Genomic DNA, 137,262 nt, shown 5'->3' with positions numbered 1-137,262 from the left:
GGGGGGAAAGGGGGGAGAGTTGTAGGGGGCCCGAGGGTAAGGGGGCCCGTCCACGCCGCACTTTCTTGATTAGCCTGCTTTCTGAGAGCTGCTGACTTCGGGAAGGCAGGGCGGGAGCACAAGGGGAGGTATCTTCTGTCCATTACTTCCCCCCCCTTGGTCACAGAGTTTAAGTCCCGGTTGAGCTGCTCAGGGATTGGATAGCTGAGGTTTGAACTTCTCATCCAATCACCATGCAGCTTTACCAGGACTTGAAATTCTGTGACCAATAAGGGAAGAAAATGCTGTCACTGGAAGAAGATGCAGCCACCTGTGCTCCCCTCCTCCCTTCTGTAGTTGCCAGCTCACTGACAGCAGGTGGGCCACACTAATGAAGTAAGTTTAACATGGCAGGGCCCCCCTAAAAGTAACCCTTTGTGGTCCCTGTTGTGTGGTGGGGCCCAACTTCTGGGGGGGGCAAGTTATTTTACATGGACGTTTAAGGGGGGCCCTGGACACCAATTTTCTTATAACGTGGGGGGGGCTGGTCACCAATTTTTTTCCCCATGTGGGGTCCAAGCCACCAATATTTTTTAATGGGGGGCCCTGACCACAAATGTTTTTTTTTTAATGGGGGGGCCTGACCACCTATATTTTTTTATTAACATGTGGGAACCATAGCCACCAATATTTTTTTTTTTTTAGTGTGTGGTGGGGGGTGGACCTGTGGGGTGGGGAGGGTGGACCTGTAGGTGGGGCTTGTGGTGGGCGCAGCCCAGGGGGCTCAGGAAATTTTTTCGTATGGGGCCCTGTGATTTCTGATGGCGGCCCTGGTCACAAGCTACTGGTTGGGGATCACTGCTCTAATACAACCTAAATACAAGTGGTTGAAGAAAAAAAGTTGATTATTTAGATTAATAAAAAAAACAGATGTTATATGTGCTTGTTAGGCATGCACATATAACACCTGTTTTTTTTTACACTGTAGTCAAGCTAAAGCTGAGCTGTATATGAAATATTGAAAAAATAAACTTAACAAAAAGTACACTAGAAATACTACACAATTGTTTCGGGCTTCTTCACTAGTCCAGGGTGACTGCAACCTTTAAGCAATGAAGGTCTGTAATTCATAACAGGCCCTCAATACATCCTCTTCTTATTTTCTGCAGATTACCTGATCTTAAAGGACAAGTCGACCCCAGAATAAAAAAAATCCTAATAAAAGAAAACACCTTTCTAAGCAACTTTCCAATACACATTTATTAAAAATTGTCAGTGCTTTTAAAGCACGTATCGTAAACACGATAGCAATTAAAAGCTGCATTTGCTCAACTCCTGGTTGTTACTTTTTAAACAATGTTGCAAAAGTCTTGGTTCCCCGGCAAAGTCAGGTCTGTTAATCAGCTGCCTTGTCTTACATATGTATCAAGTCTTAGCCATCAAGGCTGAGAATAGAAAGGGACAAACAGTGCTTTCATTAGCAATACATATACAAATAAATGAAAAACCATAGAACATTTGTAATGAATGTATATTGCAAAGTTGCTTAGAATTGTATTTTTTATTGTATCTTTTATTAGGCAGATTTTTATTTTTGTGTGGATTTGCCCTTTAAGGATCAATTTATAATATACAATATATTCACATTCTGAACCCCCCCTCCACCCCAAAGCATGCACAGATCCCTGTTGCTATATTACGGCTCCAAAAGACCTAATGTGTTGTGGGCCCAGGTGTGATTGTATGATGCCTGCCCTGTAGTTCTGCCACTGTATATATCTCATCCATTTACTAACTGATCATGAACGTCACATAAGATCAGATGTGCTTGAATAGGGAAATAATGATGTCACACCTTCCTGTGATACAGCCCCTCTGCCTTAAATACTTGTGTTCTTGTGCCAGCTGTCAGTTTAATAAAATCAGTGCAATAAGTCATCCCACTCGTGGCTTATCCCACCGCCAACTATTAATGGAGAACTAAACCCCCCAATTATAAAATCCCCTACCTACTAACCTAGGTAGTCCACCCTCCCTGCTTTCCCCCAACATAGTTAGTTACCCCTGAAATTGCCCCTAAGAGTTTGCTCACTTATCGGTGCAGAGTAAGCGCATCGGAGCTCATGGACGCCATCTTCCGGATCTCAGTTCTTCGGGTCCTCTTCCTTTTGGCAATTTCTGGCACTTTTGGCGCATACGCAGTTGCTATGAACCGGAAGACTGCTCCAACTGCACATTTGCCAATATGGTGCTCACCTACAGAAGAAGACCAGAGATCCTGAAGGTGGCGCCCATGAGCTCTGCTGAGCTAACTCTGCACCTATACCTGAGCAAACTCTTAGGGGCAATTTCAGGGGTAACGGCCCAGGACCCACGGGTATATAAAAGTAAAGCGGAAGTTGAGGGTTAGGGTCAGGCCGAGTTTTTCTCAACCCACCCATCACTACTAAATAGGGTAGTAGGTAGAGGATTTTCTAATTGGGGGGGGGTTGATCTCCTTCAAGTGATGTTATAAGGTGCCAGTAATGCATGCACCAGCCAGGAAGGAATGTCAAGAGAAAGATACGGTACAGAGAGAGCGCATAAAACAATCATCACACCAGGAGGGGCTTGGGGCAGGTAGTTTTGGGCCCTCCCTGACAATACATTCTCTGAAAAAAACACAAACTTTCTTTTAGTAAAGGCCAAGAAAGCCAAATGATGTTATAAAAATGAAGAAAAAATCCCTGGTAATTGCACCCTCGGCTGCAATAATTGTGCCCTATTTCTCCTCAATAGAATGATTTTGTAAATAAACTATAAGAAAAGATATGCACCGTCTTAGTCGTATATATTCAAAATGCCATGATCAAATTCTACCAATTTAACACTTTTGCGGCATCCGACACCCGCTTTGGCAGGAAGGTGCTTCAAGCTGCAGTGGTGGATTTCACATATGGCCTCTACTCCCGCCCTAAATCCGGAGGGACTGCTTTGGTATGTCCCCATTGTTCCTGTGTCCCCCAAGCAGACGAATGGAGAAAAGGAGATTTTGTGTACTCCCCATTTAATCTCTTTGTCTCCAGTCTCTTTGGGGACACAGGACTTCCCTCCTTGGACGGAGTCCCTCATAATCTCATCAGACATGGTCCAGCTAAGACCAATAGTTTCTCTTGTCTGGAAGCTTTTTCTTGTTTAAAAGTTTATAGTTACATGTTCATAGTTTGTTACATGTTTATAGTTTTTGTTCAAAATGAGCTGGGCTCTGCACGCTTTTTCTTTTGATTGTGTCCTGCCTCCAAGTGGTAACAGCTATTCTCCATTATTCCTGTGTCCCCCAAGAGACTGGAGAGAAGTAGATTTAAAGGTGAGTACACAAAATCTCCTTTTCTCATGGGTCCGTATGCTTTCTTAGTACAATCTGGACCCACCAATATTTGTACAAATAAATATGACAATTTAAGCAAATGGAAGGCAAACCTAAATATTTCTTAATGGGGTTTCCCTTTGTGAAGAGCAAAGGAAAAGAAGAGACAAAAAGTTTTGCTTAGTGGCGGTCTATACATTAGTTGTAAAGGAGTATTCATGGTTTACGTACATCAAAAGGGTAGATAGTAATCCATGTAGAGGATGGGGAAACAGCGGGGTGTTAAAGGGATACTGTCATGGGAAAAAAACTATTTTTCAAAATGAATCAGTTAATAGTGCTTCTCCAGTAGAATTTTGCACTGAAATCCATTTCTCAAATGAGCAAACAGATTTTTTTTATATTCAATTTTGAAATCTGACATGGGGCTAGACATATTGTCAATTTCCCAGCTGCCCCAAGTCATGTGACTTGTGCTCTGATAAACTTCAGTCACTCTTTACTGCTGTACTGCAAGTTGGAGTGATATCAGCCCCCTCCCTTCCCCCCCCGGCAGCCAAACAAAAGAACAATGGGAAGGTAACCAGATAACAGCTCCCTAACACAAGATAACAGCTGCCTGATAGATCTGACAACAGCACTCAGTAGTAAAATCCAGGTCTCACTGAGACACATTCAGTTACATTGAGAAGGAAAAACAGCAGCCTGCCAGAAAGCATTTCTCTCCTAAAGTGCAGGCACAAGTCCCATGACCAGGGGCAGCTGGGAAATTGACAAAATGTCTAGCCCCATGTCAGATTTCAAAATTGAATATAAAAAAATCTTGAGAAATGGATTTCAGTGCAAAATTCTGCTGGAGCAGCACTATTAACTGATTCATTTTGGAAAAAAAATGTTTTCCCATGACAGTATCCCTTTAAGATGTTTGTGACTGGACGTTTTTTGCTGCAGACCTTTTTTTCAATACTATTGTGAGTATAATTTTGATGATGGCAAAATTGAGTAACCTCTTGCTTCAGAAATATGTGGGTGTGTACAGGGGTTCTTGGAGATGCAGTATTAGTACATGCAGAGGTCGGTGTTCTTTAATGTTGGTAATAAAGGCCATTGAATTTCTACAAAGCTTTATACACTCTTGTATACTGTAAATCTGCCACAATGGTTGGCTTTGGATCCATGATGTACATGACCTTTGTCTGGTATTTGCCTGTTAGGTTTCACACGCACATTTCTCATTTACTAATGGAAGCTCCAGGCCCTTTTCAAATGGGATTGATGACTAAATCCATGCACGTCAGAATTTGATATACGGGTATCCTTGCAAGCATTCATGGAAAATAACAAGGGTGGTTGTAGCTTACAGATCTTTAATTTGTGTTAAAGGGGAGTTCCAAGACCACTACAATGCAGTGTAATACTTATACGTACTTCTATAATTTGGCCAGAAATGTAAGACAATTACAGGGCATTTTAAAAAGAAGAATATGTACCAATATAAGTGTTGTACAGAAAAGCAGTAGAGAAAGGCAGCAGTGGGCAATGGTGGAGTTGATATTGTATGATATTGTATTGTTAGTGGGAGTTGTGATGTGAATGACACTCAAAAATGCAGGTGGATGGGAATTTTAATTGGAAACCTTACCCACCGCAGTTTTAATACAGAGCAGTCCCTGATAGTTCATGAGGTTTTCTGTGTGTGTCTGTGTGTGATCATTTCTGGCTTCCTTCATACTCTTTGAACTATAATAAAGGATTCTTGCTCAGCTGATCTGACTGTATCTTTTTACTGCATAGTCTACAGGCTTTTCTAACCCAGAGTTGGAGTCTAACCCTTGACTGGCTGCCTAAAGCAAGACACTCGCATAGCTGGGTATCCTGTAACTCTTCTGTTTCTTTACAGCACAGCAGTGTACACATTTTTCCTATTACCACAATATATATATATGTAGGGATGTGAAAATCTTAGACACCCTTACACTTTAAAGACAGGCACATCCCTAGTAATATGGACACCTCAGTGGGTCCTAATGGGGACCTTGTGCTTATGTAACCCCTGTAATTCACACAGTGTACACCAGATGGCACTGTGCCAGAGTATAAAAGGTTTAGGAACCATGTGTTCTGGGTCCATTGCTTTAGCCCAACCAACCAAGCAGGCTGGAAGGGAATGGGTAGTGCTGACCCTAGGCGCTTTGGCCCTAGTAATTAGACAGCTATACTCGTTTTATAGATCGCTCTAGGAGTGATAGAGAGGTTATTTAGTTGAGCAGCTCAAGGCTCCACCGAGGAGATTAGAGGGATTAAGATCCCAGGGTATTACTGACCCAGAGTAAGGAACCAAGTGTTGAGATAGGGATGTCAGGAGTTCCCCTAGTCTGCCACTGGAAGATATCCTGAAAACCGGGCAATACCCATCACATGCTGTCAACTTACTCTCTGCTGTATATTCCCTAGCCTGTGGGGATTCAGCCTATACGTGCTGTGAGTATATGCTTCCTTTATGCTGCTGAGTATGTTCTATACTCCATTGTGGATCAATGTGCTAAATGATCTATGTGCTATTGTTCAATAAATACTGTTCTTTGTTCAACTGTTAAAGAACTACTGGTGCCCATCATTGTGCTATCGCATTTCCAATTATGAAATGATGTACCAACAGTTCACTTAACATAAAATATTACATATACGGGTATGATATCCGTTATCTGGAAACCCATTATCCAGAAAGTTACGAATAACGGAATGGCCAACCTCTCATAGACTCCATTTTATCCAAATAATCCAGTTATTTTTTAAATTATTTCTTTTTTTCTCTGTGATAACAAAACAGTCGCTTGTACTTGATCCCAACTAAGATATAATGAATCCTTATTGGAAGCAAAACCAGCCTATTGGGTTTATTTAATGTTTACATGATTTTCTAGTAGACTTAAGGCATGAAGATCCAAATTACAGAAAGATCCGTTATCCGGTCCTGTGCATTCTGGATAACAGGTCCCGTACCTGTACCTTCAGGTCACCATGCAAAGCTCTCTGTGGAGCCCTGTGTTTGATGACCCTTTTTGCCTGCACTTGCTAACAGTTTCCACTATACAATACGTCTGGTTGTCTTCTCCACAGTTCGTGCCCTGGGCATTTTTCCATTCGTGTGCAGGTGGCAGGTACAAGCTCCTGCAGCAAGTTTTCTACAAACAAAAAGAAAACACAATGGGCAGTGGGAGACACCTGCTAGAGATATATGTGTGACAATAGCAGGAGGAGGCTTTCACAGTACTTAGGCTGGGGCTGCTTTGTTGCTGTGTATTAACTTTACTATACAACTACATTGTGTTTCCATGCTAGCTTTATTTGAAAATGGTTGACTCATATGCTCGGATGAATATACGCATTTATTGTGTAACTAAATCCTAATCCTTTCCCTTTTTGAAAGGGGTCCTTCACCCCCCAAAATTATTTTTGAATAATGAAAACACAAATTTTCATCGGTTTTAACATGATTAAAAGCAGCAACTGCATGCCTGTTGACGTGTAGGAGACCTGACTTCAGTAATACTGTTTTTAAATAGTAGAAATGAGGATCGCACGCTCTGGGGGTTATTTATCAAAGTCCGAATTTATCTCAATATTTTCCTGTAAATTTTCTTTGCAGGAAAAATCTGATTTTGGCATTTTTTCTGATTTTTCCATCCGATTTTCTTTGAATTTTCACAGCAAAAACTCAGAAAACTTCGGGATTTTGCAAGAAATCCCGTGCATATCAAAAAATCATTGGGACTTCTCCCATTGACTTTTATGCAACATCGACAGCTCTGAGATGCCGGATTTTCAGATTCAAACTTTTCCATCCGCAGGGTTTAATAAATTCTGAAAAATTTGGGATTTTTTTTAGAAGTCATTTTTGTATAAACAAAATCACACATTTTTGTGATTTTGCATTCAGAGTTTAGTAAATAACCCCTCTGTTATTCAAAAAGTAAAAAAGGTGGATGCACACGCTATGTTTAATAAAACGTTTTATTGCTTAACAAAAGAAAAAGGAAAAAGAAAAGTTACAAAATCAAGGCCACAGAAGTGGTCTTCATCAGGGGCACAAACATTAGGGGGCCGATTCACTAACTTCGAGTGAAGGATTTGAAGTTAAAAAACTTTGAATTTCGAAGTTTTTTTTGGGCTACTTCGACCTTCGACTACGACTTCGAATCGAAGGATTTGAAGTAAAAATCGTTTGACTATTCGACCATTCAATAGTCGAAGTACTGTCTCTTTAAAAAAAACTTCGACCCCCTAGTTCGGTATCTAAAAGCTACCGAAGTCAATGTTAGCCTATGGGGAAGGTCCCCATAGGCTTGGCTAACTTTTTTTGATCGAAGGATATTCCTTCAATCGTTGGATTAAAATCCTTCGAATCGATCGATTCGAAGGATTTTATCAATGGATCGAAGGAATAATCCTTAGATCGTTCGATCGTACTATCTGCACTAAATCCTTCGATATTCGAAGTCGAAGGATTATAGTTCCTAGTCGAATATCGAGGATTAATTAACCCTCGATATTCGACCCTAAGTGAATCGGCCCCTAGAAATAAAGAAAATAAAAGGCAGGCTGCCTTTCCTTTTTCTTTTGTTAAGCAATAAAACTTTTTATTTAACATAGAGTGTGCGATCCACCTTTTTTCTTTTTGAATTTGCTCTGGAGACTTGGATGGGCAGCCTCCCACTGGATCAGCACCTCCAATCTTTTCATGAGTGTGCGCCTCCCAACTGTTTGTACCTAAGGGTAAGGCCAGACGAGGAGATTCGGGGAGGTTTTGTCGCCTGGCGACTAATCGCCACGTCTTTTGCGCGACTATCTCCCCGAACTGCCTCAGCGTTTTTTCCCCATAGGCTACAGTGCAAAGTCGCCTGCGCTAATGCACATGCGCCGATGCGTTTTCAATAGTCGCCCAAAGTTGCAGGCTGTATGGTTGTCTACAGTCTGGTAAATCTTTAGTCTGGTATAGTTAATAGAGAAATTGCCATATAGAGGTGAGGTTTCCTAGAGCTGGTTTCCAGTAGTTCTATTTACCTGTACGGTGGTAGATGCTATTGGTTCGTATCACATCAAACTAAGACAAAAAATTCCATTTCATGGTAATTTATCGTGATAGATGTGAACGATGTGTAATCTCTGTAAAGCGCTGCTGAAATGTATTGCCAATATATAAATACAGGTATGGGATCCGTTAACCAGAAACCCGTTATCCAGAAAGCTCCAAATTACAGAAAGGCCATCTCCCATAGACTTCATTTTATCCAAATAATTCAAATTTTTAAAAATGATTTCCCTTTTCTCTGTAATAATAAAACAGTAGCTTGTACTTGATCCAAACTAAGATATTATTAATCCTTATTGGAAGCAAAACCAGCCTATTGGGTTTATTTAAGGTTTACATGATTTTAGTAGACTTAAAGGACCAGTAACATCAATTTTTTTTTAAAAAAAATTTGTTAGTATAGAACGAAAAAAAAACACAAAGACAAATTAAACTTTTAAATCGCTGTCTTTATTAAGAAATAACTTACCGAAACTCCGCTTGCGCTCCTCTTCAGAAAGGGCGATCCATCATGTGTCGCTCGATTTCTCCTATAGCCAGGGAGGAGAAAACGAGGGCCGCATGATGGATCGTCTCCGTGTCTCCTTTTCTGAAGAGGAGCGCAAGTGGAGTTTTGGTAAGTTATTTCATAATAAAGACAGCGATTTAAAAGTTTAATTTGTCTTTGTGTTTTTTTTTTTGTTCTATACTAACACCATTTTTTTTTTTTTTATAAAAATTGATGTTACTGGTCCTTTAAGGTATGGAGATCCCAATTACCGAGAGATCCGTTATCCGGAAAACCCCAGGTCCCGAGCATTCTGCATAACAGATCCCATACTGTGCTGGGAAATTAATGAAAATGTAAAAATCATTTATACATTTAAGTGTCTTGCTAACAATTTTTGCGTGAGCCACGGCCGATGCTTGTTGCTTTATTATTGATATTTACAAATAAGCAGAATCCGTTGTGAACCTGTTTTATATACATCACAGTGCAGATATGGCACCTGGCTTGTTATTTGTATTTGGTTCATGTTATAGGATGTTCCCGTGATCCTGTCCCCTTTGTATTTTAGCCTGGAAAGGCTGATGTGTATTTGTTGTGTGCGGAGTCGACTAGTCACCTGCTGGTGGGCTGTAACAGCTTCTCTGACGACATTGACTGTGTTGTTAAAGATATTTAAGCTGCAGTAAGAGACATTGCAGTGCCCGGGCCAGAGCTTTAGCAGCCTTTCAGCTCACAGGGAGAATTAACTTGCCAGGTGATATTTCTTCCTCCTATTTCTGCAATAGGAAGATTTCCTCAGTGAGGATGGAATCGGTCATATATTTGCTTCTGATTGCTGTTTGGATGCAAGGTAAGAACCATTGGATCATCCCTCTTGGTTGGACCCCAGGTAACCTCTCAAGACAGAGATATTCACATCCAGCAGGAAGGAACACACAATTTGCTTTTTAGAGGTTTTATTTTAATAAAGGAAGTCAGAGAAATCCAACCTCCTGACTAATAAATTGCTATTTAATATTATGCCTGTTGTAATTTGCTGAACATGTTAATGATCTGTATTTTCTTTTGTAACAAAGTGACCTATTTAAAAAAAATATATATTACAGAATTAGTTACTAATGAAATTGTTCAGTGCCATATAATTAACTGCTTGCACTGAAGCAAATTGTGTCCCCGCTGGAAGCAAAGCCTATACATTATTTATAAGCTGACATGAATATACTGCAAGTACGGAATATACAGCAAGCACTGATAGCAGTCTCAGCCTGAACGCTTCTACAGCAGAGTGGCTGATATATTTTGTACATGTATGGGATCCGTTATCCAGAAAGCTCTGAATTGTATAAGTTTGACCTAGATATGAGCTAATGGAAGAACCTGAACAATATATGCTTCACAATGTAGAGAGTCCCCTGCCAGTACACTGGGACTGCGGAGACCTTTTCTCCAGCCAAAAAAATCCAAAGAAGGAATCGAAGTTTTATGATTAGATTTTTTTCTTACTTCTTCTGTGAAATACACTTAAAGGAGAAATAAACCCCTGAAAGGAGCATTCAACCCCTAGGCGCAAAAATCCCACCCCCTCCCCTGCGTAGGCCCCCCTCCCTCCCCTGGCCTACCCCCCCGGCAAATGCCCTTAACTTGTTACCCCTCCTTCTAGGTCCTCTCCAGCGGAGTTCACAGCAGCCATCTTCTCCCGAGCGTTCTTCTTCCTGTAGTCATCGGCAATGGTGCATGCGCAGTAGGAGGCATTTGCCAGTTTGGATCTACTGCGCATGCTCCGAAAGTCACAAAGTTTCCTATGCAGGGGAGCGGTTTTTGCTCCTAGGGGGTTGAGTTCTCCTTTAATAAAAAAAACCCTATGCTGCCATGAACTCCAATCCCTGAATCTGCACCGAGGGGTAAGTAAAAAGTTAGGGGCATTTGCCCAGGGTAGCAGCTAGGCTGGAGGGGAGGAGGGAGGGGATTCTATGTGGGGTAGGGGAAGTAGGGTTTTTTTTTTTAAAATAAGGGGTTTGTTTCTCCTTTAAGCCTTCATTTTCACAACGGCCCTTTACATTTCCAATCTGAATATTGATGTATTAAAGGGGAACTGTCACGAAAATGTATGAAAAAAAAATGAAATAAGAAACTTTCTAAATACAATCAATTAAAAATTCTCTACTGTTTCTGAAATAATCAAGTTTATCTTCACTATTCCTCTCTCAGCATTTGTTTCTCTTCATGCAAGAGTTGGGTGTCAGATAGTCATTGACAGTTAGATCCAATATAACTTATAGGGGGGCAACATGATCATAACATAATGAAATCATAACAAAATATCTCTGGACACTATGGGGAAATGGCACACAATTGTAGCATTTCGTAAATAAACCCTTTCCTGGATTGGCTCCTTTCTATTCACTCTTGAGTTATTAAAACTTTATTCTGTTCAATTTCAACAGCCTCAGCCATTCCTCTATCCACTCGACTTTCCGAAGAAGAGGAAAAGGTAAGGTCTTTTTTTAAATAAATTAATGTTTGGATGCTAGTAAAGGAGGAATCATGGCTGTTGAGTGGCTTGATTTAGTACAGGTATGGGATCTATTATCTGGAAACAGGCTATCCTGAAAGCTCCAAATTATGGGAAGACCATCTTCCATAGACTCTATTTTAATCAAATAAGTCACGTTTTTAAAAATGATTTCCTTGTTCTCTGTAATAATAAAACAGTACCTTGTAATTGATCCGAGCTAAGATTTACAAGGGAATATATTTGGTGAGCCCAACGTGTTTCAACCTATATAGTCAAGCTGCTGTGTAGCCATGGGGGCAGCCATTCAAAGCTGAAAAAGGATAAACAGAGAAGCTCTGTAGTATACAATGGGATTCTTCAGAACTTATCGGTTGAATTTTTTGCTGTTACTGTTCCTTTAAAGGAAAATTATACCCCCAAAATGAATACTTAAGCAGCAGATAGTTTATATCATATTGGGTGGCATATTAAAGATTCTTACCAAACTGGATTATAAATTGAAGTAAATATTGCCCTCTTGTCTTGAACCACCATTTTGTGATGGTCTGTGTGCTGCCTCAGAGATCACCTGACCAGAAATACTGCAGCTCTAACTGTAACAGGAAGAAGTGTGGAAGCAAAAGACACAACTCTGTCTGTTAATTGGCTCATGTGACCTAACATGTATGGTTTGTTTGTGTGCACCGTGAATCCTACAATCCCAGGGGGCGGCCCTTATTTTTTAAAATGGCAATTCTCTATTTATGATTACCCAATGGCACATACTATTAGAAAAGTCTATTATTATGAAAATGGTTTATTTACATGAAGCAGGGTTTTAAATATGAGCTGTTTTATGCAATATCTTTTTTATAGAGACCCACATTGTTTGAGTGGTAAAGTTTTCTTTTAAGGTATGGGGATTTGAAATGCGGAATGCAGAGAACCCCAGGTCCCAAGCATTTTGGATAAGGGTCATACCTATATTAGAATTAGTAGTAGTAGTAGGGTACTACTCCAAACACTTGCAGTTTATGTAACTACAGCAAGAAAAACATCACTGATATTGAGTGTGTACAGTATGTGTGTGTTATGTAAATAGCTACGTTTTCAAAGCCCAGACAATTAGATTACAGCTGCAATGTATACTGTTCAGAGATATCTCTGCAACCTCAAGTGTGATTTTGCAAATTAGGTGCAAATTGTCTCTAATATATTCAGAGTTGAAATCAACACTCTTGGCCCACTGTGGGAACCCTGGAATGGCCCTCGTGGTCAGCATGGCCCCAGCTCTCCCCAGCGTTATAGATGTAAATTATAGATATACTTGTGCTCATTAGATGATTCGCCTGGCACGAATTTGCGGCAAATTTCCGCGTTTCGCCGCCAGCGAATACATTTGCAAATTTCCCGTGAAAATTCGTCCGGCGTCAATTTCAGGTTTTCACAATTTTCTCCGTGAAAATTACGGATTTTCAGGATTTTTTCGTGTAAACCTTCAAATTTCACGATTTTTCAGTGAAATCCTTCAAATTTCAAAATTTTTGAGTGAAATCCTTCAAATTTCATGATTTTTGAGTGAAATCCTTAAAATTTCACGATTTTTGAGTGAAACGTCAGTTTTTCATGATTTTTTTAGTGAAAACCTTCAAATTTCAAGATTTTTGAGTGAAATCCTTCAAATTTCACGATTTTTGCGTGAAAACTTCAGATTTTTACGATTTGTTCGTGAAAACGTTTAAATTTCACGATTTTTTCGGGAACTTTCAGATTTCACAAATTTTTCAAGAATTTTTCGCTGTTTCATGAATTGCAGGAAATTCATGAATTTTTCGTCTAAGCGAAACGTACCTTCAATGAATGGCTGCATAAAGCATCCACACTTGTGGTTACAGATGGGATTCTGTCATGATTTTTATGATGTGGTTTTTATTTCTAAATGACACTGTTTACACTGCAAATAATTCGCTCTACATTATAAAATTGAATTCCCGAACCAGCAAGTGTATTTTTTTTAGTTTTAATATTGGTGTGTAGGCAGCCATCTTAGATCATTTTGCCTGGTCATGTGCTTTCAGAAAGAGCCAGCACTTTAGTATGGAACTGCTTTCTGGCAGGCTGTTGTTTCTCCTACTCAATGTAACTGAATGTGTCTCAGTGGGACCTGGATTTTACTATTGAGTGTTGTTCTTAGATCTACCAGGCAGCTGTTATCTTGTGTTAGGGAGCTGCTATCTGGTTACCTTCCCATTGTTCTGTTGTTAGGCTGCTGGGGGGGGAACAGGGAGGGGTGATATCTCCAACTCCAACTTGCAGTACAGCAGTAAAGAGTGACTTAAGTTTATCACAGCACAAGTCACATGACAGCTGGGAACTGACAAAATGTCTAGCCCCATGTCAGATTTCAAAATGAAATATAAAATAATCTGTTTGCTCTATTGAGAAACAGATTTCAGTGCAGAATTCTGCTGGAGCAGCACTATTAACTGATGCTTTTTTGAAAAAAAAAATGTCCCTGCATTTGCATATTCTAGATGGGACTTTACCAGGGCTTCTTTTTCTTTTTCAATTGTTTTTATAGAAGTGTTAACATAGACATTCAGATATATCACAAAATATCAATATTATTAAAGGACCAGTAACACCAAAAATTTGTATCTAAAAATTCCATTCCAAATGCTAAAATAATAGCCATACCCTAATACATTCTTTACAATGCTATAAGTCCAAATACGGGGAGCATATCACTTCTCCAACACTCACCTCCATGCTGCACGTAACTTCTGTCCCCCTTCGGAATAAATCCATAGATCTAAGAGCAATTCACAGGGCATCGGAAGAAGTAACGAGACGCCACAAAACGCATAAAACGTATGATCCATGAATATGTATGCTGACATGCTGAAACAACTTCCCAATACAAATTCGGCAGGTGTGAATTTGCAAGCGAATTTCCACAGTTCGCTGCCGGAGAAAAAAAAATCTGTACGCGTGTCAGAATAGTTGCGTGCATAAAAACTGTCGTGCTTCAAAATTATTCAGACGCCCATTGACTTTAATGCGCTCGTCAAATTGACGCTGGCGTCAAATTGATGCGGGTGTCAAAATTGTCGTCGCCGTCAAAATTGATGCGGGCATCAAATCGAATCGAATTTTTCGGCGAATTGAAATGGGAGAAATTCGCCCATCACTAGTCTTTAACACTAATACCCCTGATGAAGGTTCACAAGCGAAATCTCACCAGAGTATGTGCTTATGTTTTTAGGTCTCGAAATGTATTATGGAGATTTTGACAAATGCTCTTTCCACACCCAGAGCAGAACATGTGAGCAGCAGCTGCCTTCGGATTCTGCAGAAAGGTTGGGAGCATCTGCCTTCCCTTCACTCCTCTTTTCCTCCCTCGTCTTTCTTACTCGTATAGGCAATAATATTGTGTGAATTAGCCCCAGTGCACTATTCTGTTACAGCCAATCAACAATGTCCTTTAAGGTGGCCATAGAACAACAGATAATATCATACAAAACAAATTTTTATACAATATTCGGTGCGTGTATGGTGGGAAAAGAAAGGCTTGGATATCGGTCGGCTCGTCGATCGGGCTGGGCAGAAAGTCTTGATCGGTTGTCTCTAAAGGCACCCGAACATCGGCCATTGTTAGTGCTGAATGGTCAGATACAGGTAGAATTCTATTGTTTCTATATGTTTATCTACCTGTATATCTGACGATTCAGCTCTATACGTGTGTATTGAAACAAACGATCTTTCTTGGAAAGATCTTTTCCAAGAAAGATAGTGATTGTTATGTCTATGGCCAACTTAAGTATAGGACAGTCAGAAACATTATAATAATTTTTTGATGTGTAGTCCTGTGCCACCAGGGTCATGGTGGGCCTCTGGTAACAAATCTGTGGCAATTCTGGGCTTTTCTTACAAAGTACAACATACTTATTTAGGTCAGGTGCTGCCAGAAAATCCATAACATCATTAAATGGAACATTTAGGGGCAGATTTCGGGTTGAATTTTGAGTTAATGGGAGTTTCTTAAAACTCCCATCAACTCCCATCAACTCCTATCAACACAAAAGTAAAAAAAAAAAAACAGACCAATCAGAATTTATTAAAGAAAACTATTTTTTTTAAAAACGGGTGAATAGTATCGAACTGCAAACTTGAATCGAATCTAATTTGATTGAATTCAATTCGAGTTTTTTCACCAAAAAAAAAATACTTTATAAAAAAAGTCCACCAAATGACTCCACATTTATTGTAGGAGGTCCCCATAGGCTAAATACCAATTCAGCAGGTTTTAGATGGTTGAATTCAAATTCTTATAGGGACAGTACATGATACATTTCAAATTTATTTGAAACTAGAATTGAATTTGGACTATTCCCTAATCAAATTACACTAAAATAAACTCAAAATTCGAATTTAAAAATTTCAATTAGACTCAATTGATAAATCTGCCCCTTAAACTTCATTTAAGAACCAGTTCTTTTACATGTGCCTTTGCTCATTTCATGGAATGTGGACCTTGAGTCCATCACAATAACCCATTTAATAATGAGTCCTTTCCATACTCATTGCCTAAAGAGTGTGGTCATCTATTTTGTGTATTACACAATGTCTTGTGAATTTGGGGACATTTAAAGAATATTAGATATCTAGAATATCTGGTGCTGTTCCTCATTTCCTTATTCAATTTGCTCATATTATATACAGGAAGATTTGCCTTTATTTCATGCTTAATTCATTATTATGCAGATGAGAGAGTGTTATCTATGATGCACCAGCAGCACCTGTTGAGAGAGCTTGAGGATCTGACCCACAGAGGTAAGTGGCATTAATCTAGTGCTATGTTTTGGCACATATTGCCAGTTTCCCAGGTGCCCCCAGTCATGTGATAGACTTCAGTCAACTCACATTTTCGCTTATCTTTTGTTTTTGCTTACCCATGCACAGCTTGGATTTCTGCTCACAGTTTTGTGCATCTGTGCAGTGATGCTTCAAGCCCTACATTATCTTGTTTACAAAAATAAATGCATGTTGACTAATGCAGAGATCCAAATTGAAGCTAGTATCAACTCACCCAGAGCTCACTTTCCTTCTAGATTACTAAGCACCATTTCTGAATTCTGATTTTTTCCCATGTTTTTTTTTAATAGTTGTTGTTCCTTTTTGAAATGCATTATGAGGGTTCCTTTTATATATAGGTATGGGATCTGTTATCCAGAAAGATTCCATTATAAACAAATAATTCTATTTTTATGACTTATTTCCTTTATATAATAGGACATTCCCTTATTACTTAATATATAAGTAATCTTAACTGGAGGCAGAACAGCCCTACTGGGTCTATTTAATGTTCCAGTTATTTTAAGTAGAGAATCAGTAATGGATGGATGTTGTAGATCAAATTATGGAAAAATCCCTTATCCAGAAAATAACAGGTCCAAAGCATTCCTGATAACAGGTCCTATACCTATCTGTACTGCATGCTTTATTATTACAAATATACGACTTTCACTATCCTACATTTGCCTTCCCAAATAATTCTAATTAAAGATATGTCCACATGAAAAAGATTAATGGTAAAAGTAAATTTAAAGTTTGTGCAATGTATCTGTAATATATGAACAACAATGTTACGCATCTGTTGCCAGCAGAAAAGTCTAAGCATTTAGAAGAGGAAGTTATGGACAACAGTGAGGAAGAGGAGAGGAAAAAGAGAGTTAACGAGACTCCTCCCAAGAGGGAGAAGGAGCAAAAACGAGAATCAGAGAGTGATGTTTCTACAGAGCATCAGGAAACCAAAGAGTTTGAGAAGGTGAAAGTAAAAGAGAAAGAGCATGGAACACTTGATGAGGAGAAAGCCAAAAGGTTCTTAGAAGAAGAGGATGAAAGGAAGAGGGGTGGCGAGCAAAAGAAATCTGGAATCGATGTGCGAGGGGATGGAGCCTCAAAGAGGAAAGACAAAAAACAGTTCAGTGAAGAAGATGAATATAGTTCAGAAGAGGACAGGGGAGATAGGAGAAACCATGACAACAACCACGAATGGTACCATGGAAATCGACATTCATCGGAGAATGAAGAGAAAGGATCTGAGAAGAGGGTGGCTGAAGATCCAAGTGAAGAGGAGACATCTCAGTTTGAATCAGAAGATAAAGGTCTGAAATATTTCAACTCAAAGACTCGTATGCAGGGGGTTCATGGGGTTGGCAAGGGGCACATGTCTCTCAAAGAAGAGGAAGAAATGGGGAGAGAGAGAAGTTATCACCATCCAGGAGTACTAAACATAGGTAGTGAAAGGCATCACCATTCTGGTAGGGTTGGCAAACATGAAAATCAAGAAGAGGAAGAGGAGGAAAGAGAGTTGGCGGAAATAGAGGAAGAAGAAGAACGCAGATCTGAGGTGAGGTTTTTGGCTTAGTTAACTGTGCAGTGTGTGTGTGTGTGTGTGTGTGTGTGTGTGTGTGTGTGTGTGTGTGTATATATATATATATATAGAAGAGACAGTCACGGCACTCACAGGAGTTTGTGTTAAATCAGCAGGATTTTATTATGTCTTAACGTTTCGATCCCTCATAGGGGTCTTTGTCAGGAGTGAATAAAGCTATAAACGGTGAGTAGTGATGTCATTTATGTCACATGACTCGCTAAAACTTGCGTATTATAATAAATAAAGTCCCCCTTGTTGGAAAAAATGAGGATATTAAAAGTAACCTCGGAGTTCCATGACCTGTAATAATAATATAAATATTATATGGTCATGTAACTCCTCTGTGACTTATAATATCCTTATATTTTACAATAGGTGGTACTTTATTCCCTATATATTTTACAATGGGGGGCACATTATTCACAAGATTATTGATACGGTGCTAAGTGAGGGAATTTGTGACGCATGACTCACTGAATCATATGTGGTATAGAAAAACAACATACCCCCTTGCTACAATATGTGAGGTAGTGATGTGCGGGTCAGGAAAACCCGCGCCTACCCACACCCGTGCTTCCAGGGTCCTTTTATAGACCCGCCAATGACGTCACAATGACGTCACAAAAGGGGCTGGGCAAGCAGATGCGAAACTATAAAACCGGAAGTCGGATGCCTGCATTTGAAGGTGGCTCACCCCACACCCGCCCGCCACCCGTTAGGAGCAGTACGAGGTCGACCCGAACCTACCCGACGCGCGGGTATCGGGTCGGCCCGCACATGACTAATGTGAGGTTATTAGACGTCACCTTGGATTTTCATTACCTACCTATAATGGTAAACGCTGCCTTTTGCTTTTATATTTTACATTAACTGGTATATTCCCTATATAATGTAATATTACAGTGTATTTATGAGTTTTTCTGTAAAGTCCGCTTTTGTCCTCTACCGTATAGTTGTGTTTGAATTGGTCAGAAAATGTGTGGAAAAATGAAGACCGTTTAAAGGGGATGTCTGCCAAAAACTGATATTTTTGTTAAAAAAAAAAAAAAGAAAGAAAATAAAAAAATGTAATTCCAAACAACTTTGCAGCATATATCTCTTCACATTTTGATGGACTACAACACTGATTGTTGTGTCAGGAGTCGGATAGCCCAGACAAATAATGCTACCCTTCCTATTGGCTGATTATGTTAGTCAAAATGTAGAAACTCCTCATATTTTCAGTTTAAAAGAATTGCAACGTCATATTTCATTTAACAAGATTTTAAAATGTTTAATTTATCAGTTTATCAGCTTCATCAAATCTAAACCAGCCCTTTGGGAAATACTTATGCTCTTAAAGCAATTGTTCAGTATAAAAATAAAAACTGGGTAAATAGATAGGCTGTGCAACATACAAAATGTATCTAATATAGTTAGTTAGCCAAAAATGTAATGTATAAAGGCTGGAGTGTTTGGATGTCTAACATAATAGCCAGAACACCATACCATCCAACATTTTTGAAATAAAAAGAGGGACAATAAAGTTGCTGCGCACAGTGCAGGCATTTTTGACCACGCCCATTTTTCTGGCCACATCCCCTAATCACCATGTTCATTTCACAAAATTTGGCAGGTTATGAAAGTTTGAACATATTTCTGCGTTTTTTTCCCCCAGTTATTACGGTTTTGCAAATGAAGATGAATTGCCCTTTAAGCTGTGAGTCTAACTTCTCCCAAGGGACCCGTTATCTTTTATTGTTACAATTACTTATTTGCTTATCTCAAAATTGTCACAAAAGTATCTTATATGCAGCTGTGGCTGTTCTGGGCTCTCTGCCAAAAGCCAATTAAGTTAGAAACATTGTTTCTTTTTCTGCCAGTTCAGTGCAGAGAAAATCTGGACTTTCCAGTACAAAGGAGGGACTGAGGGTTGAGCTGTCAAAAGAGGAACTGTCCCTCTGAAAACAGGGCAGTTGGGAGGTATGCAAACACTACTTCCTGCTTTTCAGCTCTCTTGGTTTCCTCTGATTGGTTACCAGCCAGTAATCGATCAGTGACTTGAGGGGAGGCCATATGGGTCATAACTGTTGCTTTTGAATCTGAGCTGAATGCGGAGGATCAATTACAAACTCACTGAACAGTTATGTCCCATGTGGTCCCCCTTCAAGTCCCTGACTAACTCAGAGTTAGAGAGCTGAAAAGAAGGAAGTTGTGTTCTGACTATTATGTTAGACATCTAGTCACTCCAGCCTTCATACATTACATTTTTGGCTGTAACTATATTAGAATTTTTTTTTATTTTGCACAGCCTATTCTAGGGAAAATATTCAGAGTGCAGCACATACTTTATACTGACACGTTCCTATGATTTATATAGGAATGTGTCAGTATCGCTTTAAGAGTCGCCACCAGTAGGACATCTGGCATTGTGTGTGTCCAATAAAAACCATAACCATTGAAAATCTCTCTGATAAATGAAAGGTTTTGGGTCAGATACTTCTCTTATTATTTAGCCAGCCCACCTTGTTATGTTAATCTGTCCTATTCAATCAATAATACCATTAGGAGAAAATCACTAAAAGTGACAGGCCATACACTTGAATTTTGTGCTTTGTCATATGCAGGAACATGATCTCCAGCAGGTGGAGGAAGAGCTGAGAAGAGCGGCTGAGAAACTGCTGGAGTTGCATCGCGGTTGAATTAAAAAAATGTCATTTTAACATGGAGCTTTTCTGACAATAACTAGCATGCACATACTTTGTACAATTATCTTATCTGGTTATAGTTTTTCACTGTGTTTTACTGGTACAACAGTTTCATGTCCATGTTGTGGGCGTGGAACACCTCCATATTGTGCAAACTAGGGATGCATCAAATTCGGGATTCAGCCTTTTTCAGCAGGATTCCGCCGAACCGAATCCGAATCTGCAAATTCGGGGCGGGGAGGGAAATTGCGTGACTTTTTGTTACAAAACAAGGATGTAAAAAATGTTTTCCACTTCCCACCCCTAATTTGCATATGCAAATAAGGACGCAGTTCGGTATTCGGCGGAATCTTTCGCAAAGGATTCAGAGGTTAGGTCGAATCCACAATAGTGGATTTGGTGCATCCCTAGTGCAAACGGTAATGATCCAGTTGTGATACCAATGCCATAAAGAAGGAATAACTTGTCGATTTTTCCATATTTCTGGAATACAGTGTAATCTCTCATTTTGTACTGTTCCCATTATTCATTTTAAAAGTGTATGACTAGTTTGCTGTGTTGCAAATTACATAGAAATCCAACACAACACATTATTTCCTGTGTTCTTCTTGCTGCCATGAAATATAGTACTTTTTACTGAGGATATTAAAGCACGGCAGTATGTTGTGGTTTATTTTCCTCTTTATAGAACCGGTGATGACGGGCTGGATATATCAATAGGTGTAAATATCATTTTTGTTTTATATGGTCTTCCTTTTTCTTTCATTTGTCCTTGTAGATAATAGGGGTGTAACTACAGAGGAAGCAGACCCAGCGGCTGTTGGGGGCCCAAGAGATATAGGGGCCCCATGAGGTCCTAATTTATAAACATGTCTAGACATTTTGGGGCCTGAAAAATAAATTTGCTGTGGGGCCCAGTAAGATGTAGTTGCACCACTGATAATAGTATTCCCGAATTAGACATTAAAGGGGTGGTTCACCTTTAAGGTAATTTTCAGTATGTTATAGAATGGCTAATTCTAAGTGACTTTTCAATTGGTCTTCATTATTTATTTTTAATAGTTTTATAGTGATTTTTCCTATTCTTCTGACTCATTGCAAGTTATTGCCGACCCCTTCTAAAAAGCAAATGCTCCATAAGGCTACAAATAGGGTTGCCACCCGGCCGGTATTTTACCGGCTTAGCTGGTAAAATACCTGCCAAGGCCGGGGCCGGTATTACAAATTTACCGGCAATGTAATACACTTAAAAAAGCCCTTGGTTCGTCCCCAATTCACTCAGAACTTACCCCTTTATTTTCAGGCTTCTGGCCATTGCGCGTGTTGCCCCACCCCTTTTTGGCACTGTGTGTGACTCCGCCCCTTTTACATCATGGACCGCCCCTTTTGTTCCCGCCCCCCACCAGTGGGTAACATTTTTTAGAAAAGATGACAACCCTAGCTACAAATGCTACTTGGAATTCTTCATCTTTCTATTCAGCCCCAGTTCTATTCATATTCTAGTCTCTTATTCAAATCAATGCTTGGTTAGTAGGGTAATGAGGATCCTAGCAACTAGATGGCTATAATTGCAAACTGGAGAGCTGCTGAATAAAAAGCTAAATAACTCAAAAAACACAAATAACAAAAAAAGAAAACCAATTACAAATTGTCTCAGAATATCACTCTCTACATCATACTAAAAGTTATCTCAAAGGTGAACAACCCCTTTAAGGGGCAGATTTATCAAAGGTCGAATTTGGAGTTCATGGGAGTTTTTTTAAACTCCCATGAACTCCATATTCGCCCAAACGAAATTTATTATTAAATTCGAATTTTTTAAACTCGGGTGTATAGAATCGACCTGAAGATTCTAATCGAATTCTAATGGAATTTGATTCGAGTTTTAAAACTCGAATATCAGGAGGAAGGCAGCAAATAACTCCAATTGATCCAATTGATCCCAGGACATCTTAGCAGGTTTACGGTGGCGAATAGTCAAATTCGAATTCTTAAAGGGACAGTATATGATAAATTTTGAATTCTTAAAAAAAAAAACTCAAAGCAAATTTTAACAATTCCCTAGTTGAATTTAACAGTTTTGAAACTTGAAATTTTGAATTTTCACTTCGACCCTAGATAAATCTGCCCCTAAGGGTTGTATTTATTGCATATATGAATGATTGCTGCCTAAATAAAGATAAATACATCTAAAATATCATGGGTTTTATATTATCTGTAAAGTTTTTTTTCAGTCTTGATCAATGTGTATTAACTGCTTTAAAAAAAAGCTGTAGTTTGCTCAAAGCTGTGCAAGTAGGAAACATATTCTTTTCTAGGTCTTGGGTTGTTACCAGTCTGTAGATACGGCTTGTGCACGCAAGTCTATATAAGGGTGGCGAGTAATGTCTTTCTTGTATATTTTTGGTGACAGTGTCTGCCTGGGCCACTGCTCAGATAACCGTGTCCCACGAAAAGAGCCAAGTGCCTGCAGACCAGCGTGCTCCGAGGGTTGGTGGGTTTCACTAGATTCAGATGAAGTGGCTGAAGCTTTGTTGCCGATATTTAAAACCTTTTCAACGTGCGAGAATAGAGCTGAACAGAATCCCGCGACACCATCATAGCCTTGGGAAAGAACACAGTAAGAATTATTTAGCATTAACATAATCAAGGCTTTACCTTCATTCTGATAATTGAGCCCATTGAACAACAAGATCAGTAGAACAAGAGGTAGACGACGGGGGATTTCCCGAACCACAAGTGAAATTCAAGCAAACTTTATTACCAAGTTAGCATTAAAAACATACAGGTATTGGTTAATGAGACTTATTTCCTAGACTATGACATGCCTAGTAGCGATGGGCGAATAAATTAGCCTGGCACAAATGCGCGGAGAATTTCCATGTTTCGCCGCCGGCGAATAAATTCGCAAATCTCCCGCAAAAATCGTTTGGACACACATCTGAAAAGACGATTGCATCAAAATTGGCGTGCGTCAACAATATTCAGACGCCCCTTGACTTTAACGCCAGCCTCAGCTTGGACGCTTGTCCGATTTTCATGATTTTTTCATGAAAATGTTTGATCTTCAATATTTTTTCGTGAAATGTCCGCATTTTACGATTTTTTTGTGAAACTTTCCAATTTCCCGATTTTTTTGTGAATTTTTCGCCGTTTTGTGAATTTTGCGGGAAATTCGAAAAAAGGGGAGAAATTCGCCCGTCACTAATGCCTAGTCACCTGACGCGTTTCATGTCTCATTCTGATGAAGTGCCAGAATGAGGGATGAAACATGTCAGATGACTAGACATGTCATAGTCTAGGAAATAAGTCTCATTAACGGATACCTGTATGTTGTTAATACTAGATTGGTAACAAAGGTTTTTTTTTTAGTTTTACCCGTGGTTTGGGTAATCCCCCGTCTACCTGATCTGAATTGAATTTGGCTGGGGCGGAGTCCAGTCAGCGGGAGACAATCACACGGGTAATCTAACCGTCAGAAATGTAAGTGCCTTCAAATAAACTGGCCATTGTACAACAAGACCCTATTTCATCATAATCATTCAAGTCATGAGAGATCAATTACTTGGAAATCTGTCTATAGTCTATCAATAATTTTACGCCTATGTGCCTCCCCCTCCTGCCCCTCAGCAATACAGCACTGCATTATGCAGTCAGCACTCTATTCATCAGGGCAGCTGCACGTCTCTGTTCTCTGGAATGAAGTGCAGAGACCTGTGGCAATTCTGCAGTTGGGCAAGCAGTGTACAATGTACAATTTACCTCTTTTTTTGCATACTGCCTTGGAGGTTGTAAATAACCCCTTAGGTGTCACAATCTAGATAATTGAGACTGTACGATATGTTAGACTGTTCCAAATACTACACTCAGGACAGCCATCAGAAATCGCAGGGCCCCATACGACAAAATTTCCTGGGCCCCCTGGGCTGCACCTGATGCAAGCCCCACCTACAGGTCCACCCTCCCCACCACCACAGGTCTGCCCCCCACCAAACAGTAAAAAAACGAAAAAAATATCGGTGGCTAGGGTTGCCACATGTTAATAAAAATTAAAAAGGTATTGGTGGTCACGGCCCCCCATAAAAAAACATTTGTGGCCAGGGCACCCCCCATTAAAAAATATTTGTGGCTAGGACCCCACATGAGAAAAAAATAGTTGGTGGCCAAAATTGATAGTCAAGGCCCCCCCCCACATTATGAGAAAATTGGTGGCCAGGGACCCTTAAACGTCCATGCCTTCCCGAAGTCAGCAGCTCTCAAAAAGATGGGGGGCTAATCAAGTAAGTGTGGCGTGGCCGGGCCCCCCTTACCCTCGGGCCCCCTACAACTCTCCCCCCTGTCCCCCCCCGATGGCTGCCCTGACTACACTGCCAGCCTAAATCACAACCAACGTCTGACCTTTTAAAGGGATACTGTCATGGAAAAAAAATCAAGTTAAATCAAGTTAAAAATCAAAGAATTAGTTAATAGTGCTGTTCCAGCAGAATTCTGCACTGAAATCTGTTTCTCAAAAGAGCAAACAGATTTTTTTTATATTTAATTTTGAGATTTGACATGGGGCTAGACATATTGTCCGTTTCCCAGCTGCCCCCAGGCATGTGACTTGTGCTCTGATAAACTTCAATCACTCTTTACTGCAAGTTACATTGAGTAGGAGAAACAACAGCCTGCCAGAAAGCAGTTCCATCCTAAAGTTCTGGCTCTTTCTGAAATCACATGACCAGGCAAAATGACCTGAGATTGCTACACCAATATTACAACTAAAAAATATACACTTGCCGGTTCATTGTAGAGTGAATTATTTGCAGTGTAAACAGTGTCATTTAAAAATAAAAACGAAATCATAAAAATCATGACAAAATCCCTTTAAGCATCACAGACTGCAGTCAATAGTCATAAGCATAGGCAATAATGTAAAATGTATATGATGTAACTTAATATTTGAAAATGATATTAATTACCTATAAATAAATGTAGTTATTGAACATACCTGGAAATGCATTAACATCAATAACCGCAACGCGTCCAGTCTTCGTGTCCACAATTAAATCCACACCAAAAAGGGACATTCCTAAAGCCTCCCGTAACCCCTGAACCACTTGGTTTACCACTGAATCTGAAGGCGCCGCAACCCCTGTGCTTGGAACTGCCTAGAAATAAAGCAAAGTGCATTTGTTACCAACAGTTTTGTTACAACAAGTTCATCCAGGGTTAATCAAAGACCTGTAAGTTTTTTCACTGGAAAGGTTGCCTTTTGCAAAATATGTTCTTAGACTATGTTTGCATTAAAAATATGCTTAATAACACACTCAAAAGACTAGAGAACTAAATTAGGATGGGTTATAAACAAAAACCACAAGAAAATGTATATTAAACATCTAGGATAGCAGCTGCCATATTAGCTTGGTGTGACATCACTTCCTGCCTGAGTTTCTCCCTGTGCACTTCTAGCTCTGGGCTCAAATTACAGCAGAGAGGGTAGGAAATGGCAGGGGGAGAGGGAGAGAGGAGCAAACTGAGCATGCTCACGCCCAGGGCAAGGAGAAGCCCATGAGTACACAATGGAAGGAAAGAAATGCTGTGTTTCTTTTGACAGAGGACTCAGAGCAGCATTACTTTGAGGGTTTACTGGTATATACTGTATTTATCAAGGGTCACATTTAGAGTTTATCGGAGTTTATAAAAACCCTCAAAACGAAAAATCTAAATTTATTTTAAAAATCTAATTTTTTTAAATGCGGGTGAATAGGATTGACCCGCAAACTCGAATCGAGTTTGATTCAAGTTTTTTAAAAATAAAAAAGATTTTCAAAAGTCCACCAAACAACTTCCATAGGCTAAAACACCAATTTGGCAGGTTTTAGATGGCAAAAAATTGAAATTCGAAACTTATCATGTATTGTCCATTTAAGTCAAATTCAAATTCTTAAATGGACAATACATGATAAGTTTCGAATTTCAATTTTTTTTTTTTTAACTCGAATCGAATTTGGACTATTCCCTAGTCGAATTACACTAAAATAAAGTCAAAATTCGAATTTTAAAATTCAAATTTTCAATTCGACCCTTGATAAATCTGCCCAAAGCCTCTCTGTGACCACATAATATTACTAACCAGAAACATCCAAGTCGTGGCTTTCTACTACTGAGAAGAAAGGTGGATTGATGTGTAAGCATGGTTGAACTAATGGACGTGAAGTGTTTATATACCGGGTACTGGAGATAAACTGTCTTATTATTTATTGAGGTTAGAATTGAGTTGGGTGGTCTAAGGACAGAGACACATGCTCAGATCCGGGGAGATTAGTTGCTTTCTTTGGGGCGACTAATCTCCCCGAACTGCCTTCCCGTCGGGTGACTTTGGAAAACGAAGCGATCCGAGTGCCATCCCGCTGACTATTTACATTCTAGCTAGGAAGGCAGGGGAAGGCAGTTCGGAGAGATAATTGTCTTGAAGAAGAGGAGACTTGTTGCCGCCCGACTTATCTCCCCAAATCTGAGCGTTTGTCTCTGCCCTAATTCTGCAAAAAGAAATGCCTTTGCGAAGGGACTATTGATATAAATTTAAGGAAAGCAATCTGATTGCATTGTGAGCAAACCAAGTATAGAGAGAAAGTATAGAGAGAAAGTATAGAGATAAAATATAGAGATAAAGTATAGAGAGAAAGTATAGAGGTAAAGTATAGAGATAAAGTATAGAGATAAAATATAGAGGTAAAGTATAGAGAGAAAGTATAGAGAGAAAGTATAGAGATAAAATATAGGTCAGGATGTGGGTGAATTTGCGATCTCATGGATCAAAGGGGGGATACACACATTTCCTACTCACCTCTGATAGGTAGGAGCATGACTCAGCTTTGGATACCTGATTACTATCAAAGAAGATTGTGCTTTGATCTGAAAGAAAAGGGCATGTGGGTAGGAATAGGTTTTTTTTACAAACTTTATAGATATTTATATACAAGAAATAAAACAAACTGATTACATGTATCACACCTGGTTTTTCTGATACTCTAATCCAGTGCATAACCATCACCTATTGCTTTAAGGTGGCCATACACGGAGAGAGATGGCGACATCGCCAAACGAGCGGATGTCTCTCCGATATGCCCACCTTGAGGTTGGCAATATCAGGCTGATCTGATCGTGGGCCCTAGGGCTCAACGATCGGAACCTAATGAATGGGAACGGGCGGTCGGATCGCGGGACCGCATCAATGAACAGATGTGGCCGCGATCCGACGGGATTTTTAGTCCCATCCAATCTCGATCGGGGAAGCCCCTTGGGGAGTAGAGATGTCGCGAACTGTTCGCCGGCGAACTTGTTCGCGCGAACATCGGGTGTTCGCGCTCGCCGGAAGTTCGCGAACGTCGCGCGACGTTCGCCATTTTGGGTTCGCCATTGTTGGCGCTTTTTTTTGCCCTCTCACCCCAGACCAGCAGGTACATGGCAGCCAATCAGGAAGCTCTCCCCTGGACCACTCCCCTTCCCTATAAAAACCGAAGCCCTGCAGCGTTTTTTCACTCTGCCTGTGTGTGCTGAAGAGATAGTGTAGGGAGAGAGCTGCTGCCTGTTAGTGATTTCAGGGACAGTTGAAAGTTTGCTGGCTAGTAATCGTTTTGATACTGCTCTGTTATTGGAGGGACAGAAGTCTGCAGGGGTTTGAGGGACATTTTAGCTTAGGTAGCTTTGCTGGCTAGTAATCTACCTTCTACTGCAGTGCTCTGTATGTAGCTGCAGTGGGCAGCTGTCCTGCTTCTGATCTCATCTGCTGACTGCTGCAATAACAGTAGTCCTTGTAAGGACTGCTTTTATTTATTTTTTTGTTGTTTTACTACTACTACTACTACTACTATAAGAGCCCAGTGCTATTAGTCTAGCAGTGTTGGGGAGTGGGACTGGTGTGCTAATCTGCTGCTCCTAGTAGTTCAGCAGCACCAACTTTAATTTTTTTTTTTAATATTCATTTTTTTTTTATTTTACTTTTTTTTATTTTACTACCGCTGTAGTAGTGTATAAGTTGACCTTGTAGGCATTGTTTGCCCAGTTTTTTTGGCCACAGCCACTGAAGCACAGAGGCCAGAAAAAATATGCCATATAAATGCTGAAAATAGTCATTTTTTGCCATACGTTGACTCAACGTATATGGCAAAAAATGACTATTTTCAGCATTTATGTGGCATATTTTTTCTGGCAACTGTGCTTCAGTGGCTGCAACCAAAAAAACTGGGCAAACAATGTCTACAAGGTCAACGTATGGCGAAAAATTACTATTTTCAGCATTTATATGGCATATTTTTTCTGGCAACTGTGCTTCAGTGGCTGCGTCCAAAAAAACTGGGCAAACAATGTCTACAAGGTCAACGTATGGCGAAAAATGACTATTTTCAGCATTTATATGGCATATTTTTTCTGGCAACTGTGCTTCAGTGGCTGCGTCCAAAAAAACTGGGCAAACAATGCCTACAAGGTCAACGTATGGCAGTTGTTTAAAGAGAACAGTAGATTACTAGCCAGCAAAGCTACCTAAGCTAAAATGTCCCTCAAATCCCTGCAGACTTCTGTCCCTCCAATACAGAGCAGTATCAAGCAGATTACTAGCCAGCAAACTTACTATCATCTGTCCCTGAAATCACTAACAGCTCTCCCCCTACACTATCTCTTCCAAGCACACACAGGCAGATTTTTCAGATACATTTTTGCCCTTGATCCCCCTCTGGCATGCCACTGTCCAGGTCGTTGCACCCTTTAAACAACTTTAAAATCATTTTTCTGGCCAGAAATGTCTTTTCTAGATGTTAAAGTTCGCCTTCCCATTGAAGTCTATGGGGTTCGCGAACCGTTCGCGAACCGCTCGCATTTTTGCGCAAGTTCGCGAATATGTTCGCGAACTTTTTTTCCGACGTTCGCTACATCCCTATTGGGGAGCCCCATACACGGGCCAATAAACTGCTGACTCGGCCCGTGTATGGCCACCTTTACTTGTCTCCCTCTACTGACACAGTAGCTCAGACATGGACACTTCTTGGCCACCAGTATTGACCTCTGCTTAACTGAGATAGAATATTTAAAATAATCTAGTACCTGTACTGATTTCTGTGGTTTATTCACCGACTCTTCCCCTACTTTGTTAGCTAAAAACTGATAAACAACCCGCAAGCTACTGGTAACCAGCTGAGTTGTTTCTTCAGTTTTTCCCAACTGTGCTTCTAAATAGGACACTCCATATTTTCATACGCACAAAGTAGATAAAAGCTTTGATTAGGGTGACAAATTACAGAAAGAACTTTTATCTGGAAAACTCCTATAATTCCAGATAGGCTATAGACATAGGGGCAGATTTATCAAAGGTCGAGGTGAATTTTCAAATGAAAAAAATCAAATTTTTAGCTATTTTTTGTGTACTTCGACTAGGGAATAGTCCAAATTCGATTTGAATTTTAAAAATATATCGAAAATCCGAATATCGAAATTCATCATGTGCTGTCTCTCAACCATTTGCCATCTAAAACCTGCCAAATTGCTGTTTCCGCCTATGGAGGACCTCTTAGAACCTATTGGTGGAGGTTTTTTTTGGATTTGTACGATTTGAATTCGGCCGAATACGGACCTATTCGATCGAAAACAGACCTATTCGACTGAAAAAAACCTCAACTTCATTTCGGTTGGTCTTTTTGAATTTCAAATTTCAAAGTTATTTCAATTCGAAATTCGATCCTTGATAAATATGCCCCTTAAAGTGATTCTGTCATGATTTTTTTGATGTGGTTTTTATTTAAAAAAAAAAAAAAGCACTGTTTACATTGCAAACAATTCACTCTACCATATAAAATTTCACCAGCAAGTGTATTTTTTTTTTTAGTTGTAATATTAGTGTGTAGGCGCCATCTCAGGTCATTAACTGATGCTTTTGAAAAAAACATTTTTCCCATGACACTAACCCTTTAAGAAAACGATTACTGACCTGTTTCCCCAAGAGGGAAATTGCGCAGCGAGGGTCTTTGCACAACAAAATGCTGTGATCCTACAACAAAAACCTTATATAGGGTGGCATTGTGGTTGATGAAGCTTTGCAGGACACAAGGGGGTTTTACTTCACTCAATCCACCTTCATTAAATATCAGGGACATCTGAAAAGAGAGAATGGTAATTTACAGAACCAAGGTCAGTTGATTTCAGCCAAGCTTAACAGAATTCATAATTAAAGTTTTGGTCAGAAAAATCTAAGAAGTGAAGGTTAACACAACATTAACTTATAATTTATGGGGCACATTTATCAAGGGTCAAATTTCAAATTCATGGGAGTTTTTCCCATAAACTCCCATAAACTCCCATGAACTCGAAATTCGATCAATCGAAATTTTTTTAAACAAACAGAATTTTCTAAACTTGGATGAATAGGACCGACCCAAAAACTCTAATAGAATTCAAATCAAATTCGATTCAAGTTCTAAAAACGAGTTTTAAAGACTCAATTTGAGTTTTTTATCCGGAAAGAAGCTTGAATGTCAGGAAGGCTGCAAACAACTCCAAATTGATCCCAGGACGTCTCCCATTGACTAAATCAGCAATTTGGCAGGTTTTAGGTGGCGAATAGTCATTTTGAGTTCTGAAAGGTCCAAAGTATGATAAATCTTGAAAATTGAACTAAATTTTTAAAAAAACTCGAATCGAATTACCTAGTCAAATTTGACCGTTTTGGACATTTTCGAATTCTCAATTCGACCCTTGTCGAAATCTGCCCATAATAATAAAACAAGCATTTATATTTAGAAATTAACACAATTACGGAAAGTGATTAGCGAGCACTGTGTGTTTGAAAAACATTCTGGATCATCCTCACACCAAATAATACAAGTGTCTTGTTATGCTATCTGTTTGTGCAAAATAAAACAAAAAAAACATTTATTTCAAGTGTTATTTGTCAGAAAGCCAGAAAAGTCGTTTTCCTCCCTCAGTTTCCCAGGTCAAACACAGTATGCACAGTATGTCGGAGCGACAGCAGCCCTCAAGTCCTCAACCAGCTGAAACAACTGTAATAATTGGGAAATCTGGAAAAAGGGTCAGTACCCCTTTAAGACTAAAGTGCACTATTTAAATAACATTATGATTGGCAAATACATAGACCTTTGGTTGCCACAGCCTCTGTGGACCAAAACACTTTTAGTTGTCTGGGTCCACAGACTGCAGTGAAGTCATTTGAAAACAATAGTTCTGTCTTCCTACAGATTTTATGTGGCAGATTTATCAAGGGTTGAAGTAACAATTCAAATTTCGAATTTTGAAATTCAAATTTTTTTGAGAAATTTGACTAGGGAATAGTTAAAATTCAATTCTAGTATTTAAAAGAATTGGAATTAGATTTTCGATCAAATTCAACTATTCTACACCTTAAACCTCCCGAATTGCTGTTTTTGCCTATGGGGGCCGTTCTGGGGTCAATTTGAGTTATTTGCAGGCTTTCTGAATTTTTTTTTTTTTTTTGGGAAAAAAACTCGAATCTAATTCAATTTGAATTTGATTCGAGTTTGTGGGTCAACCCCATTCACCTAAGTTTGAAAAAGGCGAATTTTTGGATAAATTGCAGTTTTTTGGTCGAATTAGAGTTCATGGGAGTTTATGGGAGTTTAAAAAAACTAATAGTAAAACGAAAGCTGGCTCTCGCACACCCAGTGTAGAGATGCGAAGTCTGGTGCTCAGTGGTAGAGGTTCGGCCACCTCACAGTAGAATCCAATAGGAAAGAAATCCACGGCACACAGGCTGCTGCAAGCAAGGAACCCCTTGCACGTTTAATGCGGATGCTCACTTCCGCATTAAACGTGCAAGGGGTTCCTTGCTTGCAGAAGCCTGTGTGCCGTGGATTTCTTTCCTATTAGTTTAAAAAAACTCCCATGAACTCTAAGGGGCAGATTGATCAAGGGTCAAATTTAAAAATCTATTTTTTAATTTCGAATTCCTAGCTAATTTTAGGGGCATATTTATCAAGGGTCAAAATTCAAAAAGACCAACTGAAATTAAGTCGAAGTTTTTTTCTGGTCGATTAGGTCCATTTTTGATTGAGTAGGTCCGTATTCAGCCGAATTAGAATTGTATGAATTGAAGGAATAGTGCATTCGATCGAATTTGAATCAAGGTTTTTCCCAAAAAAATCCTTTGATTTTTCAAAATCCTCAAAATTGACTCCAAATGGGTTCTAGGAGGTCCCCCATAGGCTAAAACAGCAATTCGTCAGGTTTTCGATGGCGAATGGTTGAAGTTGAATTTTTAAAGAGACAGTACATGATAAATTTTGATATTCGAATTTTTGAATTTTTTTAAAATTCAAATCGAATTGCCACTATTCCCTAGTCAAAGTACACAAAAAATAGCTTGAAATTACATTTTTTTTCATTCGAAAATTCACTTCGACCTTTGATAAATCTGCCCCTTAGTGTACTGTGCTAAGGGAATAGTCCAAATTCGATTTGAATTTGAAAAAAATTAGAAAATACAAATATTGAAATATATCATGTACCGTCTCTTTAAAAACTCTTTAAAAATTCCGACTATTCGCCATCTAAAACCTGCCGAATTGCTGTTTTAGCCTATGGGGGACCTCCTTGAACCTATTAGGAGTTATTTGGTGGAGATTGAAAAATCAAAGTTTTCTTTTTTAAAATACTTCGAATCAAATTCGATCGAATGCGATCCGAATTCGATCCGAATTCGATTCGAACGATCGAATACAGTCTATTCACTCAAAATTAAAAATTCCAGTTGGTCGTTTTTTATTTGAATTTCGTGTTGATTTGAGTTTAAAAAAAACTCCCATCAACTCGAAATTCAACCCTTGATAAATCTGCCCCTATAAGTTTAATGAATGCTGGAGTCAATGTTAGATTGGACAATTCCCATAAATACAGTTGTTTTTTTTTGCACCCAAATGTATAAAAAGATGTTTGGGAAATACACACCTGGTGGGAGCGCGGGCCATGAGCCAGTCGGGTTTTACAAACTGGGAGACAGAGAAAACAACAGGTCATTCTACATGCTTGGACTTTAATCAAAGGCTGTAGATCAGAAGGAAACAACAGGATTAAACTGATAATGGGAAGGAGAGTGATTTGTCCTATGGGAGACGGAATTATAAACAAAGATAGTTTGATTGAAGCAATAGACATTTTATATGAGGTTCATCCCATGGAAATAAGGAAGTTTCTAAATAAAGTACATTTTAATATTGTATTGTTTCTGAAATAATCAAGATATTCATAACATTTAAAAAATGTAAAGAGGGACAAAAGCATCAGCCGTACCTTGTTCTCGGAAAAACATTTTGACCACGCCCATTTTATGACCACACCCCCTTATTACCATGTCCATTTTACAAATTTGGCAGGGTATGAAAGTTTAATGAACCAAACAACTCTAACTCAACTCTATTCCTTATATAACAGTGGCAATTGCTATTAATAAAGCCTTCTAATACTCCATAATAGATTCCTTTCAAATGGTTATAGTTTAGGGATAACTGCGTATCACACTCAGCACTTATCACGTTTTTATACGAAACCTGACTGTATGCAGTGAAATTCTCCCTTCTTTTACTGCTGTGGAATTGTCAGATGGTCCCTAACTGCTCTGCAGGGAAACAATCATACTTATGAACAGCAGGGGGAGCCCCCGTCTTACTCTGCCAGCCTTGCAGAACTCAAGCACCTTTGTATGTTTCCCTGTAGAGCAGTCGGCGACTGTGTACAGATTTGTATTGGATTTTATTTTTGCCTTTACATCCCCTTTAATGTTTCTAACTCCAGCTGCAGGGACAAAGATCATGGAACCAGATTTAAACAGATAAACTGGGATTCTATTTGGAGAATTTAATTGCTGCAGCCACTGGTTCTGCAGAGTTGTAGAAAGTTTGTATTAAACAACACAAAAACTATAAAATCCACATTTTATAGTGACAACACAGGACCCAGTACAGTCTGTATATTCTGATTATTAATCAGTCTTGCTGTATCGGCTTCTGGCAGATATTATTTGACTTGTGCTGTTTTGATAATCTATGACAATCCCTAAGAAGCCCAGACCACACTGAGCATGTGCACAGTCTTGGTCTTGCAAAGATGTTAACAAAGTTACAAGATGGTGACCCCCTGTGGCCAACTTTGAAAGCATAAATTATTTGTTTGATTAGGCTTGTGGTACAGTAAGTTCATGTTTATATTTAGTATACAAAATACAGCATTTCTAGCTTTATTCTATTTTAGACTTTACTTCCCCTTTAAAATAAATAGTAATAATACATGTGGGCAAGATATCAGCCTACAAAAGTAAGCAGGAATGATTCCCACTAGCCAATAATTATTATGGGAATTAGAATCCATAACTATTTCTAGTGTTATGTCACTGAGCCTGCTTCCGATAACATTCAGACAACACAGAAATAAATTCTCACACTTGTCTGTACCTAAAATAGAATTTTCTTTTATCAGTCATATCTGTAAATAATTTGAAAATTGCAATTTTTTCTTACAGGTGTTGGTCTAAAAATGCTTTATTCGGCAATGAAATTCAACCTTGCAGTGAGAAAGCTAAGGATATACTATGCTCTGATGTAGGGATTATGGCTCATGTAACACTTTATTATTTTCCTTTTATGACTATTTTCCCTTTACAAGTCATGGGGCATAACAAACACGGTTACTAATATACACAGCCCTGTGTTACATGCTCACACACAGCAACTCAATAAGCCTTGAACAACACAATCAAAGTATGAAACCTTGCCCTCTGTCATAATCATAGCTGAAAAATATAGTCATTAAAGGGCTACTGTCATGGGGAAAAACATTCAAAACAGACCAGTTAATAGTGCTGCTCCAGCAGAATTCTGTACTGAAATCTGTTTCTCAAAAGCGCAAACAGATTTTTTTATATTTAATATTGAAATCTGACATGGGGCTAGACATATTGTCAGTTTCCCAGCTGCCCCAAGTCATGTGACTTGTGCTCTGATAAACTTCAATCACTCTTTACTGCTGTACTGCAAGTTGGAGTGATATCACCCCCTCCCTTTCCCTCAGCAGCCTAACAACAGGACAATGGGAAGGTAACCAGATAGCGGCTCCCTAGTAACACAAGATAACAGCTGCCTGGTAGATCTAAGAACAGCACTCAATAGTAAAATCCAGGTCCCACTGCGACACATTCAGTTACATTGAGTAGGAGAAACATTAGCCTGCCAGAAAGCAGTTCCATCCTAAAGTGCTGGCTCTTTTTGAAAGCACATGACCAGGCAAAGTGACCTGAGATGCACCTACACACCAATATTACAACTAAAAAATACACTTGCTGGTTCAGGAATGAAATTTTATATTGTAGAGTGAATTATTTGCAGTATAAACAGTGTAATTTAGAAATAAAAACGACATCATAAAAATCATGGCATAATCCATTTAAGTTTATCACAGGAACACACATTCTAACACACCTTTAGTTCAGTGCACAATCACATAAATATACATGGCAAGGTCTGTCCAAGAAGAATTGATCTAAGCTCATATAATGTTTCACAAAGTGCAACATTCTGCCTACACTAATATAACACAACCCATGAAGTAAATGCGCACACACACGTGTAAACAATAAAACACCCATCCAATCACACAGTGATACAGAATCTGACGCTCCCAAAGAACTTTGTACTGTGACACAGACACTAGATAGACTCTCCACCCACATGTAGTGATAAGGAGAAAGCTGCTTCTTCTTTGCCAGAGTCTCTGAGCCCTACAGTACAATTAGTGTGACATATGAACAGGCATATGAAAAACCAGGTACACCACACCTTGAAAGAGAGAGAATACACTGAAAACAGCTGCTATATATAGCCTCAATGCTAAATGCTGATCTGTCTCTGCTTTCTGTGTTTATTTATGGCAGGGATCCAAGTACACCAAATCCAGAATATCTTCTCTATGGTTTTACTCCTGGAAAACCCTAAAATGTGATTCTGTGGAATACACATCAAAGCCACAGGCTTGTCATACTACAGAAAGAGTAGCAGCGAGTGATTCCAAGACGGTTCACTTTGAGGGACAGGCACATTGTGGACAAAAAACACAGTGTTTTGTTCTTGATATATGCACTTTAAAGAGATACTGTCATGGGGAAATATAAGTTTTTATCAAAACGCATCAGTTAATAGTGCTGCTCCAGCAGAATTCTGCACTGAAATGTGTTTCTCAAAAGAGCAAACGTATATTGTCAGTTTCCCAGCTGCTCCCAGTCTGATAAACTTCAGTCACTCTTTACTGCTGTACTGTAAGTTGGAGTGATATCACCCACCACCAGCAGCCTAACAACAGAACAATAGGAAGGTAACCAGATAGCAGCTCTCTAACACAATATATCAGCTCCCTGGTAGATATAAGAACAGCACTCAATAGTAAAATCCAGGTCCCACTGCGACACATTCAGTTACATTGAGTAGGAGAAACAACAGCCTGTCAGAAAGCAATTCCATGCTAAAGTGCTGGCTCTTTCTCAAAGCACATAACCAGGCAAATTGACCTGAGATGCACCTACACACCAATATTACAACTAAAAATTTTTTTTATATTGAGTAAATTATTTGTAAACAGTTTAATTTGGAAATAAAAACGACATCATAAAAACCATGACAGAATCCCTTTAAGGGGAAGTATTCTTGTGAAAATCTCTCCCAACTGCAAAATAATAATCTTTCATTTTGTAATGAGCTAAAATGAGGCCACGGAAATGAATATATAGTGCACACATTGCAAGTAAAGTAGTCATATGAATTCAATCATTGGTGGGTCAGTGTTACAGTATAGAGCAGGGGTCCCCAACCTTTTTTACCCATGAGCCACACTTACGTATAAAATAATGTTGGAGAGCAACACAAGCATGCAAAAAGTTCCCCGGGTTTCCAAATAAGGGCTGAGATTGGGTATTGGTAGCCCCTATTTGGACTTGCAGCCAACAGGAGAATCTGTTTGGCAGGAATTCAAAAATAAACACCTGCTTGGAGGCCACTGGGAGCAACATCCAAGGGGTCAAAGAGCAACATGTTGCTCACAAGCTAATTGTTGGGGATCACTGGCATACAACATGGCCTAACCAGGTCCCATCCAGATCCTGAATTTGTGCTTTCAAACACAGTACACCATTCATTCACCCTCAAGCAGAGTAACCAAGCTTATGAAGAATGACACATATGTGCAACCGTTACAATGTCAGATGAGAACACCGGTGGTGAGGAGAAGTCTTCTTACTTAAGGGAAATGTGAGACGAGTCCTGACCAGTGTTACCACGTCACAGTTCTTGGTTACCAGTTCTACACACGGAGGAGAAAAGATGCCACTGGACCCTTTCAAATACAGAAAGAACAAATTAATTCCTCAAAACTTAGTGCGTTCCATTACTTAGAGGTATTAGTGACCAGTGCATTCTAAATGGCAGTTTTAAATATATCATATTACTTTCTCATTGTGACTTGCATCCTCAAGGATCAAAGGCCTCTTTCAAAAGAGTTAGAGTTTGGTCTGGAATATCAAATTGTTTAGGAATAAAGGCACATAACGGATGAACGCAATACACAATGAATATTAATACAAACCCTTGTCTACCAAACAGAAAAAAAATGATGGCACCCTAAAGTATGATCTTTTGTCTTACTGAAGACACATTTCTAAGAGGAACTGAGATGACCCTTTTGGGCGTGGTTCCTTAATGAACTTTGTTGCAGACCTTGACTGTAGGACTCCAATGTGTGCAGGAGCCTGTATGACTGAAATCTGTCCAACAGTATGTGCAGAGCAGGTAGTGGGTCTAGAAGAACAGTATAGGGATGTGTGTCCAGATATACCTACAACCCCAAAAAGGGAAAGATCATTAACCATCAATACTACACAACATGTCGTTCTTACAAACACAAGAGAGGAACTCGAAAAGGAATTAACAAATCTTACTCATGCAAAGGAGGGGATATTCTTTTACAACAGATAACGTTAAAACTGTTACATCGATAAAATGCTGACAAAAAATAAGACAAGATTTGTACAACAGAGTGAGAAAATATAAAATAGAAAGAAGCAGAAATAGATATTGAAAGAAGGGAAGGGCCACAGACTATTGCGGGACAAATATACAATAGAAATGAGTGTAAGTGTAAGGTCAACAGATGGAAAAAATAACAACAAAGGTGGCAATACACGTAGAGGGTTATTTATCGAAGTCTGAATTTATCTCAATATTTTCTGAAAAAAACTTGGCACTTTCCCGAAAATTTTGTTTGCGGGAAAAAATCTGAAAACCTGTGAAAAATATAAATTCTACGAATTTTTTGGAATTTCCACCTGAGAATTTTTTGAGATTTTTGCCTGAAAAGCTTATTGCACGAAACCCAAGACACAAAAAATCTTTGGGACTTCTCTCATTGACTTATATGAAACCTCGGCAGGTCTGAGATGCCGGATTCTTGGATTCTGACTTTTTCCATCCTCGGGGTATAATAAATTCAGAAAAATTTGTGATTTTTTTTTTCTTCACTAAAAATTTGTATTTTATAAAAAACGATATAAAAAACAAGATTTTTTCAGGAATTTGGCATTTGGAGTTTAGTAAACAACCCCCGTAGAGACCCAGTAGATTTTTTTATATTCAATTTTGAAATCTGACATGGGGCTAGACATTTTGTCAATTTCCCAGATGCCCCTGGTCATGTGACTTGTGCCTGCACTTTAGGAGAGAAATGCTTTCTGGCAGGCTGCTGTTTTTCCTTCTCAATGTAACTGAATGTGTCTCAGTGGGACATGGGTTTTTACTATTGAGTGCTGTTCTCAGATCTACCAGGCAGCTGTTATCTTGTGTTAGGGAGCTGCTATCTGGTTGCCTTCCCATTGTTCTTTTGTTTGGCTCCTGGGGGTGGGTGATATCACTGCAACTTGCAGTACAGCAGTAAAGAGTGATTGAAGTTTATCAGAGCACAAGTCACATGACTTAGGGCAGCTGGAAAATAGACAATATGTCTAGCCCCATGTCAGATTTCAAAATTAAATATTAAAAAAGTGTTTGCTCTTTTGAGAAATGGATTTCAGTGCAGAATTCTGCTGGAGCAGCACTATTAACTGATTTATTTTGGAAAAAATTTTTTTTCCCATGACAGTATCCCTGTCAGGGTGATTTAGACAAGTTGTTTGTTTGTCTTGAGATCTACTGATCACTAAAGGTCTACTGGTAGATCCCGATCTTCTTTTTGGGCACCCCTGGGATAGATGACAGAAGAATGAAGCCCGGAGACAGAAATAAAGTAGCAGAAAGACATATTAACAAACATACAGGGTCATCAATAGAAGTACAAATGATGCTGTAAAATGTGAAAATGTTTTACTCGGTTCTTTTTACACCAAAAAAAAGGGATCATCTAGTTTGCAATGATGTCCAGCCCTGAAAAGCGCATTGATCAGTATTACAGTGGTTACGTTTTCATCTTTGCAAAAGCCTTTGACTGGCAGTTGTAAAAACTGAGCAATGCAGACTCTTTTCACCGGGGTTGTAGCAATGCACATAACAGTGAAAATATGAATGTTTTCCTAGCATAAATGACAGTAAGATTAATTCACAAATGATCTAATGGTAATGATATGACTGCGCAATCCAATTAATAAAAGTACGTTTATGTCTAGCACTTGTTAATTAAAATCAAAACCTATTTGTTCTGTTATGAGTGACTGTATGCCAGGAATAAAGTAATGCAATGCCATGTGAATATTCCCCTTGCTTCTTATTTTTGCCCAGAAATACATTCCAATTTCATCTTGATGTATATGACACGTCAAAGCATAACCAGAATTATAGTCAAAAGATAGATTACATTTTACTTAAAGGGCACCTGTTGGGCAAAGATATTATCCTCAACCAAAGGGGGACTGGGAGTTCCCTTCCGGTGTGGGTGGCTTAGCGCTGGCAGGGGGCAATTTAAATAAAACAAAAAACTACTGTTACCCCCAACCGGAGTGCAGGCTGTACTAGATCGCACCTTTTTGGTGGACGTTTGAGAAAAAAAAATAAAAAAAATTTTTTTAGTGAAAAAATTTTTAATCGAATTCGATTCAAATTCGATTTTTTAAAATAAAAACTGATTTTTTAATAAATTTTGATTGTTCTTTTTTTTTGAATTTCGAGTTTATGGGAGTTTTTATTAACTCCCATAAACTCGAAAGTCGACAATTGATAAATATGCTCCTATGGGACACTTACATGTTTCTCAAATAATTTAACATGGATGACATATGATCAAATCAAAAGAGAAACAATCATGATATTAAAGTAAACCTCCTTCTGTTCTCCAAGAAGGACATAACAGGTTGTAATAGATTAATGTGTCTCTGTCTCTTGTCTACAGTCTGTTTAGCATTGGATATAACTTACAGCTAAGGCTAGGGCCGCCATTAGGGGGGCACAGCGAGTACAGCTGTACCGGGCCCGGCAGTTTTGAAGCTTGAAGGGGGGCCCGGGAGTGCAACACTTCCTGGATTTTCCGGGCCCCCCTTAAAGGAACAGTAACATCAAAATATTAAAGTGTTTTAAAGTAATGAAAATATTATGCAGTGTTGCCCTGCACTGGTTAAACTCCTGTGTTTGCTTCAGAAACACTACTATTGTTTATATAAATAAGCTGCTGAGTAGCAATGGGGGCAGCCATTCAAAGGAGAAAAGACTCAGGTTACACAGCAGATAAGCTCTGTAGAACATAATGGTGTTATCTGTTATCCATTATTTATCCTGTGCCATATAGCCTTTTTTTCAATTTCCGCAATTGCTAAACAGTAGCTTGTTTATATGAACTATAGTAGTATTTCTGAAGCAAACACACCAGTTTTACCAGTGCAGGGCAACAGTACATGATATTTTCATTACTTTAAAACGCTTTAATTTTTTTTGTGTTACTGTCCCTTTATGTCGCGAAGTATCCGCCGAAAGCTGCCGCCGCTGATTAGACCCGAAAGCCACCAAAAAGACACGAAGCTGCTGAGGCACCCAGTTAAAGTTTGAGCTCCTCCAAAATGACCTTCCATGATTGACAACATGGAGCTCAAGTTTGTAAGTCTTGATGTGACATACATATACATGCCAGCCCAGGCACTTGACATAGGGCATCACAATGGTTATGGCTAATCTGGTGACTTGGTCAGCTTTGAGGAAATTGTCTACTAACTTCAGAGTCACAGGCCTGCTTGCCTATAAAAACCATTAATGCCATGATGTCTTTGTTCACTGGGCTTTATTTCCCTTTAAAGGGGACCCGGGACCCAAAAAAAATTATTCAAAATCCTATTTCATCACATTAGTCAAGCAAAATGAACTTTAATTACACAGTATAAATTATTTGAGTCTTGTTTCCTTCAGTCTGGGAATTCATAATTACAGCAAGCAGGCAGGAGCCATTTTGTGGACACTGTTATTAAATTTAGTATTGTATCATCTTAGAATCTTGTTTGTGTGCCAGAATGGGGGACCTGATGTCCATCCCCATGCACTGGCTACACAATTAAATGGTAAAGAGAACGGTGGGAAAAGTGGGGAGAGCAGTGACATCTAGGAAGTGCTGAATGGAAAGTGAAAGTAATTGTCTGCCCCGCCCCTATGCCTAAGACATAGAGGAGGAGCAGGCAATATTTGATTGACAGCTGAGATTTTTAAATGAGCTTACAACAGCTATGAATGCTTTAATAAAAAATAGAAATTGGATTTCATGTTTAATTTGAAAATGACTTTTATTATACAGATTTTTGTGTCTGGGTGACAGGTCCACTTTAAATAAAGATAGAGGGCAACAAAAGTAAACCGACTACAATAAACCACGTATTAAGACACTTGTCTAGAAAAATAGGAGCAATCACAGCCATGTCAGTGGAATAACATAAGACATTGCTAGAATAAGAGCCACTAACAGTGTTACTAAATAAATAAAGCCAGCAGATATTATACGATAACTTACATTCCTACAGACAGGATAAGACAATTATTAGACACAAGAGCAAAAACCATCATACAGAATCATAGATTATTATAACATAAGAAGGCATGACTAAATGATTAACAAACCAACTGGAAGAATAATTGAATTAGGCATTAAAAGAATGCGATCACATAGAGCAATTACAAGAAAAAGAGCAATGCAAACACAAAAAGCAATGCTAGACTAAAGAAAATGGAAACCAGTTTTAACAATTAAAAATATGCATTACAAAACTGAAAGGCAACGGAGCTAGCATAAGAAGAGCAGACATTAAAGGGATCCTGTCATCGGAAAACATGTTTTCACATTTTTTCAAAACGCACCACTTAATAGTGCTACTCCAGCAGACTTCTGCACTGAAATCCATTTCTCAAAAGAGCAAACAGATTTTTTTATATTCAATTTTGAAATCTGACATGGGGCTAGACATTTTGTCAATTTCCCAGCTGCCCCCAGTCATGTGACTTGCGCCTGCACTTTAGGAGAGAAATGCTTTCTGGCAGGCTGCTGTTTTTCCTTCTCAATGTAACTGAATGTGTCTCAGTGGGACATGGGTTTTTACTATTGAGTGCTGTTCTTAGATCTATCAGGCAGCTGTTATCGTGTGTTAGGGAGCTGCTATCTGGTTACCTTCCCATTGTTCTTTTGTTTGGCTGCTGGGGGGGGGGAGGGGGGTGACGTCACTCCAACTTGCAGAACAGCAGAAGAGTGATTGAAGTTTATCAGATCACAAGTCACATGACTGGGGGCAGCTGGGAAACTGACAATATGTCTAGCCCCATGTCAGATTTCAAAATTGAATATAAAAAAATCTGTCTGTTTGAGAAATGGATTTCAGTGCAGAATTCTGCTGGAGCAGCACTATTAACTGATTCATTTTGGAAACAAATTTTTTTCCCATGACAGTATCCCTTTAAAAGTAGGACAGTATTTATTATTTGAAATATGCAATTAACTTTAACAACATAATGTAATTTGAAGTATAGCAGCAGAAAGCATAAATAGTAGCAAACATTGCTTCTTTATTACCAAAAATGTCTTTGTTAATGAACTCTATTCCACTATTACCTGTAGCCTCTGGACAAGGTGATGGGAAGCCAAATCCTGACCAGCTTCAACAAGGAGATCTGAAATTTTGTGGATGATCAAATCAAATGTCCCTTGGCTACTGATTGGTTGGGTCAGGTCAATCTGAAAGAAATAGCCAAATGTATTATCTGATAAACATATTGGATATATTCATTTATTCATTAGTGCAGTGCAACACTGTATCAATGCAATCTATTGATATTACTGTAAATTAGATAGTGAAAGCAAGTGCCTGATGTTTTGCTATTGGTTAGTTCAATTTCTAACTTAAAGGGATACTGTCATGGGAAAAAAACATTTTTCAAAATAAATCAGTTAATAGTGCTGCTCCAGCAGAATTCTGCACTGAAATCCATTTCTCAAAAGAGCAAACAGATTTTTTTATATTCAATTTTGAAATCTGACATGGGGCTAGACATATTGTCAGTTTCACAGCTGCCCTCAGTCACGTGACATGTGCTCTGATAAACTTCACTCACTCTTTACTGCAAGTTAGAGTGGTATCACCTCCTGCCTTTCCCCAAATACAGCATTTCTAGCCTTATTCTATTTTAGACTTTACTTCCCCTTTAAAATAAATAGTAATAATACATGTGGGCAAGATATCAGCCTACAAAAGTAAGCAGGAATGATTCCCACTAGCCAATAATTATTATGGGAATTAGAATCCATAACTATTTCTAGTGTTTTGTCACTGAGCCTGCTTCCGATAACATTCAGACAACACAGAAATAAATTCTCACACTTGTCTGTACCTAACATAGAATTTTCTTTTATCAGCCATATCTGTAAATAATTTGAAAATTGCAATTTTTTTTACAGGTGTTGGTCTAAAAATGCTTCATTCGGCAATGAAATTCAACCTTGCAGTGAGAAAGCTAAGGATATACTATGCTCTCATGTAGGGATTATGGCTCATGTAACGCTTTATTATTTTCCTTTTATGACTATTTACCCTTTACAAGTCATGGGGCATAACAAACACGGTTACTAATATACACAGCCCTGTGTTACATGCTCACACACAGCAACTCAATAAGCCTTGAACAACACAATCAAAGTATGAAACCTTGCCCTCTGTCATAATCATAGCTGAAAAATATAGTCATTAAAGGGCTACTGTCATGGGGAAAAACATTCAAAACAGACCAGTTAATAGTGCTGCTCCAGCAGAATATTGTACTGAACTCTGTTTCTCAAAAGAGCAGATTTTTTTATATTTAATATTGAAATCTGACATGGGGCTAGACATATTGTCAGTTTCCCAGCTGCCCCCAGTCATGTGACTTGTGCTCTGATAAACTTCAGTCACTCTTTACTGCTGCACTGCAAGTTGGAGTGATATCACCCCCCCTCCCTTTCCCCCAGCAGCCTAACAACAGAACAATGGGAAGGTAACCAGATAGTAGCTCCTTAACACAAGATAACAACTGTCTGGTAGATCTAAGAACAACACTCAATAGTAAAAACCCATGTCTCACATTCAGTTACATTGAGAAGGAAAAACAGCAGCCTGCCAGAAAGCATTTCTCTCCTAAAGTGCAGGCACAAGTCACATGACCAGGGGCAGCTGGGAAATTGACAAAATGTCTAGTCCCATGTCAGGTTTCAAAATTGAATATAAAAAAATCTGTTTGCTCTTTTGAGAAATGGATTTCAGTGCAGAATTCTGCTGGAGTAGCACTATTAACTGATGTGTTTTGAAAAAAAACATGTTTTCCGATGACAGGATTCCTTTAAGTTAAATGACCTCTAAAGTGTGGAAAAAAATAAAATGATTTAAACCAGTGATTGAATGCACTTCTATCAAGCCCTATGAAAGAAAACATGTTATCCATCTTAATGATTGACTTACATCAATTACACTGTATCCATGGTTTCTGAAAAACAAAGAGACATTTAGATGAGCGATGATTTTATACGGCGCAGTTATAAAATAGGCTTGGCATGGAATGGTGTGGTTATTAAATTAGTAAGAATCTCGATATCTCTGTTTCAAAATGGATTTTTTTTTTTTCCTTTGCACCTTGCTCATCTTAAATCTACTCGTTACACCCAGTTTTGTTTATGTTGCAATGTTTCTATTTCTTGGGCTTGTTTCCCGCAGTAAAAATGTACCTCTAGTGCAACACTATCAATGTATTTACATTTAGTAGGTAGATTATTTATCATACCCCATGTTATACAGGTATAGGATCCGTTATCTGGAAACCCGTTTTCCAAAAAATTCCGAATTACGGAATGGCTGTCTCCCATAGACAGTGCCGGGCCAAGTCAGCCGGGCGCTCAAGGCAACCTGGCCATCTACATCGCCCCTTCTGAAGTGCGTGCACGCACAGGCGCGCGTGCACTAGGGAGCTGAAGCGCACAAGTCGAGCGCTTCAAATAATCAAATATACAAATAATCTTAATTTTTAAAAAGGATTTCCTTTTTCTCTGTAATAATAAAACAGTAGCTTGTACTTGATCCAAACTAAGATATAATGAATCCTTATTGGAAGCAGAACCAGACATATTTAATGTTTACATGATTTTCTAGTAGATTTAAGGTATGAAGATCCAAATTACAGATCCATTATCTGGAAAGCCTCAGGTCCCAAGCATTTTGGATAACAGGTCCCATACCTGTATTAAAATTATGAACTTATACAAAGAAAGCTATGCAGCACACAAGCAGATTGGAGACAATAGAATCCCTTTTAGAATCACATCACTCTGTTGTGGAATAGTCCTGCTCTAACACATAGGGGCAGATTTATCAAGGGTCGGATTTCGAATTTGAAAAACTTCTAAATTCGAATTCAAAAAGACCAACCGAAATTAAATCAAAGGTTTTTTTTGGCCAAAAAGGTCAGTTTTTGATCGAATTCGAATCGTACGTATCGTAAAGTCCCCCAATTGACTCCAAATAGGTTCTAGGAGGTCCTCCATAGGCTAAAACAGCAATTCGTATAAACATTAAATAAACCCAATAGGCTGTTTTTGCTTCCAATAAAGATTGGTTATATCTTAGTTTGGATCATGATCCCTCACACTTTACCCAGTGTTGGGTAGGGTTAGTGTTTGAGCATTCCTAAAGAATTCACTAATAGCGATGGGCGAATTTGCGAGTTTTTTCTGACGATTTTTTCAGGCGAATTTTCGCGGGCGTTTCACGAATTTATTCGCTGGCGGCGAATCGCGCAAATTCGCAGCAAATTTGCGCCTGCCGAATAAATTCGCCCATCACTAATCACTAATCCTCACTGCCTAATACAAACAGTTAAACACATAGGAGGGTCTGTATCAGTTTGGACAACCAAATCGTGGTATTCCTTAGGTCTTATTGTCACCCTGAACAAGAAATAAGATATTGGATTTTACTGAGACACAGGACTGTGGAACCCATGTACCTGAAAATATAGGTCTGGGCAAATGTTGGACTAGAAAGTCCAGTTTCCTCCCAAAAAGTATGTAGTGTTATATTGTTCTAGTTATGCAGGAACATTGGCACAACCAATAAATAAACTCAGCAAATGCTGGATATAAAACTGTGTCCACATTCTGGAAAAATATTGCATTGCGGGTTAAAAAACATGGCTATTGATATGTATTCATTTTATTACTTTGTGGCTATCCATGCACCATTCATGGCTCCTACTAACTTTTTGAGTGCTTTCACTATACTGTGATCAGGACCGCCATCAGAAATCGCAGGGCCCCATACGACAACATTTCCTGGGCCCACTGGGCTGCACCCACCATAAGCCCCACCTACAGGTCCGCCCTCCCCACCCCACAGGTCTGCCCCCCACCACACAGTAAAAAAAACAAAAAAATATAGGTGGCTAGGGTTCGCACATGTTAATAAAAAATAAAAAGATGTTAGTGGTCAGGGCCCCCCATAAAAAAACATTTGTGGCCAGGGGCCCCCCATTAAAAAATATTGGTGGCTAGGACCCCACATGAGAAAAGAAAAATTGGTGGCCAGGGCCCCCCCCATTATAAGAAAATTGGTGGCCAGGGCCCCTTAAACGTCCATGTCTTCCCGAAGTCAGCAGCTCTCAGAAAGATGGGGGGCCCGGCTAATCAGTAAGTGTGGCGTGGACGGGCCCCCCTTACCCTCTGGCCCCCTACAACTCTCCCCCCTGTCCCCCCCTGATGGCTGCCCTGACTGTGATCACCTTTTTTAATTGCTAGATGGGTTCTCTGTCTGTAGCTTTGGATTCTGCCTGGACAGAACCAACCCGCGGTCACCAGAACATTTGAACATTCACAATTTAAGGGGGTTATTTGCTAAACTTTGAATTTTTAGTGGAAAAAAAACACTAATTTTACAGGATTTATTATACCCAGAGGATGGAAAAAGTCTGAATCTCAGACCTGTTGAGGTTGTATATAAGTCAATGGGAGAAGTCCCAAAGATTTTTTATCTGCCCTGGGTATCGTGCAATAACCCGAATATTTCAGGGTTTTCGGGCAAAAATCATAAAAAATGTGAGTTTTCGGGTGGAAAATCAGTAATATTCGTACGATTTGTATTTTTTGTGTTTTTCTCAGGTTTTTTCCCTGCATACAAAAATTTTCGGGAAAGTGTATTAATAAATAAGGCAAATTGGATTTGAGTTTTTTTCAGAAAATATTGAGATAAATTCGGACTTTGATAAATAACCCCCAAAATGTTGCTTCTCAAGATGTTGACTCGTATAATGCTGAGACCTGTTAAGAGCCAGAGGCTCCTATACTGAAATGTTGCCATGGTTAAGTAAGGAGAGTAAGGAAGAAAACTCTAATTAGCATAAGCCAAGGAAATGTGGCTCAGGGGACTGATCAATATTTAGGGGGTTATTTATCAAAGTCCGAATTTATCTCAGACCAAATCCACACGGGTTTTTTCACCTTATTTATTAATACGCTTTCCCAAGAATTTTGTTCATTGGAAAAAACCCGAAAAAATCGTGAAAAATATTAATCGTATTCATTTTTTGCTTTTTCCATACGAAAACTTCGATTTTTTCAGATTTTTGCCTGAAAACCCTGAAATCTTCAAGGTATTGCACAAAACCCAGAGCAGATCATAAAATCTTTGGGACTGTTCCCATTGAGGTATATACAACCTTGACAGGTCTGAGATGCCCTATTTTCAGATTCTGACTTTTTTCATCCTCCGTGTATAATAAATCCCGAAAAATTTTTATACTAAAAGGTTTTTGACATTCAGAGTTTAGTTAATAACCCCCTTAGTATGGTGTAGACAAAAGTTTTTATGCTGCAGTTCTCAAGCTTGGGATTTTAACTGGTTCTGAGGGCTTTTTTAGCAACCAGACAGCAGTCTGGAAGTCAGAAGGGCAAACGAGTAGCAGATAAAAATGGAAATACATGGAGATGAACATGGAGATGAACAATTACAAATAAAGTTAAAGGGATACTGTCATGGGAAAAAAAAAATTCAAAATGAATCAGTGAATAGTGCTGCTCCAGCAGAATTCTGCATGTTATTTTTGAGACTGCACTTTAGGAGAGAAATGCTTTCTGGCAGGCTGCTGTTTTTCCTTCTCAATGTAACTGAATGTGTCTCAGTGGGACATGGGTTTTTACTATTGAGTGTTGTTCTTAGATCTACCAGGCAGCTGTTATCTTGTGTTAGGGAGCTGTTATCTGGTTACCTTCCCATTGTTCCGTTGTTAGGCTGCTGGGGAGGGGGGAAGGGTGGGGGTGATATCACTCCAGCTTGCAGTACAGCAGTAAAGAGTGATTGAAGTTTATCAGAGCACAAGTCACATGACTTGGGGCAGCTGGGAAATTGACAATATGTCTAACCCCATGTCAGATTTCAAAATTGAATATAAAAAAATCTGTTTGCTCTTTTGAGAAATGGATTTCAGTGCAGAATTCTGCTGGAGCAGCACTATTAACTGATTCATTTTGAAAAAAAAATGTTTTCCCATGACAGTATCCCTTTAAGAATGAAACCTGACCCTCATTCTTCAGTTGCAAGGTTTAGTGACCCCAGCAGCCAGTTAAAACTCTAGTTTCTGCAATTTCAAATGCTATGCGGTTATTCTAAAAACTGTTTATTTACTTCTTTTGCATTACAAAAAAAAAAATATCAAATGAAGACTGCATAAAAAGCTGCTTAGAATAGCACACCATACTAAATTTATAGGCAAACTTCTCCTTTACTGCAAAAAAATTATTATCAGTGACATCCTCCTGTTTTGCTGTTGGTTCTGTTGTTCCTATGCTGTACAATAACATTGATTTCAGTTTATGGATAGTGATAACCCAGGGCTATTTTATTTTCCTTTCCATCATTTCTCATAATTTACTGCCTTTTGTATGCGCAGCCAGGATATTTTACAGTAAACAATAGTAGTGATTTATTGAAATTCTTTGCCAATTTTATTGTTGAACATAGGAAGCGGTATCTTTTTGTAGTAGGAAGCTTTATTGCAGAAAATGCCAACAGTTTCAGACTGCTTCCTGGTATAGTTTAAGGGAATCCATTTGAGTATAATGGTGATAATGATTCTATGATATATACTGTATATAATATATATATGATATAAGGATGCTACCTGTATCACATGACATAGTCACAGCAAATTCCACAGAGATCAATGGCATATTTACTAAGCTACAAAAGTTTTTTTGTGTAGTTCTGCCAAAGTTTGCAGCAATAAGTCAGGTGTATTTTCACAAGAATATTGATTATTTATGAAATATTATAAACTCGCTATCGCAAGCGGCTTCCAACAATATAAATGCTGCTGTCTCAAATTAAGCCACACCAAAGTAGAAGCCAAGCCACCGCCAAAGTCCGCGGAGGAATAAGAAAGATAATTTCCAATTTTAATAACAGTTGGGCACTATTTTTTTTTTTTAACTTGTAGGCCACTGATGTTTTTTTTTTTTTTAAGTTGGGGGAGACCTGGCCACCAATGGTTTTTCTTGGAAATCTTCTCATGCTTGTGTTGCTCCCCAACTCTTTTTGCAATTGATTATGGCTCAAAGGTAAAAAAAAAAAAAGGTTGGGGATGCCTGCTATAAAGTATGAAGGTTCAAAATCTGGCAGCCCAATCTAGGCAACCAGTAGCATAGCCAGTTAATAAACTACAACTCTTAACATCCTCCAATAGCCATTATGGTTGAGATTGGCTATTAAGACATAACTTATGTTTATTTTATTTGTGTTGCCCACTCTGACAATTCCTAATCAAATCATGTGCAAGATCAGATGCTAAAATACAATGGGGCAAATTCACTAAAGGACGAATTTTGCGCAAGAGTACAATTCACGAAGTTGCGTCTCGGCGACTTTTCGATAGCCTTACTTCGGCATGGCGAGCATTTCCTAGCAAAGTTTCACTACCGTTCATTTCTGCCTAGTGAAACTTCGTTAGTACTCTTACGCTTAGGTTAATTTGAATAGGGCGGGTACATTAAAGGGATCCTGTCATCGGAAAACATGTTTTTTTTTCAAAACGCATCAGTTAATAGTGCCACTCCGGCAGAATTCTGCACTAAAATCCATTTCTCAAAAGAGCAAACAGATTTTTTTATATTCAATTTTGAAATCTGACATGGCGCTAGACATTTTGTCAATTTCCCAGCTGCCCCCAGTCATGTGACTTGTGCCTGCACTTTAGGAGAGAAATGCTTTCTGGCAGGCTGCTGTTTTTCCTTCTCAATCTAACTGAATGTGTCTCAGTGAGACATGGGTTTTTACTATTGAGTGTTGTTCTTAGATCTACCAGGCAGCTGTTATCTTGTGTTAAGGAGCTGTTATCTGGTTACCTTCCCATTGTTCTTTTGTTTGGCTGCTGGGGGGAAAAAGGGAGGGGGGTGATATCACTCCAACTTGCAGTACAGCAGTAAAGAGAGATTGAAGTTTATCAGAGCACAAGTCACATGACTTGGGGCAGCTGGGAAATTGACAATATGTCTAGAACCATGTCAGTTTTCAAAATTGAATATAAAAAAATCTGTTTGCTCTTTTGAGAAATGGATTTCAGTGCAGAATTCTGCTGGAGCAGCACTATTAACTGATTCATCTTGAAATAATTTTTTTCCCATGACAGTATCCCTTTAAAGTTGTATGGACGTCTTTATTAGAGATATTGGTGCAAGTGCTTGAAGTGGCCACTTATTAGAGGAACCATAATAAAGACATAAAAGATCCTCTAATCCCTAACACATGAGCCCACCCTAAAACAAACGTGGCATGCCCCTCAAATGTCTGGAAAAAATGTTAACACAAAAATCTTTAATAGTTAGGACTTTTAAAGGCAATCCTGCTTTAAAAAAGTAAAAGTCGCCAGCATTTTTTTAAAACTTTAATGAATTTCCAGCATACATGATATGATGTCACTGACATAAGATTGAGGAGGATGTCGTTTTGATTTATTCATTTATTATCAGTTCGCTGGGCTGAGGTGGCAAAGCAAACTCTGGCGAAAGTGGTAATGTTCAGTAAAATTTGCGTTTTACTGAATTTGAGGTGTAACGACCATTCGCCAAAGCGAAAAGTCATCTGGCGACAGGGTGTGAACGTACGCTAGCAACTGTCTCGTTCGCTAGTGAATTGTACTCTACGCCTGTTAGTGAATTGGCGCTGTCCCTGCGGATGGGATTTCTGATGAATTGTCGCTAGCGTCGGCCACTTCGCCCTTTGGTGAATCTGCTCCTTTGTGGGTGATGCTTGGAAAAGAAGCAACTGAAGCGTCTGCAGCTGGGTGGATTCAACATAACGGGGCAACATTCTGCTATTATAGGGTACTGTGTCACAGAATTTTTGGTATGTGGCTGCCAGACACAAAAATTTGGGGCAGACTGCATCTGTGAATGCAAGTCACTGTCATGTGTGCAAACAGAATAGTCTAATGCTTTCAGTAATTGTTGAGCAGGACATATTACCATGTATAAGGCTGTACTGGTGCAACTAAGCACCTATGTTACTAAGGGATCTTACACACGGCGTTTTTTTCTGCGCTCCTCTGCATTCCACTTTGTTCCGTTCAGCCGTAGGGGTAAACATTAGTGATGGGCGAATTTATTCGCCAGGCGCGAATTTGCGGCGAATTTGCGCAATTCGCCGCCAGCGAATAAATTCGCAAAACGCCCGCGAAAATTTGCGGCAAAAATTTGCCAGCGTCAAAAAAACGGGCGCTGCCGTCAAAAACGGGCACCGGCGTCAAAAACGAGACGCTGGCGCCGTTTCGCAAATTTTTCGCCATTTCGCAAATTTCGCGCCAAATTCGCTAATTTTTTGTCGAAGCGAAACAGCGCAAATTCGCCCATCACTAGTAAACATACTCAATTATTGTCAAGGGGACTGTACTCACACTGGCACATATAAGCATGCGTTTGGCGCTTACATGCGTCTGTGCGAGTACAGCCCCCTTGACAGTAATTAAGTGCGTTTACTCCTGCGGCTGAACGGAAGAAAGCGGAACGCAGGGGAGCGCAGCAAAAAACGCCCATGTATAAGAGCCTTAATCAGCCCAACTATATAGACTCTGCAGCTGCCAACCAATCAGCAATGCTTCAAGTGCAGGTTAATGAATAATAATAATTGAAAGGAAAAACAAAGGATAGCTAATGTTACATGTATGTATGTAAATAATATTAGACATTCTGGGAGTTATTTACAATGATAGTGTGTATATCTCAGCACTGCCACACCTAACCAACTACAAACCAAGGGGCAGATTTATCAAGGATCGAATTTCGAGTTTATGGGAGTTTCTAAAAACTCCCATCAACTCCCATCAACTCTAAATTCGGGGGGAAAAAATTACCAATCGAAATTTATTTCTTTTAAAAATGGGTGAATAGGATCAAGCTTCAAATTCGAATCAAATTCGAATCGATTCGAGGCTTTTCACCCACTTTTTCAAAAGTCCACCAAATGACTCCAAATTGATTGTAGGAGGTCCCCCATAGGCTAAAACACCAATTTGGCAGGTTTTCGATGGCAAATAGTCGAATTCGAATTCTTAAAGGGGCAGTACATGATAAATTTTGAATTTTCACATTTTTTTAAAACGCTAATCGAATTTGGACTATTCCCTAGTTGAATGAAGTACACAAAAATTACTCAAAATTAGATTTTTTTAAATTCACCTTGACCTTTGATAAATCTGCCTCCAAGTGTAAGTTTCATACTAAACATAGTATGATAATAATAAATAATATAAAGACTGTTCTATGAACAAAACGTACAAAGTGAGTTTACGAGTTGTAACACGGACGTCCACACAATGTCCCACAATGTGGATATATAAGGTATGGTAGTACAGGTATGGGACCTGTTATCCAGAATGCTCGGGACCTGGGGTTTTCCGGATAACAGATCTTTCCGTAATTTCGGTCTTCATGCCTTAAGTCTACTAGAAATTCATTTAAACATTAAATAAACCCAATAGGCTGGTTTTGCTTCCAATAAGGATTGATTATATCTTAGTTGGGATCAAATACAAGATACTGTTTTATTATTACAGAGAAAAAGGAAATCATTTTTAAAAATTTGGATTATATGGATAAAATGGAGTCTATGGGAGACAGCCATTCCATAATTCAGAGCTTTCTGGATATCGGGTTTCCGGATAAGGGATCCTATACCTGTATAACACCCTCATTATTGCTGACAAAAAAAATGTTGGTGATGGTGTAAAACAAAAAGAGAAAAGAGGAATTGTCTCCGTGAAACTGCACAGAGATTTTTCTTCCATTCAGTGTATTTTGCCCTCATTTATTTACCTGCAGAGTTCCTCAAATACGTGAAAGCCGAGTTTCCTTTTTTTCTTTTCGTTTAAGCACAAGCCAATGGTCTTCCTCCTCTGTAGTGAAGGCATGGTGATCTCTCTTGTGCCTTTCCTCTTCTGGAACCAGTCTGAGGCTAGTGAAGCTGTGTCCCCTTTAAAACCCGGCTGCACCTGTCACCTTTGACCCCTCATTATTCCTGCTCTAGGCTGGGAAGTATCGGAGGATAACTGACCCTGTAGTGTTGAGGAGGGGCTGAGGTTTGGGAGACAGAGGGAGGAGGGATGACACATAAGACACACAGAACAGGAATCAGCCATAAATATTGATCAGCTCACTGTAACCTGGGATATTGTGTGTGCCACTCCTAAAGGTGACGACAACAGTAAAAGCTTTGAAAAGAGACAATAAACGTTTATATGTCTCTGTCACACTCCTAGAAACAGTAGCATTCATTCATACAAACGCTTTCTCTCAATACACACACACACACAAGCTAAACTGGAACCCTTTCGCTGCCGGCCAGTTTAGCTGATTTGGTACTTTTATTGCCAGACAATTATTTTTGAACATTTTGTACTCTTTCACTTTAAGGGCCTTTCCTGGGGGGTGGTCTCTTTTAGTATATATACTAATATATACTACTAATATACTATATGCTAGAATTTTGGTGTAATTCCACTTCTGTAAAAAAGATCTAGGGGCCCATTGACTTAGCTCGAGTGAAGGAATAGAGGAAAAATAGTTTGAATTTCGATGTTTTTTTTGGCTACTTCGACCTTCGACTACGACCTTCGACTTCGAATCGAACGATTCGAACTAAAAAACGTTCGACTATTCGACTATTCGACTATTCGATAGTCGAAGTACTGTCTCTTTAAAAAATTCTTCGACACCCTAGTTCACCACCTAAAACCTACCGAGGCCAATGTTAGCCTATGGGGAAGGTCCCCATAGGCTTCCTAACAATTTTCTGATTGAAGGAATATCCTTCGATCGATGGATTAAAATCGATGGATTTAATCGTTCGATTGAACAATTATTCCTTCGATCGTTTGATCGTAGGAATATCGGTAAATCCTTTGACTTCGATATTCGAAGTCGAAGGATTTAACTTTGACGGTCGAATATCGAGAGTTAATTAACCCTCGATATTCGACCCTAGGTAAATGTGCCCCATAGGATTCGTGGGGGCACATTTACTAAGCTCGAGTGAAGGAATAGAAGAAAAATACTTCGAATTCCGAACGTTTTTTTTGCTACTTCGACAATCGAATTGGCTACTTCGGCCTTCGACTATGACTTCGAATCGAACGATTCAAACTAAAAATTGTTCGACTATTCGACCATTTGAAGTACTGTCTCTTTAAAAAAAACTTTGACCCCCTACTTCGCCAAGTAAAACCTACCGAACATCAATGTTAGCCTATGGGGAAGGTCCCCATAGGCTTTCTAACAAATTTCTGGTTGAAGGAAAATCGTTCGATCGATGGATTCGATTGAACGATTTTTCCTACAATTGTTCGAACGAACGAATAGCGGTAAATCCTCCGTCTTCGATATTCAAAGTCAAAGGATTTTACTTTGACGGTCGAATATCGAGGGTTAATTAACCCTCGATATTCGACCCTAAGTAAATGTGCCCCTAAGTGTCTAATAAAATGAAAAAAGTCATGTTTCACATAATACAATCACATATATCAGAAACATAATTTATTTTATGTACGAGAACACAGCCTATTTGGAAAGTTATATGTCTCCTGAACGTGCCAATACCAAATATATATAGTTTAATGGAGATTTCTCACGTGTATAGATCAAAATCTCCAAGCAGTACACATTTCCAAAGCTGCACTCGGTAAATATATTTATTTACAAAATAGGTTATTATGTCTTTGTATGCCAAACTAACATAATGCAAAGCTACGCTAAAGGCAGCAATTTTATTTCTGAAAATCGCCTAAAAATATTGCAGTTGGCCACATTTATCTCACCCAATTTCTTACAAAGATTTGGAAAACACCCTAAATATTGACACCAAGGGTCTACTGAACAGTTTGATGCCCAGAATGAATAGATAGCTAAAGCAGGTGTTATATACTGACTCCAAATAAAAATAATGCATATGAATTTTCTCAGCTGACAATTTGCCTTCTGTGAACAAAACCCAGACTGTGTATTATGTGCCACAAGACCCTCTAACAGTACAAAGATCCCCCAAAACCATATTTTTGTAAAGTACACATTCTGACGAAACCAAGTTTGCTAAAAATGTGTTTCTACTCCAAACGATCAAAGTGGAAAAGACGCTAAAGAAAAACGCAAGGAACAACACTGCAAGCATAAGACCACAATAAAATGACAAAAAACAAACACAATTAGACGACTCAATGAAATAACAAAAAAATTTGTAAAATGAACATGGTAATTAGGGGTTGTGGCCACAGAAAGGGGCATGGTCAAAAAATGTCGCTACGCTACGTGCGAAAAAAATTTTTGTCCCTTTTTACTTCCAAAATGTTGGGAGGTATGGGTGTGTACCAGTATAAATTAATGAGCATACAGAGGGATACCTAAAGAGAAAATATTTAAAACAATGTATTGTATACAGAAGAATACTTTAAAAAATTACTCTGCAGTGCTGATGTTTATGTGATTCTTAAAATAATGTGTGTAAATAAGCTACAGGTATTGGACGGTTGCCCAGAATGCTTGGGACCTGGGTTTTTTCCAGATAATGGATCTTTCCGTAATTTGGATCTTCATACCTTAAGTCTACTAGAAATAATTTAAACGTTAAATAAACTCAATAGGCTGATTTTTTCTCCAATAAGAATTAATTATATTTTAATTTGTATCATGTACAAGGTACTGTTTTATTATTATTACAGAGAAAAAAGTAATAATTTTTTAAAATTTGGATTATTTGGATAACATGGAGCCTAAGGGAGAGGACCTTCCTATAATTGAGAGCTTTCTGGATAACAGGTTTTCAGATAATGGATCCCATACTAGATATGGAGGCTGTGATTCGATGTTACTAGGGCTGTAGTGTCCTCATTTGCTTGTTACATAACAGATAATACGTATGGAGGAGGCTTGAGTGGCATTTAGGCTCTCTATGAAAACATGTCATGCAAAACAGAACTGTTGCTACCAATGTCCTATTTACTTGTGCTGAGCAGTCAAATATAACCTTTTGTGTATTTTTTCCTTGCTGCCTGTAGTGAGTAACCACTGAGCTTAGCACATTACAATGTTGTCACTGACATATGAACACCATCCCCACATAGAAGCCTAGGTAAAGTTTGCCAACCCAGCACTCCATAGCAACCAATCAAAGGTTTGCTAACAATAGTGATCAGTAGATCTCAAGACACTGTCAACAAACAGCTTCTCTAAATAATCCTCCTATTTAAGTTTTTTTCATTCAGATATTTATGTTAAAGGGATTCTGTCATGCTCTTTTTGATGTCGTTTGTATTTCTAAATTACACTGTTTACACTGCAAATAGTTCACTCTATAACATAAAATTTCATTCCTGAACCACTGTAGGATGGAACTGCTTTCTGGCAGGCTGTTGTTTCTCCTACTCAATGTAACTGAATGTGTCTCAGTGGGACCTGGATTTTACTATTGTGTGCTGTTCTTAGATCTACCAGGCAGCTGTTATCTTGTGTTAGGGAGCTGCTATCTCGTTACCTTCCCATTGTTCTGTTGTTGGGCTGCTGGGGGGGAATGGGAGGGGGGATAACGCTCCAACTTGAAGTACAGCAGTAAAAAGTTTATCAGAGCACAAGTCACATGACTATGGGCTCCTGGGAAAATAACAATATGTTTAGCCCCATGTCAGATTTCAAAATTAAATATAAAAATTATGTTTGCTCTTTTGAGAAACAGATTTCAGTTCAGAATTCTACTGGAGCAGCACTATTAACAGTTTTTCCCCCATGACAGTATCCCTTTAAGGTTACATAAGAACTAAAGGTTCCATGCAGGATGCTGCCACTTTGCAGAGTGATTGTGGCATAACTCAGACGCAGAGTATTTGCATTTTGCGTTTTTCACCATATTTAAAAAGCTCTTATGGACATTTGCAGTGTGGAAAAAAAAATCACAATTCTGTTTGCACATTAAGTACACCACTCTTTTCCAGCTTTATAAATGTAACCATGCGCAGGGCAAATATTTTCACTATGCGAATCATTCTGCCCTGCGCAAAGTTATTAAATGAGCCCCACTGAGGCAGCAACTAGTTCACCCAAAAGACCCAACCCCAAAGCACAAGAAGAGTAACTCTGTGTCTGTAGTGTAGAGAGGAATGTCTGATTTGTATGTGGGGGAAACCAAACAACAGTTACACCAGAGTATGATGCAGCACAGAAGTGTCAGCTCCTCAGGTCAGGACCAACATCTACAAGTTGTCTATTGCCACATACTGTACAATACTGAAGGTTTAATAACACATCAAAGCTCCAGTCTTGCTAATACATTTAGCACCTAACTTCATGACATCCTTGCTGATTATGATAAACAGATTATGCAACATTCCAGAGGCTATTATGCTGAAGAAAGATCCTAAATTATTCTGAATTGAGAAAGCCAGTTGGGTGACGGGTGAAACATCTTTAAGGAAAAACCACAGCAAGTGCAGTTGATTTGATAGAGATGTACCATGACTTGGATGAATGAGAATCTTCACTTTCTCTGCTTTTAATAGAGATGGAGACTAATCAATTACTGTAAATACAGAACACAAATAGAGAACACACAGCTCCATCTAGTGGACATGTAGGGGAACTGGCACCTGAGTAAATAAGGTCACAGAAGAAAGTAAATAGCTTATACTAGCGCTCTGTATAGACTGTATAGACTGTACACTAGCAGCGCTCTGTATAGACTTGTTCCTTTAAGTCAGGGTTGCCAACTTGGCGGGTTTAGTGGGCTACTTTTAAAAATGTAGTGGCTGGTTTTAAAAGTCCAAACCTGTCAGCGTACAGATTTGGGGTAGTTTTGGAGTTTGCCACAGGTTTGGACTTTTAAAACCCTCCCAATTTTTTTTTAATGCAAATTGAGTGGTTAGAGTTGGCAGGCCCGCCCCAGCTGTGTAGGTAGAGGAAAGTAACCCTGGACAAGAGACTGGCGCCCCCATGTGGTGGTGGTGAGTCTGCCTGACTGTGAATATAGGGAGAGACTGGTGTGTAGTGGTGAGTGTGACCTGCTGCAGGCAGTGTGTGCGTAACTGTGTGTGAATTTGTGTGTGACTGTGTGTGTGACTGAGTGCGTGACTGTGTGTGAGACTGTGCGTGAATGTGTGCGTGACTGTGTGCGTGAGTGTGTGACTGTGTGTGTGACTGTGTGCGTGAGTGTGTGTGTGACTGTGTGCGTGACTGTGTGTGAATTTGTGTGTGACTGTGTGACTGAGTGTGTGACTGTGTGTGTGACTGAGTGCGTGACTGTGTGTGAGACTGTGCGTGAATGTGTGCGTGACTGTGTGCATGAGTGTGTGACTGTGTGTGTGACTGTGTGCGTGAGTGTGTGTGTGACTGTGTGCGTGACTGTGTGTGAATTTGTGTGTGACTGTGTGTGAATTTGTGTGTGACTGTGTGTGTGACTGAGTGTGTGACTGAGTGTGTGACTGAGTGCGTGACTGTGTGTGAGACTGTGCGTGAATGTGTGCGTGACTGTGTGCGTGAGTGTGTGACTGTGTGCGTGACTGTGTGCGTGACTGTGTGCGTGACTGTGTGTGAGACTGTGCGTGAATGTGTGCATGACTGTGTGCGTGAGTGTGTGACTGTGTGCGTGACTGTGTGTGTGACTGTGTGTGAGACTGTGCGTGAATGTGTGCGTGACTGTGTGCGTGACTGAGTGCGTGACTGTGTGTGAGACTGTGCGTGAATGTGTGCATGACTGTGTGCGTGACTGTGTGCGTGACTGTGTGTGTGACTGTGTGCGTGACTGTGTGTGTGACTGTGTGCGTGACTGTGTGTGAGACTGTGTGTGAGACTGAGTGCGTGACTGTGTGCGTGACTGTGTTTTGTGAATGTGTGTGACTGTGTGCGTGACTGTGTGACTGCGTGTGATCATGGGCAGCAGAGGCTCCGGATAAAGCATGAGTGGCTTGTAGCTCACCAGCAACAACAGACTACATGACCAGGTGTTGGGAAAGACTCATGAAACAGTCCTTGCCCTGGCAGTGCCCTGGTAAATAGCGAATACAAGTAACTATAGTTTCTGTGGCAGCAGCAAAATATGTTTTTATACAAAGTGCTATTTTGAATTCAACTTGCTTAACTTGAACGCTGAGCTGCATTCGTTTCCTTGTCAGGAGGAGTAAAGAGAGTGTTTGATGCAGCATTTCAATTTCAAGGTAAAGCTTCCTCTAGGGATTCCCATTCCCCCTCCTGACTCAAAACCTTCTCCTGCCCCTCTTTCCTCTTTCTGTTCCTTTTTCCCCAAGGCCCCAGCCTCTCTTTTCTTCCTCCCTCAGCCTCTCCCCCTCTTCCTCAGCCAGATCTCCCCAGCTCTTACCTTCTGGGAGAACAAACCTATTGCCCGTTGATAGCACCATTTTTGGGGGGATGTTTTTCCTTTTAACTGAGGCTTTCTTTCCCACCACTCTCCACTCCTCCCCTCTCCTTGGCTGACTGGCCCTCTGCTCACCCTTCTCTTTGGGTAACTTCTCTGCTGCCATACCCACCACCTTACTGCATGGGGCACTGGATTCCAGCTGCACAACCTCCCTTACTGATCCCACCACTTCAGATGTTGGGGCACCCTCCTCCACAATCTCCATTCCCTGGCCAATTTCCTCCTGTAAATTAGGACAATCCCTAACAATGTTATGCCTGGCATCAGGGCAAGAACGGTGGGCATGTCCCAACTTCAGGTACAAATCCCTCCTCATCATAAGGTGGGGGGACAGGACAGTGCATTGCCACTTTAGCCAGACCATCACATCTTCCAGGGGCACACACACTGTCTTAAACATAATGGTGACAGTTTTGGTCTCAAGCCAGGAAACGGGAATCACGCTAACCCCCCCCCCCCCCATACACACACACACACACACTCGGGGTTTCTCTCTTACCCGCATTTTTGTGCCAGAACTCATTCAGAGAGAACTCTGAGAACTCTGATCAAACTCAGATCAAACTCTGTCTGTGACACTTACCAGCCCAAACACATCTGCAGGGGTAAAGTCCAATGACTCTTTAATGAGATTTCTGGCTACAAACCTGCGCCCCTGGAACTCACCCCTCTAGTTCACCCACTTGATTTTCACTGCATTGTTCCTCCTACTACTGGTCTGACTCTGACACATCTCAGAGACATTCTGCCTAAACAGTCTCTTCCCATCCCAAACACCTCTCCTCCCTTGTGCCCCTTCACTTTCACTTTTTACAGGAGGATTCCCTGCACCCACTGTGACACTGCTTTCACCAGCCACGTTCTCTCTTACTGCAGAGCCACATACAGTTTTATTAGTCAGTGGTAAAGCCATGTTAGTACTCCCTGCAGCCATGTTAGTACTCCCGCAGCTTTGTTATACTGCACAGTCGAACCTGACACGCTGGCACCTGGGCACACTCACTCCACTGGGCATGCTCACACCAGCCACACATATTGGCATTAGTATGGGCACTAGTGCCCATGTTTCAGTAAATATATGTTGCAGTATAATCAATTTCTAGACTGTTTCTTTTTCACAGGGGCTCTCTTTAATAGACAGCAAAGAAACAGCGGATGAAAACCTGGAAGATGGAGAATTTTGGTAAATACAAATTTTAAAGGGATACTGTCATTTTTCAAAACGCATAGTGCGGCTCCAGCAGAATTCTGCAGTGAAATACGTTTCTCAAAAGAGCAAACAGATTTTTTTATTTTTAATTTTTAAATCTGACATGGGGCTAGACATATTGTCAGTTTCCTAGTTACCCCAGTCATGTGACTTGTGCTCTGATAAACTTCAGTCACTCTTTACTGATGTACTGCAAGTTATATCACCTCTCCCCCCCAGCAGCCTAACAACAGAACAATGTGAAGGTAACCAAATAGCAGCTCCCTAACACAAGATAACAGCTCCCTGATAGACCAGCAATCAATAGTAAAATCCAGGTCCCACATATAATCAATAATACCAACTCTCTTAGGATGGAAGTGGAAGATTTCCAAAAGAATTTTCAGGTCCTGGAAATTTGTCACTTAGGCCCTAAAAGTCAGAATCAGAAAACTGGACATTTCCAGTGGTAGAAGCACTGATTGCAAATCTAAATCACAAAGACTAAATAAGGACATCTTTCTGTGTTACTAGCACTCTGCTTTCTATGCAACTTTTAGATTGTAGAGATGCAGTCATTGGCCTTAAAAAATAACTTGAGCTTAACTAAAGAAGTAGCTAGAAATGTTGTACATTATGGTCTGAGCTTCTGTACCAGCCCCAGGGTCGGACTGGGCCGGCGGGACACCAGGAAAAAACCCGGTGGGCCCCGGCCCTCATGGGCCCCCGCTAGTGCAGGCTTCACAGGTAGTATGCTATCAGTCATATTGTGTGACACATCATTTATAGGGTTTTTAGCTATGCCACAGAATGGGTTAATTTTATTTATTCCCCAGTGCACTCCAGAGTCTTCCACTTCAATTAGAGAGATATTCCATGTTGGCTTCCACTTTGTAGTTAAAACCATAATCACAATCATTTATTTGAATGAAAGCCATGCGTTCTGTAGAGTGTTTCTTCCTATGCCATACTGCTCTTTCAATTGTGCATGTTTCTGATTTCACAGATCATTTCTGGATGAATCCCCAGAGTCTTGTCACAGAGGACATTGACCCCAACACTACAGGCAGCATTATTGTGTCTGTGATCTTGAAGCACAAACACCTAAAGGCTAAAGACATGCGTGTAATGTGTTTTATATATTTCAGGTAATCAGTGTAGCATTTCACTTGCTTTATGGCATGTTCCAGTGTAACAAGCAGTTTTTCATCTGTGATGTCCTTATGTTTTTTTGGCCTCACCATGTCTGAGTATCCCTAAGGTTTCAAGTCCAGGATTCGGTTCGGGATTCGGCCAGGATTCAGCATTTTTCAGCAGGATTCGGATTCGGCCGTTGTTCCTGCCCGAACCGAATTTGCATATGTAAATTAGGGTCAGGAAGGGAAATACAGTGACTTTTCGTCACAAAAGAAGATTTTTTTCCACTTTTTCCTTTCCTATCCCTAATTTGCATATGCAATTTGCATTTGCATATGCAAATTAGGATTCGGATTATGTTCGGTATTTGGCCGAGTCCTTCACCAAGGATTCGGGGATTCGGCCGAATCCCAAATAGTGGATTCGGTGCATCCCTAGTTTCAAGTTGATAAGAATTTAGCTTTCCATCAGGTGTTTTAGCTCTTCTAACTTTCACACCATATGCCCCTTTACTCACATATTACTAGGCTTTATGCAACCTGATTTTTCTAGGGAGAAGCGTTCTTTAATAACAGGGAATGGTATAAATATAATGCTGCTGGCTCAGAATTTTATATTTTTTGTAGGGGAATGCAGACCATGTCTACCTCTCCCAGGATATACTCCAGCATTCCTAGCCTGTGCTGAGTGTCAGCTCCTGTGATAAACACCAGGAGGCAGTACTCTCCTCAAACCCGCCACCAGGGAGATATGTCATTATTACATCTTTAGAAAAAACAAGTGATGAGGGCGACTTCCTGATCCGAATTCTAGCCGAGAAGGGCAGGTGTTCTGTGCTAGGTAATATTTTTCTAAGAAAAAATAAAGTAAAACAAGCAGGAAAAGTGGTGAAACCACAGCCCTGGAAAAGAAAAGCCAAAAGTGGAACACAAATCACAAAATTGAGAACACCGGGTAAAAAGAGGTATGATAATTGATAATTGTCAAAAAAGGGGACCACAAGAACCTGTAGGAGTGGCAGAATTTGGGGTAATATCCAAAATGTGTGGGTAGTACAGGTAGCTCAGTAACAAAATGGTTAGTCATTATTGTTGTATTTCAGACCCACGGCAGCAAGGCAGCATGTGGTGAAACTGCGGTAAGTGTTTTGGATTTACAACAAACAAAAAGTCATAAATAGTATAATTATAGTTTTACTTATTCCTTTTTTGTTCTGTCTGCATTACCTAAAGGGTTTGATGGTTGGCACAGGAAGCTGTACTTCCTGCCAAAACAACAGAAATGCATAAGAATGGGCTGAGGGCAAGGTTGGATGTAACAGTTGCTTAAAGGAGAAGGAATATCATTTTACACTTGCGGGTGCCAAACGTTAGACACAGTAAGTGATTACTTTTTCTTAGCTGACAACCTGGGCCATTGCACCTATCAGCAGAAAATCGGCTAGGAGTTCTTCTAGTGAACACCACAAAGTGATCGTCTTCCTGCTTCATCGGGTCTTGTCGTGACTGTGCATGCGCAGTACAGCGAAAAGCCGAACTTTAATTCTACTGCGCATGCGTCTGCCCCAGTAAATTTAAAAACCGAAGAAGCAGGAAGAGGATCGCTCCGTGGTAAGTAAAAGGCATGTATTGGTTAATAGATAAAGAGAGAGAAGCATATTGAAATACAAAATACAACAAAAATGATAACACTATTAAGCCATGAGCAAACTATACAATATACTTTCTCAATAAGTCTGGCGTTATAAACATTCTAGACATCCTAAAGAAAATATTTGCCTGAATGCAATTTGCCTGAAAACTTCAGGTACTGATTTGCCAAGGAATGCCTGTTCAGTTTCCATTGTTACTGTTCTTTACTTTTTTGTAATGGATAAATCTGTGTTCCAAACAGGTTTCATAATTTTTCCTTGTGGTTTTTCAAGATACAATGGCTCATGTATGATTTGTGGGCAAGGAGTGCTTTGACTTGCCTCCAACTTATGCGCATTTTGCACCCTACCCACATAATTTTGCGCTCAAAAATGCGAGTGTACAGAGTCTTGGACGATCCTTATATGCAGAGCTATGGGTGGGTAGTAGGCAGAAGGTAGTCTTCCACATCACACTCCCTAATTTGCAAGTAATTGAAGTCATAAAGCATATAGCCTTTGGTTATAGCCTTTCAGTGTAGTTATCTCATTCCCAACATCACCATTTTTATGCATAGTTTTCCTTCCTTTATACTCCTGATACCAATGCTTGTTTTTGTATTTTAATCACTATAAGGTGGTCAAGTTACAAGTTACCCGGCCTAGAAAATGGCATGAACATCTTAACATGCAGACTATGTGTGAGGGCTACTCACCCTGGTGGTCTAGCAGGCCGGCGGGGACGCCCGCCACGCTCTCGGCGGGGACGCCTGCCACGCCGGTCTTCCTCTTCCAATGCACCGGTCTCCTTGTGTCCACACGGCGCGCCTCTGCTCGATTTATATGACGCCAGTGCGCAATGGCGAAATTCAAACGCTATAAAAGGGAATTTCAGTGTGTAATTCTTTGCCCGTTATAGGTTTTCTCCTAGTGAGTTCCTGGGGCTTCTGTGCTGTTTAAGCTTCTGTTTCCTGACTTCTGATTACCTGTTGTGACCCCTGCCTGTTTGTGACTATCCTGACTTCTGGAATCCTGACCCTGCCTGGTAACCGACTCTTCTGTATCCGTATCCCTTCTGACTGATCTCCTGGTTTGACCCTTGCCTGTCTGACTCCGCTTGTACTCTCCCTGCACGACCCGGCCTGATTGACTACGCCTTCTGCCTACGCCTTATACTGTGATCTTCTGCCCAAAAGACTTTGCCTTAGTGTCGTGTCCCTTTGCTCGTTCAGAACACTTCTCTTGGCACCTCTCTTAATAAGACCTGCCGGCATCCGATTAGCCGAGGGCTCCTCCTGAGGTGAAAGGCGGCTGTCAAAGGCGGAAGCAAGAGCCGAGAACAGGGTGCTTAGCATTGGTTCTGAATTTAGGGTGCCGACCGTGACACTATGCTTAACTTTTGTAAGGAAGTGTTGCAATTCATGTGTCAGAAGTGTTTGAATTTCTGTTGACAAATGAGCAATTCGTAGTGAGTTTTCCTCATTGCTAATATTTGTTTACATGATAGGAAGCTACATGTACAGTTTTGTTTTTCTTCCAAAGAAACTGGTATTGCAGCTCACATATGAAGTGTGAAATGCCAACTAAAATTACATACCATGTAAATAATCTTAAAATCTCTGCGTGAGTTTACTTCAGTTGATGTTCTTGTTTAGTCCCTGGCTCACAGGGCAGTCACCAGGGTCTTACTGGTCTGTTAGAGTAAGTTTTGCGGTCATATATTACTGAGGGAGGCCACAGCCTCTCTTTCGTCATGCTCCTGTTCTTATTTTAGAGGGGATAGACGTGCCAGTAAATTATCATTAAGTGGAGGGTGTGCCTGCCCTTCCCTTAGCTGCTGATGTACTGTGACTAAATAGTGACTAGGAGCAAATAATTTAACTATATTGCAACCAAAGCCTCACTAAGGGTTAGGTCACACTGGGCGTTTTGGGGAGATTTAGTCGCCAGGCGACTAATCGCCTCGTCTTTGCGGTGACCAAACTCCTTCCCTTACTCTTGTGCTGGCTAAAATGAAAAATCGCTGGCGTTAAGCACACGGCATTACGTTTTCCGTAGTCGCCCGAAGTTTCCTCGTGAGGCGATTTTTCATTTTAGCTAGCGCAAGAGTATGGGAAGGAGTTTGGGGAGATTGGTCGCTGTAAAGACGAGGCGATTAGTTGCCAGGCGAAATAATCTCCCCGAAACACCCAGTGTTACCCTAATGATGTATGTACCTGATTTTAATGTTATAATGTTATAGTTTTAATAAATAGGTGGAGAGAGGCTATGCTTGCCGATGCTCTGTGGTGATATACTTGTCAGGGACAGAATACAGGAAAAGAAGGATTATGGCAGAGATTAGTAGAGACATGAGATAAAATAAGAAAAGATATTTAAAGTCTATCAAACACAATAGAACTGAGGCGTTGCAATCTAATGCAGGGTTGCTGGAGTATAGTTTGGCAAAGGCTTTTCTAGCAACCCGTTTTATGTAACTTCTACATAAAGGAGATAAAGATTATAAAGAGGCAACCCACGGACCTTCTTAACTTGCCCTAAGTGGTGGGAAAGGAGACAGCAGACCCTCACAGCTCACCTTCACATGAGGCACTACAAGAAATTTTTTTAAAAAATTAATACAAATTAAAGTTTTGGAAGTTTTTAAACAAAAAAGAAAGAAAACATATATGGGCAGATTTAGCAAGGGTCGAAGAGAAAATTCTAATTTTTAAATACATTTCGATTGGTCGAATTTCGAGTTTATGGAAGTTTTACATAACTCGAAACTGAACTCGAAAATTCACCCCTTGATAAATCTACCCCTAAATGAAAAGTTATGCTTTGATGAAAATTGTTATTCTGAGTTTGTTATTCTGGGTTCTTAGGGCTTATAGTGATAGGTTACAAGTCTGCCTACAAGGGTAGGCAAAGAAGTAGCACACGAGCAGAAGTAAGAGGCTGGAATTCAGAGTAGATCAGAAAGGTACAGAAGCTGAGTAAGGTAGTAGAAATAGGGCAAACCATTTAGGCGCTAGTCAGAACAAAAGACAAGTTATATAATGCTTAAGTACTGTTCACAGGGAACAATGAACATGATGCTTAAAGCTTAACTAAAGAAGTAGCTAAAAATGTTGTACATTATGTTTTGACCTTCTGTACCAGCCTAAGGCAACCACAGCCCTTTAGCAGTAAAGATCTGTGTCTACAAAGATGCCCCAGTAGCTCCCCATCTTCTTTTCTGCTGATTCACTGCACATGCTCTGTGCTGCTGTCACTTACTGAGAATAGAAATGTCACAATATAAGGTTGATTAGTAATTAATACAGATAATTACTACATGGCAGCTCAAAAACCAGTGCAACTAGCATTAGAATTTAATAATCAGCCCTGTAGCATCAGCTTATATTACATAACTGTTTTTTCTTTTTTATTAATAAAACAACCTTTCTCAGGGCTGTTTTTTAGACAGGAACACTTCCATTCTTTATTTTAATCTGTATTTCCACTCACCTCATTGATAGTGAAATACCCATTTTGTAAAATTGTTCAGAGTATTAATTTTATTTTTTATTTTTTTGTGGATATGATATTAGCATTTTTTACACTGCTAGGGGCACATTTACTTAGTTTGAGTGAAGGAATAGAATAAAAAAGACGTCGATTTTCGAAGTATTTTTTTGGCTACTTCGACCATCGAATTGGCTACTTCGACCTTCGACTACGACTTCGAACTAAAAATCGTTCGACTATTCGACCATTCGATAGTCAAAGTACTGTCTCTTTAAGAAAAAACTTCGACCCCCTACTTCGCCACCTAAAACCTACCGAGCATCAATGTTAGCCTATGGGGAAGGTTTATTTGATCGAAGGAAAATCGTTCGATCGATGGATTAAAATCGAAGGATTTAATCGTTTTCCTTTGATCGTACAAACGAAGGAAATGCGGTAAATCCTTCGACTTCGATATTCGAAGCCGAAGGATTTTACTTCGACGGTCGAATATCGAGGGTTTATTAACCCTCGATATTCGACCCTAAGTAAATGTGCCCCCTAGTGTCTTGAATATTTTACAGAACCACCCTCTGCTGTTCCCTGTAGGCAGCAGCTTCTTAGAACAGAGATAGGAAAAGTGCTACTGTAACAAATTCATGATATTAGCAGTGTAAAAATATAATATAAAATCCAAAAAAAAAAACAATGTAAAATACAAAGAAAAGCACCCTGAGCAATTTGAATTCATTTTTTTATGTGTACAATGAGGTAATGATTCCCAAAACAGCTTAAAAGGAAAACAGAATAGCAAAATCTCTTTAAATACAGAAGTCAGAAATGTTTGGTCACCCCATAGTGAAACCCATAGTGTTAACAAGCCATTTATCTTGTGTTAACCCCATGATTTGAAAAAATGCATTGGCTCCGCTGCTCTCAGTCTGTGGGTTTTTTTTTTTTTTGCACTGATCTTCTCTGAAAAGTACAGCTTCTGATTTGGTGCGGGTACATGGAACAGAGCGGAGCTTGAAGCTGGGGAAGGGAGTATATATGCTTCTCTTAGCCTGCAAAAAAATGCAGGCGGAGAGCAGAGGAGACACTACTCTGCGTGTCCTGGCCCTTAGCGCCAGATTTATTTTAATTTGTAATTATAATGTATTTATGCAAGAAAACACAAGAGATCATCAGTTGCTTTTTCATACTTTGATTTTATTTTAACTCAACAATCAGGTTTTAAGATCTCATTTTATCCCTCTCTCTTTTGCTCTGAGCTATTCTTATACTGTATCTCTCTAACACCAGGTACAACTAATAATAAATTATTATGAAAATGGTTTATTTACCTGAAGGGTTTTACATATTATTCCATGTATTTTTATTGAGACCTACATTGTTTGGGGGTATAGGTTTCCTTTAATTACTAACATAGGTAGTAAACTGCATTGTGCAAATACCAAGAGAAATCAACCTATTAGCTTTGTTCAGTGAACTACAAGCTAGAAAATTATCTGATTAGTTGTACAGCCTTTCTATAGACAGGGTCTGCAGAACAGCATCACAATGAGATTTCAGCTTAAAGGGATACTATCATGGGAAAAGATTTTTTTCAAAATGAATCAGTTAATAGTGCTGCTCCAGCAAAATTCTGCATTGAAATCCATTTCTCAAAAGAGCAAACAGATTTTTTTTTATTCAATTTTGAAATCTGACATGGGGCTAGACATATTGTCAATTACCCAGCTGCCCCAAGTCATGTGACTTGTGCTCTGATAAACTCCAATCACTCTTTACTGCTGTATTGCAAGGTGGAGTGATATCACCCCCCTCTCCCTTTTTCCGGCCCGGCAGCCAAACAAAAGAACAATGGGAATGTAACCAGTGTCGGACTGGGATACCAGGGGCCCACCAGAAAACCTTAGGTTGAGGGTCCACTTTCCAAAATGTATACCTCCTCTCCTCACTCAAACTCTTTATTCTCCTAGTATCTTTTCTCTACATACTATACTCTATTCTTCCATTATTAAACCTCTTTGTTCCCATAAAGAAATAGGGAATGACCATGAAATAGGCCAAATGATTAGAAGCAAGAGGACACCTGGGCCCACCGGGAGTTTTCCTGGTATCCCTGTGGGCCAGTCCAACACTGAATGTAACCAGATAACAGCTCCCTAACACAAGATAACAACTGCCTGGTAGATCTAAGAACAACACTCAATAGTAAAAACCCATGTCCCACTGAGACACATTCAGTTACATTGAGAAGGAAAAACAGCAGCCTGCCAGAAAGCATTTCTCTCCTAAAGTGCAGGCACAAGTCACATGACCAGGGGCAGCTGAGAAATTGACAAAATATCTAGCCCCATGTCAGATTTCGAAATTGAATATAAAAAAGAAATGAGAAATGGATTTCAGTGCAGAATTCTGCTGGAGTAGCACTATTAACTGGTGCGTTTTGAAAAAAAACATGTTTTCCGATGACAGGATCCCTTTAAATCTATACAGTGTATTATTCCCCTCCTGAAACCTCTCATCAGAAAAAGGTGATTACGAGTGTAACAACTTCTAAAACTACACCATATTTGCAGTGGTAAATGAGAGAAGGACAAATCTTCAGGTATTTACCAAGCAAACATAACAAATGTGTGTAACGCGTATGTGCTTGGATTAGCTGTAGAGTTCCATGACCATATAAAGTCACTTGCCCACAGATTATGTGCTTTTATACAAGTCAGAGAATTCCGAGTGTAGTTGTCCTTTTCTTAAAATATCTCACTGGGGAAAATCTGTAGGCCTGTAACTGCCACACTGTTGTTTGTCAAATAAATGTATACAGTGCTTTACAATTGTATTCAAAGGCACATCTCATATTTTACTAAACTTCTGCACATAAAATGGCATCTGTGATATTTATATTTCAGAGCAATGAAACGGTTATTCCGTGCCATTTTTGTACTTGGCTTCAGACATTTTAACTTCTGGATTTTTAAAGGTTTTTTTTTTCTAAAATAGAACTTTTTAAATGTAAAATTTGACTATGCTCCTACCTATACAGATTTAAATGGTCTGTAGTAAAATATAATAATGTGCATTTCAGTTATGATTATTTTCTTTACAGGAAGGTTTCAAGTTGCAGTCTCTATTCACTCTGGTGCTTTATTACTAAATTATCATCAGGTCAGAACCAAAAGTCTTTGTTATTACTGAAGACATTTACGTTGAAGATCTTAAATGGTTTTAATATTTCTTATACTCCTGGCAGTTGGCTGCAGTTAGCTTTCTACAGCTGACCTTGTGAGCAAGCAGAGCCTTATGCACACAGACTAGAAGGAGAGAGATGGAAAAGCACTTCTTGTTTAGAGTGACGTTAAAGGGATTCTGTCATGATTTTTATGATGTAGTTTTATTTTTAAATTGCACTGTTTACACTGCAAATAATTCACTCTATAATATAAAATTTCATTCCTGAACCAGCAAGTTTATTTTTTTAGTTGTAATATTGGTGTGTAGGTGCATCTCAGGTCATTTTGCCTGGTCATGTGCTTTCAGAAAGAGCCAGCACTTTAGGATGGAACTGCTTTCAGACAGGCTGTTGTTTCTCCTACTCAATGTAACTGAATGTGTCGCAGTGGGACCTGGATTCTATTGAGTGCTGTTCTTATATCTACCAGGCAGCTGTTATCTTGTGTTAGGGAGCTGCTATCTGGTTACCTTCCCATTTTTCTGTTGTTAGGCTGCAGTTGGGGAAAGGGAGGGGTGATGCCACTCTAACTTGCAGTAAAGAGTGAGGGAAGTTTATCAGAGCACAAGTCACCTGACTGAGGGCAGCTGTGAAACTGACAATATGTCTAGCCCCATGTCAGATTTCGAAATTAAATTTAAAAAAATCTGTTTGCTCTTTTGAGAAATGGATTTCAGTGCAGAAATATGACTGTTATATCCGACAGTCAGATAGGTGACTGCACATGGGTCCATTAAGTGATGAATGTTGACAAGGAATGGTCCAGCTGTTAAAGAAATGCTGCACATGAGGGGTTTTACCAGTTAAAACACTTCATCGTTACCTCAGAGTTAAATGTTTACAGACATATACCTTACTGTGAAAATAGTTGAATCTACATAAACACAATGGCTAGCATCAGCTCCTCTATGAGGTGGAAATGTAGCTTATTAAGGAACGTCATTATTGACTTCACACAAGATGGAACCTATGAACATGCCACGATTAACTGAAGTTAATTTTTTTATGTAAGCATGTTACAGAATCTTCCATAAAATTATAACATCCGCAATAAAATGATTGATTCTTATACTCATACAGGTTGCAATTGAGTTGATGGCAATGGCATGTTCTGCTGAACACCCCTATTGTTACAAAATATAGAAATCTGATAAAACTAGGATTTCTCAGACATAGAGCAGACCTCCTGGAACACATTCATCTACATGAGGCTCTGGTTGGATTTTATACAATCCCATAATCATATTACAAGATTTGCAAATTGTTCCTTTTTTTTTCAAAGTCACGCAGAATATGAAGTCACCATATGTAACTTCCTCCAGTAAGAATCCAAGAGATATAAAGGCCAGAGACATGAGGTCAGGATCACTTCTAACATTGCAAGTAGACTTTCTCACAAATTCTCATGCAGAATTTCCTCTGTCATCTATGCTGGAATCTAGATGACAGTTTCATGATTTACAGCAGCCTTGAGAGTATGAGCTGACACTCTGTCCCTACATTTACCATTAATAACCACATAGATTATAATGTTGGTTAACTTGATTGTCTGTGCATAAAATGGCTGTGATGTGATGGTCTGCATCTCAAGACCAATATTTATGCCCTGGGACAATGTCAATGAACTGCTCCTTCTCAGATAATCTCAGTTCATTTTACCTTCTATGATTATATAACTCCTAGGGGGCTATTTAAAAAAACTATTTTCTCACTCCCCTTGCCCACCCCCAACCCGCCCCAAATCCCTGCTTTCAGAGGGTATAATTCACAATATTTCTGGCAAAATTTCCCCTTCTGCCCCTACATCATTTCATGTCACACCAATCTAATGTCATCTTACAGACAACTGTTAGTTACCTAATGAATGCACTTGCACCAACCTCCTTCTTATCTTGGGCTATGCACATGTGCTGTAAGGTAATCTAAGATACTTGCACATATACTTTATCCCAGGCAAAAAAAAAAGGCAGCAGCTACCTCCCAACGTTTTGGAAATAAAAAGAGGGACAAAAAAGTTGCTGCGCGCAGTGTGGCAATTTTTGTGACCACTCCCATTTTTGTGGCCACACCCCCTAATTACCGTGTTCATTTTACAAAATTTGGCAGGTTAGGGAAGTTTGACCATATTTCTGTGTGTTTTTTTAGTTATTACAGTTTTGCTAATGAAGGTGAATTACCCTTAAGCTCTGAGTCTATCTTCTCCCAAGAGTCCTGTTATCTTATATTGTTACAATAACTTATTTGCTTATCTAAAATTGTTACAAAAGTATCTTATCTGCAGCTGTGGCTGTTCTGGGCTCTCTGCCAAAAGCCAATTAAATTAGAAACATTGTTTCTTTTTCTGCCTGTTCAGTGCACAGAAAATCAAGACTTTCCAGTACAAACGAGGGACTGCGGGTTGAGCTGTCAAAAGAGGGACTGTCCTTCTAAAAACGGGGCAGTTGGGACTAGGGATGGGTGAATTTGAGCCGTTTCATTTCGCCAAAAATTTGCCGCCGTCGTCTTTTTTTTTTTTTGACGCACGCTGCCATACAATCTATGGGCGTAATTTCCACCGCGAAACAAGGCGAAAAAATGTGCCCATCCCTAGTTGGGAGGTATGTCTCAACTGAGGGTTGAATGAGGGCAGAGAAACTTAAAGGGTAGGGTATAATGGGGACACACTTACCTCAATATGCAAAAGTTATATGATTTCTGGAACTCCTCCCTATACAGATTCTGCATATAAAGTTTCTACAAACATATTTCTTTTCCTAAAATTTGAAATACTTACAGGTTACTCATCTTACTTATCAGTACTCTGCTAATAACATCTAGTCTCATCTCACTTCATTTTGTGGTTTCCACCCTGAATTTGAAATGAGCATTTCTGCTACATTCATTTCACAGTTCTGTAACTTCCATTTCTGACTTCTCCTCTTCATGCTATATATTTTATGTATTTCTTTCTGTAGGTGAGATCTTTATTTCCTGTTGTACAGCAATATATATGTTTATGTCAGCTTTAACCTGTCTCCAAAGTGATATTTCCATTACTTTTTTTCTGTGGTCTATCATATATATGGCCTTATTCAGTAACTGCATGCAAAGTGCAAAAATCATTACAATTCAACCATTGCTTGTTACCCACAACACAGCTTTTCACAAAGAGTGCCAAAGCAAAATGCCTGGTCAAAAAGCAGTTGTAAATTACATTGCAAGTAGGCTTTCTCACAAATTCTCATGCAGAATTTCCTCTGTCAGCTATGCTGGCATCTAGATGACAGTTTCATGATTTACAGCAGCCTTGAGATTATGAGCTGACACTTGTCTGTCACTACATTTACCATTAATAACCACATAGATTATAATGTTGGTTAACTTGATTGTCTGTGCATAAAATGGCTATGATGTGATGGTCTGTAAATTACAGGGTAACCTTGTACCCATAGTGCTATTCTGCCTAAAGCACAATTATAGATTCAAAGGCATTGATGCACTAGGATCTATAATATTAATAGTAAATTCTCAGTCGCAAATTGTTTTTTTTTATGGATGAAAATTGGAAATGTGTAAATATTTAATAAACATGGCCCAGACTTAAAAGGTGGAGAGAGATGTGCTGCATTAGGGTAAGGCTAGACGTGGCGTTTTTACGCGTTTTTACTTTGCGTTTTTAAAAAAGAATAGCCAAGCGTAAATACGCTACTGAAACCACACGCGACCGTCAACATGCGTTTTTCATGCGTTTTTCAGCACGTACAATTATTTTCCCAACATGCACTTCTCATTGTTCTCATTGAATTTGGACGCCATATTTAAAATACGCTGCGTATTTACGTACAGTGTGGTTTCAAACGTGCAGATCCCATAGAGTCTAATGAATTGGTAGTTTCTTGACTTATTGGCGTTTCTGCTAAAAACGCCAATGCTGGCGTCCTGTGGCGGATTTCAGCTTGCAAGTGCCCTGTGTGAATTGCCATAGTGCGTTTTCCATTAGTTTCAGTGGTAGTGCAGTTTATGCGTATTTACACCTGGCTGTTCATTTTTAAAAACGCAATGTAAAAATGCCGCAAAAACGCCACATCTGGCCTTGCCCTTAGTTTTTTTTTTCTTTTGTCACACCCACCTGTTTTTCAGCTCTCTAACTCTGAGTTAGTCAGCGACTTGAAGGGGGCCACATGGGACATAACTGTTCAGTGAGTTTGCAATTGATCCTTAGCATGATTCAAAAGTAGTGTGCACAATTTCAAAACTTTACATTGACAAGAGGCATTTCATAACATGATGGAACTAGAAATATATGACGCAGTGGTGTAGGGCAAACCTCTAGTAGCAGAATAGTGTCGTATCTAGCGGCATGTTATTTAGTTTAGTGACTATGCTAATTTACGTGCTACTAGATTCCACACCACAGCTGGGTCAGCTTAGCATATGATTAGTCATGTTTGCTTAAAAGCTTCATTGGGTTTCCCTGCACTTCCTTGTGCAACCCTTCTTTTAGCTTCATGCCCTTCAGGACACACACCCTACAGTTTAGGACTGCTCTAAAGGTTTTTTCCTGGTTTGTTGCAGCTGGGTGTGAGAAACAGGATGAATTACATCATAATCTGTAAAAAGTGGCCTTATGTTGTCACTGACACACCACATTTTGAGAAATGTTGATCAGAAAAGACTCACCCCTTGGACGTTTTCATGTTTACATGTCCGAAAATTGAATCACAGTGGATTTACTTTTGATTTTTTTTCTTTCTTTTCAATTCTGTTTATAGGTATTTTAAAATAGACAGTAAGATTAGAACCAACAAAACAATAAAAGCATAGTAAAAGACACGGATTATTGTCAGTGTCGGACTGGGATGCCAGGGGCCCACCAGAAAACCTTAGATCTTGGGCCCATTGGAAAACCGTAGACTGAGGGACCACTTTTCAAACTATTATTCCTCCTCTCCTCTCTCAAACTCTTTATTCTCTTAGTCTTGTATTACTTACTTCTACTTCTACACTATATTCTTCCATTATTAAGCATGTTTTTCCCATAAAGAAATAGGGAATGACCATGAAATAGGCTATGGTTAGAAGCAAGAGGCCCGCTGACACGTGGGCCCACCGGGAGTTTTCCTGGTATCCCGGTGGGCCAGTCCGACACTGATTATTGTATAACAACTCAATGAAAATAAAGCTGTAAACAAAAATCATAGAGAAATATAAAATAAAATCTTTCTCTCTTCCAGTACCAAGCGTAGAAAAAAACAAAAAGTACACAATCTTTACTGTGTTAATGGACATAATTATCATACCATCAATCTAAGAACATCAATGGGTGTGTGGATACAAGTCTTCAACAGAACTATACATAAAATTCTAGTAGCTTTATCATCAGACTCCAGAATCAGTGGCGTAACTACCGGGGGAGCAGGGGGTGCAACTGGGCCAGGGTCTGCACCCCCGCAGGGCCCCCCCGGCAGATCAAGCACGATGGGCCCAGGAAATTTGTTGTACAGGGCCTGTGATTTCTAATGGCGGCCCTGACTGGGTGAGAGAAACAGGAAGAATTGCATCGTAATCTGTAAAAAAACAGCCTTATGTTGTAAATTTTTGGAAATCTTGATGAAAACTGACTTTGCAGATACAGTATACAGTGCCTATTAAAAGTCTTCACCTCTTGGAAGTTTTCATGCTTACTTGTCATAAAGCATTCTGATTTTTTTTTGTGTAGACATGATATATGAGTAGATCTATTAGTCACCTTAGTTAGCATGTTTGCTATCTACTATAGGTTCCATCATTTTTCAAATTTAACTTAGCATCTGATTCACTTGGCGTAACGGATGCAACAAAATAAAGAAATTCCAGGCTACTACTAATTCCAAGGTTGCATGCAATCATGCACAGTTCATCAGAATGCTGTACAGGCATATTGGCACTCGCTACAACTATTGTTATGGTTTGTAAAAGCTATAAAATACAAAAGAATAACGTATTTTTCTATATTAAACAGTCACATAAAACCATCAATAAAAGTTAATTATGTGGATCTGTCGTTAGGAAGACAATGCCAATAAAATCTTACTAACCAAACCGAGTCTTGTTAAAATGGATACTTCTCTTTCTTACCACATATGAAAATATATGGTTACACTATTCAGAAGAATCCAACAGGATCCAAAGATGATGGGGCTAGACATAGGGGCTGATTCATCAAGCTCGAGTGAAGGATTCGAAGTAAAAAAACTTCGAATTTCGAAGTATTTTTTGGGCTACTTCGACCATCGAATGGGCTACTTCGACCTTCGACTACGACTACGACTTCGAATCGAACTATTCGAAGTAAAAATCGTTCGACTATTCGACCATTCGATAGTCGAAGTACTGTCTCTTTAAAAAAAACTTCGACCCCCTAGTTCGGCAACTAAAAGCTACCGAAGTCAATGTTAGCCTATGGGGAAGGTCCCCATAGGCTTGCCTAAGTTTTTTTGATCGAAGGATATTCCTTCGATCGTTGGATTAAAATCCTTCGAATCGTTCGATTCGAAGGATTTTATCGTTCGATCGAAGGAATAATCCTTCGATCGTACGATCGAATTTTCTGCACTAAATCCTTCGACTTCGATATTCGAAGTCGAAGGATTTCAATTCCTAGTCGAATATCGAGGGTTAATTAACCCTCGATATTCGACCCTTGATGAATCGGCCCCATAGTGTTAGTTTCCCAGCTGCGCCCAGCCATGTGACTTGTGCGCTGATAAACTTCAGTCACTCTTTACTGCTGTACTGCAAGTTGGAGTGATATCACCCTCCCCCGAAGCCTAACAACAGAACAGTGGGAAGGTAACCAGATAGCAGCTCCCTAACACAAGATAACCTGGTAGATTTAAGAACAGCACTCAATAATAGAAATCCAGGTCCCACTGTGACACATTCAGTTACATTGAGTAGGAGAAACAACAGCCTGCCAGAAAGCAGTTCCATGCTAAAATGCTGGCTCATTCTGAAAGCACAGGACCAGGCAAAACGACCTATCTTTTCACACTACAAGATATGATTGAAGGGTTCTAATCTCAGCATTTTATGTAATAAAGTTGTTGCTCTTCAGAGAAAGAAAAACTTTTCATGGCTTGGCATTTATTATTTTAAAAATACTGAAGAAAATTCTGGTGAAAAAATGTTGAAAACAAGTGGCAATATTCTGAGATTGTCTGGTCAAAACCTAACAGGTAGCAACCATAGGCCTTAATGGAATTGTTAAGTATAAAAATAAAAACCGGGTAAATAGATAGGCTGTGCAAAATAAATCAATGATTCTAATATAGTTAGTTAGCCAAAAATGTAATGTATAAAGGCTGGAGTGACTGGCCAAATAAATAGTTGGTTAAAGAAAGAATATAAGGCAGTGATGGACAATTTGAGGCTCTCCCAATACCCCACACAGTTTGTTACCTATACATGGGATGTTACAAGTTGTAGCTGAAAAACATCTGAAGGAAAAGGCAAATCCTAAGGACAATATCATGTGCTTCCCTACTTTAAGTTGTCATGCTTGGAAGTACTGTAGGTGTTACATATAGTGAAGAACAAAAGCGCTTTCATGGGGAAACATGTATTTGAGAAGCTTATGGTTGGATTACAGAAACACGCAGTACAGATTTGTATTGTGGCAAAAGACTGAAATGTGCCAAGAACTATTCCCTGTACTCAGGGCAGCCATTAGAAATCCCGGGGCCCCGTACAACAAAATTTTCGGGGGCCCCGCCCATACGAGCGCCCAAGCCCTACCCCAGATCCCGCCCTCTCCATCCCGCCCAAAGACCACACAGATATCATAAGTTATAAAAAGCTATTGATGGTCAGGGCCCCCTTATAAGTTAAAAAAAAAAAAAAACATTGGTGCCAGAGTCTCTATTACAAGTTAAAAAAAATTGGGGCTCCAAAAATTATTTTTAAAAAAAACAGAAAATATTTTTTAAAAGAACATTGGTGCCAGGCAGCCCTGCCTGTAGTTTATGCTGGCTAAGCCTATAAAACACATGAAACCTATAAGGCTATTTGAATGTTGTTCCTTGTAATACATGTCTACGTTTTAACTGCATGTTTTCTACATGGTGGTCTATTGTGAATTCTGAGACTTTCCATGAAGGTCTGGGCTTATGCACCCAGGCCCCAATATCACACTTGATTTTCCACACACTGGCTATAAATGTTTCAAATAATGCTTGATTTACATTATAATGTACTTTATTCAGCCTGGGAGATTATATAGGATGCCCTTTACTATATAGAGGTATATTGTAATTTGGCGGGGTAATGTAGAGTAAAATTCTGGCTGTATATCGTTTTATATTTCTGTGTACTATTGTTGTATATTGTGCATCATATTTACATTTAGTATTTATGTAATGGTTGAACAATTAATATCAAGAATTGCCTCTGCTAAAACACATCAAGGGGGTTATTTATCAAAATTTGAAAATTTCCCATAGTTTTCAGGAAAAATACTCAGACCAAATCTGCACAGATTTTTTCCCCTTATTTCTTAATACACTTTCTTGAAAATTTCCTGTGCGGGGAAAAATTCGATAAAATCATGAAAAAAATGTGAATCGTATGAATTCATCGGATTATTCCCCTAAACCACAAACTATTTGGATTATTGCTCGAAATCCAGCGCAGATCAGGATATCTTCAAGACATCTCTGATTGACTTGGACTTGACTGTTTGGGGCTTTGTGTGGCCTGTTGGGGCCTCTGGGTACCTGAAATGCCAGGGCCTATTTTGATTCTCAGTCCAGACCTGCCGGTGTAACACTTAGGCTGGGGTAAGGAGGGAGGAAGGTCTATGTCGGGTAGGGGGGAAGGGTTTTTTTAACTTTTGGGTTTGCTTCTCCTGTACGGCAGAGACACACGGTCAGATTCGGGGAGACTAGTCGCCCAGTGGAGCACTTCGTTTTCCGAAGTCGCCCAAAGTTTCCTCGTGACTTAATTTCGGGTGACTTTGGAAAACTAAGCGCTCTGATTTACATTGTAGCCGGCGTGAGGCAGTTCGGGGAGATAAGTCGCCCAGAAGAAGAGATTTGTCACTGGGCGACTAATCTCCCCGAATCTGAGCGTGTGCCTCTGCCCTTAGGCTGGGGGGAGGAGGAAGGGAGGGAGTAGGGTTTTTTTTTTAACTTTTGGGTTTGCTTCTCCTTTAAACTGTGAGTTTAACTTTCCCCAAGGGACCTCTATCTAAATTGTTACATTTACTTATCTCAGAATTGGTATAAGTAAATAAGTTCTGGGCTCTCTGCCAAAAGCCAATTAAGTTAGAAACTTTGTTTCTTATCTGGCTGTTCAGACACGCGGGACTGCCGGTTGAGCTGTCAAAAGTGGGACTGTCCCACTGAAAACGGGAAAGTTGAGAGACATGTTTTAAGACTGTCTGTCAAATCTGTCCAGCGCCAGCGCTATTGTGGCGGATAGGTAGGAAACACGCCATTGAGTCCGTATTTAGGGGAGAACTTGAAGTATTACAAAGAAAAGAGGCGCAAAACTACACGTTTTTAATAAGTACATTCACCCAGAACATCACTACAATGTGTTTTCAGGAACGATCTGAGATTATAACAGCGCCTCGGTTTTGAGCTTGGAGCGAGCCGGAAGTTCATAAAAGGCGGGAACAGTTTATGAGCGCACGAATGTGTTGCCAGTGGAACGCAAGGGTTGTACATGCAGACGCCCTGTCCTATAAAAACACGAAATGCCTGGCGAACTAGTAAAGATTTTGTGAGAGCAAAAACTCATTATCTCTTTCATTGGGCTACATTATTTCCGGGCGTGTTCTTCCCCTTCAGGGAACTCAATTCTATAGGTTGGCGGACTTGAGGTGAGCGGTTGAGGGAGGTGCCCTGCACATGCGCACATCGAGTTGCTAAGAGCAGTGATAGGACAGCGCCCGGTCACACGTATTAATACGACTCTCAGCGCCGGGTAGTGGTAGAGTGCAAGGCTCGGCCTGGGCACGCATCCCGCTTCTAGTCATCTCCCGTTCTGCACAGGCTTCCTGCTTTGATTTCTCCGTCTCGCACCGCCATGGTGGATTATCACGTGACCGGCGGAGGGGCGCCCAATAACATAGGCCAGCTGGGACAAGAGCAACGCTATATGGAACAAGAGGACACCTGGGACCGGGACCTGTTGCTGGACCCAGCCTGGGAAAAGCAGCAGAGGAAGGTAACGCGCATGTGCTTCTATTGGCCACTCTATGACAATGGATGTCTCCATGCCTTTTGGAATATTCTGTATTCTCTTGTCTCCTTCTATTCCCTGCCCCTTCCCCCAAAGATTACATTTTTATAATCCACACTAGTTTAAAATGTTTATATTTCTATAATACACAAAAGCCATGAATATTTTGTAACTTATATCCTTATAAACGGTGACTAGTGATGTCATCAGTTATAAACTGTGATTTCTGACATCATTTCTGTCACATGACTCACGGAAACTTGTGTATTATGATAAAGTACCCCCAGTTGCAAAATATGAGGATATTAGAAGTCACCTCGGAGTTCCATGACCTGTATAAAAACAGTCGGCCGACAGTCATGAAACTCCTCCTCCTAATTTACAAGAGGGGGTACTTTATTCACTATTTACTTACAGTGTTTAGTGGTGTCATTTATGTCACATGACATATATATATCTATATGAAATAATAGAACCCCTACTTTCTGCTTTCATTACTTTTGTATATGAAGCCTATTAGAAGTCACCAACAGGGTTCCGAACCAGCCCTCCTACATTTTCAGCATTCAATATATACAGGCACGGACTGGCAATCTGTGGTTTCTGGCAAATGCCAGAGGGGCTACTGTAAAGCTGGCCATAGACGCAAAGATCCTATCGTTTAAATCCTCGAACGATCGGACTTCCCCATCTCCCGACCTGCCACTAACCATTCGGATCAAATAAAGTACAAAAGAACAGATCAGCCGATGTTCTGCCCCTGACGGCAATCGTACAAAAGTTATGTCCGACCAAAGCTAGTGACAGTCTCCCTCTGAAAATCGTACGATCTGCAATACATGCAGAGATATTACCCGCCGATACATTAGTGAACTATTTATAATAAAGGTTTTCTTGACCGTAAGATCTGCTAGTGCAACTTCTTCTACGTGATGTATGGAACTCGGATGGTTGTCTGCACCCAGGCACTGTTAAGATTTTACGCTGTAAATTAAATGGGCGTATACATGAAATATAACTTGAGGCACAGTGGGCCCTGCCCAAAAGAGCATATACATTTTGTTTCTGAGCAATAGGTAGATAAAATCAATTTACCAAGAAATAGCATATCACTAGCTGCGATTCAGGGAGAATAGTGGCCCGGCAACAAATCTCCTCTTCTTCGGGGGCGACTAATCTCCCCGAACTGCCTCCCCTGCCTTCCAGCCTGCTAGAATGAAAATCGCCGGTGGGATGGCACTGTTATCGGTTCGTTTTCCAAAGTCGCCACAAAGTTTCCTCGGGCCGGGCGATTAAATGTTGTAAAGTAATGAAAATATCATGTATTGTTGCCCTGCACTGGTAAAACTGATCTGTTTGCTTCAGAAACACTAGCTGCTGTGTAGCAATGGCAGAAATTGAAAAAAGTCTATGGCACAGGTTAAATAATGGATAACAGATAACACCATTATGTTCTGCAGAGCTTATCTGTTGTGTTACCTGAGCCTTTTCTCCAATAGTAGTGTTTCTGAAGCAAACACAGCAGTTTTACCAGTGCAGGGCAACACTGCATTATATTTTTATTACTTTAAAACGCATTTTTATTTTTTTTGGTGTAATTGCTCCTTAAAATATTTTATGCAGTTCAAAATTGAAAAGTAATGCAATCGGCAAAATTGCATAGAAAAGCATATTCGTCGTTTAAGGTTTTAGTTAAAGTTTACATTGTTTCTCGTTATTTGAGTGATGTCATCGATGTAAAATTTCCTGCTGGCAGTATAGTGTATAAATGCAGTGGTTGAACATTTGCCGGTACGCTGACTGCTCTTTTGACAGTTTGTACAACGGCAGTTTCCTAGCTGCTGAATTTGGTGTGATTAGACTGCCCGAACTATACATTGTCAGTGGCATTTGTGTCCACTGACTTCTAAAGTCAGATGCTGTCCCTGAGTGTGCCGTCTTTGAATAAAGCTAGCCATACATGGGTAGATATAAACTGTCAGTTCATTTACCTGTTTGTTTTATATGCTTCCCCAACTGGCACCCAAATCAATATCTGGCAGGTTTAAAATTCTTTTGGGCCAAATCGATCAAAGATCAGCTTGCTTGGTGACCTTGCCAAATGCCCATATGGTAATGTCTTTGGCCAGCTTAAGGCCTGAAACATTACCGCTAACTATGGTTCTACCTGGCAGTTAACAAAGGCACTGACTGAGCCTTTATTCTGTTTAAGTGTATTCTTGAAGTTGTAGATTGTAGATGTGTGTTGCTCCAGTTGGGAAACAATGGTTTGCAGAAATATAATCTTACTTTTGTTTTGTGACATACGTAAACATGAAGTGGAAAAATAACTGATTTTGTTTTCCTTATCTTGAGAGCAAAGTTTGGGAAAATGTGTACGTGTACTTTTTCTTTAATGATAACCCTTGGAAATGGTCCCATGCACAGTGTTGCATCTGCTGCGCTCATGCCCTCGGAAGAGCTTTATGACCTACCTATTTGCACAATTCAAGCTTGATAAAGGACTTGGATATCCTTATTGTTCTACCTCAACCCAGTGGGAGAAATTTTATCATATACAATATATTACACACAAGCCATGAATATCTTGTAAATTCTATCCTTGATATATCCATGAAACTCCTCGGTAACTTATAATATTCTTATAATTTACAAGAGGGGGTACTTTATTCACTATATATTCATTGTGATGCAGTATCTGGCTTTGTAATAAACAGGATCCTTGTTTAGATGGGATCAGTGAGTTATAGGAACAAATATTCCCAGTATAACCATTACATGTCACGAAAAGTTTTTTGTACTTTTTTTCTGCAACAAAATGTGTAGATTGCAGTTTCCTCTAGAGTCCTGCGCGGGTCCATTTTTAGGAAACCCGTACCTGCAATCTGCTACCCGACCCGCAGGTACCTTATCCGCAACCTGGACCCGCAAGTACCTTATCCGCGACCCGCTGACCATCAAGGATCAGGCAGTGATAAAAATTGCTACTGAGAAGACCCACGGCCTGACGCGCGAGCCACAGAACCGCCAGCCGCGTCTATACCCGCACCCGGAACTTGTACCCGCAGGTTTTTGCGGGTAACGTGCAAGTACCTAACCCGCTGCAGGAGTTTCCTCCACTACTCCTAAATTGTTGCCTGAAAATACAGGTTGCTGCAGTTTGAGAAACTAAAGAACCCTGTGCAGGTACAGACTTGGACAGATTTATCAAGGGTTGAAGTGAAATTTTGAATTATCGATTTTTTTATTTTTTTTTTATGGCCAAAACTGTCAAATTCGACTAGGGAATTGTTAAAATTAGATTTGAGATTTTAGAGATTTATCATACAATGGCCCTTTAAGAACTCGAATTCGACTATTTGCCACCTAAAACCTGCCGAATTGCTGTTTTAGCCTATGGAAGACGTCCTAGGATCAATCTGGAGTTGTTTGCAGCCTCTCCAGTTTTTTGCGCAGAATACGCGATTCCAGTTTGAATTCAATTTGATTTGAGTTTTCGGGTCCCTAGTATTCATCCGACTTTGAAAAATTCTAATTTTTTTTTTTTAGTAAATTTTGATTGGTTGAAAAAAACTCCCATGAACTCAAAATTCGACCCTTGATAAATCTACCTCCCCATGTATTGAGTATATCTCCCCTATCACTGTGAATTCTGTTTGGTTTTGTACAGGTCACAGTATCGGGATAAATGTCTGTGCAGTAGATGCTTTTTTGGGTTGTATCCAGGCTTGTATTTGTTCACTTTTATTGGGTGGAGACCTTTATACAGAGTGTTCCAAGGGTGGGTTGAAAGATCAGTAATTCATCCAACTGGGAGTGTTGAGTCACGCCTATTAAACTCTAGGTACGGTATATTTTCTGTCAGAATACAAGTGATCCACTTGTAATTTTCTCCTCCTCCTCCTCCACCCCTTTGTTGGTTTGTGATTCATGTTGCAGAACACGGGAGCACCCTGCTGAGAAAGCCGACACCGTGGGGGGAGCTCATTTAGATCATGGCTGAATAATAATGTGAAGGTTGTCCATGTCCGAGAACATGGGAGAAATATGCCTGTTCTGTTGCCAGTGTCCTGCTTTTCATGTTAGCTCAAGTCTTCATATAGCTCATTATCGCAGTATCTGTCAGATTTTCTTTCGTGGTGAAACGTTTTTTACATTTTTTTTTTTTTAATTTTTTTATGCATTCTAGCCCCACTCACAGCACACATCCGCATGGTAGTTTTTTGTTTTTTTTGCCCAAACAAAAAATAACTTGTGGCTGCACACATTCTGCTTATTGGGTAGGATGATGACTGTATTCTGAAAGACTGAATATCTGTGGTTAAAATTGTGTGCCTCCTTATTTACTAAGTTATTCAAAGCTGAATTCTGTTTTTTGTTTCTTTTCACAAACTGGCTGCTTACAAACCTGGCGTGCCAGTTGAAACGAAATCCAGTGACCTATTAGTCGAGAGCCTGGAAACCTTGCATGTTTGTGCTTTTAATTCCCAGTGGCCAGGCCCTCTTTCCAAGCCTGAAAGGCCTCTTTATGGGGACATTTCAGCTCAATACAGTCACCTTTTTGTGTCCGACAATAACTACAGATACACTGTGCTCTCCATCCTCACATGCTGGCCAGACCTGTGGTGTCAGGTTTTACAGGCTTCCATCCACATGCTGCATCAACATGTAAATGTCATTTTTTTTGGTTTACCTGTTGAAAACTTTGAAGTGAATGCACAGTTTACAATTAAATTATTTCCCCCCCCAGTATGCTAGGTATTTGATCCATAGTATATGCCCTGTATTTACATTTTGGGTATAATTGTGTACATTAAATTCCAACTCCTTCACCACACACATGCCACTCTTTATTTGTCAACCTCCTTTCCTTAAAGGGATTCTGTTATGATTTTTATTTTAAATTACACTGTTTATACTGCAAATGATTCACTCTTCCATATAAAATGTTATTCCTGAACCAGCAACTGGAACTGCTTACTGGCAGGCTGTTGTTTCTCCTACTCAATGTAACTGAATGTGTCGCAGTGGGACCTGGATTTTACTATTGAGTACTTAGATCTACCAGGCAGCTGTTATCTTGTGTTAGTGAGCTGCAATCTGGTTACCTTTCCATTGTTCTGTTGTTAGGCTGCTGTTGGGGAAAGGGAGGGGTGATATCACTCTAGCTTTTAGTACAGCAGTAAAGAGTGACTGAAGTTTATCAGAGCATAAGTCACATGACTGGGGCAGCTGGGAAACTGACAATATGACTAGCCCTATGTCAGATTTTAAAATTAAATATAAAAAAAGCTCTTTTGAGAAACGGATTTCAGTGCAGAATTCTGCTGGAGCAGCACTATTAACTGATGCCTTTTGGAAAAAAAAAACATTTTTTTCCCATGACCATGTCCGTTTAATGTCAGTGTTTCTGTTTGAGCCTATAGCAGGGCTCTGGAGCAATTGGCTTCTCTGCTACATGTTTTATGAGTAAGCAAGTGGCTTGGATCGCATCAGATTCCTTATTGGTAATTAAAAAATGTAGTGCACATCTCCCACATTAACACACGAAAAAGGGGCCTGTACACATTCCAAGAGATAATTGCAGGCTATGTTGTGCTTGTGCCACTTTCCATTGTTCTTTATGGTACATACCATGGGAAGTAGCACAAGTTTACTGCAATGTTGTATGGGAAATATATAGACAGTAGAAAGAGTCTGAAACTGCTCCCCATAGACCCGATCTGAAATGGCCTGACAAGAGTTTGGCCAAATCAGAAGCATCGCCTGAGAGCAGAATGTCTGCATTAATCCCTCCATGTGTGGAAAAGCTGTTTTACCGTTGCTCTGGTTTGGATACAAGCTAACAGCCTCACCATCGCTGCTTATGCCTCCTTCTGAGTTGAAAGGGTTTGAATCTGAAGGGAGCTCTAAATGACACTGTTTACACTGTAAATAATTCACTCTACAATATAAAATTTCAATCCTGAACCAGCAAGTGTATTTTTTATAGTTGCAATATTGGTGTGTAGGCGCCATCTCAGGTCATTTTGCCTGGTCATGTGCTTTCAGAAAGAGCCAGCACTTTAGGATGGAACTGCTTTCTGGCAGGCTGTTGTTTCTCCTACTCAATGTAACTGAATATGTCGCAGTGGGACCTAGATTTTACTATTGAGTGCTGTTCTTAGATCTACCAGGCAGCTTGTGTTGGGGAGCTGCTATCTGGTTCCCATTGTTCTGTTGTTAGGCTGCTGGGGGGAAAGGGAGGGGGTTATATCACTCCAACTTGCGCACATGACTGGGGTTAGCTGGGAAACTGACAATATGTCTACCCCCATTTCAGATTTCAAAATTAAATATAAAAAAAATCTGTTTGCTCTTTTGAGAAACTGATTTCAGTCCAGAATTCTGCTGGAACCCTATTCTATTAACTGATGCGTTTTGAAATATACACGTTTTCCCATGTCAGTATCCTTTTATGCAAACTATAGTACAGTTATGGGATCCATTATCTGGATGTCTACAAATTACTGAAAGGCCATCTCTAAAAGACTCTCTTAATCAAATCATTTCAGGTTTTTTTCTCTCTAATGACAAAGGCGATATCAATAGATCCCATTCATGTATATTGTAAAATTGCTTTGAAACAATTTTCATTTTACAAACTATTTTTAGCAGCAGCAGAAATAACAATAAACCATACAGCCATGCCTAGCATTCCTCTGTTCTACAATGCTGACATAAACTCTTGATTAAAAAGTTACCTTTTAACTTTTTGGGTTTTTGAAAATACATTGCCAAGTAATATCCAAAGGGAGCTTGCCGTTGCTAATACAACCTCTATGGGATTGTACTTTTAACCTTCTACTCCTCTAATTATTAACTATATTTCTGCAAGGACTAACAGGAGGGAATAGGTTAAGTGCAAGCTTTTTGTTTGTCATGGAACTCGGGACAAGAACCGTTGATTCTATCAGCTTCCTATGGCTGATTCCTATAGCTGTCCCACATGTGTAGTGACAGGAATGAATAAGATCCACCTGTCACTGTGCACAGATTCAGCTTGGATTTTCTGACCAAATCTGCCCTGTGAGCACAATCTCACAAATCGTTTTTGCACAGACATTGAAAACAATATTGGGGTTGTGTAGTAGAAGGTGTATAGTTTGCAACAAACCTAGCCACCTATAGAAATAAATCAGATGGTAGCATTTACTGGTCAAGTGTTTAAAAGCAACATATTGTGGGTTACTGTACCTTGGCAGACTTAAAGGGGACCTGTCGCCCAACAAAAAAATATTCAGAATCCCTTTTTATCACATTAGTCAAACAGAATGAAGTTTAATTACACTATATAAATTATTTGAATCTTGTTTCCTTCAGTCTGGGAATTCATAATTATAGCAAGCAGGCAGGAGCCATTTTGTGGACACTTATTAAGACAAGCCTTGCATCATCTTAGAATCTTGTTTGTGCACCAGAATGGGGGACCCAATGTCCATCCCACAATGTAATGGGATAAGAGAACGGGGGAGAGCAGTGACAACTAGTAAGCGCTGAATGGAAAGTGAAAGTAATTGCTTGCCCCGCCTCTGTGCCTAAAGCAAAGAGGAGGGGCAGACAATATTTGACTGACAGCTGAGATTTTTAAATGAGCTTACAACAGCTATGAATGCTTTAATAAAAAATAGAAATTGGATTTCATGTTTAATTTAAAAAGGACTTTTATTATACAGCTTTTTGTGTCTGGGTGATGGGTCCACTTTAAAACATTTTTGTATTATGTGTATTAGCCCAAGATTTAAAGGGGGTCTCTCACCGAAATCAATAATTCCAAATTCTTTACTACCATGTTAGTTACTCACACTATATTTATTATTTAAATTTTGTTTCCTTCAATGTTAGAATTCACAATTATAGTAAGCAGACAGGTGCCATTTTATGACCAAGCAAGTTGTGTATCACCCCAAAATCTTGTGTATGAATCAGAATGTGGGACCTAATGCCCATGCATGGTACCCTACACCGTTAGGCAGTGTGAAGTGGGAGGGGGAATCTAAATAGTGCAGTGAGGCATAGGGGAGGGGCAGGAAATATATGATTGACAGCTGAAACTTTTAAATGAGTTTATAAAAGGTATGGATGAAAAAAAGAATTTGGGGTTCATGTATAATTTGAAAAACCCCTGTTTTTTTGTTGTTGTAATATTGGTGTGTAGGCAGCCATCTCAGGTCATTTATTTTGCCTGGTCATGTGTTTTCAGAAGTAGCCAGTGCTGCGCTATTGAACTGCTTTCTGACAGGCTGTTGTTTCTCCTTCTCAATGTAACTGAAGGAGTCGCAGTGGGACCTGGATTTTTTTGAGTGTTCTTATATCTACCAAGGATCTGTTATCTGTTTACCTTCTCATTGTCTGCTGATGGGCTGTTGGGGGTTGGGTGGGTTATATCATTCCAACTTGCAGTAATGAGTCACCGAAGTTTATCAGAGTACAATTCACACGACTGGGGGCACCAGGGAAACTGACAATATGTCTAGCCCCATGTCAGATTTCAAAATTAAATATAAAAAAATCAGTTTGCACTTTTGAGAAATGGATTTCAGTGCAGAAGTCTGCAGCACTATTAACTCATGTGTTTTGGGGGGAAAAGGAAAAAGTATGCTGAATGCAGCATTAAACCATGTTTCAGAGGGAACAAGAAATGGAAATCTAAGCAGAAGTTTAGCATTTTTATGGCTGACTTTGTTATATGTTTAACTGACTGTCATGTTAGTGTCATGCTCTAGCAATAAAATTTGCAATGACTTCTGAAATATGACAGCTTGTGTAGTAAATGTGATATAACTTGTATTGTGTAGTTCTCCTCCCAAATCCAACCTGCTTTTCAGCATAACATTTTTGCATAGCTTGTTTTAATGGCTGTTCAATGTCCAGAGTTCAAGACTTTCCGATGAGAGCTTGTTTCCTTGGATCGCTGTGGAAGAATTTGAACTATGCATTTTTTTTTAAACTTCGAAGCAGAAAACGTCTGAGCTCTTTGGATGTTTTTCTCAAACTTTAACAAACCAGAATTCAGAGCCTTGCCAGAAATATTGCATTTCCTCCTCCTAGTATGTGTGTATAACCCCACATACTCTGCTGTTTCATTTCCCACAAATTACAGGAATGTGGTGTCACTGGAACAGTAGCCCAAAATAATTTTTTATTTCGAGTCCCAATTAAAGCCATTGCACAGATACTCTTGCAACCCATTCCAATGAATTCCATACAGTAGGCTAGGAATTTCTGCATCTCATTCCATATGGTTAAAAGACTCAATGACTGAACCTAAATGTTGCCATTTTTCTCTGTTTTAGGGTGACAGTATAAAAGGAATGTCAATTATAAAGCATTTGGGATTGAAGCTAGTGTATTCATTTTAAAGGGATTCGCTCTACAATGTAAAATTTCGTTCCAACAATGTTGTAATATTGGTGTGTAGGTGCCATCTCAGGTCATTTTGCCTGGTCATGTGCTTTCAGAAAGAGCCAGCACTTTAGGATGGAACTGCTTTCTGGCAGGCTGTTGTTTCTCCTACTCAATGTAACTGAATGTGCCTCACTGGGACCTGGATTTTACTATTGAATGCTGTTACCTTCCAATTGTTCTGTTGTTGGCGAAAGGGAGGGGAGTGATATCACTCCAACTTGCAGCACAGCAGTAAAGAGTGACTGAATGTTATCAGAGCACAAGTCACATGCCAGATATCTATCAGAGAAGCCGGTCGGAGAGCCCCATACACGGGCCAATAAGCTCAGACTGTCGGCAGCTTTTTTCGGCCCGTGTATGGGGGTCGTTAGATCTACCAGGCGGCTGTTATCTTGTGTTAAGCTGGCCATAGACGCAAAGATCTGATCGTACGAATCGAGGATTCGTACGATTTTCGGACCGTGTGTGGAGAGTCCCGACATTTTTCGTCCGGCGAAGATCGGTCGTTTGGTCGATCGGACAGGTTAGAAAATTTCTGTCGGCTGCCGATAATATCTCTGCGTGTATTGCCGATTGTACGATTTTCAGTGGGAGACTGTCACTAGCTTTGGTTGGACATAGATATCGTACGATTGCTGTCAGGGGCAGAACATTGCTGATCTGTTCTTTAACTAATCTGACTGGTAAGACTTTGATCTGAATGGTTAGTGGTGGGTCGGGAGATGGGAAAGTCCGATCCTACGATGATTCGTACGATCGGATCTTTGCATCTATGGCCAGCTTTAGGGAGCTGCTATCTGGTCACCTTCCCATTGTTCTGTTGTGAGGCTGCTAGCGGGGGGAGGTGATATCACTCCAACTTGCAGTAAAGAGTGACTGAAGTTTATCAAAGCACAAGTCACATGACTGGGGGCATCTGGGAAACTGATATGTCTAGCCCCATGTCAGATTTCAAAATGAAATATAAAAAAAATCTGTTTGCTCTTTTGCTTACACTTTCAGTCTTTTTTTCTATCTGGCCAAATTGATTATTTCCTCCCATATTTGTTCTCGGGTGTTATAATTCAGCTACTGATGAATGCATGCTGGCCCTAACATCAGGCATAACAGTAGGTTCAGCATCACCTTATCTGCCCATATCCTCTACCATAACATGTTTAGATGTTTGCTGAATTGTTAAAAATCCAAAAGTTTTGAGGGTTTGCCCTATCTTATGTACTTGGCCTTCAGCTTTATAAATGAAAGGGGGGGGAGACAGAATGAAGAGAAACAGATGCTGAGAGAGGGATGCTGATTCTTTCTTCAGTATGATGAAGTTTATATTAAAATTTCATTGTCACGATCGTTCCCTTTAAGAACTAGGTTAATTGTGAAAACTTGCACCACATTAGCTATTTGCCAACGCCTTGTATGAATCACGGTTTCATATTGAGGTTTGACACCCAGTTTTCTCTCTGTTTTATTTCCGGCAGTAACTAGTTTGCTTTGATGGCCTATTTGGGCAGGTGTGTGTTCTGCATTGCATATACCTCTTCATTATAAGGAATTTGAAAGGCTACATGGCTACTATTTATAGGACAAATGGAATCATGAAGTCTGTGTACTAAAATATTACTGAGGCTTGCGTGTACAAATATGCACTTGAAAAAAAGTACCCATATCATGCTGATATTTTGACTACCAGGGTAACCGATTATGGATTATGAAACCTGGTGCTACTGTTGCATTTAGAGGATATCGCTAAAGTGCCTATTTTGCTGTGCAGAGTGTGTTTTACAACAGGTAACCATTTATAAAACGTAATAGATGAAACATAGCGCTGTTTTTACAAGAATAGTCGCCGGCGCCCAAGAATAGTCTCCAAGAATATTCGCTGGCGTCCAAGAATGGTCGCCGGCATCCAAAAACGAGATGCCGGCACCTCCAATGGGAGCAGAAACCCTCAATTTTTTGATTGAACTTACCAGAAGCTTCTGCATTTCTCACCTTCGGCTTATAATCGAGTCAATTAGCTTTCCCAGTTTTTGGAGGTAAAATTAGGTACCTCGGCTTATACTCGGGGCGACTTATACTGGAGTATATACGGTAGTGCATCGTTCTTGGGGTCAGCGAGAAAATCTCCTCTTCTTCGGGGCGACTAATCTCCCCAAACTGTCTCCCCTGCCTTCCCGCTGGAGTGATTCTTTTTCCGAAGTTGTCTCACGAGTAAACCTCGGGCGACTTTGGAAAACGAATCACTCTGAGTGCCACCCCGTCTAACATTTGACACCCCCAAGTGTACCAAGCCTTTACTTCTCCTTTAAAGGGCGAAAATGAAAATGTAATATAAACTTAAGCATACTAAAATAAGAAACATATTAAATACAATCAATTAAATATTCTGCATTTTTTCTGAAATAATCTACTTCATCTTCACTATCCCTCTCTCAGCATCTGTTTCTTTTCATTCTGTCTTCATGCAGCAGTTGGGTGTCCGCTAATTCACTGCCAGTTAGATCCAGGTGTGAAACCGTCTGATACTATAAGCTCTTCTGCATACAAGGATATCATTTTGTGAACCGGTGTCCTTTATTTTTTTTAACTTTATTTTTATAGCGCCACAAGATTTCTGCTGCGCTTTACAGAAAATGTTAATCATCTCATCGGTCCCTGTCCTGTTCACACAGCAGAATAGGATCAGTGTCATCAGGATAATAAATTGGCTTTGACTAAAGGTGGCCGTACATGGTCAGATCCACTCATTTGGAGCTAAACGAGCAGATCTTGCCGCTATATCAGGCTGATCCGATTGAGGGCCCAAGGGCTCAAGGACTGGATCACAACACAGGGAATGCAGGTAGTCGGAGCTAGGCCACCTTCTCCTCGAAGATTGTCTGTAATAACGTTCTAATGATGTTTTCTGATCTGATGCACCTGCTTTTTATTCTATTTTTTACAAGTGATACATATATAAGGACGTACATTTTCCACATGCAAACTTTGCATTTATTTGATTTAAATTGTACAATAAGCTATACAATATAAATGGTGCGTAATTTTAATTTTAAATTAATCCTCAAATATTTGTATTGAAAATTCCAGAAATAGCATAGGCTGTACTTACTTTGTGATTGGAAGTACAGATTTTGTGCAGCTAGGTGAGAAAAATGTTTATGCATCGGTTTTGCAGAGATTGCTCATTATTTACACAAGTCTCTGCATCAAATGTAGCCTGCAATCATTGATACCTATCCCATTCACATAACACTCTAGGGTTAAAGGTGTTGTTTACATTCCAAACACATTTTTCAGTTTTCAGATTTTTCACCAGAAATTAGGGATGCACCGAAATATAGAATTCTTCAACATTTGGTACAATAGCAATTAGAAAGACATGGATATAAAATAAGGAACTAATCGCTTAATGGCCAAAGACCAATCCTGAAAATTTGTAAATATATCCGTAGTAAAAAAGATTGAATAAAGCAATTACGCGTAATGGTCTCTTCTTCGGTGTCTATAATAGAGGAGTCAGAATTTCAGGACCCACAGGCAGCTTGTCACGACCTGCACCCAATACCAGAACAAGTGCCAAGCACCCTGGTCTCGGCTTGGCTTCACCAGTAGTGTGACCACCGTTGGGCTTCGGGAGGAGCCCTCAGCTTACTTGGGTGCCACCTGGACTTAACGAGGGGTACAAGGCGAGATGTTCTGGCTGGCAAAGGGGCACGGCTGTTAGCAGAGTCTTTTGGGCCGAAGGTCACGGTACAAAAGGATTAGGCAGAAGGATGGTCAGACAGGCTGGGTCAAGGCAGGCGGATATCAGAATAGTCAGGCAGGCAAGGGTCAAACCGGGTTGTCAATCAAGGGGTTAAGCAGGAAGAGTTGTCGTAGGCAGGCAAGGGTCAGGATACAGAATGCAGAGTAGTCAAGAACAGGCTGGGTCAAACACGGGTAATCAAACAAACAGGATACAGATCAGATGTACAAGGCTCAGGAAACCACTAGAAAACAAGTTCTATCATGGGCATCTGTCAGAATGGGCCTTTTTATAGGGGAAGAATTTGCGTCAAAAACGTGCACATTCGCGCCAAAAGCGCTGGCGCAAAAACGCCAGCTTGTTTGCGCCTATAAACAACAAGCAGGCGCGCTGTGCGCGCCCTAAGGAAGGCAAGATGGTGCAGGAAGAGGACCACGCGGCGGGCGTCCCCGCCGCCCCACTAGACCACCAGGGCAGGTAGGTTTTATTACACAGCTGTTATCTTGTGTTAGGGAGCTGCTATCTGGTTACCTTCCCATTGTTCTCTAACTTGCAGTAAAGAGTGAGCACAAGTCACATGACTGGGGGCACCTGGGAAACTGACACATTTAGCCCCATGTCAGATTTCAAAATTAAATATAAAAAAAATCTGTTTGCTCTTTTGAGAAACGGATTTCAGTGCAGAATTCTGCTGAAGCAGCACTATTAACTTATGTGTCCTATGACCGTATCCCTTTAAACTGCAAGAAAGGTTTGCTTTCCTGTTGCCTCAGGAAGCTACTTTGTGTCCTTACAATATGTAATCCAGGGTTGCATCTTGTACCTTTTTCAAATTTTACAGAGATTGCTTTGCTTTCTGCTTTCCACTAGCCTTGGGCTGGATCAGTATTCAGGCCTTGCCAGTACCTTAACAAATGCAGAACAGCAAGTCTTTCCAGGGTGTGGTGTAGAAGGTTGTGTCTTCAATATGTACTGACTGGGGGATAATATCCTGAGCTATGAGCCGTCAGTAGACTATGAACCAAGCACTCGGCAACAAACTGCTGTGCAGGTATGGGACCTGATGTTTTCCAGATAAGGGATCTTTCTATAATTTGGATCTCCATTCTTCATGTCTCCCCAAAAAACAAAAAACATTTAAACCAAAACTGAATTGCTTTGCCTCCAATAAGGATTAATTATATCTTAATTAGATACAAAAAGGAAAGAATTCAGATTTTTTTAAATAATTTGGAGTCTATGGGAGATGGTCTTTCCATAATTCTGGATAGCTTGTTTCACGATAATGGATCCCATACCAGTACTGTGTTGATTAAAACTTGTGTCCCTAAATAAGGTTCTGAATTTAAAGGAGAAGGAAACCCCCTGGGCGCAAAAATCCCTCCCCTTCCTCCCCCCTGGCCTACCTGTCCCCCGGGCAAATGCCCCTAACTTGTTACTCACCCCTCTGCGCAGATCCTGTCCACGGAGTTCACAGGCGCCATCTTCTCCCAAGCGGTCTTCTTCCTGCTTTGACCTGCGTTTTTGGCGCATGCGCAGTAGGAGCATTTACCGGTACGGATCTACTGCGCGTGCGCCGAATGTCACGAAGAAAAACTTCTTGACTTTTGGCGCATGCGCAGTAGATCCGTACCGGTAAATGCTCCTACTGCGCATGCGCCAAAAACGCCGGTCAAAGCAGGAAGAAGACCGCTTGGGAGAAGATGGCGCCTGTGAACTCCGTGGACAGGATCTGCGCAGAGGGGTGAGTAACAAGTTAGGGGCATTTGCCCGGGGGGACAGGTAGGCCAGGGGGGAGGAGGAAGGGGGGACAACACAGGGGAGGGGGGAGGGAATTTCCTTCTCCTTTAAAGGGCATTTGCCACCCGGGCTAATAGAGATCACATGTGAGGCAAGACTCGGCAGAGGCTATAAGTGAAATTAAAGCACAGCTTTAGTATGGTTTTAGTTACCCTTTTAAACATTTGGTTTTGCTTTGCTGTACAAGAACAAAATTTGCTTTTTTTCAAAACATAACTAATTTTGAATTTTTGAAACCGTACTGGGCTAAACGCAAACTTTTTTTTTTTTGCAAAAGCCTGGTAGAGAGGAGTGGTAATTATCCATTCCTTCGGAGCTGTTGGCAGTGTCTTCTATGCTTGTGTTCCTTCTGTGACTGCGTTAAAAATAAAGAATTCTATTTTACTACTAAAATATTCCGGTTGCCACATAACTGGTTTATTAATGGTAACATTTTATACACAAACGTGGGAGGTTCCTTTTTTTTCCCTTGTGATTCTATTTGTTGTGTGCAAATACAACTGACTTAAAGAGATAGTGACACCTGAAATTAAAGGACCAGTGACATCAATTTTTTTTTTTTAAAAAAATGTGGTTCTTTGTAATGGGAAAAAAACCCCACCAAGACAGTTTTAACTTTTAAATCACAAAGCTTTTTATTAAGAAATAACTTTCCGATTCTCTGCATGCGCTCCTCTGCAGAAACGGCGACAGGGCGAAGATCCATCGTGCGGCGCTTGATTTCTTCTCAATGGCTATCTCCTATAGAAGGCAGGGAGGAGAAATCGAGTGCCACGTAATGGATCGTCGACCTGTTGCCGTTTCTGAAGAGGAGTGTGTGCAGAGAATTGGTAAGTAATTTCTTAATAAAAAGCTTTGTGATTTAAAAGTAACTGTCTTGGTGTTTTTTTTTTCATAAAAGAAACATTTCTTTTAAAAAAAAAAAAATCTTTGTTACTGGTGCTAAACCTTTTTTTTTTTTTTTTTTACATCTATCTTTGGATGCACCAAATCCAGGATTCGGTGCAGGATTCGGCCGAATCCTTCTGTCCGGCCGAACCGAATCCTAATTTTCATATGCAAATTAGGGACAGGGAGGGAAATTGTGTGACTTTTTGTCACAAACCAAGGAAGTAAAAAATGTTTTCCCCTTCTCACCCCTAATTTGCACATGCAAATTAGGATTCAGTTCGGTATTCGGCCGAATCTTTCGTGAAGGGTTCGGCCGAATCCAAAATGTGGATTCGGTGCACCCCTATAATTTTGCCATAATAGTATTGACTGATAATTTTACATTACCCATCTGACCCACCATGAGGGGGCTGCCATATTTGTGCAGCAGGAGTCTTTTAGCATTAGAAACTGACAGGTTGAGAACAGACAGTCAGGTTTAGGAAGTTCAATTAACAATCACTCACAAAAGCAGCTCTGTAACCGAAAAATAAGCAGCATGACTTCTAGGTAACTTTTTGTGTACATTAATATTTTGAGAAGTTAACTAACTAAATGTAGCTAATCTAGATTTGGATAAATTGTTGGCCTTTGACACGCATGCAATCCGTTTTTTACAAGTAAGGACTTGTTCATGTTTCTTATTGCCTGTCCCATTCCCTTTTGTGAGACAGGTAGGGTAACTTTTTGCATTGCTTGTTGACATCCTACCCTGAGAATTCATTACATTCACACCTTCACACAGTCTTCTCTAGTTAAAGGTTCTGTCATGATTTCATGATTTCGTTTTCATTTCTAAATGGCACTGTTTACACGGCAAATGATTCACTCTACAATATAAAATTTAATTCCTGAGCCAACAAGTGTATTTTTTTTTAGTTGTAATATTGGTGTGTAGGCGCCATCTCAGGTCATTTTGCCTGGTCATGTGATTTCAGAAAGAGCCAGCACTTTAGGATGGAACTGCTTTCTGGCAGGCTGTTGTTTCTCCTACTCAATGTAACTGAATGTGTCTCAGTGAGGCCTAGATTTTACTATTGAGTGCTGTTCTTAGATCTACCAGGGAGCTGCTATCTTGTGTTAGGGAATTTTATTGAAAGTAAAAATATTATAGCAAACTATATAAACATTTCAGAAACCGAAAACATCACATTATTAAACCATAATGAAAGTAAGTTCCCTTGTCATTAAAGGGGACCTGTCACCCTAAGAAATAATTTCATATTCTTTTCTATCATGTTAGTTGAGCAAAATAAACTTTACTTACACTGTATTTATTATTTAAATTTTGTTTCCTTCAGTTTTGGAATTATACAATCACAGCAAGCAGGCAGCTGCCATTTTGTGGACACTGTTATTAAGGGAAATTGTGTATCACCCCAAAATCTTGTGTATGCACCAGAATGGGGGACCTAATGTCCATGTGCAGTGCCCTACACAATTATAGAGCCTGAGGAGGGAAGGGGGAATGTGAGGAAAGCAGTGACATCTAGGAAGTGCTGAATGGAAAGTGAAAGTAATTGACTGCCCCTCCTCTATGCCACGGGCATAGAGGCGGGGCAGGTAATAATTGATTGACTGTTTAGATATTTAAACACCTTTATAACAGGTATGGATGTTTTAATGAAAAAAAATTTTGGGGCTCCATATTTAATTTGGAAAGGACTTTCATTATGCAGTTTTTTATGTGTAGGTGATAGGTCCACTTTAAATCCTGTTTTGTTTCTGCCTGGCACCGCCACTTTCCTCACCCCTCCTTTTCACTTGGAATTTTGGGGTAATCTCCTCACCATCCAGGTCAATCTAAATATCCTCCTCTAGGGATTCCTATTCCCCCTCTTGACTCAAAACCTCCTCCCCACTCTCTTTTCTCTCTTTCTATTCCTTTTTCCCAAGGCACCAGCCTTCCTCTTCTCTCTCTTTTCTTCCTCCCTCAGCCTCTCTTCCTCAGCCAGATCTCCCCAGCTCTTACCTTCTGGCAGAACAAACCTATTGCCTGTTGCTACCACTATTTTTGGGGAGGTGTCTTTCTTTTTAATGGAGGCTTTCTTTCCCATCACTCTCCACTTCTCCTCTCTTCTTGGCTGACTCGCCCTCTGCTCATCCTTCTCCTTGTGCAACTTCTCTGCTGCCCTACCCACCATCTTACTGCATGGGACACTGGATTCCAGCTGCACAACCTCCCTCTCTGATCCCACCACTTCAGATGTTGGGGCACCCTCCTCCACAATCTCTCCCTGGCCAAATTCCTCCTGTAAATTAGGACAATCCCTAACAATGTTGTGCCAGGCATCAGGTTAAGAAAGGTGTATGTCCTAACTTCAGGCACAAATTGCAGCAGATTTCCTGGCATTCTTTACTGGGGTGCCCAGTTTCACCACAGAGGGCGCACTTCACCACTGGGCATTTAGCTGCAAAGTGCCTGTTTGAGCCACACCTGAAACACACCCTGGGTTGAGTGGGATAGAAGCAAACCCCCCTGTCCATACCAATAAAGATGGAATTGGGAAGGTGTTTGGCAACATGGAAATTCATGTGCAGTTTGACTTGTACCTTCCACCCTCCAAAACCCTCCTCATCATACAGTGGGGTAAGGGGGGGACAGTGCATTGCCTCTTTAGCCAGACCATCACATCTTCCGGGGGGGGGACACACTGTCTGAAACATAATGGTCACAGTCTTTGTCTCAGTCTTGGAGAATGGAATCACGCTAAATCCCTCCCACTCTGGGGCTATTCTCTCTTACCCTCATATTTGCGCCAGAACTCATTCAGCCCCTGAGACAGTTTGAAGCTCAGATCAAACTCAGTGACACTTACCAGCCCAAACACATCTGCAGGGGTAAAGTCCAATGACTCTTTGATGAGATTTCTGGCTACAAACCTGCGCCCCGGAACTCACCCCTCTCCTTCACCCACTCATTCTTCCTCCTACTGGTCTGACTCTTGCCCACCTCAGAGACATTCTGCCTAAACAGTCTCTTCCCATCCCAAACAACTCCCCTCCCTTGTGCCCCTTCACTATTTACAGGAGGATTCCCTGCACCCTCTGTGACACTGCTTTTACCAGCCACGTTCTCTCTCACTGCAGCATCACATACAGTTTTATTAGTCAGTGTGCAGCCATGTTAGTACTCCCTGTAGCCATGTAAGTACTCCCTGCAGCCTTGTCACACTGCACACTCGCACCTGACACACTGGCACCAGGCACACTCACTGCACTTTGCACGCTCACACCAGCCACACTCACAGCATTTATATTAGAATTAGCATGGCCGCTAGTGCTGGGCACTGAAACAGTCTCTGGGACCTCCGCACACAAAGGCCTCACTCCCAGGAATCCATTTCATTAAAAAAGGAAAAATCTTCAAGCAACTTTTTCAGTTCACTTTCCTCCATTTCCTGGAATCTCTTTTGATTATCACAAACCTCTTTCCAGGGCTGTAGAACTGCCAGAACCCTAGTAATGTTATTCTCAATATCCTCCAAGTCATTAGACATGAAAACAATTTTCCTTAAGGATTTAGATCTCTCAGTCCCTTTAAGAGCACTCAGTCCAGCCGCCATGTTACTAATACTCCCCTCCAAAATGTTCCTTTTCTCTTACAATACTTTAATGTCTCTCAGGGCCCTGATTATTTGGCTGTGATTGGGCCCAGCTGAGCTCACAGTCTCTGGCTTCCCAGCGCCATTTCCAGCAGCCTCCTCTCCTCCAGGTATATTGCTCCTACCTGTGCCATTGCAGCACCGGGATTGGGCTTCTCTCTCAGCACCTCCTCAGCCACCTCCATAGCCACACAGCATGCGGTCTCAGCACTCTCCATGACTTCCTCACAGTCTGCAGCACTTCCTTCCTGGCTCTCAGCATGCCTTACAGCAGCTTCCTGGTTTGCCTCTGAACTGCAACTCTCCGCAGCAGAACTGCCACTTCCCACAGCAGAACTGCAACTCTCTGCAACAACTTGGGCTTGTACATCCAGGGTATTCACTTGCTTGGGAGACTCCATAACAGATGGACACTGCTTGTAGAGGTACTTTCTCCTTCCTTGCTGTCACTTGTAGCCATGGCCACCATCTCCTTGCGCACCTGAACATTTTCAACTGCTGCTGCCAGACCGGGAGCAGCAGTCCTCCCAAAAAGGGGCCTGGGAAAAAACTCTCAGCCTGGAGCTCTCACCAATGCAGGTGTTGGGGAGCTGCTATCTGGTCACCTTCCCATTGTTCTGTTGTTTGGCTGTTGGGGGGAAATGGAGGGGGTGATGTCACTCCAACTTGCAGTACAGCAGTAAAGAGTGACTGAAGTTTATCAGATCACAAGTCACATGACTGGGGGCAGCTTGGAAACTGACAATATGTCTAGCCCCATGTCAGATTTCAAAATTAAATTAAAAAAAAAATAAATCAGTTTGCTCTTTTTAGAAATGGTTTTTAGTGCAGAATATAGCTGGAACAGTACTATTAACTGATGTGTTTTGGGGAAAAAAAATAATTTTTTTCCCATGACAGTATCCGTTTACTGTTTGGACTAATTACAGGAGATTCTTTTAAAGCCTGCTGCGTCTTTAAACCTAAATGTGCAAGTGTTAGTTATGCACAGCAGTGTTTGGGGCTGAGATTTTACTCCTGTTTCCTTCAGATATTGCCCTTCATGTACACATTTCCTGATGCAGCTGCGAAATATAGTCTTGTGTCCAGTACAACTAGATTCTCTTCATTCTTCATCCTTATTCGGCTTTAGAAAAGTTAAAGTATTAGTTGAGGAAATTCTTTCTCACACTGCACCTCCCCCATATCCCACTATTCACACACAAGTATAATACTTGGTATAGTACATGGACTGTCCCATCTTTTCCCTCCCAAGATCTACCATTGTTAAATGAGAAGGAAAGCTACCAAAGCAGTTTATTGCCAATAGATAAGCCACAATAGTGCAAGCTATAACACTATATTTATTCTGCAGAATGCTTTACCATACTTCAGTAAACCGCTGTAGAAGCTCTCTGTTTGTTTAGGATAGCAACTGTCATATTAGCTTGGTGTGACATCACTTCCTGTCTGAGTCTCTCCCTGCTCACTCATAGCTCTGGGCTCAGATAACAGCAGGGAGGGAGGGGGGAAAGGGAGAGAGTAGCAAACTGAGCATGCTCAAGCCCTAGCCCTAGAGGTTTATGCTGAAAACAAGAAGTGTGATACAGAAGCCCATGTGTACACAATAGAAGGAAAAAAATGTGGTGTTTCTTTTGACAGAGGACTCAGAGCAGCTTTACTTTGAGGGTTTACTGAAGTATTTATATAGACCTTTCTGATAAAACTTACTTAATTTTAGCCTTTCCTTCTCCTTTAACAGTGCAAAGGGGCAACCATGATTTAAAAAAAAAAAAAACCTTGCTATTATCAAACAGATTTTACATGTCTGTCCAGTCTCCATTTTCTGTTCCTAGACTTAGCAGCTGTGGAATTTCAAGTTCTTTGAATTTGGATAAATACCAGGAAAACCTGAAATGTTAATTTTACAGTCTTTATGCTTGTAGTTTGTGTGACCTTACTTTATTTAGAAAGGAGGGGGTGGCTGAATAGCTAGTTGTGTGTATTTATATAGATAGATATAATTATAATGTTCAAGTAAAAAGGTGTGTTTTTCACTCGAATCCTGATGATCAAAAAAAAATCTATAGAAGTGTCTAACAATCCTGTTGGTCAAGGATCACGTCCGCCTCCAGGGCAAAATGATCGGATCCCCCAGATTTGACCCACTATATTAGTGGCCAAATGGGGCAAATATCTCCTGGTTTAGCAACCCATAATTCCAAATTGCAGAACTCATCCATGGTCATTACTTGACTGAAAAAAAGGGTTGTCCTCCTTTGAGTAGTAGAGAACAAATAGGCGGCACTCCGGATAAAATGAATATAGAAAATGTATTCCAACAGGAGATGGATACACATGGCCTTACGCGTTTCGGGAAAGAAATCCCTCATCACAGGCTTTGTCCTCCTTTGAGTCTCAAGGTTAGAGAGCCAGCCATATGAACAATGAATTGCTTCAAATGAATCCAGGTATGTTACTTGTAATCCAGAATGCTCGGGACCTGGGGTTTTCCAGATAACTGATCTTTCTGTAATTTGGATCTTCATACCTTAAAGGAGAACTAAACCCTAAAGTTAAAATACCCTTACCCTCCTTCCCCCAGCCTAAGTGTTACCCTGGGCAAATGCCCCAAACGTTTTATTTAACCCTCGGTGCAGATTCAGGCATCAGAGTTCACGGGTGCCATCTTCTTCTCGTTGGAAATCTTCGGAATGAGTCCGGCATGGCGGTGCATGCACAGTTGGAGCAATTTTCTGTTTCGCGACAACTACGATTGGGCCAAAACTCATTACGAAGCTGCTGAAGATAGCGCCCGTCAACGCCAATGCCTGAATCTGCACCGAGGTTTAAGTAAAACATTAGGGGCATTTGCCCGGGGTAACACTTAGGCTGGGGGGAGGAGGAGGGAGGGGGGTCTATGTAGGGTAGGGTTTTTTTTCCATTTTAGGGTTGAATTCTCCTTTGTCTACTAGAAAATCATGTAAACATGAAATAAACCCAATAGGCTGGTTTTGCTTCCAATAAGGATTAACTATATCTTAGTTGGGACCATGTACAAAGTACCGTTTTATTATTACAGATAAATAGATAATCATTTTTAAAAATGTGGATTATTTGATTATAATGGAGTCTATGGGAGACGGCCTTTCCGTAATTCTGAGCTTTCTGGATAACGGTTTTGACGATAATGGATCCCGTACCTGTACTATTTTTATTACTATTGTATAAAGAAAATTTCAAGGTGAGCTTTCTGTGCATGGGAAACACTTTGATACATTTTGGTTTTGTACACAATATACAGCAATTTGCATTTTTGTTTTGTGGCGTTTAAAGGGGTTGTTCACTTTTGAGTTAAATTTTAGTAGGATGTAGAGAGAGATATTCTGAGACAATTTGCAATTTGTTTTCATTTTTTATTATTAGTGGTTTTTGAGTTATTTAGCTTTTTATTCAGCAGCTCTTCAATTTGCAATTTCAGCTGTCTGGTTGTAAGGGTCCAAATGACCCCAGCAACCATGCACTATTTTGAATAAGAGACTGAAATATAATTAGGAGAGGCCTGAAATAGAAAGATTAGTAATAAAAAGTAACAATAAATGTGTAGCCTTACAGAGCCTTTGTTTTAGATGGGGTCAGTGAAAGTTGGAAATAGTCAGAAGAAAAAGGCAAATATTTAAAAAGACTATAGAAAATAAATAATGAAGACCAACTGAAAAGTTGCTTAGAATTTGGCAGTCTATAACATACAAAAAAGTTAATGTAAAGGTGAACCAACCCTTTAAAGTACAAAGCAAAACAAAAGTGTAAAAAAAAAAAAGTTCTCATCCACTCCAGCTGACACTTGTAAAAGAAATGTTTGGATGTTATACAAAGCTTGAACAATAAAATGTATTTACTGGTCTGCAGCTTCCAACTGGTTTTTTTTTTTTTTCCCCCATCTGATCTTCTACAAGGATTGTGAATGTCCACCAGATGGTTACAGGCCTCTCAAACCCCTGTGAAATATGTCAGCCCTTTGGTATCTTTTAGCATTCGAGATGGGATTTGCATGTGAAATTGTTACTGCTAACTTGATATGACGAACAGTTTTCTCATATTATAACTGAGATCTGTATCATCATATTCATCTTTTATCCCTTGAAGGCTACATTTATATCATCCATGTTGCTTTATAAAACCTGTCGAAACATTTTCAAAGCTTTTTTTTTTTTTTTTTTTTTTTTTTTGGCATAGATCTTTCTAAATCTTTAACTGCATTGTACTCTAAAGCCCCTGTGAGTGTTTTAACTGTTAAAGGGCATGTAAAGGCAAAAAAATAAAATCCCATTTTTACTTTCTTTAATGAAAAAAGAAGCCTATCTCCAAAATACTTTAATTAAAAAATGTGTACCATTTTTATAAGAATCCTGACTGTATGCAGTAAAATTCTCCCTTCATTTACTGCTGTGGATAGGAATTGTCAGATGGTCCCTAACTGTGAGCAGGGAAACAAACATACTTATGAACAGCAGGGGGAGCCCCCACTTTACTTCCCAGCCATGCAGAAATCAAGCAGCTTTGTTTATGACGATCCCTAAGCAGCCCAGACCACACTGAGCATGTGCACAGTCTTGGTCTTGCAAAGATGTTTAACAAAGTTACAAGATGGTGACCCCCTGTAGCCAACTTTGAGAGCATAAATCATTTGTTTGATTAGGCTTGTGGTGCAGTAAGTTCATGTTTATATTTAGTATACAAAATACAGCATTTCTAGCCTTATTCTATTTTAGACTTTACATGCCCTTTAATTATATTTAATTTTTCAAAACACATCAGTTAATAGTGCTGTTCCAGCAGAATTCTGCACTGAAATCCATTTCTCAAAAGAGCAAACAGATTTTTTTATATTCAATTTTGAAATCTGACATGGGGCTAGACATATTGTCAGTTTCCTAGCTGCACCCAGTCATGTGACTTGTGCTCTGATAAACTTCAGTCACTCTTTACTGCAAGTTGGAGTGATATCACCCCCCTCCAGCAGCCTAAAGCTGGCCCCAGCAGCCTCACAAAAGAACAAAGGGAAGGTGACCAGATAGCAGCTCCCTAACACAAGAAAACAGCTGCCTGGTAGAGCTAAAGGCCCCCATACACGGGCCGAAAAAAGCTGCCGACCGACGTCGTTAGCTTATTGGCCCGTGTATGGGGCTCTCCGACATGCTTCCCTGATAGATATCTGGCCAAAAGACTTGGGCAGGGTTAAAAATCCTGCATCTGTGCGCTGATGCAGACCTGCGATCCGACAGCCCGTTTACCCTTCATTATGATCCGATCATTGGGCCCGATTTAGCCAAACGAGCGGATCTCTCAGTGTATGGCCGCCTTAAGAGCAGCACTCTATAGTAAAATCCAGGTCCCACTGTGACACATTCAGTTACATTGAGTAGGAGAAACAACAGCCTGCCAGAAAGCAGTTCCATCCTAAAGTGCTGGCTCTTTCTGAAATCACATGACCAGGCAAAATGACCTGAGATGCACCTACACACCAATATTACAACTAAAAAAAATACACTTGCTGGTTTAGAAATAAAATTTTAAATTGTAGAGTGAATTATTTGCAGTGTAACCAGTGTAATTTAGAAATAAGAACTACACCATAAAAACAATGACGGAATCCCTTTAATTACAAACCAAGATGAAATAGTCACTAATACAATTGATGCCTTTTAGTGGAGGATCTACAATTTTAATATACAGAAAAATCTTTATGGGTATTGAGCTGACTAAATACATGTTTTGCTTTCATTTCCTTTTCTTATATCTATTTTTATTTAAAAAAACAACCACACGGCTGTTTGTTTCATTTTAGTCACTCCATTGTGTTACTTTGTGACCAGTTTCAACCACTCACACACAAACCCCTTATTAAACTAAATTTGGTGACATGCTGTAGAATATTCTTGTGGTCTCCTTCCTGTCTTGTGAGCTTGTACTGCAGTTTAACATTCCTTATGTCACTGAATGTTTTTTTTTTTTAGTTGAATATTTATAACTATATGTGCAACTTCACTGGAGCCTGTCCAAGCCAGGAAATGCTACATCATTCTAATAGTAAGCTGTTCCTTTCCCTGACATGAAACACATGATCACTCCTCATGCAATTGGCCCTCAGAAAGTTTCAGCTTGCATGTATCTTAATCTTGCATGTTCGTTACCTTGCATCCTAATTTGGTAGTATATGTGAATTCTGTTTTTTACCATCTTTTTGGTGCCACTACCCACCGTCTATTGGGATCATCTCCTGGGCTTACCCTACACTCAAGTTCCACATTCTTGGATTATGGGATCTCTTGTGAATGTATTTGTCCGTAAACCGTAGAAAAAGGTTTGCCGTTATTGGTGAGAGTAAAGAGTTAATATATTACATTTGAGAACAAAAGAACTTTCATTTAATTAAAGGGTAACTATCACAAAAATGAAAATGTAATATAAGCTCCCTCATACTGAAATAAGAAACTTTTTAAATACAATCAAATACTCTGTACTGTTTCTGAAATAATCGGCTTCATCTTCACTATTCCTCTCTCAGCATCTGTTTCTCTTCATTCTCTCTTCATGCAGCAGTTGGGTGTCAGATGAATGATCCAATAGATCTTATAGAGGGGCTCCTTTTGCCTAGAACAGTGGTCCCCAACCAGTAGCTCATGAGCAACATCAACATGTTGCTCTCTGACCTCTTGGTTGTTGCTCCCCACGGCCTCAAAGTAGGAACTTATTTTTGAATTTCAGGCTCGGAGGCAAGTTTTGGTTGAATAAAAACTAAGGGGCACATTTACTTAGTTCGAGTGAAGGAATAGATTAAAAAATACTTCGAATTTCAAAGTATTTTTTTGGCTACTTTGACCATCGAATTGGCTACTTTGACCTTCGACTACGACTTTGACTCAAACATAAAATTTTTATGATGTCGTTTTTATTTTCAAATTTAAACACAGTTTACACTGAAAATAATTCTCTACAATATAAAATTTCATTCCTGAACCAGCAAGTGTATTTTTTGTTGTAATATTGGTGTGTAGGTGCCATCTCAGGTCATTTTGCCTGGTCATGTGATTTCAGAAAGAGCCAGCACTTTAGGATGGAACTGCTTTCTGGCAAGCTGTTGTTCCTCCTACTCATTGTAACTGAATGTGTCTCAGTGGGACCTGGATTTTACTATTGAGTGCTGTTCTTAGAGCTACCAGGCAGCTGTTATCTTGTGTTAGGGAGCTGCTATCTGGTTACCTTCCCATTGTTCTGTTGTTAGGCTGCTGGGGGAGAAAGTGAGGGGGTGATATCACTCCAACTTGCAGTACTGCAGTAAAGAGTGACTGAAGTTTATCAAAGCACAAGTCACATGACTGTGGGCAGCTGGGAAACTGACAATATGTCTAGATTTCAAAATTAAACATAAAAAAATCAGTTTGCTCTTTTGAGAAATGGATTTCAGTGCAGAATTCTGCTGGAGCAGCACTATTAACTGATGTGTTGAAAAAAATAAAAAAAATTCCCATGAAAGTATCCCTTTAAGTTGATGTTCCTGTTGAAGAGCAAATGAGTACAATAGGTGTGACAGTGTGCATGAAATAGGCAAGTCCTTACGCACAGCATAGGGTGTAGGTATGGGGACACTTTTAGCTATTGAACATTCCACCGCTCCTCACCTGTTGTCTCATGGACACCACCTTCACAAAACACCAAACATCTGAAAGTATGAGCAGCGAGTTGCAAGAATGTGAGGAATTGGGCTGTGTACCGGTTCCTGCTGGGCTGGGCTGGGCTAGCACTCAGGAGAGTAAGTCTTGCTAAACAATGGAAAAGTTTATCTGCAGGTTTAAAAATGTGCCAACACAGAATGAATAAGTCCTGGTGGATCTTTGTCACAAGCGAATGTCATTGGCACACTCCTTGGTGATGTTGCTATATTTGTTCCTGTCATTTATTAACAGCCTCACCCTTCCTGCATTCCTGAATTTATAGCATTGTACAGGCGTGGGACCTATTATCCAGAATTCTCGGGACCCGGGGTTTTCCGGATAACGGATCTTTGCGTAATTTGGATCTTCATACCTTAAAGGGGTTGTTCACCTTTGAGAGAACTTTTATTATGATGTAGAGAGTGATATTCTGAGACAGTTTGCAGTTGGTTTTCATTTTTTGTTATTAAAGGTTTTTGAGTTATTTAGCATTTTATTCAGCAGCTCTTCAATTTGCATCTTAACCAATCTGGTAACTAGGGCCCAAATTACCCTAGCAACCATGCACTGATTTGAATAGGAGACTGGAATATGAATCGGAGAGGCCTGAATAGAAAGATGAGTTATAAAAAGTAGCAATAAAAATAAATTTGTAGCCTTACAGAGCGTTTGTTTTTTTTTAAAGGGGTCAGCGACGCCCAGTTGAAAGCTGCAAAAAGTCAGAAGAAAAAGGCAAATAACTAAAAAACTATAAAATATAGATAATGAAAACCAATTGAAAAGTTGCTTAGAATTGGCCATTTTATAACATACTAAAAGTTACCTTAAAGGTGAACCACCCCTTTAAAGGACCATTAACATAAAAAAAATGTGAAAAAAAGTTTCTTTGTAACAAAAAAAAAAAAAAACAGCAATACAGTTTTAACTTTTAAATTGCAAAGCTTTTATTAAGAAATTACTTACCGATTCTCTGTATGTGCTCCTCTTCACAAACGGCGACAGGGTGACGATACATTGTGCAGCGTTCGATTTCTCATCCCTGCCTCCTATTGGAGATAGCCAGGGAAGAGAAATCGAACGCTGCACAATGGATCGTCGCCGTTTGTGAAGAGGAGCACATACAGAGAATCTGTAAGTAATTTCTTAATAAAAGTTTTGCCATTTAAAAGTTAAAACTGTATTGGTGGTTTTTTTTTCGTTGCAAAGAAACTAATTTTTTATTAAAAATTTTTTTTTTATGTTACTGGTCCTTTAAGTGTACTAGAAAATCATGTAAACCTTAACACACACCCAATAGGCTGGTTTTACTTCCAATAAGGATTAATTATATCTTAGTTGGGATCAAGTACAAGCTACTGTTTTATTATTACAGAAAAAAAGGAAACAATTTTTTAAAAAATTGGGTTATTTTATTATAATGGAGTCTATGGCAGACGCCCATTCCATAATTCGGTGCTTTCTGGATATTCCGGATAACGGATCCAGTACCTGAACAGGTGTATAGGGCCGTCCGAAGTTTTATTCATAACCTGTGATCTTCCCTATGGGGAAAAACAGGTTTGTTAACTCAGAAATCCCCCCTCCACAAGATTTTTACAATAGTAGATTACCGGTATTTTTTTTTTTTTTATATATATTTTTTAAGAATATTTATTTGTTCGTGAGTCATATGACACCAGTTCACTAAGCACCATTTACAAGAAAATATTTTTAATGGCTCTTTTTTAATAAATAAATGTGTGTGAGTAGGCAAAGTGGATTTCATTTGGGAAATCCTTCTGAGAGGGTCTTTATGCATGTATTAATGAGCCAACACTTGAACGCTTATTGACTGTGGGGTGTGCTGAGCTCTTTTGCTTGTTCTCTATCTGGTTCTGTTGCCGAGACCTTGCAGACAGGAAAGGAGTAGGAGTTTCAGTGATTATTGTAAGCAGTAGGTTCCTTAGTGACACTGGTAGCCGCAGGCTAATTTTAGACCACACTAATGTGCCATTTTTTATTTTTTTAAGCTTCCCAGGAGCGAGGATCAGAATATAATTGTAGGGAAAACACCCATTGCCTGTGCTGAAAGCATTCAATCTGAACATAGTCTAAACGGCATTTTTCTTCACTGATTTGGATGGTTAGCGCTCTATAGTGTACAAAATGCAAATCCTAATTTGAATATGCAAATGATGCTAAGAAATAGTTAAAAATAACCATGGATGGGGGGAAAAAACGCAATTTCTTGTCCCTGAAGTGATTTTTAAGAATTTGAATTCGGTTCAGTCAGACACTTGATTTCAGCCAAATTGTGCTGAAAAAAGCAAAATCCAAACCTGGATTTGGTGCAATCCTTATGTAACTATATACTAATATGTGTCTTTTCTGGTTAAAGGGATTCTGTCATGATTTTTATGATGTATTTTTTTTATTTTTAAATTACACTGTTTACATTGTATATAATTCACTCTACCATATAAAATGTAATTCCTGAACCAGCAAGTGTATATAATGTTGTAATATTGGTGTGTAGGTGCATCTCAGGTCATTTTGCCTGGTCCTGTGCTTTCAGAAAGAGCCAGCACTTTAGGATGGAACTGCTTTCTGGCAGGCTGTTGTTTCTCCTACTCAATGTAACTGAATGTGTCGCAGTGGGACCTGGATTTTACTATTGAGTGCTGTTCTTAGATCTACCAGGCAGCTGTTATCTTGTGTTAGGGAGCTGCTATCTGGTTACTTCTTATTGTTCTGCTGTTAAGCTAGCCATATAATCAAAGATTTGATCGTGCAAATCTCAGTTTCGTATGTTTTTGTGAGACAGGTTAGAAAATTTCTGCTGGCTGCCGATATCTCTGCATGTATTGCCAATCTGAGGATATCAGTGGGAGACTGTCACCAACTTTTGTCGGACATAACTTTCGTACGATTGCTGTCAGTGGCAGAACATTGTCTGACCTGTTTACTACTTTATTTGATCTAAATGGTTAGTAGCAGGCCTGCAGATGACACAGTTCGTCCGATATGAAGGTAAATCTAAACGTCTATGGCCAGCTTTAGGCTGCTGGAGGGGGTGATATCACTCCAACTCGCAGTAAGGAGTGACTGAAGTTTATAAGAGCACAAGTCACATGACTGGGGGCAGCTGGGAAACTGACAATATGACTAGTCCCATGTCAGATTTCAAAATTAAATATGAAAAAATCTGTTTGCTCTTTTGAGAAATGGATTTCAGTGCAGAATTCTGCTGGAGCAGCACTATTAACTGATGTGTTTTGAAATCTGTCCATGACGGTATCCCTTTAATGTAATCGTGTTGAGAGGACTGACGCAGCTTTGTGATTGGTAGGGATTGCCCTTCTCATGTGAGCATATAAGCACTATTGTAATAGTTTTGTTCTGTTTGTCATGGATATAAGTCGTATGGATCCCTTTAGAGTGCAGGTGTTCCCATGCTGAACCACTACTGTACTATAGGACCGTTGTATGCATTATACACACTCTGGAAAATTGTAGGAATCAAAATTGTAAAAGAAAAAAATTGAAAAATGTTGGGCATTTCTTAGTAAGCTCCTCAGAAGCCAAGGCACAGAGTCTGGACCAGGGGTAAGCAAAAAAAGAGGTACATGCTTCAAGGAGAAGGAAACCCCCTGGGCGCAAAACTGCTCCCCTGTGTTGCCCCCCCCTCCCTCCTCCCCCCTGGCCTACCTGTCCCCCTGGGCAAATGCCCCTAACTTGTTACTCCCCCCTCTGCGCAGGTCCTGTCCACGGAGTTCACAGTCGCCATCTTCTCCCACGCGCGTCTTCTTCCTGCTTTGACCAGCGTCTTCTGGCGCATGCGCAGTAGGAACAGTTACCAATACGGCGCTACTGCGCATGCGCTGAATGTCTGAAATTGGAAAACTTTGACATTCGGCGAATGCGCAGTAGAGCCGTACTGGTAACTGTTCCTATTGCGCATGCGCCAGAAGACGCCGGTCAAAGCAGGAAGAAGACGCGCGTGGGAGAAGATGGCGACTTCCAGTTTTTCTTTCACCAACGCAATTATTTCAGTGCATGATCAGGGTTACCATTTTTTTTTGTCCATTTCTTAGATTTGGATGTGAGTTTACATTAGTGGTTAATGTCATGTTTTTTTTCCCCCCCAGACATTCACAGCATGGTGCAACTCCCATCTAAGAAAAGCCGGAACACAGATAGAAAATATTGACGAGGATTTCAGAGATGGGTTGAAGCTCATGTTACTACTGGAAGTCATCTCAGGTAAGAACTGGTAGCTAAATAGCAGGGCTGTGGTTGGTGCATAAATGCTTCGACTCCAACTCCTCTGTTTTTAAAGGAAGCGTAACCCCAAAAACTGAAAGTAACTGCATTGGTAAAAGCTGTGTGTTTGCTTCAGAACGACTACTATAGTTTATTTAAACAAGCTGCTGTGTAGCCATGATGGCAGCCATTCAAGCACAGGATACACAGTAGATAACAGGTAAGTACTACTATAGTTTATATAAACAAGCTGCTGTGTAGCCATGGGGGCAGCCATTCAAGCACAGGATACACAGTAGATAACAGGTAAGTACTACTATAGTTTATATAAATAAGCTGCTGTGTAGCTATGGGGGCAGCCATTCAAGCACAGGATACACAGTAGATAACAGATAAGTACTACTATAGTTTATATAAACAAGCTGCTGTGTAGCCATGGGGGCAGCCATTCAAGCTGGAATAAAGGTTACAGGCACAGGTTACATAGCAGATAACAGATAAAACACCATTGTATTGGGCAGGGCTTATCTGTTATGTGCTATGTAACCTGTGTCTTTTTTCTAGCTTGAATGGCTGTCCCCGTGACTACACAGCAGCTTGTTTACATAAACTATAGTAGTACTTATCTGTTATCTACTGTGTAACCTGTGCTTGAATGGCTGCCCCCATGGCTACACAGCAGCTTGTTTATATAAACTATAGTAGTACTTACCTGTTATCTACTGTGTATCCTGTGCTTGAATGGCTGCCCCCATGGCTACACAGCAGCTTGTTTATATAAACTATAGTAGTACTTATCTGTTATCTACTGTGTATCCTGTGCTTGAATGGCTGCCCCTATGGCTACACAGCAGCTAGTTTATATAAACTATAGTAGTATTTATCTGTTATCTACTGTGTATCCTGTGCTTGAATGGCTGCCCCCATGGCTACACAGCAGCTTGTTTATATAAACTATAGTAGTATTTATCTGTTATCTACTGTGTATCCTGTGCTTGGATACAGCTCCTTCAGGACTTGCAAACACAAAAAATAAACATAAGGGTATATTCATAAGTTAGAAGTTTCAGTCCCGACCATCATCCTGACAAGTTTTAATATAACATTTTAATGCTAAAAAGGGCATTTGCCTCGGCTTGCAAAATTGAACTTTTATTTATTTAAACTTTTAATGTGTTGTCCTGCTGCATAAAGTAGCAGTGTTTGGAGATGCCAACTTGATTTCTGGTTTGCATAATTTTAGCTGCCCATTGGCAGATCAAGATAAGAGAGTAGGGGTAGATGGATAATATAAGACTTGAGTTAGTGATTGGCCCTCCACTGCTACCATAGCCAACAGCAGCTACCTCTTTAAATTTCAATTTACAAAAAATACTTGAGGGTTACATTTTAATTAGACATTTATTTAGCTTGTTATGGTATATATTAAGAAGTGACTGACCACCCTAAACACACTTAAAATAAAAGAATCACCAAATAAATAAATACCGGTTGATACAGATAATGACAGATGCAAATAAATAGTCTGTCAAGATTATTCTATTATGAATTGGAGAATAGAAAAGAGTAGTATGATCATGCAAAAAGTAATATGAGGATCACACAAGACTATATAAATACCACAGTAGACTGATGAGAGCAATGTAATGATTGATTACATTTAAAGGGGAACTATAGCAAAAATTAAAATTGAATATTAGCTTCAGCATAGTGAAATAACTTTCTTAATACAATCAATTAAAATTCTGGACCATTTCTGAAATAATCAAGTTTGTCTAAACTATTCTCTCGGCATCTGTTTCTCCTCATTCTGTCTTCATTCAGGAGTTGGGTGTCTGATGAATGATCCAATATATCTTATAGGGGGCTCCTTTTGCCTAGAAGATGTATTAGAGCTCGCTCTATTAAACTCACCAGACATCATGTCTCTCTACATGCAGAATTTGTGCAAAAGGCAGTTTTTTTGTTAGATTTTGTTTGTGCTGGAATCAGTTATTTGAGTGAGCTCTAATACATCTGCCTGGAAAGGAGCCCCCCTATAAGATATATTGGATCATTCATCTGACACCCAACTGCTGCATAAAGACAGAATGAAGAGAAACAGATGCTGAGAGAGAGATAGTGAAGATAAACTCGATTATTTCAGGAACAATGCAGAGTTTTTAATTGATTGTATTTAGAAAGTTTCTTACTTCAGTATGAGGGAGCTTATATTCAATGTTAATTTTCGAACGATAGTTCCCCTTTAAGTAGACAGTTTGTTGTCTCCAAACATGAACAACACAGGTTTAAGCTATAAAAAGTTCAGGTGGAGAATTAGGAGTTCCTAAAGGCCCGTTAGGAAGTAGAGGAGGCCCAGGCAAACTGAAAAATGACATGCCCATTAATATAATGTAAATATAATATAATCTAAATGAGGGGATCCAGTTGGAGATCAGACCTTAGTGTCTTTATAGAGCCAAGTCTATAAAGACTTTCCAGTATTCTGCGTATTGTCTACAACAGTTCATGTTATGATCCCTCTTATAAAATATGCATTGTTTTTATTTTTCTCAAACTGGTTTAACTGGTGTAAATACTTGAAATACTTTTTGTGCAGGTATGGGACACGTTATCTGGAAACCCATTCCCCCATAGACTCAATTATAATCAAGTAATCCAACAATAAAACCGTACTGTGTACTTGATTTAAACTAAGATATAATGAATCCTTTATTGGAAGCAAAACCAGCCTATTGGGTTTATTAAATGTTTACATGGTTTTCTATTAGACTTGAGGTATGAAGATCCGAATTATGGAAAGATCCGTTATCTGGAAACCCCAGGTCCACGAGCACTCTGGATAAAAGGTCCCATACCTGTATATTATAATCATGACTTTGAAGAACAAGACCCTTTGCTTTGAATTAAGTTGCATCTCAGTAGGACAATTCATTTCAGTTAGTTGTGAATAAACTCAGCAGCTTGTGGAGTTCTTTCTAAACTAGTAGAGCAAAGCTTTAGGTAAACCTCGTATACGGTTTATGACCATGATGATGGTGTTCAGGACCTTTCTTCCTTTTCTATTTTTAGGAGAACGGCTGCCCAAACCAGAGCGAGGAAAGATGAGGGTGCATAAGATCAACAATGTCAACAAAGCCTTGGATTACATTGCAAGTAAAGGGGTGAAGTTGGTTTCCATCGGAGCAGAAGGTTTGTGACCAGTCTGTCTACTGACTACAAAAATATTATCTGGCTGACTTTGGAGATTTAAATGGAAGTGAGAGGAAGATGAATTCATCTTATTTCTGACTGTTTCGTCCAGTCATACGGAAGAAGCACACTTGAAAAAAGAGCCCACAGCTCATTTAATAGTTTCCCAGCTGCTCCAAGTCATGTGACTTGTGCTCTGATAATCTTCAGTCACTCTTTACTGCTGTACTGCAAGTTGGAGTGATATTACCCCCCTCCCTTTCCCCCCAGCAGCCTAACAACAGAGCAATGGGAAGGTAACCAGATAGCAGCTCCCTGACACAAGATAACAGCTGCCTGGTAGATCTAAAGGCCCCCATACACTGGCCGATAAAAGCTGCCGAGTCTGTCTACTGGCCCGTGTGTGGGGCCATCCTACGGGCTTCGATGGTCGATATCTGGCCGAAAGTGGAGCAGATCTCGATCGGGCAGGTTAAAAAAAATCCCGTTGGAACGCAGCCGCATCTGTACGTCTAAGCGATCCGGCCACCCGTATCGGATCCATTATGATCCAATCACCTAGGGCCCAGCAATCGGATCAGCCCGATATCGCCCACTTCAATGTGGGCATATTGGGGAGAGATCCGCTCGTTTGGCGACATCGCCAAACAGATCTCTACGTCTATGGCCACCTTAAGAACAGCACTCAATACTAAAATCCAGGTCCCACTGTGACACATTCAGTTACATTGAGTAGGAGAAACAACAGCCTGCCAGAAAGCAGTTCCATCCTAAAGTGCTGGCTCTTTCTGAAATCACATGACCAGGCAAAATGACCTGAGATTCACCTACACACCAATATTACAACTAAAAAATACACTTGTTGGTTCAGGAATGAAATTGTATATTGTAGAGTGAATTATTTGCAGTGTAAACAGTGTCATTTAGAAATAAAAACATCATAAAAATCATCACAGACTCTAAACATAATCTTTAGTTTGTGTTTGCCTAATAGAAAAGCAGGAGATGATTAAACATTTGGAGGTCTTTCCTTGAATGCCATCCATAGGATTTTGATTATTTGCTTTACTTTCTGCTGAAAATCTCATTCTTATTCTTAAGGTACGAAATTTTAATCATTGCCAACTGTAAGGGCAATGGCACAAAGAGATGTTTTGGACATTTTACCTTACAAGGCATTTTTAGCAAGAAAAATATAGTGGATAAACATAGTTTATCTTCACTATCCCTCTCTCAGAATCTGTGAGAATCATTCTGTCTTCATGCAGCAGTTTGATTATATTTAGAAAGTTTCTTACTTCAGTATGAGGAAGCGTATATTACATTTTCATGATAGTTCCCCTTTAAATTTAGGCCATTGAATTCAATCAGGTCTTTCAAAGATAGTGCCAGAGTTAGAAGCAGTAAACACGCAGCTACCAGCCTGGAGACACCACTACCTAGGCAGCTATTAAGCAACACGGAACAAAGATAAAAATGTTTATTGATGATTATATGCAAATTGGCACCTGACAGTTTTTGATGAAAAATCGGACTTGATGCCCCAACGCATTGTATGGACTTTACTCCAAAAGCTAGGGCTCCAGCTGTCAGGGAAAAACAAATGACTTGCAAAAAAGGAAGAACTTCATACGTTCTCTGAAATATTCATTAAAATGTTTGTGTTATTAGGGTAACTTTAAAAGCGGAGTAATCACTGCATTCATACTCCCGCATACTCCCTAATTTTGTTTTCTCTGTCCCTCTTTTAGAAATCGTTGATGGCAATACAAAGATGACTTTAGGAATGATCTGGACAATTATCCTGCGGTTTGCAATTCAGGACATATCTGTAGAAGGTAAATTCTCCCGTGTGTTAGCAACCATCTTTATATGTTGCCATGCCTCGAGTGATTTTATGTCCTTCCATTTCAAAACACCAGTACGCGATAGCATAAAAGATCTTCATTAAAGGGGAACTAAAATAGAATAATGCTAGAAATGCTGTATTTTGTATACTAAACATGAACTTACTGCCCCAGAAGCCTAATTAAATGATTTAAGCTTTCAAAGTTGACAGCAGGGGGTCACCATCTTGTAACTATGTTAAACATCTTTGCAAGACCAAGACTACGCACATGCTCAGTGTGGGAGGTTAAGCTTAGGGATTGTCATAAATTAACAAAACAGCACAAGTCAAATAATATCTTCCATAAAAGCTGATACAGCAAGACTGATTAATAATCAGAATATACAGACTGTACTGGGTCTGTGGATACGAATCTCTACACGGTCGCCGGCTGCTCTACAGGGAAACAAACAAAGCTGCTCACGTTCTGGGAAATAAGGTGTGGGAGCTCCACCTGCCGTTTGAAAGTATTATCATTTCCCTGCAGAGCAGTTAGGGACTGTCTGAAGTTTCCTATCTGCAGCAGTCAGAGCAAGTAAATAAAGGGGGAATTTCACTGCATACAGTCAGGTTTCTTATAAAAACACATTTTTTAATTAAAGTATATTGGAGATATATTTCTTTTTCATTAAAGAAAGTAAAAATGGGATTTTCTTTTTTTGACATCCCCTTTAAACATTGAAAATGATGACGTACCATCAATCATTCCTTTCTATACATTGACATCATTTTTAGAGAAACCATAACCAGTGCATGATTTATTCAGTCCCTTGATGCTGTGTTAATTCTTAAGAATACATTCTAGTATATCTCTGTTAGTATTTTGTTAGCTGATATCCCTATTTCAGTGTCTCTATTACATCCCTAGAAACCTCTGCAAAGGAAGGACTTCTTTTGTGGTGCCAGAAGAAGACGGCCCCTTATAAGAATGTCAATGTGCAGAACTTCCACATCAGGTAGTATTTAAAATCCTTTCTTTTAAAATATGGCAACTATATTGCAAAATGTTGAGGGACTTTTAAAACGAGCCTTATAAAGCAACACCTGACGACGCATGTTTGTTTCCTTGTTTCATAGCTGGAAGGATGGGTTGGCTTTCAATGCCCTTATCCATAGACATCGCCCAGAACTGATAGAGTATGACAAGCTGAGAAAGGTGAGTGCTTACCAAGTTCAGTACAGGTATAGGATCACTTATCCGGAAACCCGCTATCCCAAAAACTCCGAAATATGGAAAGGCCGTCTTCCATAGACTCCCTTTTTATCCAAATAGTACAAATTGTTTTTTAAAAAAATCCTTTTTCTCTGTAATTATAAAAAAAAGTATCTTTTACATGGTCCAAACTAAGATATAATGAATCCTTATTGGAAGCAGAACCAGCCTATTGGGTTTATTTAATGTTCACATAATTTTATATTAGACTTAAAGTATGAAGATCCAACTTACGGAAAGAGCCTGAGCATTGTGAATAATCCATACCTGCGTATACATTTATTTCTTAACACTAATAATAGCTCTGTTTAAAGGGGTTGTTAACCTTTAAGTTAACTAATGATGCTGAAAGTGATATTCTGAGACAATTTGCAATTGGTTTTCATTATTTATTATTTAAGGTTTTTCAGTTATTTAGCAGCTCTTCAATTTGCATTATAAACAATCTGGTAGCTAGGGTCCAACTTACACTAGCAACCATGCACTGACTTTATTAAAAGGCTGGAATATGAATAGGGGACGGTCTTGCTAGTAAGATGAGAAATAAAAAGTAACAATAACCACAAATTTGTAGCCTTACAGAGCATTTGCTTTTTAGATGGGGTCAGCGACGCTCATTTGAAAGCTGGAAAGAGTTAGAAAAAAATGCATATAATTATAAAACTGTGGAAAATTAAATAATGAAAACCAATGGAAAAGTTGCTTAGAATTGGCCATTTTTTTAACATACTAAACGTTTACTTAAAGGTGAACCACCCCTTTAACTGTGTTTTAATTTTTTTTAATCTTTCTTTTCACTGGCCTGTGTGCAATTAAGGCGTAGTTGGAAAAAACTGGCAATAATAAAATGGCAACACCTGCCTGCTGATCCCTCATTGCATTATTTACAAACATGGGCACTTAATTACAGCAGTACAGTAACCCATAATAACCACTGAGAAACTTGAAGGTGATATTATATAAGCAACTTATAGAAAGTGCTGAAGTTTCCTTATTTTGTTTATGGAACGGAACATAAATTACAATTGTAGAACAATGTTTGGATGCATTGCCCAATACTTCAGCAACATATGCATTTAAATTAAAGGGGACCCGTCACCCAAAATAATTATTGAAAATCCTGTTTTATCACATTAGTCAAGCAAAATTAACTTTAATTAAACTATATAAATTATTTGAATCTTTTGTTTCCTTCAGTCTGGGAATTCAAAATGATAGCAAGCAGCAGGAGCCATTTTATGGACACTATTTTTAAGGAAAGCTTTGCATCATCTCAGAATCTTGTTTGTGCACCAGAATGGGGGACCTGATGTCCATCCCCATGTCCTGGATACACAATTAAATGGTGAAGAGAACGGGGGAATGTGGGGAGAGCAGTGATAGCTAGGAAGTGCTGAATGGAAAGTTAAGGCCTAAGACATAGAGGAGGGGCAGACAATATTTGACTGACAGCTGAGATATTTAAATGAGCTTACAACAGCTATGAATGCTTTAATAAAAAATAGAAATTGGATTTCATGTTTAATTTGAAAAGGACTTTTATTATACAGCTTTGTGTGTCTGGGTGACGGGTCCACTTTAAACTATGCACACGCACAAATATACATTTTTACAAAGTTGTATGCTACAGCCTTCTTGTCTGCGTCTAAAGTTTACTTCTAATTTGCTATGCTGCGCGAGAATCTGGTTTACTCGCTAATTGATGTGAAGCTCGTTACTTTTGGCTTTTAAAAGGTTTCATTGTTCCAGTGGGACCAACCAAACTCACTACAATTAATAAGATGTGAAATCCACATCAGTGTTTAGGGACACATTGCACTGGGACAACTACGGGTATATTTGTGGTGTTCTCTTTTGTCATTAAAGCGATACTAACACATTCCTATAAATATCTTCGGAACTGGACAGTATAAAGTAAATACTGCACTCGTAATCGTTCCCTGAAAATACCAGAAATATCAGAAATACCAACTACCTGAAACTCGAGCAGAGCAAACTAAATTAAGAATTGTGAATAAATATTGCCTTTTAATACTATATTGATATATCTTTTGTCATATTGTATTACCCAGCAGCAGGAGTCTTTTGGGGTTAAGTCCCAATTTTGGCCAATTTATATTTTATTTCAGAAATGCTACAAAAAGTTTCACCGATTTTAATTAGAAAGTTTCTCATTTATGTGCAATGAAGTTTAGATTTAATTGTAATTTTTTATCTAGTTTTCACTTTATATCGTAAATAATCCTTTCCAATTCATGTGTGAATGTATGCTTTCCTAGGCATTGTTTGTTTCTACCTATACCTGCTTTGTTTGTCTTCAGAGTAGACTTTTGTTTACAATTTTTTTTTTTTTTTTTTTTAGGATGACCCTGTTACTAACCTAAATAACGCTTTTGAAGTAGCAGAAAGATATCTGGACATTCCGAAGATGTTGGATGCTGAAGGTGAGTTGTACTCTCAGTAGGTTCTTTCTTCTGTAACAAGCAAAAAATTGGACAAATCCTCAATTCTCTTACAGCATTGGAAAAAAAAAAATTTTTTTTTTTTTTTTGGTAAAATGTTTTCATTGAAAGGGATACTGTCATGGGAAAAACAGCTTTTTTTTTTTCAAAATGCATCAGTTAATAGTGCTGCTCCAGCAGAATTCTGCACTGAAATACATTTCTCAAAAGAGCAAACAGATTTTTTTTTATATTCAATTTTGAAATCTGACATGGAGGTAGACATATTGTCGGTTTCCCAGCTTCCCTCAGTTTACTGCTGTACTGCAAGTTGGAGTGATGTCACCCCCTCCCTTCCCCCCCCCCAGCAGCCTAACAACAGAACAATGGGAAGGTAACCAGATAACAGCTCCCTAACACAAGATAACAGCTGCCTGGTAGATCTAAGAACAGCACTCAATAGTAAAATCCAGGTCCCACTGAGACACATTTAGTTACATTGAGTAGGAGAAACAACAGCCTGCCAGAAAGCAGTTCCATCCTAAAGTGCTGGCTATTTCTGAAAGCACATGACCAGGCAAAATGACCAGAGATGCACCTACACACCAATATTATAACTAAAAAAAAATACACTTGCTGGTTCGGGAATGAGATTTTATATGGTAGGGTGAATTATTTGCAGTGTAATTTAGAAATAAAAACTACATCATAAAAATCATGACAGAATCCCTTTAAACTTTGCAACATTTGACGTGGGTACAGCACCTTACTTTACAGTTTTTTTTTTTTGCATCTCTTAGTTTATCTCCTTCATTTCCAGACATTGTCAACACTGCTCGTCCTGATGAGAAGGCAATCATGACATACGTGTCCTCTTTCTACCACGCCTTCTCTGGAGCTCAGAAGGTAGCGCTTGTGGAGGGCAGCAGTGCTCCACCTGTGCTTTGTGTCTCCTCCGCATGCCTCATTTTCTTGCTTCACTTGCAGCTGCCTGGTGTGCTGTGCTCTCACCTTACTATATGTCTGGAATATTGGGCAGAGATTGAGGATTTAGGTTTTTTTGCCAGCATGCACAAGAGTCACAATAAAATCAAGTTAGATGTACAGGAAATCCCACGACATTCCAGACATATACACAGGTTAGAGAGGTGCAGATTTAGGACAGGAACCCCCCAACTCTGGGTCCTGGCTCAACCTGCTCCCTCTCACTTTTCTGTTTTCCTTTTCTTTTTCCCTCTCTCTCTCTCTCTGTGCACAGATATTGTGGGCACTCTCAGGCCTGATGAGAAGGCCATAATGACCTACGTTTCCTGCTTCTACCACGCTTTCTCTGGTGCTCAGAAGGTGAGCTGCTGCTTGTTGTATCGTTTCTGCCTATCACCCGCACTTACAGTGGGAGACATAGTGAATAAAGTACCCCCTCTTGTAAAATATAAGTATATTATCAGTTACCAAGGAGTTCAATGGCCATATAAAAACAAGGCGGCCGAGTGTTTTTATACAGGTCATGGAACTCTGAGGTGGCTTCTAATATCCTCATATTTTGCAATGGGGTACTTTATTGTTATAATACACAAGTTTCAGTGAGTCATGTGACAGAAATGATATCACTAAGCTCCGATTATAACCGATGACATCACTAAGCACCGTTTATAAGGATATAATTTACACTATTCATGGCTCTTGTGTATTATAACGTCATAAAAACAAATGTTCTGTCACAAGGAAACTTTGGGCAATTTTGGAAAATGCCATCTCACTGGGGATTCACATTGATGCCGGTGGGAAGGTATTTTGGGGAGATTAGTCGCCCGCAGTAGTGAAGATTTATCTCTTGGCGACTAATCTCCCTGTGTGCCACCACCCTGAGGGTCAGGACACACAGGCAGGTTCATTGAAAATAGTCGCCCGGCAACAAATCTCCTCTTCTTCGGGGCGACTAATCTCCCCGAACTGCCTGGCACTCGGATCGATTCATTTTCCGAAGTTTCCTTCAGAAAACGAATCGTGCCACCCTGCCGGCGATTTACATTTTAGCTGGCGGGAAAGCAGGAGAGGCAGTTTGGGGAGATTAGCCGCCCCGAAGAAGAGTCGATTTGTCGCCGGGCTACTAATCTCCCTGAATCTGCCTGTGTGACCTGACCCTAAAGAATGTTTGTTTTCATGCAAACAAGCACAATACTTAGCTTTGTGGCTTTATACTGTGCCAATTTAATTAAAACATCTGTTGCATAAATTAGTAAACTGGATTTAGGTAAACCAGAACAAAATTGTAATTGGGTCACGTGACAAGACCCCCTATTATAGCAGGTTGTGATTTTTTTTTTTTCTTTAAACTGCTTTACACGGCACATTAAAAAAGACTGAGTTCACTACTGTCTTCCAATGCCAGATCAAAAAATGCGAGGCTACTGCACTTGTTGCTGCATTTTTAATTTCAATGGGCCATCGGAACTGTAGTTAAGGTAACTAGATGTATGGATGGTGCACTTCAGACTTGTTCAGCTGGTTTGTTATATCCAGAAGCTGAAATGAGCTTATCGGTTTTTGAATTTTTTAGGGGTGCAGCAAATCCACTACCCCCGAACCCTCGTAAAATTTCAGCCAAATACCGAACTGAATCCTCATTAGCGATGGGAAGCGGAAAACATTTTTTACTTTATTGATTTGTGACAAAAAGTCACGCAATTTACCTCCCTGCCCCTAATTTGCATATGCAAATTAGGATTTGTATTTGGTTTGGCCAGGCAGAAGGATTTGGCTGAATCCTGCTGAAAAAGGCAGAATTCTGCCCGAATCCTGGATTCGGTGCAACCCTCGAATTGTTTTCACATTTCCACCTCGCTTTCTGTTAGGAGAAATATATATTTTTTCTTATATAGTTTTTCTAATTATACTTCGAGTGATAAACAGAATATTGAGGCTTAGCTATTTCTTAGACAAGTAATAAAATTGGTAACCAGTGTCTAGAAATATGCTTGACAACTGTAAGAAGGAATTTCCACAATCTGTCAAAGGTTAAAACATGTAAAAGAACAAAATTTCGCTTCTGTATGCCTTTTTGCACTTCACTTTATAATAGAACAGATACAACCTCTAATGGGTTATCTAATCTTTAATGGCTGTTTGATCATGTGAATCAGCCTTCTAACAAACCTGTATCCTTTCATAGGCCGAGACAGCCGCTAACAGAATATGCAAAGTACTGGCTGTAAATCAAGAAAATGAACATCTAATGGAGGACTATGAAAAGCTGGCTAGTGATGTAAGTTTTTGATACTTATAAGAAATGAGGTTTTGTAATCCTGCTTTTCTATTGTTTTTATTTGTCAAGTAATGGAATTCTTTTACAAAGGTCACAATGATTCATACATATTAAAACATGAATTTTATGTGTGTGTGAAGGCTAGTTGGTTAAAGGGATTCTGCCATGACTTTTATGATGTCGTTTTTTTTTTGTTTGTTTTTTTTTTAAATTAAACTGCAAATATTTCACTCTACCATATAAAATTCAATTCCTGAACCAGCAAGTGTATTTTTTTTAGTTGTAATATTGGTGTGTAGGTGCCATCTCAGGTCATTTTGCCTGGTCATGTGATTTCAGAAAGAGCCAGCACTTTAGGATGGAACTGCTTTCTGGCAGGCTGTTGTTTCTCCTACTCAATGTAACTGAATGTGTCGCAGTGGGACCTGGATTTTACTATTGAGTGCTGTTCTTAGATCTACCAGGCAGCTGTTATCTTGTGTTAGGGAGCTGCTATCTGGTTACCTTCCCATTGTTCTGTTGTTAGGCTGCTGGGGGGGGTGATATCACTCCAACTTGCAGTAAAAAGTGACTAAAGTTTATCAGAGCACAAGTCACATGACCAGGGGCAGCTGGGAAACGGACAATATGTCTAGCCCCATGTCAGATTTCAAAATTAAATATAAAAAAAATCAGTTTGCTCTTTTGAGTAATAAATTTCAGTGCAGAATTCTGCTGGAGCAGCACTATTAACTGATGTTTTTTTAAAACAAATTCCTATGACAGTATCCGTTTAAGCAGCATATTTCTAGTTGTCAAAAAGAGTAGTTTAGTGGACTCATTGCTATCGGAGACTCTGTTATATTTGCATGAGCCACACATGCAATGAAGGATTTTCCCCATCTTGTTGAAAGAGTCCTAGTGAGGTTAGTGCAGTCATAGGCTTCTTCATGAACGTTTTTATGTATTCGAGATACCAGCAAATGTAACAATTTGTTTACCAACTCCTGTCTGTAGCTTTTGGAGTGGATCCGTCGTACAATCCCCTGGTTGGAGAATCGTGTACCGGAAAAGACTATGCAAGACATGCAGCAAAAGCTGGAGGATTTCAGAGATTACCGCCGCGTGCACAAACCACCGAAGGTGCAAGAGAAGTGCCAGTTAGAGATCAACTTCAACACCCTGCAAACAAAATTGAGGCTCAGTAATCGCCCTGCCTTTATGCCATCGGAGGGCAAGATGGTTTCGGTGAGTAAGCATTTAAAGGGATTCGGTCATGATTTTTAGGATGGAACTGCTTTCTGTCAGGCTGTTGTTTCTCCTAATCAATGTAACTGAATGTGTCTCAGTGGGACCTGGATTTTACTATCGAGTGCTGTTCTTAGATCTACCAGGCAGCTGTTATCTTGTGTTAGGGAGCTGCCTTCTGGTTGTTCTGTTGTTAGGCTGCTGGGGGTGAAAGGGAGGGGGGTGATATCACTCCAACTTGCAGTACTGCAGTAAAGAGTGAATGAAGTTTATCAGAGCACAGATCATGTGACTACGGGCAGCTGGGTGTGAAAGTGAGGGGTGATATAACTTCAACTTGCAGTAAAGAGTGACTGAAGTTTATCACAGCACAAGTCACATGACTGGGGGCAGCTGGGAAACTGACAATATGTCTAGCCCCATGTCAGATTTCAAAATTGAATATAAAAAAATGTGTTTGCTCTTTTGAGAAATGGATTTCAGTGCAGAATTCTGCTGGAGCAGCACTATTAACTGATGTGTTTTGAAAAAAACATTTCCCCCATGACCGTATCTCTTTAAAAAGCTTGTTGTGTAAGTCTTCTGTCTCACATTTTATGTTTTTTTTCTGTCCATTAGGATATTAATAATGGATGGCAGCACTTGGAGCAGTCTGAGAAAGGCTACGAGGAGTGGCTTTTGAATGAAATCAGACGGTGGGAGAGACTGGACCACTTAGCAGAGAAGTTTAGACAAAAAGCCGCCATCCATGAGGCCTGGACAGAAGGTTTGTTCCTGTATATTGTATAAGCAATCCATATCTTTCACATTCTGCCTGTGTATTACATATTAAATGTCAAAGGTTCTTTATAGGTTGATTGAACAACTGTCTGTAGAAACTGAAGTTCAGACTACTGACTTTATCTTAACCTGTATTTTGTTTTTCTTGTAGACTCTAAGGGGTATATTTATCAAAGAGTGAAGTTAGAGATCCCCACAGTCCTCTAGAGTGAAATTCCACCTCTCTCTATTCATTTCTATGGGATTTTTTTAAAAGCATATTTATCAATGGGTGAAAGTTAAATTCACCTTTCAAAATCCCATAGAAATGAATAGAGTGGAGGCATTTCACTCTAGAGGACTGTGGGGATCACTAACTTCACTCTTTGATAAATATACCCCAAAATCTGCTGTTTAATAAAATGTTGATTCTACTAGTTGTATTACATCTGGTTACAATGAGTATGTAGAAATTCGATTTTCGAGATGTATCATACTCTGGCCCTTTAAGAACTCGAATTCGACTATTCAAAAAACCTGCCGAATTTCTGTTAATGGAAGAGGTCCAGGGATCAATTTTAAGTTGTTTGGAGCCTTTCTGACGTTCAAGTTTTTTTCGGAGGCAAAACTCTAATCGAGGTCGATTACGTTTATCCGAGTTTAAAAAAATTACAATTTTTTTTTTTTTTTTTTTGATTGGTCGAAATTCGAATTCATGTGAGTGTTTAAAAACTCCCGTAAATGTGAAATTCGACCAGTCAAAATTTATTAATAGGGATGCCCTGAATCCATAATTCTGATGGGGATTAGGCCTTTTTCAACAGGATTCAGATTCTGCCGAATCCTTGTGCCTGGCCAAACAGAATACTAATTTGCATATTTAAATTAGGGTGGGTAGGGAAATTACGTGACTTTTCGTCACAAAATAATTTTTTCCACTTTTTCCTTTCCTGCCCCCAATTAGCATATGCAAATTATAATTTGGTTTGGTATTCGGACGAATCTTTCACCAAGGATTTGGCCAAATCCCAAATAGTGGATTCGGTGCATCCCTAATTATAAAAATCAAATTTCCGCAGCTCGGATATTGTATCGACCTGAAAACTCGAATCAAATTACAAAGACTTGATTCAAATTTTTTCTGTGATAAAAACTCGAATGTCAGAAAGGCTGACATTTTGCTGGATCTTTTGGTTATAGTTTGGGAATCTGTACCTGGTGGTACCACATAATTCATTCTCTTCTCTGAATGATATCCGTTCCTTACACTAACCGATGCATTCATTGCAGGCAAGGAGGCCATGCTAAAGCAGAAAGATTACGAAAGTGCCACCCTTGCAGACATAAAGGCACTTATACGAAAACATGAAGCATTTGAAAGTGACCTTGCAGCCCACCAGGATCGTGTGGAACAAATAGCAGCCATTGCACAGGAATTAAAGTGAGCAGCTCTTTTTAACATTGTCTAATTAACAATGTCCAGTAACAGTTTTAAAGGGATACTGTCATGGGATTTTTTCAAAATGTGTCCATTAATAGTGATGCTACAACAGAATTCTGCACTGAAATCCATTTCTCAAAAGAGCAAACAGATTTTTTTATATTTAATTTTGAAATCTGACATGGGGCTAGACATATTGTCAATTTCCCAGATGCCCCCAGTCATGTGATTAGTGCTCTGATAAACTTCAGTCACTCTTTACTACAGCACTGCAAATTGGAGCAATATCACCCCACTCACTTTATCCCCCTGCAGCCTAACAAAAGAACAATGGGAAGGTAACCAGATAGCAGCTCCCTAACACAAGATAACAGCTGCCTGGTAGAGCTAAGAATACCACTCAATAGTAAAATCCAGGTCCCACTGTGACACATTCAGTTACATTGAGTAGGACAAACAACAGCCTGCCAGAAAGCAGTTCCATCCTAAAGTGCTGGATCTTTCTGAAAGCACATGACCAGGCAAAATGACCTGAGATGGCGCCTACACACCAAAATTACAACTAAAAAAAATACACTTGCTGGTTCAGGAATGAAATTTTATATTGTAGAGTGAATTATTTGCAGTGAAATTTAGAAATAAAAACGACATCATAAAAATCCCTTTAATTAGTAAATATTTGTCTGTATGGGTTGTATAGGAGAGAGAGCCTTACAAATTCGACTTGACTCATTTGAGGGATGTCTCCGCTAATTGTTTTTGTTTCCCCAGCGAGTTGGATTACTATGACTCCCCCAGCGTCAACGCTCGTTGCCAGAAGATTTGTGACCAGTGGGATCTCCTGGGCTCCTTAACACACAGCAGGAGAGACGCCTTAGAGGTTGGGGGTTTTATTATCGTATGATTTGCATTTGCAGAAACATTGTAACTAATGTGTAACCAATGGTTGTGTTCTGACGCATTCTCGTCTGCCAACAGGTAACGGAGAAACAGTTGGAAACAATTGACCAGCTGTACCTGGAATATGCCAAGAGAGCCGCACCGTTCAACAACTGGATGGAAGGAGCTATGGAGGATTTGCAGGACATGTTTATAGTGCACACCATTGAGGAGATTGAGGTCAGCATGTGTGGTTTAACGACAATGGAGTAATTGACTATACAGCAGTCATTTCTAGAATAAATATAGTTAACAGGGCTGTGATGTGCAGTCTAGTTTTGGTCAAATCACCCATAAAAAGAAGCACCTTTCCAGTTGAAAGGAGTAAACCTTCATACGTATTTGTGTCCGGTTACGGCACATGCATGAAATCGGATGTAGGATCGTTGGAAACTTACTAATGACGTGCGTATCGTTAAAACAAGAGGATTTTCTTGCAGGGTCTGATTGCAGCTCATGAGCAGTTCAAGTCCACTCTTCCCGATGCCGACCGCGAGAGAGAAGCCATTCTGGACATTCAGAACGAAGCTCAGAAAATTGCCGATTACAACCACATCAAACTAGCCAGTGGGAATCCTTACACGTCCGTAACTCCGCAGATTATTAACGCAAAATGGGAGAAGGTTGGTTACAGAGAAACTGCGACACTTTGCAACTGATGTTTTTGTTTTTTTCAGTGGAAATAACAATTGTGTCTATGCTGTATACTTCTTGCAGGTTCAGCAGCTTGTCCCCAAGAGGGACGGTGCATTGAATGGAGAGCAGGACAAACAGCAGTCAAATGAGCACCTGCGTTTGCAGTTTGGCAATCTAGCTAATGTGGTAGGACCTTGGATACAGGCCAAGATGGAGGTAGGTCCATGATGTGGCTTTCAGTCCAGAAAGATTTCTTGCATATGTGTTGCTATAAGCACTAGAGGACGCTTAAAGGGATACTGTCATGGGGAAAAAATGCTTTTTTTTTTCAAAAAGCATCAGTTAATAGTGCTGCTCCAGCAGAATTCTGCACTGAAATTTGTTTCTCAAAAGAGCAAACAGATTTTTTTATATTGCATTTTGAAATCTGACATGGGGCTAGACATATTGTCAATTTCCCAGCTGCCCCAGTCATGTGACTTGTGCTCTGATAAACTTCAGTCACTCTTTACTGCTGTACTGCAAGTTGTAGTGATATCACCCCCTCACTTTCCAATTATGGACAACCTATACATTTTCAGAGTTTTCAGTTGTGGTTTCTAGCACATTATGGCTTATGTAAGATTTTTTAAGTTTTTTGGTTTTTTTCCTCAATATAATTGAATAATGAGTTTTCTTTCTGCAGGAGATTGGCAGGATTGCTATAGAGATGCACGGGACTCTGGAAGACCAGATGAGCCACCTGAAGCAGTATGAACAGAGTGTCATCAATTACAAGCCCAACATTGACAAACTGGAGCAGCAGCATCAGCTCATTCAGGAAGCCCTGATCTTTGATAACAAGCACACCAACTATACCATGGAGGTTAGAAACTCATTAAATGGACTGTCATGATCACATTTTATGTGAAAGAATTAGAAAAGGTGGCCTTTTCTTGTGAATATATATATATATATATATATATATATATATATATATATATATATATATATATATATATATATATATATATATATATATATATATATATATATATATATATATATACGTTTTGTTTTATTTATCCAGCACATCCGCGTAGGCTGGGAGCATCTTCTCACTACAATAGCTCGCACGATTAATGAGGTGGAGAACCAGATCCTGACCCGGGATGCCAAGGGCATCAGCCAGGAGCAGATGCATGAATTCCGAGCGTCGTTCAATCACTTTGATAAGGTAAGAACTACATGATTATGGTGGGGCTAAAAAAAAAAAAATACATAGTAAGTTAGGTTGAAAAAAGACACACGTCCATTAAGTTCAACCTTTTTACTTTTTTTAACCTGCATTTTTAACTGCCAGTTGATCCAGAACCGACGTTTATATTTTAAGATCTTTCCTTTCTGTCCTGTATTGAATGTAGGGATGCACCGAATCCAGGATTCGGTTCGGGATTCGGCTTTTTTCAGCAGGATTCGGCCGAATCCTTGTGCCTGGCCAATCCTAATCTTAATTTGCATATGTAAATTAGGGGTGAGTAGGGAAATCACGTGACTTCTCATCACAAAAGATTTGTTTCCACTTTTTTTCTTTTCTGCCCCTAATTTGCATATGCAAATTAGAAATCGGCTTCGGTTCGGTATTCGGACGAATCTTTCAGCAATTAAAATGTAATTAAATGTTAGAGATACAAAATGTATTTGTGGAATTCTGCTTCTTTATAATCATAGTTTCTAGGGATGCACCGAATCCAGGATTGGGTTTGGGATTCAGCCTTTTTCAGCAGGATTCGGATTTGGCTAAATCCTTCTGCCGAACCGAATCTGAATTTGCATATGCAAATTAGGGGCAAGGAGTGAAATCGTAACTTTTTGTCACAAAACAAGGAAGTAAAAAATGTTTTCCTCCTCTCACCCCTAATTTCTATATGCAAATTAAGATTTGGTTTCTTATTCGGCCACATCTTTCGTGAAGGATTCGGGGGTTCAGCCAGATCCAAAATAGTGGATTCGGTGCATCCGTAATAGTTTCTTTAAACAATTTGTAAAGAAAAGATCTTGTAGATCAATCCATACATGATTGTAGTTGTAGTTTGCGTTGTGCAGTGGATATTAAAGGGGAACTATCCCGAAAATTAATATAAGCTTCAACATACTGAAATAAGAAACTTTGTAAATACAATTAAATATTCTGCACCGTTTCTGAAATAATCACATTTATATTCACTATCCCTCTCTCAGCATCTGTTTCTCTTCATTCTGTCTTCATGCAGCAGTTGGGTGTCAGATGAATGATCCAATATATCTTATAGGGGGGCTTCCTTTCCTAGCAGATGTATTAGAGCTCACTCAAATAACTGATTCCAGTAAAAACAAAATCTAACAAAATAACTGCCTTTTGCACAAATTCTGCATGTAGAGAGACATGATGTCTGGTGAGTTTAATAGAGTGAGCTCTAATACATCATCTAGGCAAAAGGATTACCCCTATAAGATATATTGGATCTAACTGTCAATGAATATCTGACACCCAACTGCTGCATGAAGAGAGAATGAAGAGAAACAGTTGCTGAGAGAGGGATAGTGAATATAAACTTAATTATTTCAGAAACAATGCAGAATTTTTAATTGCTTATATTTGGAAAGTTTCTTATTTCCGTATAGTTCCCCTTTAAGGCATTTGTGTCGGTGGAAAAGAGACAGCGCCAAAGTTCCCAAAACTCCTCCTAAATTACTGGCAGTGGGAGTAGTTATGCTTTTGTATTTTGCCCTACGAAAAAGTTGCAGCCTGCAATGCATTGCTACATGACATGCAAGTGCTTCCACTGCATTAAACTGTGTGCACTTAACTTGACTGTATTTAAATGGATGTATAAAGTTGCTCTACTCTGACTCCGAGGGGCTCATTTATAAACAGTGGGCAAATATGCACCTGGGCAGTAACCCATAGCAACCAATCAGTAATTGGCTATTTTCAGCCACCTGCATGTTGGGCACTGAAAGCAATTGTCTGATTGGTTGTCATGGGTTATTGCCCAGGTGCAAATTTGCCCTCTGTTTATAAATGAGCCCCCGTGTGTCTATAGGTCGGGTAAGTTGCCTTAGTTCATCTGTCTTACGTCCCCAATTCATGTGTGTATCCCCTAATGTTTGTGTTTCTCTTCCATCTCCCTCGTCACCCCATTTTGCCTCGCCACCATCACCCCCAATCCCTCATCTGCTCTCACCTTGTTGCACTTGTCTCAGGATCATACAGGCGCATTGGGACCTGAAGAATTCAAAGCCTGTCTCATCAGTCTGGGATATGATGTGGAAAATGACAGACAGGTACAGACCTCGTATGCAAATGAACATAAACTAACCCTCAATCTGTCTTTCTCTCTCTCCCTCCTGTCTGCTTTCTCCTCATTTTTTCCTGTTCATTTTTTTATTGTTTACTCCTGCTTGCTCTAATTTTTCATTTATATGTAACATTCATGTAAATTTCTCCTAATTTCTACTTCATTTCCAATTCACTGCTGGGCCTGTCACTTTCTCTCCACTTTCCCTTGTGTTTTGTCTGTCTGTCTCTCTGTGCTGGGAAAGAAGAGAATCAGTGCACTGGATGCTGACGACTTTCGTGCTCTCCTTATCTCTACTGGATACAGCTTGGTATGCGCCTCTACTACTTCTTACTTCTGTGCTACTCTCCCTTCAGTGCCTCCCATTGCTCTGTCTCTCTCTCAGCACAAACAAGCCATGCCTTTGACCTTTTATCCTTTGCTGGGCTCTCTCTACATTTTAGGGAGATGCCGAGTTTAACCGGATCATGGCTATCGTTGACCCCAACAACTCCGGCATGGTCACTTTCCAAGCATTCATCGACTTCATGTCCCGAGAGACGACAGACACGGACACAGCTGACCAAGTCATTGCCTCTTTTAAGGTCCTGGCTGGAGATAAAGTAAGTTTTACATTCATTATTACATCTGGATTCTGGATGTCTCTTATTAGCATTATACACATGGGTGTCCGCACATAGGGGCAAGGGGGGGCACTTGCCCCTCCCTGGAATTTATAAAACAGTCCCTGACATCTGCTGCTCAGTGCCGGGAGACAAACAGGAGATTACGGAACGCATTTTAGGACATGGTATGGGGAAATCGTTGTCATGCATGCGCTGTTCTAAGTCAGAGGAATGCGACATGGCATGCTTTTCCACTCACCCCTCCTCAGCTATCGGGTCCTGCTCCTCACTCCTCCCTCCTCAGCCATCCGTCCTGGGTCCTCAGAGGAATAAGCTAGGACGGATGGGTGAGGAGCAAGAGCTGATGGCTGAGGTGGGATAAGCTAGGACCCAGGAGGGATGGCTGAGGAGGGAGGAGTGAGAAGCAAGAGCTGACGGCTGAGGAGGGAGAAGCTAGGACCCAGGAAGGATGGCTGAGGAGCAGGACCCAGGACAGATGGCTGAGGAGGGTGGAGTGAGAAGCGAGAGCTGATGGCTGAGGAGTGAGGTGTGACGTCAGTCTCAGAGGGTGGGTGAGTAAAAAAATCATAGAAACAAAAAATTCACCAGACAGTCAATAGCATTCCTCTGGCTTAGGACAGCGCATGCAGGACAATGATTTCCCCTGATCATGTCCTAAAATGCGTTCCGTACACCGGGGCTTGTAACCTGGGGCCCCCACACCTCCTCTGCTGGCTCCTCCCCCCCCCCTGCGTGCACACCCATGTTTTCCAGTGATCGGAGGAGGGAAGGCTGGGCAGCAACAGAAGAGGGCAGGTTAGACCTGGGTTATAAAGTCTGAGTATTTTGCAGCACATTTAAGGCTGTATTCTAATATCCCCTGCTGCTTCCAGATGCTCAGTTGAGGGGAATTTTGCCCCTCCCCCCTGGAAAATTTTCCGTGGACGCCCATGTTTATACGCCTTCATAATATGGAGTATGAAGATCTCTTTTGTGATCATTTACAATCTAAAGTTTTCAAAGCAATTATTTTATCACGTTTAATAACTCCTCCCACTTCCCATTTCTTTTTCAGAATTACATCACTGCAGCAGAGCTGCGCAGAGAACTCCCGCCGGATCAGGCCGAGTATTGCATCGCTCGTATGGCCCCCTACCAGGGAGCTGACGCAGTGCCTGGAGCACTCGATTACATGTCCTTCTCTACTGCTTTGTATGGCGAGAGCGACTTGTGAGGGGGTCATGGAAAATAGATTAGGGGGCCTCTAAAACTGCCCCGTCACTCCCATTGAGCAGCCAGTGCCATATTGTGGCATTAAAGGCAAAGCTATGGAGGTGTGTGGGCGTCACTGGGCTTATACTTAAATAAGTGTAGCGGAAGGTGGGGGATCACACTTCCATTGTCTTTGCAGGGTGGGAGGAGGATGAGGAGATTTAACTGCTTAAAGGAACCGTAACGTCAACAAAATGAAAGTGCTTTAAAGTAATACAAATATAATGTAGTGTTGCCCTGAACTGGTAAAACTGGTGTGTTTGCTTCAGAAATACTACTATAGTTTATATAAATAAGCTGCTGTGTAGTAATGGGGGCAGCCATTCAAAGGAGAAAAGGCTCAGGTTACACAGCAGATAAGCTCTGTAGCACATAATGGTGTTATCTGTTATCCACTATTTAACCTGTGCCATATAGACTTTTTTCAATTTCCGCCATTGCTACACAGCAGCTTGTTTATATGAACTATAGTAATGTTTCTGAAGCAAACACATCAGTTTTACCAGTGCAGGGCAACACTGCATTATATTTTCATTACTTAAAAATACTTTCATTTTTTGGTGTTACTGTTCCTTTAACCTTAACCCCCCCCCCCCCTCTGTAACGTTATCTATGCAATGGCCCGAAGGCCAGTTGATGCTTCTTCCACACACAACTGGCATCTATACTCCGCTTCTGGGTAGTCGCCATTTCTTTGCAGCAAGTTCACACAACTCTTATTACATACTTCCCTGGATTATTTATTCCTAGTCCGTTAGCACCCTAGTTTCTTTACCCAGGAGTGGTATATTCTTTCCCCCTGGCAGGTGTGGGACCTTTGTACAACATATCGGGGATCATTTATCAACACTGGGATAATTTGCCCATGAGCAGTAACCCATGGAAACCAATCAAACTGCTGCATTTAGTTTTTTTTACTAGCTGCTGGCTTTTAAAAGCTAATCACCGATTGGTTGCTATAGGTAACTGCCCACTGGCAAATTTGCCCAGTGTTGATAAATGAGCCCCACTGACAGCTTATTTTTCCCTATTTTCACCCCTAACCCTCCCTTTGTGAGGTCAGTGCAGCGTTCTTCTCCTGTAAAATGGCTTCAAACTGCAGGCAGGGGAGATATAACAAGCATGCTTTAAAGGGGTAGTTCACCTTTCAATTAACTTTTAGTATGTTATAGAATGGCAAGTTCTAAGCAGCTTTTCAATTGGTCTTCATTATTTATTTATTTTTATAGTTTTGGAATTTTGCCTTTCTTGCTTTCAAATGGGGGTCGCTGACCCCATCTAAAAGCAAAATGCTCTGTAAAGCTACAAATTTATTGTTATTGCTACTTTTTATGACTCCTCTTTCTATTCAGGGCCTCTTTCATATTCCAAGTTCTTAATTAAATCAGTGCATGGTTACTAGGGTAATTTTGACCCTAGCAACCAGAATACTGTAATCGCAATCTGGAGAAATGCTAAATAGCTCAAAAACCACAAATAATAAAAAATAAAAACCAGATTGTCTCGGAATAATCACTCTCTATATCATAGTAAAAGTTAATTGAACGGTGAACAACCCCTTTAATGAGTTGTGTTACAAACACTGCCCAGAGATCTGCCTACAAGAGACAGCTGACCTATAACTAAAACAAAACCGTCACTCTTAAAGGGGACCTGTCACCCAGACATAACAATCTGTATAATAAAAGTCCTTTTCAAGTTAAACATGAAATCTAAATTCTTTTTTTTATTAAAGCATTCATAGCTGTTGTAAACT

At 39.8% G+C, this 137,262-nt stretch overlaps 3 protein-coding genes and 1 long non-coding RNA gene across 8 annotated transcripts; 3 read left to right on the top strand and 1 right to left on the bottom strand.

Moving 5' to 3' along the window:
- Positions 1–9,422: 9,422 nt before the first annotated feature.
- LOC108700677 (vicilin-like seed storage protein At2g18540) lies at positions 9,423–20,754 on the top strand. Of its 2 annotated transcripts, none has more exons than XM_041575348.1 (6): positions 9,423–9,757; positions 11,352–11,398; positions 14,667–14,760; positions 16,166–16,234; positions 17,065–17,813; positions 20,447–20,754. In XM_041575348.1, the coding sequence occupies exons 1-6, from the start codon at positions 9,712–9,714 to the stop codon at positions 20,519–20,521; spliced, it is 1,080 nt and encodes a 359-aa protein (XP_041431282.1). In that variant the 5' UTR covers positions 9,423–9,711; the 3' UTR covers positions 20,522–20,754. The 2 variants fall into 2 exon arrangements, with proteins under 2 accessions (XP_041431282.1, XP_018089338.2); XM_018233849.2 differs by having other exon boundaries at positions 9,425–9,757; positions 17,068–17,813.
- Positions 20,755–22,590: 1,836 nt separating this feature from the next.
- XB5961849.S (provisional ortholog of inositol-tetrakisphosphate 1-kinase S homeolog) lies at positions 22,591–54,699 on the bottom strand. Its single transcript, XM_041575347.1, has 10 exons — positions 54,389–54,699; positions 45,504–45,528; positions 43,628–43,750; positions 38,287–38,404; positions 37,811–37,906; positions 33,482–33,522; positions 30,492–30,657; positions 27,357–27,424; positions 25,518–25,677; positions 22,591–23,131 (listed from the first exon to the last, which is right to left on the bottom strand). The coding sequence occupies exons 1-10, from the start codon at positions 54,481–54,483 to the stop codon at positions 22,857–22,859; spliced, it is 1,167 nt and encodes a 388-aa protein (XP_041431281.1). The 5' UTR covers positions 54,484–54,699; the 3' UTR covers positions 22,591–22,856.
- A 9,176-nt stretch (positions 54,700–63,875) lies between these two features.
- On the top strand, positions 63,876–64,781 carry LOC121397782. The gene is made up of 3 exons (XR_005963918.1): positions 63,876–64,273; positions 64,412–64,447; positions 64,542–64,781. It is a non-coding gene; the product is annotated as an uncharacterized LOC121397782 (long non-coding RNA).
- A 16,557-nt stretch (positions 64,782–81,338) lies between these two features.
- Positions 81,339–136,983, top strand: actn4.S (actinin alpha 4 S homeolog). Of its 4 annotated transcripts, XM_041574241.1 has the most exons (22): positions 81,342–81,836; positions 113,194–113,308; positions 116,381–116,500; positions 118,252–118,338; positions 119,257–119,344; positions 119,466–119,544; positions 121,964–122,045; positions 122,863–122,948; positions 125,215–125,307; positions 126,304–126,534; positions 127,153–127,300; positions 128,584–128,734; positions 129,506–129,614; positions 129,713–129,853; positions 130,114–130,296; positions 130,391–130,525; positions 130,995–131,174; positions 131,379–131,525; positions 133,535–133,615; positions 133,874–133,939; positions 134,073–134,231; positions 135,310–135,680. In XM_041574241.1, exons 1-22 carry the CDS (start codon positions 81,696–81,698, stop codon positions 135,466–135,468), a joined length of 2,781 nt encoding a protein of 926 aa, XP_041430175.1. In that variant the 5' UTR covers positions 81,342–81,695; the 3' UTR covers positions 135,469–135,680.
- Positions 136,984–137,262: the final 279 nt, after the last annotated feature.

The sequence above is a fragment of the Xenopus laevis genome, chromosome 8S (genome assembly GCF_017654675.1).
Source record: "Xenopus laevis strain J_2021 chromosome 8S, Xenopus_laevis_v10.1, whole genome shotgun sequence".
Classification (NCBI taxonomy): domain Eukaryota; kingdom Metazoa; phylum Chordata; class Amphibia; order Anura; family Pipidae; genus Xenopus; species Xenopus laevis.
This window is presented reverse-complemented; position numbering and strand designations above follow the sequence as displayed.

Excerpts from the sequence above, each read along its gene's own strand:
- LOC108700677 (XM_041575348.1), top strand. The coding sequence starts at position 9,712 with ATGGAATCGGTCATATATTTGCTTCTGATTGCTGTTTGGATGCAAG. Across the intron at positions 11,399-14,666 it reads TTTCCGAAGAAGAGGAAAAG|GTCTCGAAATGTATTATGGA; the intron begins GTAAGGTCTTTT and ends TTATGTTTTTAG. Across the intron at positions 14,761-16,165 it reads CCTTCGGATTCTGCAGAAAG|ATGAGAGAGTGTTATCTATG; the intron begins GTTGGGAGCATC and ends ATTATTATGCAG.
- XB5961849.S (XM_041575347.1), bottom strand. The coding sequence starts at position 54,483 with ATGCCTTCACTACAGAGGAGGAAGACCATTGGCTTGTGCTTAAACGAA. Across the intron at positions 38,405-43,627 it reads ACCTTGTCCAGAGGCTACAG|GTATATCTGGACACACATCC; the intron begins GTAATAGTGGAA and ends TTGGGGTTGTAG. Across the intron at positions 30,658-33,481 it reads ATGGCCCGCGCTCCCACCAG|ATGTCCCTGATATTTAATGA; the intron begins GTGTGTATTTCC and ends CTCTCTTTTCAG.
- actn4.S (XM_041574241.1), top strand. The coding sequence starts at position 81,696 with ATGGTGGATTATCACGTGACCGGCGGAGGGGCGCCCAATAACATAGGC. Across the intron at positions 113,309-116,380 it reads ACTACTGGAAGTCATCTCAG|GAGAACGGCTGCCCAAACCA; the intron begins GTAAGAACTGGT and ends TTCTATTTTTAG. Across the intron at positions 131,526-133,534 it reads CGTTCAATCACTTTGATAAG|GATCATACAGGCGCATTGGG; the intron begins GTAAGAACTACA and ends CACTTGTCTCAG.